General features: G+C 33.9%; 2 protein-coding genes, 1 long non-coding RNA gene and 1 other non-coding gene across 4 annotated transcripts; 1 reads left to right on the top strand and 3 right to left on the bottom strand.

Annotated features, from left to right (window-relative positions):
- Nucleotides 1-65,697: 65,697 nt before the first annotated feature.
- On the bottom strand, nt 65,698-70,749 carry LOC139893839 (cytochrome P450 CYP72A219-like). The gene is made up of 5 exons (XM_071877026.1): nt 70,368-70,749; nt 69,328-69,548; nt 69,008-69,252; nt 66,351-66,735; nt 65,698-66,266 (listed from the first exon to the last, which is right to left on the bottom strand). Exons 1-5 carry the CDS (start codon nt 70,639-70,641, stop codon nt 65,844-65,846), a joined length of 1,548 nt encoding a protein of 515 aa, XP_071733127.1. The 5' UTR covers nt 70,642-70,749; the 3' UTR covers nt 65,698-65,843.
- A 460-nt stretch (nt 70,750-71,209) lies between these two features.
- On the bottom strand, nt 71,210-121,695 carry LOC139890196 (uncharacterized). The gene is made up of 7 exons (XM_071873093.1): nt 120,296-121,695; nt 75,121-75,172; nt 74,810-74,886; nt 74,569-74,734; nt 73,789-73,867; nt 73,536-73,594; nt 71,210-71,284 (listed from the first exon to the last, which is right to left on the bottom strand). The coding sequence occupies exons 1-7, from the start codon at nt 121,693-121,695 to the stop codon at nt 71,210-71,212; spliced, it is 1,908 nt and encodes a 635-aa protein (XP_071729194.1).
- On the bottom strand, nt 103,749-103,855 carry LOC139894942 (small nucleolar RNA R71). The gene has a single exon (XR_011775416.1). It is a non-coding gene; the product is annotated as a small nucleolar RNA R71 (small nucleolar RNA).
- A 1,703-nt stretch (nt 121,696-123,398) lies between the features above and the next one.
- On the top strand, nt 123,399-126,206 carry LOC139893838 (uncharacterized). The gene is made up of 4 exons (XR_011774722.1): nt 123,399-123,518; nt 123,955-124,421; nt 125,731-125,818; nt 125,893-126,206. It is a non-coding gene; the product is annotated as an uncharacterized lncRNA (long non-coding RNA).
- Nucleotides 126,207-144,179: the final 17,973 nt, after the last annotated feature.

Here is a 144,179-nt window from a genome sequence, read left to right as displayed (position 1 = left end):
ACAGTATAAAAATACAAAATGGACGTTAAGGATAGACAACCGAATATTTTAGAAGACCTACCACGGGATATGATTGATGAAATCTTGTCTAGAGTTGGTCAGGATTCCTCGGCTCAATTTTTTATGGCAAAATTAGTTTGTAAGACGTTTGAAAGACATTCCAGGCATGCCTTGGTTTATAGAAGACTTTCCTTCGATAGGTGGTGTATATCGTGTGACGACCCGGAAATTTCCGACCAAATTTAAACTTGATCTTTATATGATTTCAAAATGTTAAGCAAAATCTGTAACATTGAGTCTCAAAATTTTTGAACTATTTTCTTGCATTCATTTAACCTCGACCAGTATTGACGATTCACGAACAATTAATTGTAAATAGATATGTGTGTGTATATATATACATAGTAATTGAAATTTATAATTTGTAATATTATATGTTGTAATATATATATATATATATATATATATATATATATATATATATATATATATACATATACATATAACACATGCTCGTAGCATGTCTTCAAGCGTTTGTATCATCCTTTCGCTCTGCCCATCTGAAATGTCCCGTTCATATTGATTATAAACGTTCCATATTAATTGATTTCGTTGCGAGGTTTTGACCTCTATATGAGACGTTTTTCAAAGACTGCATTCATTTTTAAAACAACCATAACCTTTATTTTATCAATAAAGGTTTTAAAAACATTACGTAGATTATCAAATAATGATAATCTAAAAAATACTGTTTACACATGACCATTACATAATGGTTTACAATAGAAATATATTACATCGACATATGTTTCTTGAATGCAGTTTTTACACAATATCATACAAACATGGACTCCAAATCTTGTCCTTATTTTAGTATGCAACAGCGGAAGCTCTTAGTATTCACCTGAGAATAAACATGCTTTAAACGTCAACAAAAAATGTTAGTGAGTTATAGGTTTAACCTATATATATTAAATCGTAACAATAGACCACAAGATTTCATATTTCAATACACATCCCATACATAGAGATAAAAATCATTCATATGGTGAACACCTGGTAACCGACATTAACAAGATGCATATATAAGAATATCCCCATCATTCCGGGACACCCTTCGGATATGATATAAATTTCGAAGTACTAAAGCATCCAGTACTTTGGATGGGGTTTGTTAGGTCCAATAGATCTATCTTTAGGATTCGCGTCAATTAGGGTGTCTGTTCCCTAATTCTTAGATTACCAGACTTAATAAAAAGGGGCATATTCGATTTCGATAATTCAACGATAGAATGTATTTTCACGTACTTGTGTCTATTTTGTAAATCATTTATAAAACCTGCATGTATTCTCATCCCACAAATATTAGATTTTAAAAGTGAGACTATAACTCACTTTCATAGATATTTCCTTCCTCGGAAATAAGACTTGGTCATGGATCGATTCACGAACCTATACAAATATGTACATATATATCAAAGTATGATCAAAATATAATTACAACCATTTTTATTATGTTTTTAAGATTTGAGTGTATTAAGTCAGTTGTCCTCGTTAGTAACCTACAACTAGTTGTCCACAGTTAGATGTACAGAAATAAATCGATATATATTATCTTGAATCAATCCACGACCCAGTGTATACACGTCTCAGGCTAGATCACAACTCAAAGTATATATATTTTTGGAATCAACCTCAACCCTGTATAGCTAACTCCAATATTACTGCATATAGAGTGTCTATGGTTGTTCCAAATAATATATATACATGGGTCGATATGATATGTCAAAACATTTGCATACGTGTCTATGGTATCCCAAGATTACATAATATATTAGAATACATGTATAATACAATATAAGTTAGCTAGGATATGATTTGTATAGATTTGTTAAACATTTCCCGTAGCTAAAAAGATCAAAAATATTCAATCTTGTTTTACCCATAACTTCTTCATTTTAAATCCGTTTTGAGTGAATCAAATTGCTATAGTTTCATATTGAACTCTAATTTAAGAATCTAAACAGAAAAAGTATAGGTTTATAGTCAAAAATTTAAGTTACATGTCAATTACTAAAGAGGTAGTCATTTCCGTCGAAAGAACGACATCTTGATGACCATTTTGAAAAACATACTTTCACTTTGAGTTTAACCAAGATTTTTGGATATAGTTTCATGTTCATATGAAAAATCATTTTCCCAGAAGAACAACTTTTAAATCCAAGTTTATCATAGTTTTTAATTATCCAAACCAAAACTGCCCCCGGTTTCACTACGACGGCGTATATCCGATTTTATGGTGTTCATCGTGTTTCCAGGTTTTAAATCATTAAGTTAGCATATCATATAGATATAGAACATGTGTTTAGTTGATTTTAAAAGTCAAGTTAGAAGGATTAACTTTTATTTGCGAACAAGTTTAGAATTAACTAAACTATGTTCTATTGATTACAAGTTTAAACCTTCGAATAAGATAGCTTTATATGTATGAATCGAATGATGTTATGAACATCATTACTACCTCAAGTTTTCTGGATAAAACCACTGAAAATGAGAAAAATGGATCTAGCTTCAAAGGATCCTTGGATGGCTTGAAAGTTCTTGAAACAGAATTATGACACGAAAACAGTTCAAGTAAGATTTTCACTCGAAATAAGATTGTTATAGTTGTAGAAATTGAATCACAGTTTGAATATGAATATTACCTTGAATTAGAAAGATAACCTACTGTAAATAACAAAGGTTCCTTGATCTTAGATGATTACTTGGAATGGATTAGAAAGCTTGGAAGTAGACTTGCAAACTTGGAAGTATTCTTGATTTTTATGAAACTATACTTATGGAATTTATGAAGAACACTTAGAACTTGAAGATGGAACTTGAGAGAGATCAATTAGATGAAGAAAATTGAAGAATTAAAGTGTTTGTAGGTGTTTTTGGTCATTGGTATATGGATTAGATATAAAGGATATGTAATTTTGTTTTCATGTAGATAAGTCATGAATGATTACTCATATTTTTGTAATTTTATGAGATATTTCATGCTAGTTTTAAATGATGGTTCCCACATGTGTTAGGTGACTCACATGGGCTACTAAGAGCTGATCATTGGAGTGTATATACCAATATTACATACATCCAAAAGCTGTGTATTGTACGAGCACGAATACGGGTGCATACGAGTAGAATTGTTGATGAAACTGAACGAGGATGTAATTGTAAGAATTTTTGTTAAGTAGAAGTATTTTGATAAGTGTCTTGAAGTCTTTCAAAAGTGTATTAATACATATTAAAACACTACATGTATATACATTTTAACTGAGTCGTTAAGTCATCGTTAGTCGTCACATGTAAATGTTGTTTTGAAACCTTTAGGTTAACGATCTTGTTAAATGTTGTTAACCCAATGTTTATAATATCAAAAGAGATTTTAAATTATTATATTATCATGATATTATGATGTACGAATATCTCTTAATATGATATATATACATTAAATGTCGTTACAACGATAATCGTTACATATATGTCTCGTTTCGAAATCATTAAGTTAGTAGTCTTGTTTTTACATATGTAGTTCATTGTTAACACACTTAATGATATAATTAAATATAATTTTATCATGTTAAATATAGTGTATCAATATCTTAATGTGATACATATGTATTTAGTAGACGTTATCATAACGATAATCGTTATATATATCATTTCGAGTTTCTTAACTTAGTAATCTCATTTCTTATGTATATCACACATTGTTAATATACTTAGTGAGATACTTACTCATCATAATCTCATGTCAACCATATATATATGTCTATATATACCACAACATGTAGTTTTTACAAATTTGTAACGTTCGTGAATCGCCGGTCAACTTGGGTGATCAATTGTCTATATGAAACTTATTTCATTTAATCAAGTCTTAACAAGTTTGATTGCTTAACACGTTGGAAACATTTAGTCATGTAAATATCAATCTCAATTAATATATATAAACATGGAAAAGTTCGGGTCACTACAGTACCTACCCGTTAAATAAATTTCGTCTCGAAATTTTAAGCTGTTGAAGGTGTTGACGAATCTTCTGGAAATAGATGCGGATATTTCTTCTTCATCTGATCTTCACACTCCCAGGTGAACTCGGGTCCTCTATGAGCATTCCATCGAATCTTAACAATCGGTATCTTGTTTTGCTTAAGTCTCTTAACCTCACGATCCATTATTTCGATGGGTTCTTCAATTAATTGAAGTTTTTCATTGATTTGGATTTCGTCCAACGGAATAGTGAGATCTTCTTTAGCAAAACATTTCTTCAAATTCGAGACGTGGAAAGTGTTATGTACATCCGCGAGTTGTTGAGGTAGCTCCAGTTGGTAAGCTACTGGTCCGACACGATCTATAATCTTGAATGGTCCAATGTACCTTGGATTTAGTTTCCCCCATTTACCAAATCGAACAACGCCTTTCCAAGGTGAAACCTTAAGCATGACCATTTCTCCAATTTCAAACTCTATATCTTTTCTTTTACTGTCCGAGTAGCTCTTTTGTCGACTCTGGGCGGTTTTCAATCGTTGTTGAATTTAGATGATTTTCTCGGTAGTTTCTTGTATTATCTCCGGACCCATAATCTGTCTATCCCCCACTTCATTCAAACAAATTGGAGACCTGCACTTTCTACCATAAAGTGCCTCAAACGGCGCCATCTCAATACTAGAATGATAACTGTTGTTGTAGGAAAATTCTGCTAACGGTAGGTGTCGATCCCAACTGTTTCCGAAATCAATAACACATGCTCGTAGCATGTCTTCAAGCGTTTGTATCATCCTTTCACTCTGCCCATCAGTTTATGGATGATAGGCAGTACTCATGTCTAGACGAATCCCCAATGCTTGTTGCAACGTCTGCCAGAACCTTGAAACAAATCTACCATCCCTATCAGAGATAATAGAGACAGGTATTCCATGTCGGGAGACAACCTCCTTCAAATACAATCGTGCCAACTTCTCCATTTTATCATCTTCTCTCATTGGCAGGAAGTGTGCTGACTTGGTGAGACGATCAACTATTACCCAAATAGTATCATAACCACTTGCAGTCCTTGGCAATTTAGTAATGAAATCCATGGTAATGTTTTCCCATTTCCATTCCGGGATTTCAGGTTGTTGTAATAGACCTGATGGTTTCTGATGTTCAGCTTTGGCCTTAGAACACGTCAAACATTCTCCTACATATTTAGTAATATCGGCTTTCATACCCGGCCACCAAAAGTGTTTCTTGAGATCTTTATACATCTTCCCAGCTCCGGGATGTATTGAATATCTGGTTTTATGTGCTTCTTTAAGTAACATTTCCCTCACATCTCCAAACCTTGGTACCCAAATTCTATCAGCCCTATATCGGGTTCCGTCTTCCCGAATATTAAGATGTTTCTCTGATCCTTTGGGTATCTCATTCTTCAACTTTCCTTCTTTTACAACTCCCTGTTGCGCCTCCTTTATTTGAGTAGTAAGGTTAGTACGAATAATTATATTCATAGCTTTTACCCGTATACGTTCTCTGTCCTTTCTACTCAAAGTGTCAGCTACCACATTCGCCTTCCCCGGGTGGTATCGAATCTCAAAATCATAATCATTCAACAGTTCAATCCACCTGCGTTGTCTCATATTCATTTGCTTCTGATTAAATATATGTTGGAGACTTTTGTGGTAGGTATATATAATACTTTTGACCCCATATAAATAATGCCTCCAAGTCTTTAATGCAAAAACAACATCACCCAATTCCAAATCGTGAGTCGTATAATTTTGCTCGTGAATCTTCAATTGTCTAGACGCATAAGCAATCACCTTCGTTCGCTGCATTAATACACAACCGAGACCTTGCTTTGATGCGTCACAATAAATCACAAAATCATCATTCCCTTTAGGCAATGACAATATAGGTGCCGTAGTTAGCTTTTTCTTCAATAACTGAAACGCCTTCTCTTGTTCATCCTTCCATTCAAATTTCTTCCCTTTATGCGTTAATGCAGTCAAGGGTTTTGCTATTTTGGAGAAATCTTGGATGAATCTTCTGTACTAACCAGCCAATCCTAAAAATTAACGTATATGCTTCGGAGTTTTTGGGGTTTTCCACTTTTCAACGGTTTCGATCTTTGCCGGGTCCACCTGGATACCTTCTTTGTTCACTATGTGCACACTTTGAAAACTTAGCGTACAGTTTTTATTTCCTCAATACCTCTAGCACTTTTCTCAAATGTTCTTCGTGCTCTTGATCATTCTTTGAGTAAATAAGCATGTCATCGATGAAAACAATGACAAACTTGTCAAGATATGGCCCACACATTCGGTTCATAAGGTCCATAAACACAGCTGGTGCGTTAGTCAATCCAAACGGCATAACCATAAACTCGTAATGACCATAACGCGTCCTAAAAGCAGTTTTTGGAATATCATCCTCCTTTACTCGCATTTGATAATATCCAGAACGTAAATCGATTTTCGAATAAACCGACGAGCCTTGTAGTTGATCAAATAAGTCATCAATTCTCGGCAGTGGATAACGGTTTTTGATGGTAAGTTTGTTCAACTCTCTGTAGTCAATACATAACCTAAATGTACCATCATTCTTCTTGATAAACAAAATAGGAGCTCCCCATGGTGATGTGCTTGGTCGAATGAAACCACGTTCTAATAGTTCTTGCAGTTGGCTTTGCAGTTCTTTCATCTCGCTGGGTGCGAGTCTGTAAGGAGCACGAGCTATTGGTGCAGCTCCTGGTACAAGATCTATTTGAAATTCAACAGATCGATGTGGAGGTAGTCCAGGTAATTCTTTCGAAAATACATCGGGAAATTCTTTTGCGACGGGAACATCATTGATGCTCTTTTCTTTAGTTTGTACTTTCTCGACGTGTGCTAGAACATCATAGCAACCTTTTCTTATTAGTTTTTGTGCCTTCAAATTACTAATAAGATGTAGCTTCGTGTTGCCCTTTTCTCCGTACACCATTAAGGGTTCTCCTTCTTCTCGTACAATGCGAATTGCATTTTTGTAACATACGATCTCTGCTTTCATCTCCTTCAGCCAGTCCATGCCAACTATTACATCAAAACTCCCTAACTCTACTGGTATCAAATCAATCTTAAATATTTCGCTACCTAGTTTAATTTCTCGATTCCGACATATATAATCTGCTGAAATTAATTTACCGTTTGCTAATTCGAGTAAAAATTTACTATTCAACGGCGTCAATGGACAACTTAATTTAGTACAAAAATCTCTACTCATATAGCTTCTATCCGTACCCGAATCAAATAAAATGTAAGCAGATTTATTGTCAATAAGAAACGTACCCGTAATAAGTTCCGGGTCTTCCTGTGCCTCTGCCGCATTAATATTGAAAACTCTTTTGTGGCCTTGTCCATTCGTGTTCTCCTGGTTCGGAAAATTTCTAATAATGTGGCCCGGTTTTCCACATTTATAACAAACTACATTGGCTTAACTTGCTCCGACACTACTTGCTCCGCCATTACTCGTTCCGACACCATTTGTTCCTTTCGTTCTGTTAACCCCTGGTCCGTAGACCTCACACTTCGCCGCGCTATGACCATTTCTTTTACACTTGTTGCAAAATTTGGTGCAGAACCCCGAGTGATACTTTTCACACCTTTGGCATAGCTGCTTCTGATTGTTATTGTTGTTGTGGTTGTTATTGTTGTTGGATTGATTGTTGTAGTAGTAGTAGTTGTTGTTGTTGTTGTTGTTGTTGTTGTTGTTGTTGTGCCGTTTGTTGTAGTTGCGATTGATGTTGCGATTGTTGGGATAGTTGTTGTTGTTTTTGTGACTCTTATCACCGTTTTCCTCCCACTTTCTTTTGACTAACTTCACGTTGGCCTCTTCGGCCGCCTATTCTTTAATTCTTCCCTCAATCTGGTTCACTAGTTTGTGAGCCATTCTACATGCCTTTTGTATGGAGTCAGGCTCGTGTGAACTTATATCTTCTTGGATTCTCTCCGGTAACCCTTTCACAAACGCGTCGATCTTCTCTTCCTCATCTTCGAACGCTCTCGGACACAATAGGCACAATTCTGTGAATCATCTTTCGTACGAAGTAATATCGAATCCCTGTGTTCGTAACCCTCTAAGTTCTGACTTGAGCTTATTGACCTCGTTTCTGGGACGGTACTTCTCGTTCATCAAGTGCTTGAATGCTGACCCCGGTAGTGGGTAAACAGCATCTTATCCCACTTGCTCTAGATAGGTATTCCACCATGTTAACGCAATACCTGTGAAGGTATGCGTAGCGTACTTCACTTTATCTCCTTCAGCACACTTACTTACGGCAAACACCGATTCAATTTTCTCGGTCCACCATTTCAATCCGATTGGTCCTTCGGTCCCATCAAATTCTGATGGTTTGCAGGCAGTGAATTCCTTGTAGGAGCATCCTACACGATTTCTTGCGCCGTTAGCTGTATTGCTAGATTCAGAGTTATTGTTGGTATGTAGCGCGGCCTGTACTGCGGCTATGTTTGAAGCAAGAAAGGCACGAAATTCCTCTTCGCTCATATTCAAGGTGTGTCGAGTAGTCGGTGCCATTTCCTTCAAAATAGTCAAATGAAACAATTTAATCATACAGAATATTAAGTGCAGTCAATAGTATCTCGTAGCATAATATGAACTCATTTATAAAAGCTTTTTATTCATATTAGCGTTTTATAAGTTTAAATTCGGGTACTACCTACCCGTTAAGTTCATACTTAGTAGCTAATATACAATTCAACTACTACAATTCCATATGAAAAACTTGATTATAATAATATATCACATACAAATATTCTTCAAACTTACAACTTCGCTATATTACATATAACATGAAATATAGTACACTATGATACAGGACAGTTTTGAAGATAAATCTAGTTAATACGCAAGTTGTTCTGCAAAGGAAATAAAGACACGTAATTCATAAGTCCAGAAACAAGTCATGCATTCTGGTTTTACTAAGACGACTTCCCATCCTTGGTCTTGTGGAAAATAACTGTTATGACCATTGGCTAGGCAGCATGTTGTAATGTCGTCAAAAGGATGAGGGTTTCATAATGTCCAACAGCCCCGTAATAATCTAAAAACCTTGTTTCTCACCCCAACTACTGAATCCGTCACTTGTGGGAAAGTTTTATTTAAAAGCTGCAATCCGATGTTCTTTTTCTCACTTTGGTAAGAAGCGAACATCACTAACCCTTAAGCATAACATGCTTCTTTATGTTGCATGTTAGAAGCTCTTTCTAATTCATGAAATCCTATGTTGGGATATGTTGAGTCAAAATAGGTTCTTAACCCGTAGCGTAAAATTGCATTTGGGTTCCCCGCATTTAACGCTTTAAAGAAAACACAGCGTAACTTACGGTCTCCCCAATGTGATATACCCCACCTATCAAAGGAAAGCCTTTTATAAACTAAGGCATTTCTGGAAAGTCTTTCAAATGTTTGACAAGTTAATTTCGCCATAACTAAATGTGTTGATGAATTCTGACAGACTCTAGACAATATTTACTCAATCATATCCTCTGGTAGGTCTTCTAAAATATTCGGTTGTCTACCCTTAACGTCCATTTTGTTTTTATACTGTAAAATAGACAAGGATTAGATTCGTAAAAGATAATTAACAAACAATACAAGCAATTTTTACATAGAACATAAAAGTACAAGCACACTACAATACATATAATATACAACATGATTATAACCCTCTAATTTGAATCACTGGTTTCTTCTTCTTCGGACTTGGTTCTTTTCCCTAATTTTCTAGGGATATATGATGTTCCTCTAATACGAGCCGTCGTTTTCCACATTGGTTTAGAAAAACCTGGTGGTTTAGAGGTTCCCGGGTTATTGTCACGATATTGAAAATACGGGTGTTGACGGTACATATAAAGTTCATCGGGGTCGGAATCAGATTTCTCTATTTTGATGTCCTTTCCCTTATTACTTTCTTTTGCCTCATTAAATTGGGTCGGGGTAATTTCTATAACATCATCGGAATCCTCATCAGGATCCGATTCATCAGAAAATTGATAATTTTTCCAATATTTTGCTTCCTTAGCGGAAACACCATTGACCATTATTAACTTTGGTCCATTGGTTGAGGATTTTCTTTTATTTGACCGGTTTTCTGTGTTTCCTACTATTCCCCCTCCGGAACCTCTTCTTCTGGTTCCTCTTCTTCCGATTCTTCGGGAACTTGTGCTAGAGGTGAGTCAATGGGATTTGTGCTAGAGGTAGACATCTATCACACAATATCAAACATGTTAAGAGATTAATGAAATGTCCCGTTCTTATTGATTAAAAATGTTCCATATTAATTGATTTCGTTGCGAGGTTTTGACCTCTATATGAGACGTTTTTCAAAGACTGCATTCATTTTTAAAACAAACCATAACCTTTATTTCATAAATAAAGGTTTAAAAAGCTTTACGTAGATTATCAAATAATGATAATCTAAAATATCCTGTTTACACACGACCATTACATAATGGTTTACAATACAAATATGTTACATCGAAATCAGTTTCTTGAATGCAGTTTTTACACAATATCATACAAACATGGACTCCAAATCTTGTCCTTATTTTAGTATGTAACAGCGGAAGCTCTTAGTATTCACCTGAGAATAAACATGCTTTAAACGTCAACAAAAATATTGGTGAGTTATAGGTTTAACCTATATATATCAAATCGTAACAATAGACCACAAGATTTCATATTTCAATACACATCCCATACATAGAGATAAAAATCATTCATATGGTGAACACCTGGTAACCGACATTAACAAGATGCATATATAAGAATATCCCCATCATTCCGGGACACCCTTCGGATATGATATAAATTTTGAAGTACTAAAGCATCCGGTACTTTGGATGGGGTTTGTTAGGCCCAATAGATCTATCTTTAGGATTCGCGTCAATTAGGGTGTCTGTTCCGTAATTCTTAGATTACCAGACTTAATAAAAAGGGGCATATTCAATTTCGATAATTCAACCATAGAATGTAGTTTCACGTACTTGTATCTATTTTGTAAATCATTTATAAAACCTGCATGTATTCTCATCCCAAAAATATTAGATTTTAAAAGTGGGACTATAACTCACTTTCACAGATTTTTACTTCGTCGGGAAGTAAGACTTGGCCACTGGTTGATTCACGAACCTATAACAATATATACATATATATCAAAGTATGTTCAAAATATATTTACAATACTTTTAATATATTTTGATGTTTTAAGTTTATTAAGTCAGCTGTCCTCGTTAGTAACCTACAACTAGTTGTCCACAGTTAGATGTACAGAAATAAATCGATAAATATTATCTTGAATCAATCCACGACCCAGTGTATACGTATCTCAGTATTGATCACAACTCAAACTATATATATTTTGAAATCAACCTCAACCCTGTATAGCTAACTTCAACATTCACATATAGAGTGTCTATGGTTGTTCCGAAATATATATAGATGTGTCGACATGATAGGTCAAAACATTGTATACGTGTCTACGGTATCTCAAGATTACATAATATACAATACAAGTTGATTAAGTTATGGTTGGAATAGATTTGTTACCAATTTTCACGTAGCTAAAATGAGAAAAATTATCCAATCTTGTTTTACCCATAACTTCTTCATTTTAAATCCGTTTTGAGTGAATCAAATTGCTATGGTTTTATATTGAACTCTATTTTATGAATCTAAACAGAAAAAGTATAGGTTTATAGTCGGAAAAATAAGTTACAAGTCATTTTTGTAAAGGTAGTCATTTCAGTCGAAAGAACGACGTCTAGATGACCATTTTAGAAAACATACTTCCACTTTGAGTTTAACCATAATTTTTGGATATAGTTTCATGTTCATAATAAAAATCATTTTCCCAGAATAACAACTTTTAAATCAAAGTTTATCATAGTTTTTAATTAACTAACCCAAAACAGCCCGCGGTGTTACTACGACGGCATAAATCCGATTTTACGGTGTTTTTCGTGTTTCCAGGTTTTAAATCATTAAGTTAGCATATCATATAGATATAGAACATGTGTTTAGTTGATTTTAAAAGTCAAGTTAGAAGGATTAACTTTTATTTGTGAACAAGTTTAGAATTAACTAAACTATGTTCTAGTGATTACAAGTTTAAACCTTCGAATAAGATAGCTTTATATGTATGAATCGAATGATGTTATGAGCATTATTAATACCTCAAGTTCCTTGGATAAACCTACTGGAAATGAGAAAAATGGATCTAGCTTCAAAGGATCCTTGGATGGCTTGAAAGTTCTTGAAGCAGAATCATGACACGAAAACAATTTCAAGTAAGATTTCCACTCGAAATAAGATTTTTATAGTTATAGAAATTGAATTAAAGTTTGAATATGATTATTACCTTGTATTAGAAAGATAACCTACTGAAAGTAACAAAGGTTTCTTGATCTTGGATGATTACTTGGAATGGATTTAGAAAACTTGGAAGTAAACTTGCAATCTTGGAAGTATTCTTGATTTTATGAAACTAGAACTTTTGGAATTTATGAAGAACACTTAGAACTTGAAGATAGAACTTGAGAGAGATCAATTAGATGAATAAAATTGAAGAATGAAAGTGTTTGTAGGTGTTTTTGGTCGTTGGTGTATGGATTAGATATAAAGGATATGTAATTTTGTTTTCATGTAAATAAGTCATGAATGATTACTCATATTTTTGTAATTTTATGAGATATTTCATGCTAGTCGCCAAATGATGGTTCCCACATGTGTTAGGTGACTCACATGGGCTGCTAAGATCTGATCATTGGATTGTATATACAAATAGTACATACATCTAAAAGCTGTGTATTGTACGAGTACGAATACAGGTGCATACGAGTAGAATTGTTGATGAAACTGAACGAGGATGTAATTGTAAGCATTTTTGTTAAGTAGAAGTATTTTGATAAGTGTCTTGAAGTCTTTCAAAAGTGTATGAATACATATTAAAACACTACATGTATATACATTTTAACTGAGTCGTTAAGTCATCGTTAGTCGTTACATGTAAATGTTGTTTTGAAACCTTTAGGTTAACGATCTTGTTAAATGTTGTTAACCCAATGTTTATAATATCAAAAGAGATTTTAAATTATTATATTATCATGATATTATGATGTACGAATATCTCTTAATATGATATATATACATTAAATGTCGTTACAACGATAATCGTTACATATATGTCTCGTTTCAAAATCATTAAGTTAGTAGTCTTGTTTTTACATATGTAGTTCATTGTTAATATACTTAATGATATGTTTACTTATCATAATATCATGTTAACTATATATATAACCATATATATGTCATCATATAGTTTTTACAAGTTTTAACATTCGTGAATCACCTGTCAACTTGGGTGGTCAATTGTCTATATGAAACCTATTTCAATTAATCAAGTCTTCACAAGTTTGATTGCTTAACTTGTTGGAAACACTTAATCATGTAAATAACAATTTCATTTAATATATATAAACATGGAAAATTTCGGGTCACTACAGTACCTACCCGTTAAATAAATTTCGTCCCGAAATTTTAAGCAGTTGGAGGTGTTGACGTATCTTCTGGAAATAAGTGCGGGTATTTCTTCTTTATCTGATCTACTCATTCCCAGGTGAACTTGGGTCCTCTACGAGCATTCCATTGAACCTTAACAATTGGTATCTTGTTTTGCTTAAGTCTTTTAACCTCACGATCCATTATTTCGACGGGTTCTTCGATAAATTGAAGTTTTTCGTTGATTTGGATTTCATCTAACGGAATAGTGAGATCTTCTTTAGCAAAACATTTCTTCAAATTCAAGACGTGGAAAGTGTTATGTACAGCCGCGAGTTGTTGAGGTAACTCAAGTTGGTAAGCTACTGGTCCGACACGATATATAATCTTGAATGGTCCAATGTACCTTGGATTTAGTTTCCCCCGTTTACCAAATCGAACAACGCCTTTCCAAGGTGAAACCTTAAGCATGACCATTTCTCCAATTTCAAACTCTATATCTTTTCTTTTGCTGTCCGCGTAGCTCTTTTGTCGACTCTGGGCGGTTTTCAATCTTTGTTGAATTTGGATGATTTTCTCGGTAGTTTCTTGTATTATCTCCGGACCCGTAATCTGTCTATCCCCCACTTCACTCCAACAAATCGGAAACCTGCACTTTCTACCATAAAGTGCTTCAAACAGCGCCATCTCAATGCTTGAATGGTAGCTGTTGTTGTAGGAAAATTCTGCTAACGGTATATGTCGATCCCAACTGTTTCCAAAATCAATAACACAAGCTCGTAGCATGTCTTCAAGCGTTTGTATCGTCCTTTCGCTCTGCCCATCAGTTTGTGGATGATAGGCAGTACTCATGTCTAGACGAGTTCCCAATGCTTGCTGTAATGTCTGCCAGAATCTTGAAATAAATCTGCCATCCCTATCAGTGATAATAGAGATTGGTATTCCATGTCTGGAGACGACTTCCTTCAAATACAGTCGTGCTAACTTCTCCATCTTGTCATCTTCTTTTATTGGCAGGAAGTGTGCTGACTTGGTGAGACGATCAACTATTACCCAAATAGTATCATAACCACTTGCAGTCCTTGGAAATTTAGTAATGAAATCCATGGTAATATTTTCCCATTTCCATTTCGGGATTTCAGGTTGTTGTAGTAGACCTGATGGTTTCTGATGTTCAGCTTTGACCTTAGAACACGTCAAACATTCTCCTACATATTTAGCAATATCGGCTTTCATACCTGGCCACCAAAAATATTTCTTAAGATCCTTGTACATCTTCCCCGTTCCAGGATGTATTGAGTATCTGGTTTTATGAGCTTCTCTAAGTACCATTTCTCTCATATCTCCAAATTTTGGTACCCAAATCCTTTCAGCCCTATACCGGGTTCCGTCTTCCCGAATATTAAGATGCTTCTCCGATCCTTTGCGTATTTCATCCTATAAATTTTCCTCTTTTAAAACTCCTTGTTGCGCCTCCTTTATTTGAGTAGTAAGGTTAGTGTGAATCATTATATTCAAATCTTTTACTCGAATGGGTTCTCTGTCCTTTCTGCTCAAGGCGTCGGCTACCACATTTGCCTTCCCCGGGTGATAACGAATATCAAAGTTGTAATCATTCAACAATTCAATCCATCTGCGCTGCCTCATGTTCAATTGTTTCTGATTAAATATGTGTTGAAGACTTTTGTGGTCGGTATATATAATACTTTTGACCCCATATAAGTAGTGCCTCCAAGTTTTTAATGCAAAAACAACCGCGCCTAATTCCAAATCATGCGTTGTATAATTTTGCTCGTGAATCTTCAATTGTCTAGACGCATAAGCAATCACCTTCGTCCGTTGCATTAATTCACAACCGAGACCTTACTTTGATGAGTCACAATAAATCACAAAATCATCATTCCCTTCAGGCAATGACAATATAGGTGCCGTAGTTAGCTTTTTCTTCAATAATTGAAACGCCTTCTCTTGTTCATCCTTCCATTCGAATTTTTTCCCTTTATGCGTTAATGCAGTCAAGGGTTTTGCTATTTTGGAGAAATCTTGGATGAATCTTCTGTAGTAACCAGCCATTCCTAAAATTGACGTATATACTTCGGAGTTTTTGGGGTTTCCCACTTTTCAACGGTTTCAATCTTTGCCGAGTCCACCTGGATACCTTCTTTGTTCACTATGTGACCGAGGAATTGAACTTCTTCCAACCAAAATGCACACTTTGAAAACTTAGCGTATAGTTTTTCTTTCCTCAATACTTCTAGCACTTTTCTCAAATGTTCTTCGTGCTCTTGATCATTCTTTGAGTAAATAAGTATGTCATCGATGAAAATAATGACAAACTTGTCAAGATATGGCCCACACACTCGGTTCATAAGGTCCATGAACACAGCTGGTGCGTTAGTCAATCCAAACGGCATAACCATAAACTCGTAATGACCATAACGCGTCCTAAAAGCAGTTTTTGGAATATCATCCTCCTTTACTCGCATTTGATGATATCCAGAACGTAAATCGATCTTCGAATAAACCGACGAGCCTTGTAGTTGATCAAATAAGTCGTCAATTCTCGGCAGTGGATAACGGTTTTTGATGGTAAGTTTGTTCAACTCTCTGTAGTCAATACACAACCTAAATGTACCATCCTTCTTCTTGACAAACAAAACAGGAGCTCCCCATGGTGATGTGCTTGGTCGAATGAAACCACGTTCTAATAGTTCTTGCAGTTGGCTTTGCAGTTCTTTCATCTCGCTGGGTGCGCGTCTATAAGGAGCACGAGCTATTGGTGCAGCTCATGGTACAAGATCTATTTGAAATTCAACAGATCGATGTGGAGGTAGTCCCGGTAATTCTTTCGGAAATACATCGAGAAATTCTTTTGTGACGGGAACATCATTGATGCTCTTTTCTTCAGTTTGTACTTTCTCGACGTGTGCTAGAACAGCATAGCAACCTTTTTTTATTAGTTTTTGTGCCTTCAAATTACTAATAAGATGTAGCTTCATGTTGCCCTTTTTTCCGTACACCATTAAGGGTTCTCCTTCTTCTCGTACAATGCGAATTGCATTTTTATAACATACGATCTCTGCTTTCACCTTCTTCAGCCAGTCCATGCCGACTATTACATCAAAACTCCCTAACTCTACTGGTATCAAATCAATCTTAAATATTTCGCTACCCAGTTTTATTTCTCGATTCCGGCATATATTATATGCTGAAATTAATTTACCGTTTGCTAATTCGAGTAAAAATTTACTATCCAACGGCATCAATGGACAACTTAATTTAGCACAAAAATCTCTACTCATATAGCTTCTATCCTCACCCGAATCAAATAAAACGTAAGCAGATTTATTGTCGATAAGAAACGTACCCGTAACAAGCTCCGGGTCTTCCTGTGCCTCTGCCGCATTAATATTGAAAACTCTTCCGCGGCCTTGTCCATTCGTGTTCTCCTGGTTCGGGCAATTTCTAATAATGTGGCCCGGTTTTCCACATTTATAACAAACTACATTGGCATAACTTGCTCCGACACTACTTGCTCCGCCATTACTCGTTCCGACACCATTTGTTCCTTTTGTTCTGTTAAACCCTGGTCCGTAGACCTCACACTTCGCCGCGCTATGACCATTTCTTTTACACTTGTTGCAAAATTTGGTGCAGAACCCCGAGTGATACTTTTCACACCTTTGGCATAGCTGCTTCTGATTGTTGTTGTTGTTGCGATTGTTATTGTTGTTGGGATGATTGTTGTAGTTGTTGTTGTTGTTGTTGTTGTTGTTGTTGTTGTTGTTGTTGTTGTTGGGCCGTTTGTTGTAGTTGCAATTGATGTTGCGATTGTTGGGATAATTGTTGCGATTATTATTGTAATTGCTGTTGTTGTTGTATTGGTGATTCTTATCACCGTTTTCCTCCCACTTTCTTTTGACTTGCTTCACATTGGCCTCTTCAGCCGTCTGTTCTTTAATTCTTTCTTCAATCTGGTTCAATAGTTTGTGAGCCATTCTACATGCCTGTTGTATGGAGGCGGGCTCATGTGAACTTATATCTTCTTGGATTCTTTCCGGTAATCCTTTAACAAACGCGTCGATCTTCTCTTCCTCATCTTCGAACGCTCCCGGACATAATAGGCACAATTCTGTGAATCGTCTTTCGTACGTGGTAATATCAAATCCTTGGGTTCGTAACCCTCTAAGTTCTGTCTTGAGCTTATTGACCTCGGTTCTGGGATGGTACTTCTCGTTCATCAAGTGCTTGAATGCTGACCACGGTAGTGCGTACGCATCATCTTGTCCCACTTGCTCTAGATAGGTATTCCACCATGTTAACGCAGAACCTGTGAAGGTATGCGTAGCGTACTTCACATTGTCCTCTTCAGTACACTTACTTATGGCAAACACCGATTCGACCTTCTCGGTCCACCGTTTCAATCCGATCGGTCCTTCGGTTCCATCAAATTCCAAAGGTTTGCAGGCAGTGAATTCTTTGTAGGTGCATCCTACACGATTTCCTGTACTACTAGATCCAAGGTTATTGTTGGTATGTAGCGCAGCCTGTACTGCAGCTATGTTTGAAGCTAGAAAAGTACGGAATTCCTCTTCATTCATATTCACAGTGTGTCGAGTAGTCGGTGCCATTTCCTTCAAAATAGTCAAATGGAACAAGTTAATCATACCGAATATTAATAGTAGTTAATAGTATTTCGTAGCATAATATGAACTCATTTATAAAAGCTTTTTCTTCATATTAGTGTTTTATAAGTTTAAATTCGGGTAGTACCTACCCGTTAAGTTCATACTTAGTAGCTAATATACAATTCAACTACTACAATTCTATATGAAAAACTGATTATAATAATATTTCACGTTCAAACTTTTATACAATATTTTACAAACTTACAATACCGCTTATTTTACATAAAGCATGAAATATAGCACACAATAACTTTGATACAAGATAGTTGTGAAGATAATTCTAGCTAGTACACAAGTCGTTCAGCAAAGGCAATAAAGACACGTAATTCATACGTCCAGAAACAAGTCATGCATTCTGGTTTTACTAGGACTACTTCCCATCCTTGGTCTTGTGGAACATAACCGTTATGGCCGTTGATAAGAGAGCGTGTTGTAACGTCATCAAAGGGACGAGGGTTACGTAATGACCAACAGTCTCGTAATAACCTAAAACCCTCATTTCTTACCCCAATTACCGACTCCGTCACTTGTGGGAACGTTTTGTTTAATAGTTGTAGCCCGATGTTCTTTTTCTCACTTTGGTGAGAAGCGAACATTACTAACCCGTAAGCATAGCATGCTTCTTTATGTTGCATGTTAGCCGCTTTTTCTAAATCATGAAGTCCTATATTCGGATACATTGAGTCAAAATAATTTCTTAACCCGTTGCGTAAAATAGCATTTGGGTTCCCCGCAATATATGCGTCAAAGTAAACACATCGTAACTTATGGGTTTCCCAATGTGATATCCCCCATCTTTCAAACGAAAGGCTCTTATAAACCAAGACATTCTTGGAACGTTCTTCGAATGTCTTACAAACTGATTTCACCGTAAATAGTTGTGCCGAAGAATTCTGACCGACTCTAGACAAGATTTCATCAATCATGTCTCCGGGTAGGTCTCTTAAAATATTGGGTTGTCTATCCATTTTGTGTTTTTATACTGTAAAATAGACAATAGTTAGATTCATAAAAAAAATACTTATTAATACAAGCAATTTTTACATATATCATATAGCATAAGCACACTATATTACATATATTACACCACACGAATACAACTATCTTATTCCGACTCGCTCGTTTCTTCTTCTTCGGTTTTGGTTCGTTTTGCCAAGTTTCTAGGGATATATGATGTTCCCCTAATACGAGCTGTCGTTTTCCACAACGGTTTAGAAAAACCTGGTGGTTTAGAGGTTCCCGGGTCATTGTTACAACTTAAGGGCTTCGGGGGTTGACGATACATATAAAGTTCATCGGGGTTGGAATTAGATTTCTCTATTTTTATGCCCTTTCCCTTATTATTTTCTTTTGCCTTTTTAAATTCAGTTGGGGTAATTTCTATAACATCATCGGAATTCTCGTCGGAATCCGATTCATCGGAGAATTGGTAATCCTCCCAATATTTTGCTTCCTTGGCGGAAACACCATTGACCATAATTAACCTTGGTCGGTTGGTTGAGGATTTTCTTTTACTTAACCGTTTTATTATTTCCCCCACCGGTTCTATTTCCTCCTCCGGTTCCTCCTCTTCCGGTTCTGATTCTTCTTCCGGTTCTGATTCTTCTTCCGGTTCTTCTTCGGGAACTTGTGAATCAGTCCAATATATATTCGACTCTTCGTTATTATTAGGTGAGTCAATGGGATTTGTGCTAGAGGTAGACATCTATCACACAATATCAAATCCGATTGGTCCTTCGGTCCCATCAAATTCTGATGGTTTGCAGGCAGTGAATTCTTTGTAGGAGCATCCTACACGATTTCTTGTGCCGTTAGCTGTATTGCTAGATTCAGAGTTATTGTTGGTATGTAGCGCGGCCTGTACTGCAGCTATGTTTGAAGCAAGAAAGGCACAAAATTCCTCTTCGCTCATATTCAAGGTGTGTCGAGTAGTCGGTGCCATTTCCTTCAAAATAGTCAAATGAAACAATTTAATCATACAGAATATTAAGAGTAGTCAATAGTATCTCGTAGCATAATATGAACTCATTTATAAAAGCTTTTTCTTCATATTAGCATTTTATAAGTTTAAATTCGGGTACTACCTACCCGTTAAGTTCATACTTAGTAGCTAATATACAATTCAACTACTACAATTCCATATGAAAAACTTGATTATAATAATATATCACATACAAATATTCTTCAAACTTACAACTTCGCTATATTACATATAACATGAAATATAGTACACTATGATACAGGACAGTTTTGAAGATAAATCTAGTTAATACGCAAGTTGTTCAGCAAAGGAAATAAAGATACGTAATTCATAAGTCCAGAAACAAGTCATGCATTCTGGTTTTACTAAGACGACTTCCCATCCTTGGTCTTGTGGAAAATAACTGTTATGACCATTGGCTAGGCAGCATGTTGTAATGTCGTCAAAAGGACGAGGGTTTCATAATGTCCAACAGCCCCGTAATAATCTAAAAACCTTGTTTCTCACCCCAACTACTGAATCCGTCACTTGTGGGAAAGTTTTATTTAAAAGCTGTAATCCGATGTTCTTTTTCTCACTTTGGTAAGAAGCGAACATCACTAACCCGTAAGCATAACATGCTTCTTTATGTTGCATGTTAGAAGCTCTTTCTAATTCACGAAATCCTATGTTGGGATATGTTGAGTCAAAATAGGTTCTTAACCCGTAGCGTAAAATTGCATTTGGGTTCCCCGCATTTAACGCTTTAAAGAAAACACGGCGTAACTTACGGTCTCCCCAATGTGATATACCCCACCTATCAAAGGAAAGCCTTTTATAAACTAAGGCATTTCTAGAAAGTCTTTCAAATGTTTGACGAGTTAATTTCGCCATAACTAAATGTGCTGATGAATTTTGACAGATTCTAGACAAGATTTACTCAATCATATCCTCTGGTAGGTCTTCTAAAATATTCGGTTGTCTACCCTTAACGTCCATTTTATACTGTAAAATAGACAAGGATTAGATTCGTAATAGATAATTAATAAACAATACAAGCAATTTTTACATAGAACATAAAAGTACAAGCACACTACAATACATATAATACACAACATGATTACAACCCTCTAATCTGAATCACTGGTTTCTTCTTCTTCGGACTTGGTTCTTTTCCCTAATTTTCTAGGGATATATGATGTTCCTCTAATACGAGCCGTCGTTTTCCACATTGGTTTAGAAAAATCTGGTGGTTTAGAGGTTCCCGGGTTATTGTCACGATATTGAAAATACGGGTGTTGACGGTACATATAAAGTTCATCGGGGTCGGAATCAGATTTCTCTATTTTGATGCCCTTTCCCTTATTACTTTCTTTTGCCTCATTAAATTGGGTCGGGGTAATTTCTATAACATCATCGGAATCCTCATCAGGATCCGATTCATCGGAAAATTGATAATTTTTCCAATATTTTGCTTCCTTAGCGGAAACACCATTGACCATTATTAACTTTGGTCCATTGGTTGAGGATTTTCTTTTATTTGACCGGTTTTCTGTGTTTCCTACTATTCCCCCTCCGGAACCTCTTCATCTTCCGGTTCCTCTTCTTCTGGTTCCTCTTCTTCCGATTCTTCGGGAACTTGTGCTAGAGGTGAGTCAATGGGATTTGTGCTAGAGGTAGACATCTATCACACAATATCAAACATGTTAAGAGATTAATGAAATGTCCCGTTCTTATTGATTAAAAACGTTCCATATTAATTGATTTCGTTGCGAGGTTTTGACCTCTATATGAGACGTTTTTCAAAGACTGCATTCATTTTTAAAACAAACCATAACCTTTATTTCATAAATAAAGGTTTAAAAAGCTTTATGTAGATTATCAAATAATGATAATCTAAAATATCCTGTTTACACACGACCATTACATAACGGTTTACAATACAAATATGTTACATCGAAATCAGTTTCTTGAATGCAGTTTTTACACAATATCATACAAACATGGACTCCAAATCTTGTCCTTATTTTAGTATGTAACAGCGGAAGCTCTTAGTATTCACCTGAGAATAAACATGCTTTAAACGTCAACAAAAATGTTGGTGAGTTATAGGTTTAACCTATATATATCAAATCGTAACAATAGACCACAAGATTTCATATTTCAATACACATCCCATACATAGAGATAAAAATCATTCATATGGTGAACACCTAGTAACCGACATTAACAAGATGCATATATAAGAATATCCCCATCATTCCGGGACACCCTTCGGATTTGATATAAATTTCGAAGTACTAAAGCATCCGGTACTTTGGATGGGGTATGTTAGGCCCAATAGATCTATCTTTAGGATTCGCGTCAATTTGGGTGTCTGTTCCCTAATTCTTAGATTACCAGACTTAATAAAAAGGGGCATATTCGATTTTGATAATTCAACCATAGAATGTAGTTTCACGTACTTGTGTCTATTTTATAAATCATTTATAAAACCTGCATGTATTCTCATCCCAAAAATATTAGATTTTAAAAGTGGGACTATAACTCACTTTCACAGATTTTTACTTCGTCGGGAAGTAAGACTTGGCCACTGGTTGATTCACGAACCTATAACAATATATACATATATATCAAAGTATGTTCAAAATATATTTACAATACTTTTAATATATTTTGATGTTTTAAGTTTATTAAGTCAGCTGTCCTCCTTAGTAACCTACAACTAGTTGTCCACAGTTAGATGTACAGAAATAAATCGATAAATATTATCTTGAATCAATCCACGACCCAGTGTATACGTATCTCAGTATTGATCACAACTCAAACTATATATATTTTGAAATCAACCTCAACTCTGTATAGCTAACTCCAACATTCACATATAGAGTGTCTATGGTTGTTCCGAAATATATATAGATGTGTCGACATGATAGGTCGAAACATTGTATACGTGTCTATGGTATCTCAAGATTACATTATATACAATACAAGTTGATTAAGTTATGGTTGGAATAGATTTGTTACCAATTTTCACGTAGCTAAAATGAGAAAAATTATCCAATCTTGTTTTACCCATAACTTCTTCATTTTAAATCCGTTTTGAGTGAATCAAATTGCTATGGTTTCATATTGAACTCTATTTTATGAATCTAAACAGAAAAAGTATAGGTTTATAGTCGGAAAAATAAGTTACAAGTCATTTTTGTAAAGGTAGTCATTTCAGTCGAAAGAACGACGTCTAGATGACCATTTTAGAAAACATACTTCCACTTTGAGTTTAACCATAATTTTTGGATATAGTTTCATGTTCATAATAAAAATCATTTTCCCAGAATAACAACTTTTAAATCAATGTTTATCATAGTTTTTAATTAACTAACCCAAAACAGCCCGCGGTGTTACTACGACGGCGTAAATCCGATTTTACGGTGTTTTTCGTGTTTCCAGGTTTTAAATCATTAAGTTAGCATATCATATAGATATAGAACATGTGTTTAGTTGATTTTAAAAGTCAAGTTAGAAGGATTAATTTTTATTTGCGAACAAGTTTAGAATTAACTAAACTATATTCTAGTGATTACAAGTTTAAACCTTCGAATAAGATAGCTTTATATGTATGAATCGAATGATGTTATGAACATCATTACTACCTCAAGTTCCTTGGATAAATCTACTGGAAATGAGAAAAATGGATCTAGCTTCAAAGGATCCTTGGATGGCTTGAAAGTTCTTGAAGCAGAATCATGACACGAAAACAATTTCAAGTAAGATTTCCACTCGAAATAAGATTGTTATAGTTATAGAAATTGAATTAAAGTTTGAATATGATTATTACCTTGTATTAGAAAGATAACCTACTGTAAGTAACAAAGGTTTCTTGATCTTGGATGATTACTTGGAATGGATTTAGAAAACTTGGAAGTAAACTTGCAATCTTGGAAGTATTCTTGATTTTATGAAACTAGGACTTTTGAAATTTATGAAGAACACTTAGAACTTGAAGATAGAACTTGAGAGAGATCAATTAAATGAAGAAAATTGAAGAATGAAAGTGTTTGTAGGTGTTTTTGGTCGTTGGTGTATGGATTAGATATAAAGGATATGTAATTTTGTTTTCATGTAAATAAGTCATGAATGATTACTCATATTTTTATAATTTTATGAGATATTTCATGCTAGTTGCCAAATGATGGTTCCCACATGTGTTAGGTGACTCACATGGGCTACTAAGAGCTGATCATTGGAGTGTATATATCAATAGTACATACATCTAAAAGCTGTGTATTGTACGAGTACGAATACGGGTGCATACGAGTAGAATTGTTGATGAAACTGAACGAGGATGTAATTGTAAGAATTTTTGTTAAGTAGAAGTATTTTGATAAGTGTCTTGAAGTCTTTCAAAAGTGTATGAATACATATTAAAACACTACATGTATATACATTTTAACTGAGTCGTTAAGTCATCGTTAGTCGTTACATGTAAATGTTGTTTTGAAACCTTTAGGTTAACGATCTTGTTAAATGTTGTTAACCCAATGTTTATAATATCAAAAGAGATTTTAAATTATTATATTATCATGATATTATGATGTGCGAATATCTCTTAATATGATATATATACATTAAATGTCGTTACAACGATAATCGTTACATATATGTCTCGTTTCAAAATCATTAAGTTAGTAGTCTTGTTTTTACATATGTAGTTCATTGTTAATATACTTAATGATATGTTTACTTATCATAATATCATGTTAACTATATATATAACCATATATATGTCATCATATAGTTTTTACAAGTTTTAACGTTCGTGAATCACCGGTCAACTTGGGTGGTCAATTGTCTATATGAAACCTATTTCAATTAATCAAGTCTTCACAAGTTTGATTGCTTAACATGTTGGAAACACTTAATCATGTAAATAACAATTTCATTTAATATATATAAACATGGAAAAGTTTGGGTCACTACAATTAATATATCACATAATATTTACATGTTAATAATATATAGTTTCCAACAAAAATGTTAAGCAATTATTTTTTAAAGAAAACACGGTCGAAGTCCAGACTCACTAATGCATCCTAACAAACTCGATAAGACACACTAATGCAAATTTTCTGGTTCTCTAAGACCAACGCTCGGATACCAACTGAAATATCCTGTTCATATTGATTATAAACGTTCCATATTAATTGATTTCGTTGCGAGGTTTTGACCTCTATATGAGACGTTTTTCAAAGACTGCATTCATTTTTAAAACAACCATAACCTTTATTTTATCAATAAAGGTTTTGAAAACATTACGTAGATTATCAAATAATGATAATCTAAAATATACTGTTTACACACGACCATTACATAATGGTTTACAATAGAAATATATTACATCGACATATGTTTCTTGAATGCAGTTTTTACACAATATCATACAAACATGGACTCCAAATCTTGTCCTTATTTTAGTATGCAACAGCGGAAGCTCTTAGTATTCACCTGAGAATAAACATGCTTTAAACGTCAACAAAAAATGTTAGTGAGTTATAGGTTTAACCTATATATATCAAATCGTAACAATAGACCACAAGATTTCATATTTCAATACACATCCCATACATAGAGATAAAAATCATTCATATGGTGAACACCTGGTAACCGACATTAACAAGATGCATATATAAGAATATCCCCATCATTCCGGGACACCCTTCGGATATGATATAAATTTCGAAGTACTAAAGCATCTGGTACTTTGGATGGGGTTTGTTAGGCCCAATAGATCTATCTTTAGGATTCGCGTCAATTAGGGTGTCTGTTCTCTAATTCTTAGATTACCAGACTTAATAAAAAGGGGCCTATTCGATTTCGATAATTCAACCATAGAATGTAGTTTCACGTACTTGTGTCTATTTTGTAAATCATTTATAAAACCTGCATGTATTCTCATCCCAAAAATATTAGATTTTAAAAGTGGGACTATAACTCACTTTCACAGATATTTCCTTCCTCGAAAATAAGACTTGGCCACGGATCGATTCACGAACCTATACAAATATGTACATATATATCAAAGTATGATCAAAATATAATTACAACTATTTTTATTATGTTTTAAAGATTTGAGTGTATTAAGTCAGCTGTCCTCGTTAGTAACCTACAACTAGTTGTCCACAGTTAGATGTACAGAAATAAATCGATATATATTATCTTGAATCAATCCAAGACCCAGTGTATACACATCTCAGGCTAGATCACAACTCAAAGTATATATATTTTTGGAATCAACCTCAACCCTGTATAGCTAACTCCAACATTACTGCATATAGAGTGTCTATGGTTGTTCCAAATAATATATATACATGGGTCGATATGATATGTCAAAACATTTGCAGGTATCCCAAGATTACATAATATATTAGAATACATGTATAATACAATATAAGTTAGCTAGGATATGATTTGTATAGATTTGTTAAACATTACCCGTAGCTAAAAAGATCAAAAATATCCAATCTTGTTTTACCCATAACTTCTTCATTTTAAATCCATTTTGAGTGAATCAAATTGCTATGGTTTCATATTGAACTCTAATTTAAGAATCTAAACATAAAAAGTATAGGTTTATAGTCGGAAATTTAAGTTACATGTCAATTACTAAAGAGGTAGTCATTTCCGTCGAAAGAACGACATCTTGACGACCATTTTGAAAAACATACTTTCACTTTGAGTTTAACCAAGATTTTTGGATATAGTTTCATGTTCATATGAAAAATCATTTTCCCAGAAGAACAACTTTTAAATCAAAGTTTATCATAGTTTTTAATTATCCAAACCAAAACAGCCCCCGATTTCACTACGACGGCGTATATCCGATTTTATGGTGTTCATCGTGTTTCCAGGTTTTAAATCATTAAGTTAGCATATCATATAGATATAGAACATGTGTTTAGTTGATTTTAAAAGTCAAGTTAGAAGGGTTAACTTTTGTTTGCGAACAAGTTTAGAATTAACTAAACTATGTTCTATTGATTACAAGTTTAAACCTTCGAATAAGATAGCTTTATATGTATGAATCGAATGATGTTATGAACATCATTACTACCTCAAGTTTTCTGGATAAAACCACTGGAAATGAGAAAAATGGATCTAGCTTCAAAGGATTCTTGGATGGCTTGAAAGTTCTTGAAACAGAATCATGACACAAAAACAGTTAAAGTAAGATTTTCACTCGAAATAAGATTGTTATAGTTGTAGAAATTAAATCAAAGTTTGAATATGAATATTACCTTGAATTAGAAAGATAACCTACTATAAATAACTAAGGTTCCTTGATCTTAGATGATTACTTAGAATGGATTAGAAAGCTTGGAAGTAGACTTGTAAACTTGGAAGTATTCTTGATTTTTATGAAACTATACTTATGGAATTTATGAAGAACACTTAGAACTTGAAGATGGAACTTGAGAGAGATCAATTAGATGAAGAAAACTGAAGAATGAAAGTGTTTTTAGGTGTTTTTGGTCGTTGGTATATGGATTAGATATAAAGGATATGTAATTTTGTTTTCATGTAGATAAGTCATGAATGATTACTCATATTTTTGTAATTTTATGAGATATTTCATGCTAGTTGCCAAATGATGGTTCCCACATGTGTTAGGTGACTCACATGGGCTACTAAGAGCTGATCATTGGAGTGTATATACCAATATTACATACATCCAAAAGCTGTGTATTGTACGAGCACGAATACGGGTGCATACGAGTAGAATTGTTGATGAAACTGAACGAGGATGTAATTGTAAGCATTTTTGTTAAGTAGAAGTATTTTGATAAGTGTCTTGAAGTCTTTCAAAAGTGTATGAATACATATTAAAACACTACATGTATATACATTTTAACTGAGTCGTTAAGTCATCGTTAGTCGTTACATGTAAATGTTGATTTGAAACCTTTAAGTTAACGATCTTGTTAAATGTTGTTAACCCAATGTTTATTATATCTAATGAGATGTTAAATTATTATATTATCATAATATTATGATATATTAATATATCTTAATATGATATATATACATTTAAATGTCGTTACAACGATAATCGTTACATATATGCCTCGTTTCGAAATCATTAAGTTAGTAGTCTTGTTTTTACATATGTAGTTCATTGTTAACACACTTAATGATATATTTAAATATAATTTTATCATGTTAAATATAGTGTATCAATATCTTAATATGATACATATGTATTTAGTAGACGTTATCATAACGATAATCTTTATATATATCATTTCGAGTTTCTTAACTTAGTAATCTCATTTCTTATGTATATCACACATTGTTAATATACTTAGTGAGATACTTACTCATCATAATCTCATGTCAACCATATATATATGTCTATATATACCACAACATGTAGTTTTTACAAATTTGTAACGTTCGTGAATCGCCGATCAACTTGGGTGATCAATTGTCTATATGAAACTTATTTCATTTAATCAAGTCTTAACAAGTTTAATTGCTTAACACGTTGGAAAAAATTAGTCATGTAAATATCAATCTCAATTAATATATATAAACATGGAAAAGTTCGGGTCACTACACCATCAGTTTGTGGATGATAGGCAGTACTCATGTCTAGACGAGTTCCTAATGCTTGCTGTAATGTCTGCCAGAATCTTGAAATAAATCTGCCATCCCTATCAGAGATAATAGAGATTGGTATTCCATGTCTGGAGATGACTTCCTTCAAATATAGTCGTGCTAACTTCTCCATCTTGTCATCTTCTCTTATTGGCAGAAAGTGTGCTGATTTGGTGAGACGATCAACTATTACCCAAATAGTATCAAAACCACTTGCAGTCCTTGGCAATTTAGTGATGAAATCCATGGTAATATTTTCCCATTTCCATTCCGGGATTTCGAGCTGTTGAAGTAGACCTGGTGGTTTCTGATGCTCAGCTTTGACCTTAGAACACGTCAAACATTCCCATACGTATTTAGCAACATCAGCTTTCATACCTGGCCACCTAAAATGTTTCTTAAGATCCTTGTACATCTTTACCGTTCCAGGATGTATTGAGTATCTGGTTTTATGAGCTTCTCTAAGTACCATTTCTCTCATATCTCCAAATTTTGGTACCCAAATCCTTTCAGCCCTATACAGGGTTCCGTCTACCCGAATATTAAGATGCTTCTCCGATCCTTTGCGTATTTCATCCTTTAAATTTTCCTCTTTTAAAACTCCTTGTTGCGCCTCCTTTATTTGAGTAGTAAGGTTAGTGTGAATCATTATATTCAAATCTTTTACTCGAATGGGTTCTCTGTCCTTTCTGCTCAAGGCGTCGGCTACCACATTTGCCTTCCCCGGGTGATAACAAATCTCAAAGTCGTAATCATTCAATAATTCAATCCATCTGCGCTGCCTCATGTTCAATTGTTTCTGATTAAATATGTGTTGAAGACTTTTGTGGTCGGTATATATAATACTTTTGACCCCATATAAGTGGTGCCTCCAAGTCTTTAATGCAAAAACAACTGCGTCTATGTGACGATCCGAAAATTTTTAATCAAATTTAAACTTAATCTTTATGTAGTTCCGACACGATAAGCAAAGTCAGTAATGTTGAATCTTAAATTTTTTTTTTTAACTGTTTCATGAATGCAATTGACCTTTGACCATTGCCGATGATTCACGAACAATTTATTTGAAAATAACTAAGTAATTATATATATACATATATATAAATGTAAGTATATATAATAATTAAAAATAATAAAATAGGATTTAAACATTTGAATTAAAGAAGTAAGATAATATATATTATACAATAAAAACTTATTATGTAATAATTATGGAATTTTGAAGTACATATAATTATATATTTTAAAAGCTTTGAATACATTAGTTAGAATTAATTGTTAACAAAGTTGATAACGAATATTTATATAATAGTAGGATAATATGTGTTCTATGCATAATTGTTGTAATATAAATAATTTATAAATACAAATTTATAATATTTTTTCTTATCAACTTGTTATATTAATATTATTATCAAACTAATACTAATAATAATACTATGGTTATTATTATGATTACGAATGTTTTAATAAATAAATGATTATAAAAATAAAAACTATAAATACAACTATTATGATTGAAACCATAATTACGTGATAATTTTAAAAGGATTAATAGTTATTATTATTATCTTTAGTATTATTAATAATATTAACATTATTAATATTATTAGTATTATCATTTAAATTGTTATTAGTATTATTATCATTTAACATTAATATTATTATTATTGTTTGTTCCATCAATTTTATTAACATTATTTACTATTATTATTGTTAATATAATTATAATTATTATTATTATTAGTATTATTATTATTATTATTAATATATCTATTAATTTTTAATACTAATTAAATATAAAAATATATATATATATATATATATATATATATATATATATATATATATATATATATATATATATATATATATATATATATATATATATATATAAAATAGTACAGACAGATAACTGAAGTTGTTACCTATCTCACTGATAATGCCAAAAATGAACACATATTTTATAGCATTACTCTCCAAGAAAGACAAGATTTTAGTTGCAATTGTTCAAATTACAAGCGATATTCGTTTAAATATTAAAAAGTGAAGACAAAAGGCAGATTCGACGAATTGAAGACAAAAAGGTCCAAAAAGCTCAAAAGTACAAGATACAATCAAAAAGGTTCAAATTATTGATGAGGAACGTCTAAAAATGACAAGAGTACAAGTTACAAAACGCAAAGTACACGATATAAAATTGTACGAAAGGACGTTCGAAAATTCGGAACCGGGACATGAGTCAACTCTCAACGCTCGACGCAACGGTGTAAAAATTACAAGTCAACTATGCACAAGAATAAAATATAATATTTAAATAATTCATAATAAGAATAATATTAAATAATAAAAAGTTGTTAATTGAGCATAGTTCAGGGGTCGTAAGCGAAAATTCAATTTAACATTTTGCCTATAAAAGGCGACGTATTACGATCAATTAAACACAACCTTTTTCTATCATTTTTTTTTATCTATATATCGATCCCTTTTTCTATCCTAAAAATCTATTATCAATATCAATATCTATAATTCTCTATCATAATGTTAATGTAATCAGATATAACAATAATCTTAATTTTAATTTTAAATTATGATAATAATAAGATTTATGATAGAGATCGTTTGAGTATGTAAAGTCGAAATTATGTCCGTGTAACGCTACGCTATTTTTAATCATTGTAAGTTATGTTCAACCTTTTTACATTAATGTCTCGTAGCTAAGTTATTATTATGCTTATTTAAAACGAAGTAATCATGATGTTGAACTAATTACTAAAATTGGGTAATTGGGCTTTGTACCATAATTGGGGTTTGGACAAAAGAACGACACTTGTGGAAATTAGACTATGGGCTATTAATGGGCTTTATATTTGTTTAACTAAATGATAGTTTCTTAATGTTAATATAAAGATTTACAATTGGGCGTCCCTATAAATTACCATATACACTCAATCGGACACGATGGACGGGGTATTTATATGTACGAATAATCGTTCATTTAACCGGACACGGGAATGGATTAATAGCCACTAGAATAATTAAAACAGGGGTGAAATTATGTACAAGGACACTTGGTATAATTGATAACAAAATATTAAAACCTTGGGTTACACTCAGTCGACATCCTGGTGTAATTATTAAACAAAGTATTAAAATCTTGTTACAGTTTAAGTCCCCAATTAGTTGGATTATTTAACTTCGGGTATAAGGATAATTTGACGAGGACACTCGCACTTTATATTTATGACTGATGGACTGTTATGGACAAAAACCAGACGGACATATTAAATAATTCAGGACAAAGGACAATTAACCCATGGGCATAAAATTAAAATCAACACGTCAAACATCATGATTACGGAAGTTTAAATAAGCATAATTCCTTTATTTTATCTCTTTTTCCGCATTTTTAATTATCGCACTTTTATTTTATGTCATTTAATTTATCGCACTTTATTTATTGTTATTTACTTTACTCTTTAAATTAAGTTATTTTTATATTTTACATTAGGTTTTAATTGCGACTTAAGTCTTTAAAATCGACAAACCGGTCATTAAACGGTAAAAAACTCCCCCTTTTATAATAATAATACTACTAGTACATATATATTTTTTTGTATTTTTTACAAATATTGTGTGTAAAAATATAGCGTTAAACTTCACTAGCTCCCTGTGGAACGAACCGGACTTACTAAAAACTACACTACTCTACGATTAGGTACAATGCCTATAAGTGTTGTAGCAAGGTTTAAGTATATCCATTCTATAAATAAATAAATATCTTGTGTAAAATTGTAGCATATTTAATAGTATTTCGCACTAAAAATAATACTATTTTGTATACACCCCCTACGACATCAAGTTTTTGGCGCCGCTGCCGGGGACCGCTAAAACGCTATATTTTTAATTTATATTTGTGAAAATATAAGTTTAAAAAAAAAAAAAAAAAACATTTAAAAAAAAAACGTAAAAAAAAAAAAAAAAATTTCGTTTTTAAAAAAAAAAAAAAAATTGTGTAAAAAAAATCGTTTTTTTTTTTAAGAAAAAAATTGTTTTTTTAAATAAAAAAAAATTAAAAAAAAAAAGTTTTTTTTTTTTTATTACCTTTAGATTTTTAGACTCTAGTTACAATTTTTAGTATTAAGTTTAGTTTTGCCATAGTTATTTTTATTTCTAGAATTTTTAGGTTTGCCGTAAAATCCCTTAAGTGCTTATTCCTTAGACTAAGATTTAGGTGCCTTAGAATTTTACGACGCCATTTTTCGTACTACTTTCTTATTTTTATTTTTCGACATTTATTTTTCGACCTTTTATTTTTCGACACTTTTCGACGCGCAATCTATTTCTTTCTTATTTCTCGACACTCTAGTTTTTAGGACTTAGAATTTTATCTACTTCTTATCTAATTCATCCAAACGGAGAGAAAAATTATTTAAGCGGTTAAATTAATAGACGTTGACATTTTTCTGGTTCGTAGTAATAGTTGGATTTGTTAGTGGCTAGTTGTGGGCTTCCGATTTAAAGGGTCCTGGCTACCTGCTACATCTTTTGGCTATTCGAAACGTGGGCAAAATCAGAAAAGTCTATTAATTGGACAACTTATATAAGTTTTTCTTATTTTTATAACTAATAGGATATTCTGTGAATGCACCGAGCAAAACGTTCGCCGCCTGTCATACGTTCACCACCTGTAACTCGATCAAGACATTTAGCAAATATCGCCGCCGTTGATTTTTCTTTAGAATCGTCATCCAGTCGACCGAATACTCAAACTCAAATTTCCGATAACCCAGTTTTTGAAAGCAACCTCACAATTGAGAATCGGAGAATACTCAGGGACAATTCCGAGACCCTGATCCATTAATTATTCCTCCAGAACCTCCAATCATTCAAACAGAGATTGTTGAGGAAGAAACCATTAAATCAGAATCCTCTAGTGATTCAGAATCAACACATCCAATCATGAAAAGTCTGGAACCTCTAAGTATGGAAGATCGAATGAGAGCTAAACGCACTGGCCAAGGTCACGCCATTATTAAGCCAGAAGTTAATGCCCCAGATTATGAAATCAAAGGACAAATTCTACACATGGTAACTAATCAGTGCCAATATAGTGGTACGCCGAATGAAGATCCAAACGAACATCTTCGTACCTTTAATAGGATCTGTACACTATTCAAAATCCGAGAAGTGGAGGATGAACAGATCTATCTCATGTTGTTTCCCTGGACTTTAAAGGGAGAAGCCAAAGATTGGTTAGAATCGTTACCTGAAGGGGCGATTGACACATGGGATGTTTTAGTTGAAAATTTTCTTAAACAATTCTTTCCGGCATCCAAAGTCGTGAGACTTCAAGGAGAAATTGTTACGTTCGCGCAAAATCCAAATGAAACATTATATGAGGCGTGGACAAGATTCGGAAGGATGTTGAGAGGATGTCCTCAACACGGATTAGATACTTTTCAAATAGTACAAATCTTCTATAAAGGCGTAGACATCGCCACACGAAAAGACATCGACATAACCGCTGGTGGATCCATTATGAAGAAAACTGCAACTGAAGCTTACAAAATTATTGATAACACAGCCTCCCACTCGCATGAGTGGCACCAAGAAAAAGATATCTTTCGATCATCTAAAGCGGCTAGAGCCGATTCTAGCCATGACTTTGATTCCGTTTCCGCAAAAATAGATGCTTTCGAAAGACGAATGGAAAAGATGAATAAAGATATTCACGCAATACGAATCAGTTGTGAGCAATGCGGTGGACCACACTTATTGAAAGATTGTCACATTGAACCAACGATGGAACAACGAGAGAATGTTTCCTATATGAACCAAAGGCCGGGAAATAATTATCAAAATAATTATCAACCGCCAAGGCTAAACTTAAATCGAAATCAAAACATTCTTTACAATCCAAAAGGACCCGAAAATAACTGGTATAACCAACAAGGTCCGAATAACCAACCGACTCAAAACAACACTTTCAATCAACAAAGACCTATCTTGTATAAACCACCACAACAACCCGAAGAGAAAAAGCCAAATCTAGAAGAAATGATGACAAAGCTGATTGAATCTCAAACACAATTCATTACATCTCAAACCCAAACGAACGAGAGGTTTGATCAGTCATTAAGAACTCAACAAGCTTCCATTTTGAATCTTGAAAAACACGTAGGTACTCTTGCTAGCATGATGAGTGAGAGGGAACAAGGAAAGCTACCGAGTAATACTGAAGTAAATCCTCGGAATGAGAATGTTAATATGGTTTCAACGAATTCTGAAAAACCAGCACCAGAAGATGGGAAGGTTTTAGATGAGAGTAACAATGAAGAAGTTACACCACCACCACCCGAGTATGTAAAGCCAGTGGTGGCACCATACAAACCACCCATCCCGTTTCCAAGAAAAGGAGTTGAGTATGAGCAAGTGATAGGTAATAAAGATTGTGATACCTCTGGAAAGAAGAAGAAGAAAAAGAATAAGAAAGTGCAAGAAACAAAAGCCGTAAATATAAACCCGGTGAAGACAGTTCCACCAAAACCTCCACCTAGGGTAGGTGATCCGGGTGAATTTATTGTTCCTTGTCTACTTAGTGATTGTGTCATGTATGATGCACTAGCAGATTTAGGTGCAAGTGTAAGTGTTATGCCTCTTTCCTTATATAAGAGATTAGGTGTAGGTAAGTTAAGTCCAACGGATATGAGTGTTCGACTCTTTGATCAAACCATTAAGCACCCCGTTGGAATTGCTGACAACCTACCCGTTCAAGTAGGCAATTTAACCTTTCTAGTCGAATTTATTGTCATTGACATAGAAGAGGACCCAAACATTCCTCTAATTTTAGGTCGGCCATTCTTAGCGTCTACCAAGGCGTTATTTGATGTAGGAAATGGAAGAATGACACTTAAAAGTGGTGCCAAATCGATCACCTTTATGATTCGAAAGTCTAAATCTCCACCAGCCAAAACCGTTGAACCAGTAAAAAAAATTGGTAAGAACCATGTGCTTTTACCAACTCCAACGGTAATACTTAGCAATAATGAAACGCCTAAGTGTGGGGAAAATGAAGTAACACCTAATGATGACATGATAACAAAGAACCCCGTTGTTGATACGAAATTAAATGATCCCGTTATTAATAGTTCAATGAAGAAACTTATTAAACGGATTCGCGATGCTAGAACCAAGGGGAACTTTAAGTTATGTAACCGGTTAGTATCCAATCTATCACCTAAAGAAAAGGAGAAACTAGTTGAAATTGTGGATATTACACAGGAATCCGACCAATGGCTTAAAGAAAAAGTCACGGATATGCAAGTTGATTATGGACCAAGAGAAATTAACGATGAAGTTAATCACAATTTTGACACCACGGCTACCTAAGTGTGGGGAGATTCAAATGTTCTAAAAAGAAAATGCTATCTAGAGTTAGTTGTTCTGTTCTCGTGTAGTTCCGAGAATGGAAGCCGATTGGTCTTTTCCGCTAGCAGACACTAAAGAACTAGTTTTCTCCCTCCATTCTGAATTTTTGTTTTGTAGGTTTTTTTATGAAATTAATATGCATTTTAATTTAAGTTTTTAAAAACAAAATTTACTTTAATTCATTAAGTTTAAAAAATGATTTCTAAAATTCGTCGTGAGTTAAAGACTAGGTCGTTGAGCCGAAATTGCTTTACCCGAGGGCGGGGCGACAAATTTTGTTATCATTTAATTTTATTGATCTAAAGTATGCAAAAAAAAATAAAATTATTATATTAATTTTTGAACGTAGGGGTTATATACCAAACTTCAAAAAAATGTATATATGTTTGTATTTTATGTTATGTACACAACAGGGTAAAACAGCGCACTTTCAAAGACTGTCATTAAGTTCAACAAAAAGCTACTAATTTTGATGACAAGGCGCAAAATATCAAATGTGATGTAAAATAATATGCTTACAAACTGGGTATTTTTAATCACTTTTCTACACTAATCACCCTCATGAATTTATAATTATAGTCTGATTTCATGCAAATGAGGGCATTGCATGATCTCAAGTGTGGGGAAGGGTTATAAATTCTCTCGGGTTTACACTTAGTTTATTTGCCAAATTTTGTGAAAATTTGAAAAAATTTCAATTAAATGAACTCAAAATCATGTTTATACATATTTATGAACGATGAAAACTAGGTGATAATACCGAAATTATCGTTACCTCGAAAAGGACATAAATTGAGAAACACCCTAAAACGCTTGAATTCATTTAAAATGAAATAGAAGAAAATAAAAAGGCGAAGAAAGAAACTAAGTGTGGGAAGAATGTACCAAGTTATTCAATTTAAAACATATATCACATATTTTTGTATAAGATTATTGCAGGTACTTTTGCTTTGGAAGATACTAATTAGTTTTACCCGGTTTACTGTAATACATTTGAAAGAAAGATGGATCTACACGATGAATCAATTCCATTATTAAAAGGAAGTAAAGTCTTCCGAAAAAGACACGCGCTTCTTGATTTAGGTCATGAAGTTGTCGTCCAGACCAGCTGTAGGTTGACGAAAAATCTAGAAAAGTCATCACTAAAATCAGCAGGAAATCCACGGACCTCAGCATCAAACAGGGTCGCCAAGTGGTCAGATTTATCCTAACCATGAGAAGGATTTATCTCGTACAATGGGGAGGCACCGTGCAAATTAGCTTGATAAGACTAATGAATCAGATCCCCAGAAAAGGATAATCTCCTTAAAGATTAAAAATCAGCTTTTAAGACTGATAATACTCAATCCTAGAGATTGACCTTAAAGATTGAGAATTCAAACTCATGGAATTCGATGATATCTAAACTCGAGCATGAACGAGAAAATATTTTGATCAAAAATACAAACCGATTTGTTTTCTGAAAAACCATTTTCAATGCGTTCATTACCATTGAACGTAAAATCCTAAGAAATTCACCTGGAATTCATTAGGTCATCTGAACCAAATCGGGTGTCAACCGTAAGAACGGTGGTTGCATAGCATGGTCGGAGACAGGACCTTGTGCCAGACCGAAAAATCATAGGATGATCTTTACTATCGCTCCTACCAAGGATAGTTCTAGCATCCGACACGTTAAAAGACCATAATCATCTGCATGTCACGGGACATTGCCTTAACAGTTTCTTGTTCATCGCTTTCCTTTACAACCGGACGGTAGTTTACCGAAAGGTAATATACGGAACAAGTAAACTGGATGTGTGCTATTCGATACCGGGATAGCAGTGGATTACACGAACCTAAAAGTTTTAGCCAAAATATTGATCCACAAATATATTTTGCAACACCGATGGTGGGTCAAATCAGAAAACTTGTCTAGGGTAAAATCTAGCTTGAATTTTCAAAAGATCAAATGTTTTCATAAAGATCCAATTTCCTAAAGGATCTAAATTTTCATAAGTCATGTGGGACTGTAAACCGCCTTTCAAATGTGCACTTTGCTTTGGAAACCGAAAGTAAATCGGCTATTTGATTGCAAGTGTCGTTGACCTAAACCCAAGGCAACTGTGAATGACACACCCACCTTTAACCACATCGTTACTATCATTGTTCATACCGCCGTATTGAAATCACTGATGTACAAAGTGTGAAGAATAAAGAAGTGATTCAAGTGTTTTTCAAGACTATATTGCTTGAGGACAAGCAACGCTTAAGTGTGGGAATATTGATAATGCCAAAAATGAACACATATTTTATAGCATTACTCTCCAAGAAAGACAAGATTTTAGTTGCAATTGTTCAAATTACAAGCGATATTCGTTTAAATATTAAAAAGTGAAGACAAAAGGCAGATTCGACGAATTGAAGACAAAAAGGTCCAAAAAGCTCAAAAGTACAAGATACAATCAAAAAGGTTCAAATTATTGATGAGGAACGTCTAAAAATGACAAGAGTACAAGTTACAAAACGCAAAGTACACGATATAAAATTGTACGAAAGGACGTTCAAAAATCCGGAACCGGGACATGAGTCAACTCTCAACGCTCGACGCAACGGTGTAAAAATTACAAGTCAACTATGCACAAGAATAAAATATAATATTTAAATAATTCATAATAAGAATAATATTAAATAATAAAAAGTTGTTAATTGAGCATAGTTCAGGGGTCGTAAGCGAAAATTCAATTTAACATTTTGCCTATAAAAGGCGACGTATTACGATCAATTAAACACAACCTTTTTCTATCATTTTTTTTTATCTATATATCGATCCCTTTTTCTATCCTAAAAATCTATTATCAATATCAATATCTATAATTCTCTATCATAATGTTAATGTAATCAGATATAACAATAATCTTAATTTTAATTTTAAATTATGATAATAATAAGATTTATGATAGAGATCGTTTGAGTGTGTAAAGTCGAAATTCTGTCCGTGTAACGCTACGCTATTTTTAATCATTGTAAGTTATGTTCAACCTTTTTACATTAATGTCTCGTAGCTAAGTTATTATTATGCTTATTTAAAACGAAGTAATCATGATGTTGGGCTAATTACTAAAATTGGGTAATTGGGCTTTGTACCATAATTGGGGTTTGGACAAAAGAACGACACTTGTGGAAATTAGACTATGGGCTATTAATGGGCTTTATATTTGTTTAACTAAATGATAGTTTGTTAATGTTAATATAAAGATTTACAATTGGGCGTCCCTATAAATTACCATATACACTCAATTGGACACGATGGGCGGGGTATTTATATGTACGAATAATCGTTCATTTAACCGGACACGGGAATGGATTAATAGCCACTAGAATAATTAAAACAGGGGTGAAATTATGTACAAGGACACTTGGTATAATTGATAACAAAATATTAAAACCTTGGGTTACACTCAGTCGACATCCTGGTGTAATTATTAAACAAAGTATTAAAATCTTGTTACAGTTTAAGTCCCCAATTAGTTGGATTATTTAACTTCGAGTATAAGGATAATTTGATGAGGACACTCGCACTTTATATTTATGACTGATGGACTGTTATGGACAAAAACCAGACGGACATATTAAATAATTCAGGACAAAGGACAATTAACCCATGGGCATAAAATTAAAATCAACACGTCAAACATCATGATTACGGAAGTTTAAATAAGCATAATTCCTTTATTTTATCTCTTTTTAGCATTTTTAATTATCGCACTTTTATTTTATGTCATTTAATTTATCGCACTTTATTTATTGTTATTTACTTTACTCTTTAAATTAAGTTATTTTTATATTTTACATTAGGTTTTAATTGCGATTTAAGTCTTTAAAATCGACAAACCGGTCATTAAACGGTAAAAAACCCCCCCTTTTATAATAATAATACTACTAGTACATATATATATTTTTTGTATTTTTTACAAATATTGTGTGTAAAAATATAGCGTTAAACTTCACTAGCTCCCTGTGGAACGAACCGGACTTACTAAAAACTACACTACTCTACGATTAGGTACACTGCCTATAAGTGTTGTAGCAAGGTTTAAGTATATCCATTCTATAAATAAATAAATATCTTGTGTAAAATTGTAGCATATTTAATAGTATTTCGCACTAAAAATAATACTATTTTGTATACACCCCCTACGACATCACTCACTCTGCTTTATTTATTTTTATTTTTTCTTGATTGTTTTTCTCCTACTCGATTATGCTTGTTGATGGCCACAATTAATCAAGTATCTCAAGTGGTTGAAAAGGCATTAGAGTCCTACCATTTTTTTTCAATCATACCCTTATTTCATCTGCTTCTAATTTTCAAACTAAAACAGGATATATATATATATATATATATATATATATATATATATATATATATATATATATATATATATATATATATATATATATATATATATATATATATATATATATATATATATATATATATATATTTATTTATTTATTTATTTATTTATTTTTTTCTTCGAACACGCTGTTCTTGATTATTTCAGCCAAAATTCTAATTCAATCTTTATTTCAAAATCTATTAACGCCATTTTTTTAGAAATTCCATATACGAACTATCTGCAAAAGGTCATATTTCAATTCGTAATATCAAGCTTGAATTTTGGAGTCAAAGTTTTTTGAAAAAAAGTAAACTAATTTGTTCTTCGCCAAATTCGATTTCGTTTTGAAGTTTCTGATAAAATTTATGATTTGTAAAGTTTTCATGAAAGTTTTCTAACCTATTTCATGTTGTAACCTTTATTTATAACGTTGTAACTTGCAAAATCAATTTTTTTTTTTAAAAGACAGCGACGAGCAGAAGCTTGATTGTTTTTTTCTTCTTTTGTTTTGGTGATAATGAAACACACCTTATAGTTTCTGATTATTTATAAGTCTTAAACAAGACATAATTTGAAATCAGGATTGGTTATGGGTTGATTGAATTCATGGGGAAGATGATGACTTAGAGAGGAAACAGAAATACGGTTTAAGTATATTAGAATCTGATTATAATCAGAAAAATAGTGATGGAGGAATGGCTGTGTGGGTGTTAGGGTGAGTGGGAGGTCATGGGTTCGAGTCCCGTCTCGGGCTTTTCTTTTTAGAGGAAGTCTTAGAAAGGGTATATATTTTATTTCCATTTTCATTATTATTATTATTATTATTATTATTATTATTATTATTATTATTATTATTATTATTATTATTATAATTACTATTGTTACCATTATTGATATTATTATTATGCTTATAATTATAATTATAATTAGGATATAAAAGATGATAATAGAAAGATAACAAAATAAGATAATTACGAAATTATTAGTATTATGATTTAAAGAAAAATGATAAAAATTACAAGCATAAGATAATATATAACTATGATTAAAATTGTTATCTTGATCATTATCGTTAACCTTATTATTTTCATGATTATAAAAATAGTTATTAGTTAAGGATATATACATATACAGATTATAATACAAACATGATTATAAAGATGATTATACTTGTAATTGAATAATGAGTTAAAATAAAATATTATTATTATTAATATCATTATATTATTATTATTATTATTATCATTATTATTAATAGTATTATTATTGACATTAATGATTATGGATGATATTATGAACATGAGTACGATAGGTATGATATGAATAGAGATGAAATCGTTAGTAATGACAATAAATAATATTATGAATACGTAGGAAATCTAAGTAAATTTATGAATTGTATAAGTATGTATAACACATCTTTTATTATTAAAAACTTTATTATAATTAATATCAAATTTATTATTTTTAACATTACCATAATTATATTAATATTATTACTATTATTAATACTATAATTATTATCCTTTTTACCACTATTAATATTATTTTAGTATTATTATAAATACTATTATTAATATTAATATACAAATGATATATATAGGTATATATTAAAAATATATCTAATACATATAACATAACGAAAATTAATATTTTTATACAACAAAATGAATAAATGACACATATATATACATTCAATATAAGAATAATATAACTAAAAAAATTAGCTATATATATATATATATATATATATATATATATATATATATATATAATTAAAAATAATAAAATAGGATTTAAACATTTGAATTAAGAAGTAAGATAATATATATATTATACAATAAAAACTTATTATGTAATAATTATGGAATTTTGAAGTATATATAATTATATATTTTAAAAGCTTTGAATACATTAGTTAGAATTAATTGTTAACAAAGTTGATAATGAATATTTATATAATAGTAGGATAATATGTGTTCTATGCATAATTGTTGTAATATAAATAATTTATAAATACAAATTTATAATATTTTTTCTTATCAACTTGTTATATTAATATTATTATCAAACTAATACTAATAATAATACTATGGTTATTATTATGATTACGAATGTTTTAATAAAGAAATGATTATAAAAATAAAAACAATAAATACAACTATTATGATTGAAACCATAATTACGTGATAATTTTAAAAGGATTAATAGTTATTATTATTATCTTTAGTATTATTACTAATATTAACATTATTAATATTATTAGTATTATCATTTAAATTGTTATTAGTATTATTATCATTTAACATTAATATTATTATTATTGTTTGTACCATCAATTTTATTAACATTATTTACTATTATTATTGTTAATATAATTATAATAATAATAATAATAATTATTATTATTATTATTATTATTATTATTATTATTATTATTAATAAATCTATTAATTTTTAATACTAATTATATATAAAAATATATATAAAAAAAATAGTACAGACAGATAACTGAAGTTGTTACCTATCTCACTCTGCTTTATTTATTTTTGTTTTTTCTTGATTGTTTTTCTCCTACTCGATTATGCTTGTCGATGGCCACAATTAATCAAGTATCTCAAGTGGTTGAAAAGGCATTAGAGTCCCACCATTTTTTTTCAATCATACCCTTATTTCATCTGCTTCTAATTTTCGAACTAAAACAGGATATATATATATTTATTTATTTATTTATTTTTCTTCGAACACGCTGTTCTTGATTATTTCAGCCAAAATTCTAATTCAATCTTTATTTCAAAATCTATTAACGCAATTTTGTTAGAAATTCCATATACGAACTATCTACAAAAGGTCATATTTCAATTCGTAATATCAAGCTTGAATTTTGGAGTCAAAGTTTTGAGAAAAAAAGTCAACTAATTTGTTCTTCGCCAAATTCGATTTCGTTTTGAAGTTTCTGATAAAATTAATGATTTGTAAAGTTTTCATGAAAGTTTTCTAACCTATTTCATGTTGTAACCTTTATCTATAACGTTGTAACTTGCAAAATCAATTTTTTTTTTAAAAGACAGCGACGATCAGAAGCTTGATTGTTTTTTTTTTCTTTTGTTTTGGTGATCATGAAACACACCTTATATTTTCTGATTATTTATAAGTCTTAAACAAGACATAATTTAAATCAGGATTGGTTATGGGTTGATTGAATTCATGGGGAAGATGATGACTTAGAGAGGAAACAAAAATACGGTTTAAGTATATTAGAATCTGATTATAATCAGAAAAATAGTGATGGAGGAATGGCTGTGTGGGTGTTAGGTTGAGCGGGAGGTCATGGGTTCGAGTCCCGTCTCGGGCTTTTCTTTTTAGAGGAAGTCTTAAAAAGGGTATATATTTTATTTCCATTTTCATTATTATTATTATTATTATTATTATTATTATTATTATTATTATTATTATTATTATTATTATTGTTATTATTATTATTATTATAATTACTATTGTTACCATTATTGATATTATTATTATGCTTATAATTATAATTATAATTAGGATATAAAAGATGATAATAGAAAGATAACAAAATAAGATAATTACGAAATTATTAGTATTATGATTTAAAGAAAAATGATAAAAATTACAAGCATAAGATAATATATAACTATGATTAAAATTGTTATCTTGATCATTATCGTTAACCTTATTATTAGCATGATTATAAAAATAGTTATTAGTTAAGGATATATACATATACAGATTATAATACAAACATGATTATAAAGATGATTATACTTGTAATTGAATAATGAGTTAAAATAAAATATTATTATTATTAATATCATTATATTATTATTATTATTATTATTATTATCATTATTATTAATAGTATTATTATTAACATTAATGATTATGGATGATATTATGAACATGAGTACGATAGGTATGATATGAATAGAGATGAAATCGTTAGTAATGACAATAAATAATATTATGAATACGTAGGAAATCTAAGTAAATTTATGAATTGTATAAGTATGTATAACACATCTTTTATTATTAAAAACTTTATTATAATTAATATCAAATTTATTATTTTTAACTTTACCATAATTATATTAATATTATTACTATTATTAATACTATAATTATAATTATTATCCTTTTTACCACTATTAATATTATTTTGGTATTATTATAAATACTATTATTAATATTAATATACAAATGATATATATATGTATATATTAAAAATATATCTAATACATATAACATAACGAAAATTAATATTTTTATACAACAAAATGAATAAATGACACACATATATACATTCAATATAAGAATAATATAACTAATAAAATTAGATATATATATATATATATATATATATATATATATATATATATATATATATATATATATATATATATATATATATATATATATATATATATATATATATATATATTTGATCGATTACGAATATGTATATTAATAAATATACAAATGATATAGGTTCGTGAATCCAAGGCCAACCCTGCATTGTTCAGTATCGTCATATGTATTTTTACTACAAAATACAGTAGAGTGAGTTTCATTACTCCCTTTTTAAATGCTTTTGCAATATATATATTTTTGGGACTGAGAATACATGCGCTGCTTTTATAATTGTTTTACGAAATAGACACAAGTAATTGAAACTACATTCTATGGTTGAATTATTAAACCGAATATGCTCCTTTTTATTAAGTCTGGTAATCTAAGAATTAGGGAACAGACACCCTAATTGACGCGAATCCTAAAGATAGATCTATCGGGCCCAACAAGCCCCATCCAAAGTACCGGATGCTTTAGTACTTTGAAATTTATATCATGTCCGAAGGAGGATCCCGGAATGATGGGGATATTCTTATATGCATCTTGTTAATGTCGGTTACCAGGTGTTCAATCCATATGAATGATATTTTTGTCTCTATGCATGGGACGTATATTTATGAGAACTGAAGATGAAAATCTTGTGGTCTATTAAAATGATGGAAATGATTATTTATGTTAAACTGATGAACTCACCAACCTTTTGGTTGACACTTTAAAGCATGTTTATTCTCAGGTATGAAAGAAATCTTCCGCTGTGCATTTGCTCATCTTTGAGATATTACTTGGAGTCATTCATGACATATTTCAAAAGACGTTGCATTTGAGTCATTGTGTTCATCAAGATTATTATTAAGTTAATTATAGTTAGATATATTATGAAATGGTATGCCTGCCGTCAATTTTCGATGTAATGAAAGATTGTCTTTTCAAAAACGAATGCAATGTTTGTAAAATGTATCATATAGAGGTCAAGTACCTCGCGATGTAACCAACTGTTGTGAATCATTTATAATCAATATGGACTTCATCCAGATAGATTAGGACGGGTCATTAGAGTCTAATTCCAAATCATGCGTCGTATAATTCTGCTCGTGAATCTTCAATTGTCTAGACGCATAAGCAATTACTTTCGTTCGTTGCATTAATACACAACCGAGACCTTGCTTTGAGGCGTCACAATATATCACAAAATCATCATTCCCTTCAGGTAATGACAATATAGGTGCCGTAGTTAACTTTTTCTTCAACAATTGAAACGCTTTTTCTTGTTCATCCTTCCATTCAAATTTCCTCCCTTTATGCATTAATGCAGTCAAGGGTTTTGCTATTTTGGAAAAATCTTGGATGAATCTCCTGTAATAACCAGCTAGCCCTAAAAATTGGCGTATGTGTTTCGGAGTTTTCGGGGTTTTCCACTTTTCAACGGTTTCAATCTTTGCTAGATCCACCTGAATACCTTCTTTGTTCACTATATGACCGAGGAATTGAACTTCTTCCAACCAAAATGCACACTTTGAAAACTTAGCGTACAATTTTTCTTTTCTCAGCAACTCTAGCACTTTTCTCAAATGTTCTTCGTGCTCTTGATCATTCTTCGAGTAAATAAGTATGTCATCAATGAAAACAATGACAAACTTGTCAAGATATAGCCCACACACTCGGTTTATGAGGTCCATGAACACAGCTGGTGCGTTAGTCAATCCAAACGGCATAACCATAAACTCGTAATGATCGTAACGCGTCCTAAAAGCAGTCTTCGGAATGTCATCCTCTTTCACCCGCTTTTGGTGATATCCAGAACATAAATCGATCTTTGAATAAACCGACGAGCCTTGTAGTTGATCAAATAAGTCGTCGATTCTCGATAATGGGTAACGGTTCTTGATGGTAAGTTTGTTCAACTCTCGGTAGTCGATACACAACCTGAATGTACCATCTTTCTTTTTGACAAACAGAACAGGAGCTCCCCATGGTGATGTACTTGGTCGAATGAAACCACGCTCTAAAAGTTCCTGTAACTGACTTTGTAATTCTTCATTTCGCTGGGTGCGATTCTGTATGGGGCACGAGCTATTGGTGTAGCTCCTGGTACAAGGTCTATTTGAAATTCAACGGATCGATGTGGGGGTAATCCCGGTAATTCTTTCGGAAATACATCGGAAATTCTTTTGCGACGGGAACATCACTGATGTTCTTTTCTTCAGGTTTAACTTCCTCGATGTGTGCTAGAATGACATAACAACCTTTTCTTATTAGTTTTTTGCGCCTTCAAACTACTAATAAGATTTAATTTCGCGTTGTTCTTTTCTCCGTACACCATTAAAGGTTTTCCTTTTTCACGCATAATGCGAATCGCATTTTTGTAACAAACGACCTCTGCTCTTACCTTCTTCAACCAGTCCATGCCAATTATTACATCAAAACTCCCTAAATCGACTGGTATTAAATCAATCTTAAACGTTTCATCACCCAGTTTAATTTCTCTATCCCGACATATATTATCTGCTGAAATTAATTTACCATTTGCTAATTCTAGTAAAAATTTATTATCCAAAGGCGTCAATGGGCAACTTAATTTAGCACAAAATTCTCTACTCATATAGCTTCTATCCACACCCGAATCAAATAAAACATAAGCAGATTTATCGTCAATAAGAAACGTACCCGTAACAAGCTCCGGGTCTTCCTGTGCTTCTGCCGCATTAATATTGAAAACTCTTCCATGGCCCTGCCCATTAGTATTCCCTTGATTCGGGTAATTTCTAATAATGTGGCCTGGTTTTCCACATTTATAACAAACAGCGTTGGTATTACTTGCTCCGACACTATTCGTTCCGGCATTACTTGTTCTGACACTATTTGTTCCTTTAGTTCTGTTAAACTTTGGTCCATAGACCTCACACTTTGTCGCGCTATGACCATTTCTTTTACACCTATTGCAAAATGTCGTGCAAAACCCCTGATGATTTTCTTCACACCTATGACATGGCTGTTTTTGGTTTTTGTTGCCGTTGTTGTTATTGAGGTTGTTGTTGGGATTGTTATTGTTGTTGAAATGGTTGTTGTAGTTGCTGTTGTTGTTGGGATGTTTGTTGTAGTTATTGTTAGGATTGCGGTTATTGTTGCGATTATTGTTGCGGTTGTTGGGATAGTTGTTGCGATTGTAGTTGTAATTGTTATTGTTGTTGTACTGGTGACTCTTGTCACCATTTTCCTCCCACTTCCTCTTGAGTTGTTTCATGTTGGCTTCTTCGGCCGCCTGCTCTTTAAATCTTTCCTCAATCTGATTTATGAGTTTATGAGCCATTCGACTTGCCTTTTGTATGGAAGCGGGCTCGTGTGAACTCACATCTTCTTGAATCCTTACTGGTAACCCTTTTACAAACACGTCGATCTTCTCTTCTTCATCTTCGAACGCTCCCGAACACAATAGGAACAACTCTGTGAATCGTCGTTCATACGTGGTAATGTCGAACCCTTGTGTTCGTAACTCTCTAAGCTCTACCTTGAGCTTATTGACTTCGTTTCTAGGACGGTACTGCTCGTTCATCAATTGCTTGAATGTCGACCACGGTAGTGCGTAAGCAGCATTTTGTCCTACCTGTTCAAGATAGGTGTTCCACCACGTTAACGCAGAACCTGTGAAGGTATGCGTAGCGTACTTAACTTTGTCCTCTTCAGTACACTTAGTTATGGCAAACACCGATTCGACTTTCTCGGTCCACAATTTCAATCCAATTGGTCCTTCGGTTCCATCAAATTCCAAAGGTTTGCAGGCAGTGAATTCTTTGTAGGAGCATCCTACACGATTTCTTGCGCCGTTAGTTACATTGCTAGATTCGGAGTTATTGTTGGTATGTAGCGCAGCCTGTACTGTGGCTATGTTTGCAGCAAGAAAGGTACGAAATTCCTCTTCGCTCATATTCATGGTGTGTCGAGTAGTCGGTGCCATTTCCTTCAAAATAGCCAACTGAATCGAGTTAATCATACAGAATATTAAGAGTAGTCAATAGTATTTCGTAGCATAATATGAACTCATTTATAAAAGCTTTTTCTTCATATTAGCGTTTTATAAGTTTAAATTCGGGTACTACCTACCCGTTAAGTTCATACTTAGTAGCTAATATACAATTCAACTACTACAATTCCATATGAAAAACTGATTATAATAATATATCACATATAAATATTCTTCAAACTTACAACATCGCTATATTATATATAACATGAAATATAGTACACTTTGATACAGGACAGTTTTGAAGATAAATCTAGTTAATACGCAAGTTTTTCAGCAAAGGAAATAAAGACACATAATTCATAAGTCCAGAAACAAGTCATGCATTATGGTTTTACTAAGACGACTTCCCATCCTTGGTCTTGTGGAAAATAACCGTTATGACCATTGGCTAGGCAGCATGTTGTAATGTCGTCAAAAGGACGAGGGTTTCGTAATGTCCAACAGCCCCGTAATAATCTAATAACCTTGTTTCTCACCCCAACTACTGAACCCGTCACTTGTGGGAAGGTTTTATTTAAAAGTTGCAATCCGATGTTCTTTTTCTCACTTGGTAAGAAGCGAACATCACTAACCCTTAAGCATAACATGCTTCTTTATGTTGCATGTTAGAAGCTCTTTCTAATTCACGAAATCCTATGTTGGGATATGTTGAGTCAAAATAGGTTCTTAACCCGTAGCGTAAAATTGCATTTGGGTTCCTCGCATTTAACGCTTTAAAGAAAACACGGCGTAACTTACGGTCTCCACAATGTGATATACCCCACCTATCAAAGGAAAGCCTTTTATAAACTAATGCATTTCTGGAAAGTCTTTCAAATGTTTGACAAGTTAATTTTGTCATAATTAATTGTGCTGATGAATTCTGACCGACTCTAGACAAGATTTTCTCAATCATATCCTCTGGTAGATCTTCTAAAATATTCGGTTGTCTACCCTTAAGGTCCATTTTGTTTTTATACTGTAAAATAGACAAGGATTAGATTCGTAAAAGATAATTAACAAACAATACAAACAATTTTTACATAGAACATAAAAGTACAAGCACACTACAATACATATAATACACAACATGATTACAACCCTCTAATCTGAATCACTGGTTTCTTCTTCTTCGAACTTGGTTCATTTTCCTAATTTTCTAGGAATATATGGTGTTCCTCTAATACGAGCCGTCGTTTTCCACAATGGTTTAGAAAAACCTGGTGGTTTAGAGGTTCTCGGGTCATTGTTACATTTTAGGAAATACGGATGTTGCCGATACATATAAAGTTCATCGGAGTTGGAATCGAGTTTCTCTATTTTTGTACCTTTTCCCTTATTATTTTCTTTCGCTTTATTAAATTGGGTCGAGATAATTTCTATAACATCATCGGAATCCTCATCGGGATCCGATTCATCAAAAAATTGGTAATCTTCCCAATATTTTGCTTCCTCGGCGGAAACACCATTGACCATTATTAACTTTGGTCCGTTGGTTGAGGATTTTCTTTTATTTAATCGATTTACTATAGGTATCAATATTTCTTCCTCTGGAACCTCTTCTTCTTCTTCTTCCGGTTCCTCCTCTTCCGGTTCCTCCTCTTTCGGTTCCTCTTCTTCCAGTTCCTCTTCGGAAATTTGTGAATCTTCCCAAAATATATTCGACTCTTCGTTATTATTAGGTGAATCGATGAGATTTGTACTAGTAGATATCTATCACACAATATCAAACACATTAATAGGTTAATATATCACATAATATTTACATGTTAATAATATATAGTTTCCAACAAAAGTGTTAAGCAATCGTTTTTAAAGAAAACATGGTCGAAGTCCAGACTCACTAATGTATCCTAACAAACTCGATAAGACACACTAATGCAAATTTCTGGTTCTCTAAGACCAACGCTCTGATACCAACTGAAATGTCCCGTTCATATTGATTATAAACGTTCCATATTAATTGATTTCGTCGCGAGGTTTTAACCTCTATATGAGACGTTTTTCAAAGACTGCAATTATTTTTAAAACAACCATAACCTTTATTTTATCTATAAAGGTTTAAAAAGCATTACGTAGATTATCAAATAATGATAATCTAAAATATACTGTTTACACACGACCATTACATAATGGTTTACAATAAGAATATATTACTGTAAGACCCTAATCAGTTTGTACAGCAGTGTAAATATGTTACATAGAGTGTGGGTGATGTTGTGCTGTTAAACAGAAGTCACTGAGTGAGCTGAGCCTAGTGCGCGCCGCGCACACTAAAGGGAGCGCGCCGCGCACCCCTTACTGTAGCCGGGTTCCAGCTTTTTAAATCAGATATTTTGATGGGCATTTTGGTAAATTCACTTATAGACGGGTTAGAGACAGATAGGTCAGTTTGTGGAGCACCATTACTCCATAATCAACAACCTTATCACTTTAACTTTGATTCTAGAGAGAGATTGTGATTTTTGAGAGAGAAAGCTTAAATCCAAGAGGAAGGAGCTTGTTTTGGGTTAAAGTTCAAGCATTAAAGTCGTTCATATTATCTCTAGCTTCGTTGTGGTGGTTGTGGTATGTTCTAATTTTATTTTCCTTACTTTAATTTAGTGTAAGGGTTAGGGTTTGAGTAAATGATGAACACAAAACCCATTATTGGTGATTTTGGGTGTTCTTGGGTAAAATTGAGTCTTGAATACTAATTGGTGACTAGTCTAGGGTTTCAAAGTATTAAATGATGTTTATGAACCCTAATTGGTGAGTTAATTGCTAACACACCTAGTTATTTAGTATATGGGTGTTGGTTAGTTAGTGGATGACCCGAAATGGGTGTGTTGTCTTAAAATGGTTATTTGGGTAATAAATTGACCTAGTTTGGAAAGATGGGTATGAATTACCTTAATTATGTATTAGTTGGTGTTGTTGGACCTTAATCACTAGCTTTAAAGTGATTAGTGGTGGTCTTGACTTTAATTGGGCGGTTTTGGTATAAATGGGCGATTTAATACATTAAGTCATTAAATGCTCATGTGCAAGTGTTAGTATTGAGTCCACTTAGCTTGTGTGTTGATCAAGTACTTATTATATTAGGTACTTTGCTTTGAAGCTTGTGGAGATTGAAATCGTCATCTAATTGTTAAGGTGAGTGGAATAATTATATGCGTATGTATATAATGTATCTATTTGTTGTAGCGTGAAAGGTGTAGTGTCGAGCTGTTAAGACACCACGTTTCACGTGAAGAGTGTAGCATCGAGGTGTTAAGATGCCACTCGGGTGTAGCATCGAGGTGTTAAGATGCCACCTAGGAGTGTAGTGTCGAGGTGTTAAGACACCACTCCGTAAAATAATGAGTGTTGCATCGAGGTGTTAAGATGCCACTCGGGGTGATGTGCCGAGGTGTTAAGGTGCCACCCTAGGGGTTAGTGGTGCAAGGTGTTAAGTGCCCTAACGGATGTTGTGAACACCGATGGCGTTTTTGCGAGCGCCGTTCCCTTGTACTATTGGTTAACCATGGTTACTTGTGTTGTAAGCATATTATATCATTTCGAGTTATATTATTATGCGGTTGTTGCTAGCTTGTGGCATTGGAGATTATAGCTTGTTAATGTGACGATAAGCTAATTGTGTTGCTAGCATGTTTGCGGTTTGTGTAAGTGTATGCAAGTAGGTATAATTATTGCATTCACTAAGCTTTGCTTACCCTCTCGTTATTTACCATTTTATAGGTTCGGTTTTGGACAAGGGTAAGGGCATCGTATTGGACTAGAGATCCCGCTTGATACTAGGGGACGCTTTTGGCTTTAGTAGCTCTTGGAGTTTGACCGGTAGTTGGGTAGTTTAATCTCAAACGCCATGCTCATTGTGTAGTTTGGAACTTAAACTTTTTGGTGGTCGAAACTCTAAACTTGTATTAAACTTGTATTTTGGATCGGGTGGGCCTCGCTTGTAAAACATCATTTTTATGTTTGATTCGTGTTAGTTTTACATATATGAGTTTGTTGTGAAAAGCGTTCGGTCTAAAAGTGTCGGGAAGTCGAAGATCTTTTCGCGAAAAATGGACATTTTGATCAGAACTGTCTCAGGCCTTGTGCGCGCCGCGCATAGGCAGTGGTGCGCGCCGCGCACCCTCCAGATCAGTTTTAAATTTTTTTTTATTTCGCGTTTTTGGTTGGTTAACGGGTTGGGTTGTTACAAGTGGTATCAGAGCATGGTCTAAGGGATTTAGGCGACTTGAGATAGGTGCCTAGACTTAGACTTTATTGTGTGAGCGCCTTATGCGGGACTTGTAGGACTTTGGGTCTAATCGGGAATTGTTAGTGCTTTGGTTTATGAGAATTAACCTTGTGCTAATTGTTTTGTGTTGCGTTTAGCAATCATCAAGCAAGACGGATGTTGTACTAGCAAGTGAATGCGACGTGCTCGCGTAACAACGAGTAGCTACCGTTGTTACGGGTGCAAATCGTGTTAAACAAGCAATGTACGATGATTGTTGAGCGAGATGGAGTAGTGTGGCATATATGTATATACATATGTAATTTGTCCTTTCGTTTTTGTGGTTTAACCTATTTCGTTTTATAGAATGAAGACGAGAAACGGTCCCGATCATGATAACGGAAGTACAAGCGAGGACGCCGAGTTTTCGGCCAAGGTTGAGGCCGTCTTTAAAAGGTTAAAAGTGGATTTTCTTACGGACGTCCGAAAGGTCTTTCAAGATTCGGTCGATGGGCAGGTGACCGATCTGATAAATGAACGAATGAAGGCCACTATCGAAGAGGCCCTTGACGCTAGGAATATCTATCCTCGCGGTGAAGGAGGCGAAGGAAGGCGGGACTTCCACTACAAGAACTTCAAGGATGCTCAACCCCCGATGTTTAATGGGGTGCGGGATCCTTTAAAAAGTACATGTTGGATCTCCGATATTGAGGGAGCTTTCCATACCGCGGAATGTCCTCCCGAAAAGAAGACGAGGTATGGTTCTAGCATGTTACGCGAAGAAGCTAAGTTGTGGTGGGACGATAAAATCAACTTGTATGGTGAAGAACAATGTATGGGCTTGACTTGGGAAGAGTTCAAGAAAGAATTTTTCAAAGAATACCGAACTTCTTCCGACCTCGATAGAATCCGGGACGAGTTGCACCATTTGCAACAAGGTTCCATGGATTTGGTTACCCTCAAGTCTACATTCTTGGCAAAGACTCGTTTTTGCCCGGAATATGTTGGTGATGATCATAAGCTCATGAAGGATTTCTACCGTACTATGAATGATGAGTACAAGGGGAAGATTAGTCGGGGTATGGCTAAGACTTTTAATGAATTATTTGAGTTGGCTCGGGGTTTTGAGCCGGAGGTTCCAAGAAAGAGTGATTTCATGTTTTCCAAAAGAAAGTTTGAAGGTTTTAGTTACTCTAACGCCTCAAGCAAGAAGAGCAAGAGCAAGAGGGGGGCCGAAAGTGTCAATAGTGCAAAGAAGGGCACTACCGGTGGGTTTTCTTATACGTGCTACAATTGTGGGCAACCGGGTCATATGGCTCGTGAGTGTCCGAAACCATCTTCCGGAAACAAAGTCACTTGTTTTAATTGCGGCAAAGAAGGGCATAAGAAGCCGGAGTGTCCCGACTTGCGAAACGACAATGCGAAGCGGTTAGTGAAGGCGGCGGGTACGGCTAGGGGTCGCAACTATTTGATGACCAATGATGAAGCCAAACAATCGCACGAAGTTGTCTCAGGTACTTACATGGTTAATTCTAATCCGGCAAGGATTCTTTTTGATTGTGGTGCAAATTTGTCGTTTGTGTCTCCTAAATTTGTGCCTAAACTTAATAGACCGTTAGCTAAGTTAAGTCGTCCGATAGAAGTCGAAATAGCAGACGGCAAGACGGTGCTAGTGGTTGATGTGTGTGAAAATTGTGATGTTGTTTTCGGTGCCGAAACCTTTAAAATTGATCTCATTCCAATGACCTTGGGCGATTTTGATATTGTCGTTGGTATGGATTGGCTCGATCGTTATAGAGCCGATATTGCATGCCATGATAAGTTTATTCGTGTGAAGACCCTAAGTGGGGGAGAGTTAATTATTCATGGTGATAAGCGAAGGAGACCGGTGCCGATATGCACTTTTGCACGGGCACGTCGTTTTGTTGTTACCGGTGGCATGGCTTTCCTTGCTCATGTTGTTGATACTCGCAATGAGCCACCACCTATTCGTGAAATTCCGGTTGTTAGTGAATTCGAAGACGTTTTTCCGGACGAATTACCGGGTGTTCCGGCGGAAAGACAAGTTGAGTTTCGTATTGAGTTGGTTCCGGGAGCTACTCCCATTGCTAAAACTCCTTATCATTTAGCACCAACGGAAATGCAAGAGTTGTTAAATCAAACCCAAGAGTTGCTCGAGAAGGGTTTTATTCGACCGAGTGCTTCGCCATGGGGCGCTCTGGTGTTATTTGTGAAGAAGAAAGATGGTAGTATGCGTATGTGCATTGATTACCGTGAGTTGAATAAAGTGACGATCAAGAATCGTTATCTGTTACCTAGGATTGACGATTTGTTTGATCAACTTCAAGGTGCAACGTATTTCTCTAAAATCGACCTACGGTCAGGCTATCACCAAATGCGGGTCCGTGAGGAAGACATCGAGAAAACAGCTTTTCAAACGCGTTATGGGCATTTTGAATTTGTGGTAATGCCTTTTGGTCTTACGAATGCACCGGCGGCATTCATGGATCTTATGAACCGAGTGTGCCAACCTATGTTGGACAAGTCGGTAATAGTGTTCATTGACGACATACTAGTCTACTCGAAAAGTATGAACGAACATGAACATCATTTGCGTGAAGTATTGAAGACGCTACGAAAGGAGAAGTTGTATGCAAAGTTCTCCAAATGTGAATTTTGGCTAAGGGAAGTTCAATTCCTTGGTCATATTGTGAACGAAAACGGTATTCAAGTAGATCCGGGGAAGATCGAAACGGTGAAGAGTTGGGGACGACCGACTACGCCTACGGAAATCCGAAGTTTTCTCGGATTGGCCGGTTATTATCGTCGGTTTATCCAAGATTTTTCTAAGATCGCTTCTTCGTTGACGAAATTGACAAGGAAGAATGCGAGGTTTGTTTGGGAGAACGAGCAAGAAATTGCTTTTCAATTGTTAAAAGAGAAGTTGTGTCAAGCTCCGGTGTTAGTGTTACCGGAAGGTGTTGAAGACATGGTGGTTTATTGTGATGCTTCCTTAAATGGTCTCGGGTGTGTTCTAATGCAAAGAGGAAAAGTCATCGCTTATGCCTCTCGACAATTAAAGGAACATGAAACGAGGTATCCGACTCATGATCTTGAGTTGGCGGCGGTTGTGCATGCGTTAAAAATTTGGCGCCATTACTTGTATGGTGTCAAGTGTACGATTTATTCGGATCATAAGAGTTTGAAACATCTCTTTAATCAACGAGATTTGAATTATCGCCAACGTAGGTGGATGGATGTGGTGAAAGACTACGATTGTGAAATACTTTATCATCCGGGTAAGGCGAATGTGGTCGCGGATGCGTTGAGTCGAAAGAGTCAACATCCGGCGATACGAGTTGGATCGTTATGTTTGATTATTACCAACGATTTTCTTGAAAAGCTTGGTGAGATTCAAATAGAGGCTTATGTTCACAACAAGCATACGGAGCGAATCGTGGGCCAATCGGAGTTTATTACTATGGGTCTGCGTGGTTTGTTGTCTTTTCAAGGAAGGGTGTGGGTGCCTAAGATGGGTGATTACCGACGAGTGCTACTTGATGAAGCACATAAGTCAAAATATTCCATTCATCCGGGCGCGACGAAAATGTATCTTGACTTGAAGAAAGATTATTGGTGGTCGGGCATGAAGCGTGATGTTGTGAAGTATGTTGAGCAATGCGTCACGTGTTTGCAAGTAAAAGCCGAACACCAAAAGCCGTATGGTAAATTGCAACCGTTAGAAATCCCGAAATGGAAATGGGAGCACATTACCATAGATTTCATTACAAAGTTACCTAAAACGGCGAGAACCCAATTCGATTCGATTTGGGTTATAGTTGACCGATTGACAAAGAGCGCTTTGTTTCTTCCCATTAAAGAAGCGATATCGTCGGAGACCTTGGCTAAGTTGTTTATCAAGGAAGTGGTCTCGCGACATGGGGTTCCTATATCTATTATTTCGGATCGAGATACCCGTTTTACATCTCGGTTTTGGGAAAAGTTTCATGAAGATATGGGTACGCAATTGAAGTTGAGCACGGCGTATCATCCTCAAACGGACGGTCAAACCGAACGTACGAATCAAACTTTGGAAGATATGTTACGGGCGTGCATCATTGACTTTGGTGGTAGTTGGGATGAGCATTTGCCTTTGGTGGAATTCTCGTACAATAATAGTTATCATACTAGTATCGGGATGCCACCTTACGAAATGCTTTATGGGCGTAGGTGTCGAACTCCCGTTTGTTGGGGAGAAGTGGGTCAAAGAGAGATCGGGAGTACCGATTTGGTTTTAGAGACCAATAGCAAGATCGATTTGATTCGAGAACATTTGAAGAAGGCTCAAGATAGGCAAAAGTCGTATGCCGATAGACGTAGGCGATTGATTGAGTTCCAAGAAGGCGATATGGTGATGCTTAAGGTTTTGCAATGGAAGGGTATTATTCGATTTCGAAAACGGGGAAAGTTAGCTCCTCGGTTTATTGGTTCCTTTAAAGTTTTAGCTCGTGTTGGTGAAGTCGCGTATCGTTTGGAATTACCCGGAGAGCTTGCGGGGATTCATAATACATTTCATGTTTTCCATCTCCGTAAGTGTCTTGCGGATGATTCTTCATGGGTGCCGTTAGACGAAATTGAGCTAAACAATAAGTTAGAGTATATTGAGGAGCCGATTGCCATACTCGATGAGAAGGTCAAAAGGTTGAGGCATAAACAGGTTAGGACTTTTAAAGTTCAATGGCGTCGTAGTAAGGGTTCCGAGTTTACTTGGGAGCCCGAAGAATTCGTGTTGGTTTATCTTCCCTCTTGACATGCGGCTTGGATTGCGAGGACGCAATCTGAATAAGTGGGGGAGAGTTGTAAGACCCTAATCAGTTTGTACAGCAGTGTAAATATGTTACATAGAGTGTGGGTGATGTTGTGCTGTTAAACAGAAGTCACTGAGTGAGCTGAGCCTAGTGCGCGCCGCGCACACTAAAGGGAGCGCGCCGCGCACCCCTTACTGTAGCCGGGTTCCAGCTTTTTAAATCAGATATTTTGATGGGCATTTTGGTAAATTCACTTATGGACGGGTTAGAGACAGATAGGTCAGTTTGTGGAGCACCATTACTCCATAATCAACAACCTTATCACTTTAACTTTGATTCTAGAGAGAGATTGTGATTTTTGAGAGAGAAAGCTTAAATCCAAGAGGAAGGAGCTTGTTTTGGGTTAAAGTTCAAGCATTAAAGTCGTTCATCTTATCTCTAGCTTCGTTGTGGTGGTTGTGGTATGTTCTACTTTTATTTTCCTTACTTTGATTTAGTGTAAGGGTTAGGGTTTGAGTAAATGATGAACACAAAACCCATTATTGGTGATTTTGGGTGTTCTTGGGTAAAATTGAGTCTTGAATACTAATTGGTGACTAGTCTAGGGTTTCAAAGTATTAAATGATGTTTATGAACCCTAATTGGTGAGTTAATTGCTAACACACCTAGTTATTTAGTAAATGGGTGTTGGTTAGTTAGTGGATGACCCGAAATGGGTGTGTTGTCTTAAAATGGTTATTTGGGTAATAAATTGACCTAGTTTGGAAAGATGGGTATGAATTACCTTAATTATGTATTAGTTGGTGTTGTTGGACATTAATCACTAGCTTTAAAGTGATTAGTGGTGGTCTTGACTTTAATTGGGCGGTTTTGGTATAAATGGGCGATTTAATACATTAAGTCATTAAATGCTCATGTGTAAGTGTTAGTATTGAGTCCACTTAGCTTGTGTGTTGATCAAGTACTTATTATATTAGGTACTTTGCTTTGAAGCTTGTGGAGGTTGAAATCGTCATCTAATTGTTAAGGTGAGTGGAATAATTATATGCGTATGTATATAATGTATCTATTTGTTGTAGCGTGAAAGGTGTAGTGTCGAGGTGTTAAGACACCACGTTTCACGTGAAGAGTGTAGCATCGAGGTGTTAAGATGCCACTCGGGTGTAGCATCGAGGTGTTAAGATGCCACCTAGGAGTGTAGTGTCGAGGTGTTAAGACACCACTCCGTAAAATAATGAGTGTTGCATCGAGGTGTTAAGATGCCACTCGGGGTAATGTGCCGAGGTGTTAAGGTGCCACCCTAGGGGTTAGTGGTGCGAGGTGTTAAGTGCCCTAACGGATGTTGTGAACACCGATGGCGTTTTCGCGAGCGCCGTTCCCTTGTACTATTGGTTAACCATGGTTACTTGTGTTGTAAGCATATTATATCATTTCGAGTTATATTATTATGCGGTTGTTGCTAGCTTGTGGCATTGGAGATTATAGCTTGTTAATGTGACGATAAGCTAATTGTGTTGCTAGCATGTTTGCGGTTTGTGTAAGTGTATGCAAGTAGGTATAATTATATATGTATTCGTATAATTATTGCATTCACTAAGCTTTGCTTACCCTCTCGTTGTTTACCATTTTATAGGTTCGGTTTTGGACAAGGGTAAGGGCATCGTATTGGACTAGAGATTCCGCTTGATGCTAGGGGACGCTTTTGGCTTTAGTAGCTCTTGGAGTTTGACCGGTAGTTGGGTAGTTTAATCCCAAACGCCATGCTCATTGTGTAGTTTGGAACTTAAACTTTTTGGTGGTCGAAACTCTAAACTTGTATTAAACTTGTATTTTGGGTCGGGTGGGCCCCGCTTGTAAAACATCATTTTTATGTTTGATTCGTGTTAGTTTTACATATATGAGTTTGTTGTGAAAAGCGTTCGGTCTAAAAGTGTCGGGAAGTCGAAGATCTTTTCGCGAAAAATGGACATTTTGATCAGAACTGTCTCAGGCCTTGTGCGCGCCGCGCATAGGCAGTGGTGCGCGCCGCGCACCCTCCAGATCAGTTTTAAATTTTTTTTTTTATTTCGCGTTTTTGGTTGGTTAACGGGTTGGGTTGTTACAATTACATCAAAAATAAGTTTCTTGAATGCAGTTTTTACATAATATCATACAAGCATGGACTCCAAATCTTGTCCTTATTTTAGTATGCAACAGCGGAAGCTCTTAATAATCACCTGAGAATAAACATGCTTAAAACGTCAACAAAAATGTTGGTGAGTTATAGGTTTAACCTATATATTATCAAATCATAATAATAGACCACAAGATTTCATATTTCAATATACATCCCATACATAGAGATAAAAATCATTCATATGGTGAACACCTGGTAACTGACATTAACAAGATGCATATAAGAATATCCCCTATCATTCCAGGAAATCCTTCGGACATGATAAAAACGAATTCGAAGTACTAAAGCATTCGGTACTTTGGATGGGGTTCGTTAGGCCCAATAGATCTATCTTTAGGATTCACGTCAATTAGTAGATCGGTTTACTAATTCTTAGGCTACCAAGCAAAAGGGGCATATTCGGCTTCGATCATTCACCCATATAATGTAGTTTCATTTACTTGTGTCTATTTCGTAAAACATTTATAAAACTGCATGTATTCTCATCCCAAAATATTAGATTTTAAAAGTGAGACTATAACTCACTTTCACAGATTTTTACTTCGTCGGGAGTAAGACTTGGCCACTGGTCGATTCACGAACATATAACAAATATATATATATATATATATATATATATATATATATATATATATATATATATATATATATATATATATATATATATATATATATATATATATATATATCAAAGTATGTTCAAAATATATTTACAACATTTTTAATACATTTTGATGTTTTAAGTTTATTAAGTCAGCTGTCCTCGTTAGTAACCTACAACTAGTTGTCCATAGTTAGATGTACAGAAATAAATTGATATATATTATCTTGAATCAATCCACGACCCAGTGTATACATGTCTCAGGCTAGATCACAACTCAAAGTATATATATTTTTGGAATCAACCTCAACCCTGTATAGCTAAATCCAACATTACTGCATATAGAGTGTCTATGGTTGTTCCAAATAATATATATAGATGGGTTGATATGATATGTCAAAACATTTGCATACGTGTCTATGGTATCCCAAGATTACATAATATATTAGAATATATGTATTATACAATATAAGTTAGCTAGGATATGATTTATATAGAATTGTTACAATATTTCCCGTAGCTACAACAATCAAAAAATATCCAATCTTGTTTTACCAATAACTTCTTCGTTTTAATTCCGTTTTGAGTGAATAAAATTGCCATGGTTTCATATTGAACTCTATTTTATGAATCTAAACAGAAAAAGTATAGGTTTATAGTCGGAAATATAAGTTACAAGTCATTTTTGTAAGAGGTAGTCATTTCAGTCGAAAGAACGACGTCTTGATGACCATTTTGAAAAACATACTTCCACTTTGAGTTTAATCATGATTTTTGGATATAGTTTCATGTTCATAAGAAAAATTATTTTCTCAGAAGAACAACTTTTAAATCAAAGTTTATCATAGTTTTTAATTAACTAACCCAAAACAGCCCGCGGTGTTACTACGACGGCGTATATCCAGTTTTACGGTGTTTTTTGTGTTTTCAGGTTTTAAATCATTAAGTTAGCATATCATATAAATATAGAACATGTGTTTAGTTGATTTTAAAAGTCAAGTTAGAAGGATTAACTTTTGTTTGCGAACAAGTTTAGAATTAACTAAACTATGTTCTAGTGATTTCAAGTTTAAACCTTCGAATAAGGTAGTTTTACATATATGAATCGAATGATGTTATGATCATCATTACTACCTCAGGTTTTGTGGATAAACCTACTGGAAATGAGAAAAGTAGATCTAGCTTCAAAGGATCCTTGGATGGCTTGAAAGTTCTTGAAGCAAAATCATGACACAAAAACAAGTTCAAGTAAGATTTCCACTCGAAATAAGATTGTTAAAGTTATAGAAATTGAAACAAAGTTTGAATATGAGTATTACCTTATATTATAAAGATATATTATTGTAAATAAGAAAGATTTCTTGAGGTTGGATGATCACTTTACAAGATTGGAAGTAAGCTAGCAAACTTGGAAGTATTCTTGATTTTATGAAACTAGAACTTATAGAATTTATGAAGAACACTTAGAACTTGAAGATAGAACTTGAGAGAGATCAATTAGATGAAGAAAATTGAAGAATGAAAGTGTTTGTAGGTGTTTTTGGTCTTTGGTATATGGATTAGATATAAAGGATGTGTAATTTTGTTTACATGTAAATAAGTCATGAATGATTACTAATATTTTTGTAATTTTATGAGATATTTCATGCTAGTTGCCAAATGATGGTTCTCACATGTGTTAGGTGACTCACATGGGCTGCTAAGAGCTGATCATTGGAGTGTATATACCAATAGTACATACATCTAAAAGCTGTGTATTGTACGAGTACGAATACGGGTGCATACGAGTAGAATTGTTGATGAAACTGAACGAGGATGTAATTGTAAGCATTTTTGTTAAGTAGAAGTATTTTGATAAGTGTCTTGAAGTCTTTCAAAAGTGTATGAATACATATTAAAACACTACATGTATATATTTTTTAACTGAGTCGTTAAGTCATCGTTAGTCGTTACATGTAAATGTTGTTTTGAAACCTTTAGGTTAACGATCTTGTTAAATGTTGTTAACCCATTGTTTATTATATCTAAAGAGATGTTAAATTATTATATTATCATGATATTATGATATATTAATATATCTTAGTATGATATATATACAGTTAAATGTTGTTACAACGATAATCGTTACATATATGTCTCGTTTCGAAATCATTAAGTTAGTAGTGTTGTTTTTACATATGTAGTTCATTGTTAATACACTTAATGACATGTTTACTTATAATTTATCATGATTAAACATAGTGTATCAATATCTTAATATGATTCATATGTATTTAGTAAGACGTTGTTATAACGATAATCGTTATATATATCGTTTCGAGTTTCTTAATTCAATAAACTCAATTTTATGTATATAACTCATTGTTAAAATACCTAATGAGGTACTTACTTATCATAATATCATATTAACTATATATATAATCATATATATGTCATCATATAGTTTTTACAAGTTTTAACGTTCGTGAATCACCGGTCAACTTGGGGTGTCAATTGTCTATATGAAACCTATTTCAATTAATCAAGTCTTAACAAATTTGATTGCTTAACATGTTGGAAACACTTAATCATGTAAATAACAATTTCATTTAATATATATAAACATGGAAAAGTTCGGGTCACTACACACCCGCTCACGGCCACCACTTACAATCCGCCACTGGCTCCTGCAACAGTTGTAACGAGTGTATTTGTGGGGCTCACTTCGATTTTTGAATATTTTAATTTAGCCGTTGCCTTTTTTTTTTATTCCAATCCATTGCATATATATATATATATATATATATATATATATATATATATATATATATATATATATATATATATATATATATATATACCGAAACTTAACCAAAACCATACCATTTCACTCTTAAATTTTTCTCACACATACATTTTTTACTCTCAATCATTACACAATCATGGTGAACACAAACACGGTTACGTTCGAGGTTCACGACGAAGGATTTTTTTTTCCAATGACATGGACCGATACGACGGTGGGAGGGTCGATACCTTAGATGTGGAGGTTACCGGCCTTTATGTTAGTGATTTGTTCGATCATCTAAGGTTAACCGCTGATTGTGATGAGGCTTCGCATTTTGCATATTGGAATGAAGAAAAGAAGGTGTTCGAGTGGCTCGAGGATAATGATAAATGGACTCGGCTACTCGGGACCGCCATAATCAACTCGACTAATGTCGTGTTGTATACGAAACATTGGGATGCTATACCTCACTTAACTGATCGTAGTGAGGATGGATATTATACCGATTAATCGGTATTTAGTTAATTTAATCGTATTTTTATTTATATGTAATCGTAGTTTATTTTTATGTATTCGTTTATGTTATCGTAGTTTAATTTAATGTAATCGTAATTTTATTTATATTAATGTAATCGTATTTTTTTTTTATGTAATTTATTTTTATTTATTTTAGTTTAAAAATGTTATTTCTTTTATTAAAATATTTATTGTATTTATTTAATTATTTTAAATTAGTTAAAATTTGAAATGGAATGTAAGATAATGAGAGTTTAGTGAAAGAAATATTAAAATGTTGTTACTGATGTGACACTAATGCGGAGAAAAACGTTTCTGTTAAAAGTTGTACACCATAACAAGTGGCCTGTGTAGTCTAATTTTGGAAGTAGTAAATTACAGTATAACCGAGGAAGTCATGAACCCTGACACCATTCACCTTTTTTTTTTTTTTTTTTTTTTTTTTTTTGTATCTACTCTCTGCTTCTCCATCGAATCGGCATCCTCATAGCGTTCAACTCCTCTCCATTGATTGCAGTATTCGTTAAATTAGTTTAGTGTGTTAAGACTGAGCCGTCTGAATTCGGATCTAATCTTACATCAAGGTATGTTCAACAATTCATGATATTCCTTAATTCGATTTACTTATGCCGCATGTTTTAAATTTATTCAAATCCCAATTTCACTTTTATTAGGAATAGGAATTGGTACTAATGTACTATTTTGGTTCAGCAGCTCCAATACTTGATCCCAATTTTACTTTTGATAAAATAATAAAATTTATATAATGACGAGAATGTTTAGGAGTTGCATTCAAGCGTCACTGAAATTGGTGAATTCGTTTATTAAAATGTATGGGATGGCGATAATTAGTTTTTTGATGACGTTTTAAGCATGTTTATTCTCAGGTGATTATTAGGAGCTTCCGCTGTTGCATACTAAAATAAGGACAAGATTTGGAGTCCATGCTTGTATGATATTATGTAAAAACTATATTCAAGAAACTTATTTTTGATGTAATATATTCTTATTTTAAACCATTATGTAATGGTCGTGTGTAAACGGTATATTTTAGATTATCATTATTTGATAATCTACGTAATGCTTTTTAAACCTTTATAGATAAAATAAAGGTTATGGTTGTTTTAAAAATGAATGCAGTCTTTGAAAAACGTCTCATATAGAGGTCAAAACCTCGCGACGAAATCAATTAATATGGAACGTTTATAATCAATATGAACGGGACATTTCACTATTCAATTTTGAACTAATAGTTTGACTCTGGCAAGTTCATGTTTTTCATTTACATGCCCCATGGTATATATTAGATTATGATTATGATATGATTTATGATTGTGGTATCCAACACCGCTAGTCCGCTAGGGTAACTTCTTTTTTTTTTTTTTTTTTAATTCTCAGCATTATTGTGTTTAGTTTTTGAGCAAACCCAACAGCCCTAAATCAATGATAAGAACAGTAGATGTTATATACACCCAGCTTCTTTATCCATCATAAATTTTAATTTCATCAGAATCAGAATACCGGTTAACGACTACATATAGAACAGTTCAATGATAATACAATAACCTGTTGCCTTTCCCAAAAAAATAAAAAATAAAATGATAATACAATAACCATATAAACCAAAATAGAGCGAGTAACAATGAAATGTATTACACAACAGCATGCTATTAAATAGGAACAAGTGTGGTGAATATCTATAGTTTGTGTAGGATTAAATGAGCACCGTACAAAGGTTGTAGAGTAGGTATAGTTTGTGGAGCATGCGAGTACGATGGAGATAATTCAAAAGAGAAGCGTTGTAGAATCATTGAAAGAGCCAACTTCGCTTCTAGCATAGCAAAGTTCTGACCAATGCATATACGTGGGCCACCACCAAATGGAAGATATGTGGCTCCCTTAGTCACTTTCGAAACACCTTCTGAAAATCTTTCGGGCTTAAACTCGTTCACATCTTCACCCCACGTCTCCTTGTCATGGTGTAAGATCATTGTATTTACTTGGATGAGTGTTCCTGCCGGTATGGTTAAGTTGCCGAATTTTGTTTCTTTGTGTACCATTCGTCTTTGTGATACAATTGGAGGATACAGTCTAAGAACCTCATTAAAAATCATGTTCATCTGCAAAAATGAGATATTAAATTTAGATGGAATATGTATAACAAAGAAAACCTAAACACCCAAATATAGTTCCTAACAACTTACTACTTTTAGATGACTTAAACCATCTATGTTTGGTTTCTTATCCCCAAAGAGTCGTAAAACTTCTTCCCTAGCTTGTGTTTGCCATTCGGTGTTTAGACCTAATAAAATCATTGTCCAAACAAGCAAATTTGCGGTGGTTTCTTGTCCTGCAAAGTAGAACAGCTTGCATTCTTCGATAACTTCATCTATACTTAATCCGAATTTTTTATTCCCATGTTGCTTAATTTCTTTGTTATTAGAATCCAAGAGTATGTCTAAAAGGTCATCATTGCTAGTTTCTCCAGCTTTCATCGCAGCAACTCGTTTGTTGATAATGTTCGTTATCAAACTTCTCACTTTTCGATGAATCTCTTTCACCCTCCTGTTGATTTTTGTGGGCAAAAATCTGTTGAATGTTATTTCATTAGTACGAAATCCTATATCACCACATCACTCATATAAACAATTAGAATGGTGAGGTTCTCTCTTCAAGTTATCCAGAAGGACAAATTTGGGTTATCCAGTGACCGTTTTTGATATGTTCTCTAACCACCCAAAATGAGATTTGAACCTGAGACATCTTGTGGGGATATTGGGATGCCAAACATGCAAACACACGACGCCACCTATAATGCTACCTTAATATGATATATTGTAATGTCGAAGTGTTGGTGTATTGGTGGTGACATGCATGACTTCCCTTAAGGGAGGTCGTGGGGGTAATGAGTTGTAAAATATTTCGCTTGAGGTTACCCACCCATTTCATTGGCCTTGGAGGTCTCAGACATCTTGCACTCGAGCCTCACCTAAAGGGGTTTTACTACACATGATGCCCATATAGATTCAGAAGGTTTCCTCCTGAGAGGCACTGGGACTATAATGGTTCGTCTCATGAAATGATAGGGTGGGTGAGTGGGTGGGTTCCGCTATCGCATTCGAACCCTGTCAGTGACTTCTAACCCCCCGATAAAACTTAGGCTATCTTGTGATGTGATGGTTACTTTAATGACTTAATTACATGAATGGTCACTGTGGTTTGTCAAAATTTTCAAGTTTAGTCACTATGGTTTTTTTCTTGCAAGTTTAGTCACTGGGGTTTCAAAAACTTACAAGTTTAGTCACTCAAGCTAACTGACGTTAATTTGATCCGTTAAAATACATCATGTGCTGATCACGTGAGGTTAATTTCGTCAATTCGTTTATTATTTGACTGAGGGTTTCAACAAAGTACAAGTTTAGTCACTCTAAGTCTTACACCTGCTTCTCCCCTCTTTTATCTCAACCACCATAAATTCATAACCCCGAATCAAAAACCCTAAATTCATAATCAAAACCCAAATCAAAATCAAAAAGTAAATAAAAGTGTTAATCGAAATCCATAAATCAGTTATAGACTTCACAAACCTGTATCTCACGTATCTATCTTATATCTGAAAGAAAACTAAAACCAATTATCACTTCAAACGAATATATCTAATTTTGTTTCCACCTTCAGCACAATTAATTTAATGCAAAAATTAAAAGAAAACAAACAGAATTGTTCAAATGCAGTACCCCTAATTTTGTTTCCACCTTCAAAACAATCGAGTAGAATCGCCACCATCTCGCAAATGGTTGATTTAGCTCCTTTCAGTTTCAAACGAACATATCTTAGGCGGTTTATCGAAGAAGGTAGCGGCGGTTTGTCGAAGAAGGTAACGGCGTCCATCGAGCATCGGAAACACGATTTTTCTTGTAAGTAATCAATAATAGAATTAATACTCATGGGTGGTAATGGATGTACTGAACACAAGAAAAAACTATTTCCTTGACCCATTTTCACGAAATAAAAATCAAGGCAGGTAGCTTTAGAATGAATCCCGACATAAATACGATTTTTAGATCGTAGAAGTTGCAGGTTGAATCTTTGTATATGAAAGCCACCACCATCGACTGCCGCCACCGGTGGCTTCCGATTTATGACCGCCGCCACCGGAATTTATTACGTATTCCTCATCCTCATCCGGAAACAGATCTGGTAAACCTTTTCGGCAACAAATTCCGGCATCGATTTAGGCAACAACATATGTTTGTAGCAACTTGGTGGTTCATATGTGGGTAATATTCCTGGAAGATTCATAATCAGATTTCAACGAAGATTGATGCTGACACGGTTGTAAAGTCATAAATGATTCTCATAACGGATTGAGAGGTATTTGTAAACGGATTATTGGAGGATTATTGGAGGTAATAAATCTCATCGATTTGTTTGGTTTTAAGAAATAATTTGATTTTTGATTTTTTGATGTATTCAATTAGGGTTCATGATAAATTGGTGAAAATGTAGAAGGTAATGTGAAGGTGAGGAACAAAAGCAATTATCGAGTGATGAAAAATGTGAAGAAGGGTTTTTATTTTTTTTTATTTTTTTTTTTTTGTTGGAGAGAAGATGAAGAATGAGAAGAAGAAATAGTAAAATGACGATTTTACCCATCATGTGTAGATCATATGATCCGACTTAATGACCTAAATTAATGTTCGTCAGCATGAGTGACTAAACGTGTAATATTTTGAAACCACAGTGACTATTTTCGCAAAAAAAAAAAACCATAGTGACTAAACTTGCAAGATTTGACAAACCACGGTGACCATTCGTATAATTAAGTCTACTTTAATCATATAATAACATTACTATTTACCTTGATCCTGGAATGTAAATTGAATTTACAATATTCAAAACTAGTTCCGATTGTTCTCTTTGAAGTTCAAATATCTTTCTTCCTTCCTCAAAACTACTACCAAACGCTGTACGTGAAATTACATCAGCTGAAAATTTCTGAAGATAAGGCCACACATCCACTTCACAAGAGTCTTTTGTGGGCATCAATTTCTCCCAATTGTTGATCATCTCGCTACAACTCACGTCAAATGCGGGTAGCATATGCTGCAAATGAAAATTTGAGAACTACAACAAAAAGGTTGCACGCTTAAAAACCAATGTCATTATAGGATAACAAACCTTGAGTTTCTCCATGTGAAATGCTGGATTGATAATCTTTCTATGTTTAACCCATTGATCGGTCTCGACGTCGAATAATCCTTTCACTAGAAACTTTGATAAGGGATTACCTCCCCTGACCTTTTGAAATTGTTGATAATTATTTAACACCTCACGTATCATAGTTGGTTCGGATACGTGTACCATGGGCTTTGTTCCTATCCATGTAAAGCAATTCTTACCTATATAATTAGAATTAAAATGTTACATTGTGTATGTAACAATATTCCCAAAACATTTAGCACTACATGGACAAAAATGTTACCTATACAAGACTATGCAACAATAATACAATTAATTTACTTAATGTACTAACATGGATAATATTGTAAGACCATTTGTAGTGGTAGTTGGTGTTGTGAGTTCGTGTTGTGCATTTTTTGCACTTTTTTGATGATTAGGACGTGTTGTGTTGTTGAGTGGAGTAGTGGTGGTGTTGTGAGTTGGTGTTGTGTTAGTAGAATGCTGATGTGACATTTAAATGATAAAAGAAATATAGAAAGAAAGACTTTTTTGTGTGTGTAAAATGATTTAATAGAGTATGTATATATATATATATAGATAAATATAAAAATAATTAAAAAAAAAAATTTTTATTACAAACGGCTCAATCCCAATTCAATGGTACCCGCTAAACAATACTCCCTCCCAATTCAATTGTTCATTATTCCTTTCTTATTGTCCCAAAATTGTCTAATTTTATAAACAAACAAAATATAAAGGTAAAATGTGTGTGTATATATATATATATATATATATATTATTAATTAATTAATAATAATAAATAATAAAATAATACTCCATAAGTTTGCCCAAACTCTTCAATTCCAAAACAGTATCAACAGCATAGAGGGTATAGTAGCATAATTAGGTAGGAGGAAAAATCATTTTCATTAACAAATGTCAATATAATTAGTTATTTAGTCTATTAACTTTTATGTCTTATAGAAAACAACAGTATAATATTTAACTTTAAACAAAATTAAGATCAAAATTCATACCCTGAGTACTGATAATTTTATGGAAGAAGGGGGAGACACTAGGAGCAATATCATGACACAAACTCATGGGTTTGGATTTGGCTTCCTTCATCATCTCCGACAGCTCTTTTAAATCTCCGAACAGAAACTTATACGAGGTACCTTTAAGACCCTGTTCTTCAAGATATTTTTGTGTTTTTTTGGGTTTGAACCATAACCAGTTCAAGATTCTCCCTGCATATATCACCAAGATTGCTGTTACTCCTATAATACAAATACTTTTACTTAATTCCATATTTTTTGGGTAGTAGAAAGAACTTAATTAATTTGTTATTTTGAAAATTGTGAATTGTGATGATATATAAGATAAGATAATGAAGAGGTCGACTATTTATGGAGATGTGAACCTTATTGTGTCTAACATGATTTATCGGGGTCCGTGACTGCACCGTTTTTAGATGATTATTCGAATCAAACTATTTTTTAGAATATTATTCAAACTATCTAAAAATTGAAAGTGGAAGTAAATTTGTATAAGAGCACTCCCAATGGTGACAACACAGCGCCACATCAGCAACTCCATCTCACTTCCTTCCCATGACTAAACTCAGGACTAAACACTCCCAACAAAGACACTCCTCCTTCCATATTTTTATTTTCTTTTTTAATTTTTTATATTATCAAATATAGTTTTTATTTATTATATATATATCATAATCAAATATAATTTCTTTAAACTTAAATATAAAAATATAAAATAAAATATGATAATAGTACTCCGTAAATCAATATTAGCCACAAAATTCGTGTGACCACCATTAAAATAATAAAAATTAAAAAAAAATCATCATTATATACTTTCTTCAACTTTGTGCAACTTTTTTCATCACCTCCTGCAACTTTCTTCCACCTTTCTCCAATTTCTTCAATTTGTGAAACTCAAATATAAAACAAATAAAAAAATAAAAAAAGAAAAAAGAAGAAGGCTGGCGTCCACGAATATGCTGGCGGAGGTGGTGCCATCGGCGTCCACCTGGGCGTGGCTGTGGGCGGCCCTGTGGACGAACCGTTGGGAGCTCTCTAATTAGACTATAGCTAAATAAGTGTGAACATAAGAAAAGTCTACTTTATTATTTATACGTAATTAGACTTGTTATCCAAGATATCTCTTCTAGATATATGATTGCTATTTTTAATTTTTGAAAGGAGTCGTGATTCTATTCTATAGAGTTTTAGTGGTGTCATATATGTTGAGTTGTGAAGAATTAATCAAGAATTAAGAAAAATATAAAGCTGGAGGACCTCGCTGATAACGAAGTCAGACTCTACTGATTACGAGAATGAAAATTTGCTAGCCAAAACGATGGCATGTAATACCGAAACGACAAGGTCCGGCCCAAAGGGAAGGTTTTACCGACCCGCTCTGGGACTAAGGTCCGGCCCGCCTGCCCCTCGGGATGGTTTAAGGGTCGGATCCTCAGAGTGTGGTTCGGGTTTCCTGCCCGAAAGCGCGTGTGTGTGTGCAAATGATGACTAGGCTTCGGTCCGGACTGATGCAAGCTTGCCTTTCAAAAAAAATACCGAAACGACAAGTCAAGAATTTGAAAAAACGAAAGTTTAGGTGACCAAAAGTATATACTCAGTATAATATCAATAGATATGGATGGATTGTACTTGTAATCCGAATAGGATGTAAGACCACATTCTCTAGGCATGGGGTATTGTTGTGGTGTTGTGGGAGTGCTTTTTGCTAATGTGGCATTGTTGTGGGATGATGGAGACGCTATTGTAAATGTATTGTTGTGGTGTTGATATTGTAGGTAAAATATAATTGATATTGATTTTGTTAATATCAAATTTAAAAAAAGAAAAAAAGGTTGGTTCAATCTTCGTTGTAGCCATGTGATTTTTCATCACCACACCACAACACCAAAATCTACAACAATACCATAAAGCATCGTTGTCATTGTTCGTAACAAATGGTCTAAGAATTGAAAATTATAAAAGTAAATAGTTGTTAATTATTATAAGTATTTTGAACTATAAAATTTAAATTTTTGAATATAACTTGAATTTGAAGTTGAAAATCATATATCATCATCATACATCATACATATACATTATTACTCAATTCATTTGGATATATATCATCTAGAAGACCGATGTTTTTTGTGGGTGTAGCAGGGACACATGACATATATCTTGTCATTTTTCAGAGTTGCATTTGATTTTCTCTACCTCAGATTTTTATTTTTGAGGTTGAGTTATACAAAAAAGTGTTTCCAGTCAAGCCTAACCACCCATATGAAAATTACTCATCTTGACTTGTCACTTAAACCTGACCCGCCCATTTCACCTCCACTACATATAGGTTCTTTTGCAATTAAAATGAGAACCAACTTTCAGGACCAACTGATTATTATACAAATATAAAAACAAAGACACCACATGAGCTCCAACTGATTCATCACATAGACATCAAATGTATCCAAAATTTAAAACATCAATTATGTAAAATATTTAACAACAGATTTAAGTAACCATTTATCTTTATTTAATTATATTATATGAGATGTTGTGAACTTTAAACATATGTGAATGTTTTTTTCATTCTTTCATGTACACTTTAGCAATCCTCTACCACGTGGTCAAAATAGTCAATTACAAATTTACAATAGTTTAGCTGATCATAATTGATAATACAAAAAAGCAACATTATTTTTAGAATCATGTAAATTTTTTTACCCAGATGTAAGATTTAATAATTCCCATCGAAAGCAATAACCTCCTATATAATAAATAAATGTTGATAACTATAAAGTAGCAATTTCAATAGCTAACAAACAGTATTTGAATTTACATGAGCCGATCCACCACACACACCAATTAAACCAATGACCAATACTCTCTAAATTAGGCATGACACAAATCTCAGCCTGTTGATGTTATATTTTATCCATTGGTTGCAAATAAACAAAACACAAATGAAATACTTTTATATCATTATCAGCTATATTTATAACCAATCAAAGATGGTTTATCAGTTAGGAGTATATTTATAACTAATCAAAGATGATATAATACAAATTATAAATGCGGATACATAATCATACAATCATACTATGAAATAACAACATACTAATTTCCTTCTGATAGCATGGTCGAAATATTATCATACATGTTGAATACCTTAGGTCTTTCAGAAACATGCCGGGTGCTAGATCGGATGAAGGTGACTAAAAAATGATCTGATAAAACACAAAAATATACATCATAATCCTTAGAGTTATATCATAATATAACATGAATTATTAAAGTATAAAATGAGGACCTGTGGTGTAATGTAGATCTGTAGTATAAATTCGAGAGTACCCCAATGACTGAGCATTAATAATTGAAATGGATTTAAACTTAATGAACAGTGAATGCACACACAAACAACCTGAATATTCTGAATCAGAATCCGTCCCTAATCTCATCTTTGTAAGCAAATACAAACATTCAACAAACACGTGACATCTCTGGATATCAACTTTCAATATGAATAATAGCATCATGAATTTGCATTTGACGTCACTAGACATGTAATAGCCTTATCTCGGACACTTTGCGCAATTCATTCATTAGTTTTGTTATAGAAAAAGCTCCCATCTTGAGCGGTTTCATCGCATTGCTCGAGACTTCACATGTATCATAAAATTTCTTTGCACACCTTGGATGTCAATAACAAAACCCATGACCATATTTCTTTTTTATATGCTTAGACCATTTGTAGTGGTAGTTCGTGTTGTGCTCTTTTTGCACTTTTTTTATGACTAGGACGTGTTGTGTTGTTGAGTGGAGTAGTGGTGGTGTTGTGAGTTGGTGTTGTGTTAGTGGAATGATGATGTGGCATTTAATATTGTATTTTTTTAATTTAATTTATTAATTTATATGTAATAAAAACTTAAAAAAAAAAATGTCAAATATAATGTTAACTTAAAAATATTCCATTTCTACATATAATAAGCTAGAATGCATTTATAAAACTTAAGGGGGTAATATGTTAACTGATGTTACTTTGGATGGGTTAATTGAAAATCTCATTATATAAATAGATTTGAGGAGTCATCTTCTTCATCCCCCAACTGCTCCCCCCAATTTCTTCATCGTCGAACTGTATGTTACTTTGGGATTAATTTTTTTATTTAATTATGATCTGCAAATACTCAATTCCACCAACCAACGAGAATGCGCCACCTGTCGGCAACGTCCGTTGCTCTTCACGTTGGACCCGTCCCAACGCCGGCAAAACGTCGGCCGAAAACGCGGTGATACGGAGGTTGGGTGGTGTTTTGGTGGTGCCACATGGGATCCAACGGGGTTGTACCCCCTCCGATACAAATGGTCTTAGAACAAAAAGCATTCATACTTTATTTCAAAGATCAAATGATTATGTATATATTTTTGTACTTAACTCTAACCTAATGGCACTATGAATAAAGCCAAATATACCTTGATCACCATCCTCTTCATCACTCCCGCCTTGTAAAAATGGCAGCTGCAAATGTATCATCATCTAAAGATAAATCTATAAAAACAGAATAAAAATTCAATATTTATTGTAAATGTAAAAATCTGATCATTGTTATCACTTTTAAGGTTTCACCTTCCAATTAACTGAATGTTCCTTGCTCGATAATTGAATGTTAACGGTTCAATGATACTATTTACATTATTGAAAAGTTTAATATACCTCAACCCGTCGAAACATCAATCACAATCTGCGGTAAACCTGTATCCAACCAATACCGTCAAGAAAAACAGCATCCATTAAGTAAAAGAATCTAAACTTGCATCAAACAAAATCAATCAAATGTAAATGTAGGAGACACACTTAATAGCGAGTTAGGGTTAACGGTTCAAATGAAACTATCTAAATAACAGTAACCCTAAGCAATGAAGATGACAAATTGAAGTTTAATACCTTAACTGAATTACGATTATTGAAAACGTGATAACTTCCAGCCGTAATCTAGTATCTTCTAGATGCCGCTAGATGTCCCCATTCTAGCCGCAATCTAGATGATACTAGATATTCAAAGTTGACGATTTTGACTATAGATATGGAGGTAGCAAAATTGAAAACTATCACGGCTAGCCACCATTCTCCGTTCGCACACGCGTTCACACCATTCCACCTCCTCAAATTTTCCTTATAAATAGGGGTGCAAACCTCCTTTGTAAATCATTCAGAAAAGTGTAATCACACCTAGTTAGTGTGTGTGAGTTAAATGTGTAATCCTAACTAAGAGTGAATACATCCTGATCATGCATATATTTTCCATAGGGTCTATATGCCTGTTCAATACGTAAAAAAGGGAGTTTAAGGATCTTAGAACAAGGCTCTCCGGTCCGGCTACCGTGAATAACCCTGGCCGACATGATGATGTCGGCGGGGTGGCCAAGTGATTAAGTCCACCTTCGATAACGATCGTTGATCAGAAGGCCCCTAGCAAGGTTGTAGGTGCCAGCTAATAAGAAACTAACCTGTTAACCTTGAGAAGATGAACGATGATAGCTTGCTACGTAGGATGTGTAGTAGGTGGTGGTTACGTAATGTTGGTTATGTCTAGAATGATAATTAGGGTTTATATATATAGGCAAACCCTAAGTCTAGAACCATCCAAGATAATGATAATCTCGTCCATAACTAACTCCCCCGAATCACGGATATAATTATGGAAAAGATATTGACTTGATGACCAAGTAACTGCCGTACCGGGAACCAAGGCATTGGATACATCACCGCATGCCGCATACCGCATACAAGGTACACGCATACGCATGCTAGCGAGTGCCCGCATACGGATGGAATGTGCATGCGAGTTGCGGTATCATTACATCCCTAGAGAGTGGTGAGAATTTCTAGTGTGTTAGTTTGAGAGTTTTTTTTGTTTTTGAGTTTTGTAATACTCTGTAATCTATTCTTGTGAGTAATAGAGTTATTTTCTCTCAAATTTCTGTCTACCAACGTCCAGACGATCCTCTCATATTCACAACAAGTGGTATCAGAGCTAGGTTAGAGGCGTTGGTCGAGTTTTCTGAAGTTTTCAACCCCGTTTGTGTTGAAAAATTATTTGTAAGGTGATAATGTCCACGGAAGAGTCAGGATCATCTTCCGGAGCCATGATTATGCTCACTGCCACCAACTACACGCTGTGGAAACCTTGGATGGAAGATCTCCTCAGCTGTAAGGATTTGTTTAACCCTATTGAATTAAAGGGTACAAATCCTGATTCCGCCAAAGAGAAAGAGTGGAAGAAGTTAAACCGAAAAACTATTGGTCAAATCCGTCAATGGATTAATCATAGTGTCTTCCACCATGTTGCACAAGAGACAGACGCATATGTCCTCTGGAAAAAGTTGGAGGACATGTACCAGGCCAAGACTGCCCGGAATAAAGCCCTGTTGATGAGGCGTTTAGTCAACATGAAGCTCAAAAGTGGAACTTCAGTTGCCGAGCATACCAGTGAGTTCCAAAGCTTGGTCAACTAGTTATCGTCTGTAGAGATGCCTCTTGGCGATGAAGTTCAGACGCTACTGATACTTAGTTCTCTTCCTGATAGTTGGGAAACGCTGGTCGTAACACTCAGCAACTCAGCCCCAAATGGCAAACTTACCATGTCAATGGTCAAGGATGCCCTATTCAGTGAAGAGGCAAGGAGAAAGGACATGGGCACATATCAGACTCATGCCTTTGTCACCGAGAATCGGGGGAGACAACGAATGAGTAGCAAAAAACAAATGGAGAGGCAGAAGCAAGAGCAGGGGCATGTCTGCTGATGGCAGAAAACCAATATATAAATGCCATCATTGTGGATTAGAAGGACATATGAAGAACTGCTGCAGATTGAAAGAGGAACAAGATCAGAGCAGTTCACAGTCGAAGAACAAGGGTGGAGAAACATTAGTTACTATCACTGGTGATGTAGCTTATTGTTCAACCCATGATGAGACATGTCTTCACGTCTCACGAGAAGACACGGAATGGGTGGTAGATACTGCAGCTTTCTACCACGTGACTCCATACAAGGAATACTTCACAACATACAAAGCTGGTGACTTTGGAGCTGTGAAGGTGGGAAATTCCAGTTCCGCTGAGATTTTCGGAATTGGTGATGCCAAGATAAAGACAAGTTCCGGGAGCACATTCACTCTGAAGGATGTCCGCCATGTGCCAGATCTTCAGCTGAATCTACTTTCTGGAGTAGCTCTAGACAAACTAGGCTATGATAGTCATTTCAGTAAAGGCACATGGAAATTGTCAAGAGGCGCTATGATATTCGCTCGAGGACACATTTGTGGCACACTATACAAAACTCATGTGAAGATCTGCACAGACAGCCTTAATGTTGCAGAAAATGAGGCTTCACAAAATTTATGGCACCAGAGACTCGGTCACATGAGTGATAAAGGGTTGTCTACCCTAATAAAGAAGGAGCTTATCGATGTAGACAAGGGTCCCGCGCTAGATCCTTGCAATCATTGTCTGTTTAGTAAGCAGCATAGAGTCTCGTTTAATTCCTCTTCAATGAGAAGATCAGAGTTACTCAGTCTGGTGCACTCTGATGTTTGCGGTCCCTTGGAGGTTGAATCAATTGGCGGCAACCGATACTTTCTAACGTTTATCGATGATGCTTCTCGAAAGATGTGGGTATATTTCTTACGGACAAAGGACCAGATTTTTGATTACTTCAAACAGTTCCATGTCATGGTAGAACGTGAGACAGGAAAGAAGTTAAAGTGTCTTCGATCCGACAACGGCGGTGAATACTCTTCCAGGCAGTTCGATGCCTATTGCAGATCATATGGCATCCGACATGAAAAGACAGTTCCACGAACCATCAACACAATGGTATAGCAGAAAGAATGAACCGAACAATCATGGAACGTGTTCGGAGCATGCTCAGTATGGCTAAGCTGCCAAAGCCATTCTGGGGAGAAGCAGTCAGAGCCGCATGTTACTTGATCAACCGATCTCCATCAGTACCACTAAATTTTGAAGTTTCGGAGAAACTTTGGTCTGCAAAGGACCCATCATACTCTCACTTAAGAGTATTTGGATGTTTAACGTAAGCACATGTATCCAAAGAACTCAGACAGAAGCTGGATGCAAGGACCACTCCATGCATATTCATAGGCTATGGAGATGAGGAATTTGAATACAGATTATGGGATCCAAAGGAGAAGAAGGTGATCAAAAGTAGGGACGTGGTGTTCCATGAAAGCCAGACAATAGAAGATATTGAAAAGCCCACAATATCTCAAAATTCAAATGTTGCTGCTCAGGTGCCAGAGACAACAACAGAATCATTTATGAAAAATGAACATACAGTGCAAGATGAAATACCGAAAGTAGAAGATAATGATGAAAATGACGGTGCTGAGCAGGGGGAGCCACAACCCCATCTGCCAGACGTTCCAGGACCATCACAAGGCGAAGATGATGGTGGATCTCCTCAGTATATTCCAAAAGTTCGTAGATCTGAACGAGGTCGGATTCCATCGAGTAGATATCCGGAATCCGAGTACCTTCTACTTACTGAAGATGGAGAACCAGAGAGTTTTCATGACGCAGTATCTCATAAGGACAAAGAAAAATGGTTACTCGCAATGCAAGATGAGATGGATTCTCTGCAGAAAAATCAGACTTATGAGATTGTAGAACTTCCACAAGGGAAGAAGATACTGAAAAATAAATGGGTGTTCAAGCTGAAAAAGGATGGCAGTGGAAAAGTGGTGAAATACAAAGCACGGCTTGTAGTCAAAGGATTCCAACAGAAGAAAGGAATTGATTTTGACGAGATATTTTCACCTGTAGTCAAGATGACTTCAATTAGAGTCATACTTGGATTGGTCGCAAGTATGAACTTGGAGCTTGAACAGATGGATGTAAAGACAGCTTTTCGTCATGGAGATTTACATGAAGAAATTTACATGGAGCAGCCAGAAGGTTTTAAGATTTTAGGAAATAACCTCGTATGCAAGCTGAAGAAAAGTTTATATGGTTTGAAGCACGCACCTAGGCAGTGGTACAAGAAGTTTGACTCGTGCATGGTGAGTCAAGGGTACACGAAAACTGCAGCAGATGAGTGTGTCTACATCCAGAAGTTTTCTGATGGAAATATCATTGCTCTTCTACTATATGTAGACGATATTCTGATCGTAGGGAAAGACGCAACGAAGATCAACCAGCTGAAGAAGGAACTCTCTAAGTCTTTTGACATGAAAGACTTAGGACAGGCTAAACAAATTTTGGGAATGCAGATTACCCGAGACAGGAAGAATAGAAGATTATGGCTATATCAGGAGAAGTATATTGAACGAGTACTTGTACGGTTCAATATGAACAATGCCAAACCTGTTAGCATTCCATTAATCAACCATTTCAAGTTAAGTAAGAGTTTCCGTCCCTCATTCATGGAAGAGATCGGGGAGATGTCGTCAGTACCATATTCTTCAGCTGTTGGAAGTTTGATGTATGCAATGGTGTGTACGAGGCCCGATATTGCTCACGCAGTGGGAACGGTGAGTCATTTTCTCTCCAACCTCGAGAAAGAGCATTGGAATGCGGTAAAATGGATTCTCAGATATCTTAAAGGTACAACGAAGATATGTCTTTGTTACGGGGGAGCATCCAATCTTGGAAGGCTATACATATGCAGATATGGCTGGAGATCCTGATAGTAGGAAATCTACTTCAGGATTCATTTACACTTTTGCAGGGGGAGCTGTTTCATGGCAGTCAAGACTACAGAAGTGTCTTGCATTATCCACAACTGAAGCAGAGCATATTGATGCCGCAGAAGCTGGAAAAGAAATGTTGTGTGTTTAAAGTGGTATCTCCAAGAATTTGGAATCAAGCAAAAGGAGTACAAGGTATATTGTGACAGTCAGAGTGCTCTAGATTTGAGCAAGAACTCCATGTACGCGAGGTAATTGATCGACAACTGTTGAGACTAGTGAAGATCCATACAAAGGAGAATCCTGCAGATATGTTGACAAAGGTGGTGACTCGAGAGAAGCTAAAGTTATGCAGATACATAACCGGGATGTGTTTTCCCTGTATACGGCTGGAGGGGGAGAATTGATAACTTCCAGCCGTAATCTAGTATCTTCTAGATGCCGCTAGATGTCCCCATTCTAGCTGCAATCTAGATGATACTAGATATTCAAAGTTGACGATTTTGACTATAGATATGGAGGTAGCAAAATTGAAAACTATCACGGCTAGCCACCATTCTCCGTTCACGCACGCATTCACACCATTTCACCTCCTTAAATTTTCCTTATAAATAGGGGTGCAAACCTCCTTTGTAAATCATTCAGAAAAGTGTAATCACACTTAGTTAGTGTGTGTGAGTTAAATGTGTAATCCTAACCAAGAGTGAATACATTCCTAGAGAGTGGTGAGAATTTCTAGTGTGTTAGTTTGAGAGTTTTTTTTTTTGTTTTTGAGTTTTGTAATACTCTGTAATCTATTCTTGTGAGTAATAGAGTTATTTTCTCTCAAATTTCTGTCTACCAACGTCCAGACGATCCTCTCAGAAATCAGATGTCGGTTTGATGATGAATGTATGTGTGAACTTCAACGATATAATAAGATGCCCGTGCTTTTTCCTATAAGGGTAATTAAGGGGTTTTTTTTTTTAAATACTTATTTTCTCTATTAGATGATAAGTGCAATTTGGATGGTTAGATTATGAGAGTAATGAATGTAATTATCCAATCTAACGGTTCATATTAATACTAATTATCTAAACAACATCGAATTGCATTTGTAAAAGTAACTTGTAAAAAAGTTCTACAAATTTATACAATTTGTTGTTGTACATCTTAGATTTATACGATTTGTTGTTGTACATCTCAGATTTATACGATTTATTGTTATATATCTTAGATTTGTTGTGAAAGTCAGTTTTTTTTTTGTTGTACATCGAATTGCAATTGTACATAATTTATTGAATTTGTTGTTGTAGATCTCAAATTTATTGTAAGAAATATGGTTATACATCTTAGATTAATATTGTAAGTTTAGTGTGCACGTCATAACATAAATCTATACTACCGCTTATATACAGGCCTATGGAGTCACACACTTTAGCATTTAGACACCAATTATTATATATTGTTGATATATAATTATAACCTATAATTCTATTAAATATGATTTAATCAAATATAAAATGCTCAATGGGTCGCTGAACCATCAAATATTAAATGGGCTCATTTAAATTTAGTTTATGTTTTCTAATAATAATAAGTTACGGAATTAAAACAAGATGGACTTTTCTTTTAGCTTGTTGGACACGAGAAGCCGAAAAGGGATTACTCCCTTTGAGATGTTTTGACGGTAAAAAGAATATATATACAAGATAATTGCTTTTTTATTTTCAAGAGGATTTTACAATTCAAATAAATGGTTCCTTTTGGTGTTCTGAAAAACAAGAAAATAAATAAAAGGTTGCCGTCGTCTCTCGTTTTTGGTTACCTGCGTCGAATCAAAAGAAAACATATTTTTCTTTATTTTGTTTTATGAAACATCAAACAAAAGTTGTTGTCTTTTGCTTCTTGTTTCTTGAGGTGGAAGAACAAATTAAAAGAAAAAGGTTTTCAACCTTTTTGGTTAAAGTGGAGTCAACGAACAGAAGAAATATAAATATATTTTTTTTTGTCTTTTACCTTTTGAGCATCAAATAATATGATATATTATATTATTTTGGGTTATGCGGACTAGTATCCGATTGGTGTTGTTTGAGGTGCTGTGTGGATCAACCATAGAGATATTCATACAATTTGAATATATATGTTTCAACCTAGACGTGAACAACAGTTTCTACCGTTCTTGAATCGCTCGCTAAAGGAATATTCAAACTCTACTTTGTGATTTAATTAATTGACAGTTATTAATGGTGTAATTGGATCTTGTTGGGAACCGTTAATCGTGTGAAAGTTTATATTAAAATAAATGATGTTTATTTTAATGTTAATAAAAGATGTTTATTAATGAATGAAAATATATTAAATTTTATCGTTCCGCTGCGTTTATAAAACTTAAAAGTCCACACGATTTTCCAACAGTGGTATCAGAGCCGTTTTTACACCGTTTTAATTGTCATGTGATTAATCTTTAGATATAGCTTTGTGGTGTATTGGTGAAAGTTAAAACCTTTTTGGTTTATTAAGTCAACTTGGTTGATTAAGACTTAACCTCATGATGCACAAATATGATTGAAAAAATATCACTATTTTAAATTGTAGACTTAATTGTTGTGGCTTGAATAATTATTATGATTGTTGAATATTTTATTCCATGGTTATACACATGCATTGTAACCATGGACAAACCATATTTAGGTTTTAATAATGTAGTTATTAAAATTGTGATTGTATACATAGCCCATAATGCCCCGACCTATGTGTTTTATTTTCTGTAATTGTTGTGATTGTTGGTCATGGAAATTTTAAGCCATGTTGGTTATTGATTTATTGAGATGCCATGAAGCCAAAGTTGTATTGTATTTATTTTCGATTTCATAGTTTTGTAATTTGGTTTATTTTAAATTGTTAAAGTATTAGAATAGTTGTATTTTACAATTTTAAATAAATGTAAAAAAGTTGAAGATTTAAGATAAAGATACGACACGAGGTTTTGGCTTAGAATATGGCGAATGGATCAAGTTAACATCGATGACGTTTGACACAAGCTTTACTTGGTTCTTGAATGTGATGACCCGGAAATTTCTGATCAAATTTAAACTTAATCTTTAAAGTTTTCGACACGATAAGCAAAGTCTATGAAGTTGAATCTCAAAATTTTAAACTATTCAAATACCATTCGATTGTTCTCAACAATTCGCGAACAATTATATGTAAATAGATACATATATGTATACTATAACTTGAAAACATAACAAAGTGTTAAGAAAATGATATTGTGCATTAAACTTATTGGTTTGATTATCTGATTGATATATTTAACTACGGAATTAAAAGATTATGCCAAACGATTGAATTAAAAGATATTTATTAAGTCCCTTAAGAATTATAATATTATTACGAGTTTCTGTTGTGAGGTCCACGTTGATTTGGGAAATCATTCATGTTTAACGGTATTCGGAATAAATGGTAAAGTGTTTGTTTAAAAAACGTAATTTGGACACATACAATAATACGGAATATTAACTGTTAGAATTAGATATATGAATAAATTGCGATATGTATTTTAAGACGTGTTTATAAATATTGAGAATAGATATTAACTTGGTTATGAAACGTTTGATAAATACTATTATATTAATAAATAACGAGACAATGATTTATAGAAGTAAATGACCAAAACACTCGAAAGATTAAGATATACTTTGAGTGGTATAGTTTGTTGATAATTTAAGACTATATTTTGACAAAGGTACGAATCACGAAACGTAAAGTGATAGTTTTCTAAGCATACGAAAATGCGTTCGAGAAACCGGAACCGGGGCATAAGTCGAGTGACAACGTACGAGACATCGGAACGAAAATTTCAAGTCAACTATGCACGAGAATATAATATAATATATAATTAATTAATATAAATTATATATATTATATATTAATAAATAAATATGTCGACAAACAAGAAAACAAAAGTTTGTGAGCTGGATCAGAGGGCCATGCGATCGTATGGCCTTGATGCCCAAAAACCATGCGATCGTATGGGGTTAGAAATCAGGCCACATCTATAAATTCAGTCGAATTCGTTCCAGTTTTGCACACATACATATTACACTCGTATATATATTTATATTTATATTATTATTATTATTATTATTATTATTATTATTATTATTATTATTATTAAGATTAATATTATTATTATTAATCTTATTATTTTTAATTAGTAGTATTATACATAAAATACTACGACGAAGTCATGAGCGTGTCACTTTCAAAATGGGCTTTCAAGCGGATTGAGCTAAGGAAAATATGAGTTATAGCTATGGAGGTTATGGGTAATGTTCATGGGTATATTTGTGAATCAAACCTAGTGTTTATCATCTCCGTTGCGTCTACGTACTTTCCTACAATATTGAATCTCAATATTGATACGTAAGCACTCATATTTTATCTTTTATATATTAGTTGTGTATCCATGTCTAGTGCTCGAGTATATATATATTTATACATGCTTGTATGCTAAATTTCGTCGTTAAACAGTTTATGATGAATCACGAATTAAATACATATATTACTGGTACAAGGTATATGATATGCATGTTTTTGGAAAGCTGGCGAAAAATCAATGACTTTTCATTTAGATATCGAATACTTTCGATGAACGGATTAAAAGATATGATCAACTGAATTATGATTGACGTTAATTGAAATTGCTTTTGAATCTGCAATTAAGATTTAAACAACTTGTTTACGAGATTGATAAATTGGATTTTTGAATATTACCAACCGAGTAAATGAATCCTTATATAAGGTACGTCTCATTTTGTTAAACAACAGTCAAAATTGACTTTTTGAAACGACTTTGGATAACTTTTTTATGTCGATCTCGAGCATTAGGATTGTGATACACTATGACCTGACCTAGCTTGATAGACATTTATTGACCAACATATGTTCTCTAGGTTGAGATCTACGATTATTTGATATTTCGAGTTTCGGTCACATTACGATGAACAACTTTATGTGCTGCTAAGGTGAGTTTCATTGCTCCCTTTTTAATTGCTTTTGCAATATATATTTTTGGGCTGAGAATACATGCAATTTATTTTAAACGCAATGGATACAAGTACATACTTAATTCTACACTGAGTTTGAACCGAAAATCCCTTAGCTTTGGTAACTAGTAGCTGCCAGTACATAGGATATGGACTGGTGGGCGCGAATAACAGTATATGGATCCATAGGGCTTGACATCCCCGTCCGAGCTAGAGCGCTAGCCTTTTAACGGACGTGTGTTATTTGAGTTTAGGACACGTTGGTTTGCGTGTATTAAAACGAATGGGGTATTGATCATTATAACGTTAAAGCTTAGTTACCAAGGTGCTCTGTTACGTAGAATCTATTGATAAACGTTTCTAGATTAAACAACTGAAATCTTGTGATCCACTTTTATATACAGATTACGCGAAACACTAAAACTATGAACTCACCAACCTTTGTGTTGACACTTGTTAGCATGTTTATTCTCGGGTTCCCTAGAAGTCTTCCGCTGTTTGCTTGTATGTTAGACAAGCTATGTGCATGGAGTCGTACATGGAATATTTTTCAAGGAAACGTTGCATTCACCAAATCATCACCATGTATCTTATTTTGACTGCATTGTCAACGGAAGTACTATTGTAAACTATTATTTATGGTGATTGTCTATATGTAGAAATCATCAGATGTCGAAAACCTTTGATTTAAATATTCATTTATGGTGTGCCTTTTCAAAAGAATGCAATGTTTACAAAACGTATCATATAGAGGTCAAATACCTCGCAATGAAATCAATGAATGACGTATTGTCCATATGGATTTGGAACGATCGTCACAGTTGGTATCAGAGCGCTGGTCCTAGTGAACCAGGTCTTGCATTAGTGTGTCTAACTGATAGTTGTTAGGATACATTCGTAAGTCTGGACTTCGACTGTGTCTGCATGTCAAAAGTTTTGCTTATAATTTCTTGTTGAAAATTACCTGCTTATCATTCCTAGTCTAGACACGTCATACTGCATTGATTGCATGAATAGTGTATAGACAAAATTCGTATCATAGCGTATCTGCTAATTCATATCTTAGCATATATGTTACTGTAAACTTTGTCTGACAGCTTTCGAAAGTTCCTCCGTAATTTACGGATCCCTTGTATTATATATAGGTATTCTATGTAATTAGAATATCATCCGATATCCAAAAATCATTTCATATCAAAAATCCTTTATCCAAACCGTGTAAGATGAATTCCGCATCTAGCTCGAATTCCTCAGATTCCGACAGCTATTCCGATATGGATTTTCATTCGAGCTCCGAAAGCAGCGTAACCGGAATGGATCAACCAATTAGCCATCATCTATTCTGGATGAATTGGGGATGGGTTCGTAATCTACTTAATCATTGGAGATAGGAAGAAGGCGATCCCTTCCATCCACCACATTCACCTCTTGGTGAAGAACCTGAAGCACTTACCGGCGAACCCGTTCGTAACACCATTTTCACCCTCATTTCCAGAACAGCTCGCAACGACTACGTAATATCCAATATTCTAAATCTTATTCATCCGCTTGTTCGAACCACCAATCATCCCAGTATAATAGAAGAAGTCAACGAGCTTCACGCTCGGGTAGTGGCTTTGGAGAATATGGTGCAAGGATTACAAACACCAGCAGCAGCACCAGCAGCATAACTAGTATCACCATCAACAACACCCACAGTACCATTACCACCACCAAAAACATCCACATCACACGCTTCAACATCACAATCTGTACCTCGGATATCAACATCATACGCACCATAGGTACCAAGGAGTACTAACAACAATAAACGATGAAGTATTGATTCATAACTTCATCGGAGAAACATTCTACGGCAACTATGTAATTTCTAAAGTTTAGAGATTATCTATTCTAGCCTTAACCATAAATCAGATAGAGTAGAAACCCTGATCGGAATGGCGTATGATTTACAAGCTAGACTTGTTATATCACAACATCAACAGTACCGTCAGCATCATCAGCACCGTCAGTACTGTCAACATCGACTCTAACATCACGAGCTTCGTTAGTTCAAGAAAGCACCGTGAACATCATTATGAGTCAACAACGAGTATATAATATCAATGAGTTATGAAGTAATAACTCAATTCCTCTAAAGAATTTATATGTATATCTTATATATAAAAATTTTAAAACCATCGTAAATCTTTTCGTACTAAGCAATTATGTATGAATTGAAAAAGGGTAAATATTACTCGGTTAAATTCATATTATTAATATGCTATGATGTACATCCTTCGTTAACAACTTAACCTTCGTTAACTACAATCTCTGTTTCAACTCAATGAATTCCATTTCATAATAAACCAAGTGTATTATTCAATTACATAATTGATTTTACATTTTCATTTTCGATGTACTCGAAACTTTCCAGAAAACATCATCTGTGCCTTGTAAGGTTCACAAAAATTCCACGAGCATCAACATCCTTCACCGAGGAATAAGAATAAATAATGAAGTATCAATTACATTAGCGAAATACTCCGCAAAGATTAAGTAATCTTTAATGCTTTAGGGATTAATCATTTCTAAGTCAAACCGAAAATCAAATGAGCTTAATATGATATTAACTCATTAAATCTGTATTACATCTGAAGAAAATATACATACATATATTCTCATGAAGACGGTAATAAAAATTCTTTTGTACAAAGTATTAATTGTGAAATCATTAACGGGTAGGTAATACTCGGGAAATATATAAGTTCACAATTAATATGTTACACTGTACATTCTTCAACTTTGATTAAAAAAAAAAAAATTATTAACAATGCTCGCAACGATATACAATCGTTTTCATACAAATTCAATTACATATTCTGATATTGACAGATCAGAATCCAAGTCATAACTCTGAACCGGTGACATCATTCTTAGATCTCTACATCTTTCAAAGCTATACTTTGACTTCAAAACTGTGCAAGATCCTTTAGTATTGTTTTTACCGAAAATAACTTTGCAATCTCTTTTCAAAGTATCCAGTTTTATCACACATTCAAACAGTCAACTTCGACTTTTCAGATTAGTCTTATTATAACCTTGATATTTACGTTTTTGTTACTAGGGAACCTTTTATGTTCCACCACATTAGCAGTAAATTTACCAACAACCTCATTAATCCTTGATCTTTCGAAAAATCCTTATAATCATTGAAACCCTATCATGTACTCATTCACATCTTGTAACGGTAATTGCCATACCAACTACCGGGAATTAGCAATTAGTATTTTGAATCTCGCATCATTTTCTACGACAACAGTTATATATAGATAACATCTATCTTCTAGACTTACATACTTCGAATGTGAAGTTTCTGAAAAACATCCCAAACTATGAACTAGTTCTCTGAAATTAGAACAATGTTGATGAAGCAGCAAAAACTGTAAATGACCTTAACAATCAAAATTTTGATGATAAAGAATAGTATGGTGGTAAAGCTGAGAAAAAGAGAAGGTTTGGAACTGAAAAACGGATTGAGCAGACTATGAAGGAGGCTGTGGACAAATCACAAAGACGAAATCTACCTTCAAAGAATACAAATGATTCAGTGTCTGCTGAAATCCTTAGCAAATACCTTGCTCCTTACTCTAAAACCTTTGCGGATAATATTCTTCATCATCATCTTATCTTAAAAATTCTAAGATATCATCGTACCTTCCATTATAAATATCCTCCATATTTCTGAAGATATTTTCATAACTATTCTTATCTGAAATCATTCATCTCTTCGCGCTATCTGTGTTACATCATAAAAGAAACTATTTTAGTTTCAAAAAAAAATTGAAAAATTCGAAAAATGGATGTTTGAAGTAGTGTTGGGAACTGAAGCATGAATTAGTATAATATAATGACACTTGATCAACGTGATTATATTACAGTAAGTCATGCTGAGTTTCTAATGGAACGTGATAAAGGTTCATAGATCACACCCTCATCATGAACCATGTTACATAACTCTTTCATTCTATTTAACCTCTAAACATATCAAGAAAATATTTTCTTGATGATTCGGTCTTTTTCGGATATTCTGGTAATTTGACAAATCAAGATCATGCCATTACAATTTCTTTCTTAGAACATTAACTATGTTCATCCAAAACTTCATACCTACGAATTCTGGAACATTATTCGCTTGACTTGAAGGCGGGAAGAGAGAACGAAAGCATGAAGCTTCGAAATATAACGGAGAATATAAAGCCCGATAAAAACACATAAATTACAAACCATGTATATCAATAAGTACTGCAACGTAAAGACACGGGAGAACTAAAAACACTATAAAGCCAAGAGTATAGTAAAAGTGAATAGATTCCTCCGGCGGCAGATGAATAAGAAGAATGATAGATATGAAAGTTAGGAGTATATCAAGAATCAGGATTGGATGAAGCATTTTCACAATCTATTAAGAAGTATTAAACAAGGAAGAAGATTATAGGAGTGGTGAAAATAAATGAAACGGAAGAGGTCAATTTATAGCAAAATATCAGACATAGCAATCGAGGCAGATTACGCATATAATCAAAGGAAATCTTAATTCCCTTAAATTTTGAAGAATCAAATCTTATTTAGATTATGAAGATTTTCTATTCCTTAAATTCCGGAAATCAATCGTTACTACGTCAAGAGATAAGATGAATCTCTATTCTCCATTTCACTCTATTACGATAACTTCTCTCATACGCTTCGAGTAATCGAATTGTTTTATCCATATTATTCAACGGTGATAAAAATTCTATTTATCAACTCATATTCGTCATGAAAACATTTTTATTGTTAGCCATGATGACCTTACTCAAATTTCGGGACGAAATTTCTTTAACGGGGAGGTACTGTGATGACCCGGAAATTTCTGATCAAATTTAAACTTAATCTTTAACGTTTACGACACGATAAGCAAAGTCTATGAAGTTGAATCTCAAAATTTTAAACTATTCAAATACCCTTCGATTGTTCTCAACAATTCGCGAACAATTATATGTAAATAGATACATATATATATACTATAACTTGAAAACATAACAAAGTATTAAGAAAATGATACTGTGCATTAAACTTATTGGTTTGATTATCTGATTGATATATTTAACTACAGAATTAAAAGATTATGCCAAACGATTGAATTAAAAGATATTTATTAAGTCCCTTAAGAATTATAATATTATTACGAGTTTCTATTGTGAGGTCCACGTTGATTTGGGAAATCATTCATGTTTAATGGTATTCGGAATAAATGGTAAAGTGTTTGTTTAAATAACGTAATTTGGACACATACAATAATAAGGAATATTAACTGTTAGAATTAGATATATGAATAAATTGCGATATGTATTTTAAGACTTGTTTATAAATATTGAGAATAGATATTAACTTGGTTATGAAACGTTTGATAAATACTATTATATTAATAAATAACGAGACAATGATTTATAGAAGTAAATGACCAAAACACTCGAAAGATTAAGATATACTTTGAGTGGTATAGTTTTTTGATAATTTAAGACTATATTTTGACAAAGGTACGAATCACGAAATGTAAAGTGATAGTTTTCTAAGCATACGAAAATGCATTCGAGAAACCGAAACCGGGGCATAAGTCGAGTGACAACGTACGAGACATCGGAACGAAAATTTCAAGTCAACTATGCACGAGAATATAATATAATATATAATTAATTAATATAAATTATATATATTATACATTAATAAATAAATATGTCGACAAACAAGAAAACAAAAGTTTGTGAGCTGGATCAGAGGGCCATGCGATCGCATGGCCTTGATGCCCAAAAACCATGCGATCACATGGGGTTGGAAATCAGGCCACATCTATAAATTCAGTCGAATTCGTTCCAGTTTTGCACACATACATATTACACTCGTATATATATTTATATTATTATTATTATTATTATTATTATTATAATTATTATTATTAAGATTAATATTCTTATTATTATTAATCTTATTATTTTTAATTAGTAGTATTATACATAAAATACTACGACGAAGTCATGAGCGTGTCACTTTCAAAATGGGTTTTCAAGCGGATTGAGCTAAAGAAAATATGAGTTATAGCTATGGAGGTTATGGGTAATGTTCATGGGTATATTTGTGAATCAAACCTAGTATTTATCATCTCCGTTGCGTCTACGTACTTTCCTACAATATTGAATCTCAATATTGATACGTAAGCACTCATATTTTATCTTTTATATATTAATTGTGTATCCATGTCTAGTGCTCGAGTATATATATTTATACATGCTTGTATGCTAAATTTCGTCGTTAAACAGTTTATGATGAATCACGAATTAAATACATATATTACTGGTACAAGGTATATGATATGCATGTTTTTGGAAAGCTGGCGAAAAATCAATGACTTTTCATTTAGATATCGAATAGTTTCGATGAACGGATTAAAAGATATGATCAACTGAATTATGATTGACGTTAATTAAAATTGATTTTGAATCTGCAATTAAGATTTAAACAACTTGTTTACGAGATTGATAAATTGGATTTTTGAATATTACCAACTGAGTAACTGAATCCTTATATAAGGTACGTCTCATTTTGTTAAACAACTGTCAAAATTGACTTTTTAAAACGACTTTGGATAACTTTTGTATGTCGATCTCGAGCATTAGGATTGTGATACACTATAACCTGACCTAGCTTGATAGACATTTATTGACCAACATATGTTCTCTAGGTTGAGATCTACGATTATTTTATATTTTGAGTTTCGGTCACATTACGATGAACAACTTTATGTGCTGCTAAGGTGAGTTTTATTGCTCCCTTTTTAATTGCTTTTGTAATATATATTTTTGGGCTGAGAATACATGCAATTCATTTTAAACGCAATGGATACAAGTACATACTTAATTCTACACTGAGTTTGAACCGAAAATCCCTTAGCTTTGGTAACTAGTAGCTGCCAGTACATAGGATATAGACTGGTGGGCGCGAACAACAGTATATGGATCCATAGGGCTTGACATCCCCGTCTGAGCTAGAGCGCTAGCCTTTTAACGGACGTGTGTTATTTGAGTTTAGGACACGTTGGTTTGCGTGTATTAAAACGAATGGGGTATTGATCATTATAACGTTAAAGCTTAGTTACCAGGGTGCTCTGTTACGTAGAATCTATTGATAAACGTTTCTGGATGAAACAACTGAAATCTTGTGATCCACTTTTATATACAGATTACGCGAAACACTAAAACTATGAACTCACCAACCTTTGTGTTGACACTTGTTAGCATGTTTATTCTCAGGTTCCCTAGAAGTCTTCCGTTGTTTGCTTATATGTTAGACAAGCTATGTGCATGGAGTCGTACATGGAATATTTTTCAAGGAAACGTTGCATTCACCAAATCATCACCATGTATCTTATTTTGACTGCATTGTCAACAGAAGTACTATTGTAAACTATTATTTACGGTGATTGTCTATATGTAGAAATCATCAGATGTCGAAAACCTTTGATTTAAATATTCATTTATGGTGTTCCTTTTCAAAAGAATGCAATGTTTACAAAACGTATCATATAGAGGTCAAATACCTCGCAATGAAATCAATGAATAACGTATTGTCCATATGGATTTGGAGCGATCGTCACATTGAATCAAGTGGGAGCTATGGTATTGTCCTTAGATTGACCTCTTGATCCCATGTCGACTCATGGAATCGCATAGAATTTTGGGCTAGGCTATGTATGTGTGTGATGCATGATTGTGTTTTATATTCGCATTTATATATATATAATTGTTGATTATAGTATATGCTAAATGTATTTGATGGAAACTTTAAATAAAACATGTAACGAGTTTAAAGATTAAAATTGCTGATTTTAAGAGTTAAACTCTAAGAGTTTAAAATTGATGATTTTAAAACTCAAATAAAATATATGGTCGACATCTTTTAAAATTGTTCTAAAACGATACACGTTTTTGTATTTGTTATTTTTATATGCTATAAATTAGATAACAATTTAGACGCACAACATAATCGACATATACAATTGGTTAAAATGTTTTTTTAACTAATAGTGTAGCGAATCTTGTGTGCATGCATTATTCGTTTACACAAACTTTTTCAAAAACACCCGTCAAATTTAAGTCATGCCATCCAATGAGCTTGTAAACACTCCTCGTTATTTTTCTGATCTAGCGAGACTAGGTTGAATTATAGCCACGAGGTGGATTTTTCGATCTAGTGAGACTAGCGTAAATTTCCACTGTTTTCAAATTTGACGACTTAATCGTATTCACGGTGAGACTCGAGTTCGAGGCAAGGATGGGACAAACATGTCAGTAGATAATAGTGGTTCGTTGGACTACATATATCTCTAGGTCCCATAAAGATCTAAGAGTTGCACTTGTAATGCAATTGGTACCCGCTACCTACCAATAGACTCCATAACTGCTAGCTGATCAACAGATGTGGCTATGGAACCTCTATGTGGATCTTAGGCTCTCGTAAATTAATTGTTTTTAAAAATTTGAAAAACTTGGGTAGTTAATTTATTAAAGCACAATATCAAAAATACTAAATTGAAACTTATATATGTTGTAGATGTCAAATTATCAGAACGTAAACCAAAGCACACTTCCTTCTTTGTTGGAGAAGGATAAACTCAATGTTCAAACTTCCTAGACTGGCACTGCAACCTGAGAACTATTCTCAAGCATAAATGGAAGTTGAATAAAATTAGAACCCTTATCTGATCCTCCTATTTGCGCAGCTCCTGCTGCTCAGCAAAATGCTTTTCGGAAGTTGTTCGATGAGTAGGAGAAGTAGGATGAAAGGGTGAAAAAGAATAAGCCGAATACTTTGTTGAATGAAGTGACAAATCATTTGCCAGAAAAAATATTCCACCTTCCAATATGAAAAGCCCAACAAAAGACGCTGAATGTTTCCATTGTGAAAAGGTTGACAATTGGAGAAGGAAGTTGTCCTATCTACCAATCTGAGCTGAGAAAAGGCAATGCTGGTAAGACTAGCAAACTAAGGTATATTTCATATACAGTTATATACTTCTTCTAGTGATTCCTGGATCTTTATTAACCGGTTGTGACCTTCACACCTGTAACAATATGAAGGGAATGAGAAAAAAGTAATAGACTGAAGAAATGCACACTGGATATGCGCAGTGGGCAATGGGTATCAAGCTTTGGATAAAGCCATTGGTCACTATGAGCTTACTCTTTCAAGTTGTCTTATTGTTTTCTTAGAATAATGTTATTATGCTCCTAGTATTAGGAGCAATATAGTTTGAAAGATGTTGATTTTGAACTTGCATTTACGCACTTTAGTTTTTCAGTTTCTAAGGATAATATTTTTTTTATCTTAACCCCTACCATGTGATGGTGTTTTTGAAATTGATATACATGGTGTGATTTCAAATGATAAATTCTGTGTATACCTGTACCGCCAAACAATTCAAGCAAAACTTGAATAAAACCTATCTATGACATTGTCATCTTGGTCATATAAACAATGCATTTCAAAATTCCATTCTAATGGATTTTTGGTATCATCTAGCTATAAGTCATTTGATGTATGCGAGTCAGGTTAATATGGAAGATGACAAAGGCTCATTTCTCCGGTTTAGATGAAAGAGTTAAAAATATTTTAGGACTAATACATACTGATGTATGTGGTCCTTTTAGGACAATGTCTAGAAATGGTAAGTCTTACTTCGTTACAATTACTGATGGTTATAGTAGATATGGTCATGTTTTACTTGCTGAAACATAAACATGAAGTTTTTGAAATGTTCAAAAGTCTTCCAAAATGAAGTAAAGAGTCAGCTTGGAAAGACCATTAAATCACTTCACTCAGATGGAGAAAGTGAATATATGAGTCAAGAGTTTTGGACCACCTGTAGAATTGTGGGATTGTCTTACAATTCACTTGACCTTACACACCACAACACAATGGTGTGTTTGAGCAGAGGGATCGAACGTTACTTGATATGGTTTTGATCTATGATGAGTCTAACTACCCTATCACAGTCTTTTTGGGATATGAATTTGAGTCTGCTGCAGGCATACTCATTATGGTTCCAACCAAGAAGGTATAAAAGACAAAATATGATCTATGGCATGGTAAGAGTCCCAAGTTGTCTTATTTGAATGTCTGGGGTTGTGAAGCGTATGTGAAACATGACACTTCAAACAAATTAGAACTCAAAAGTATCAAATTGCACCTTGTGGGATACCCAAAGAAAATAATGGGTTACTACTTTTATTACCAATATGAAAATAACGTGTTTTCTACTCGGTCTACTGAGTTCTTTTAAAGAGATCTTCTCTTACAAGAATTTAGTGAGAGTAAAGTAGATCTTGAAGAAATTCAAGAACCATAAAGTAACATACCTTCTGTAAGCACTAGCTATCCACACGTTGAAACTAAGCACATTGTTGGTGAGGCAGAACGTGTTGCACCTGCACTTCATAGATCTAGTAGATGAGCTCTGTGTTTACATTAAATCTAGTGGGAGCAAAGTAGTCTTCTTGATCTTGTATGTTGATGACATACTGCTTACTGAAAATAACATTTCAACTTGCAAGATGTCAAGTCTTAGCTTGAAAAATGTTTTTCCATAAAGGATCTTGGAGAAGCTATTTATATACTTGGAATCATGATCTATATAAATAGATTCAAATGGCTTATTAGTTTGAATTAATGTACATATCTTATCTTGCAGAGATTTAGCATGCATTACTCCAACCTTAGAGCATTGCCTGTGCAAAAAGGCATAACCTTGAGCAAGTCTCAAGAGTCTTATCACACATGATGAGATAAGATGAATGAAATGTATCCCATATGCTTTGGCTATAAGATCCATTATGTATGCCATGTTATGTACTAAAATGTCTCGTTATATTTGAGTTTGACGAGTCATTATCAACAAAATCTAGGTTGAGAACATTGGATTGTTGTTAAAAATATTCTTAAGTATTTGCAGAGTACTAAAGATATGTTCTTGGTTTACGGTGGTTTGGAAGAAGAGTTGAGTATTAAATATTATACAGATGCTACTTTCCGAACTGATCGAGATGATTCTCGATCCCACTCAGGCTATGTCTTTGTCATGATGGATAAGATAGTTGATTGGAAGAGCTCAAAGCAGAGCACTGTTGCACAATCTACAACAAAATCAGAATACACTGCTGCCTGAGAAGCTGCTCAGGAAGCTGTCAGGATAAGAAGTTTGTTTCAAAACTCAGAGTAGTACCTAACATTTTATCTTCTATAAAAGGCGTAATGTGATATTTCGAGTGTTAATATACTTTCGAAAGAATTACATGTACACAAGGTTGGAGAACTCGGATCTCGGGGAGATCTCGTTTGGACGTTTTGTAGGAGATCCCGGCATCTCGGAAAAATCTCGGGGAGATCTCGGACGTTGACTTGTGTTGACTTTTTAGTTTCTTAATATAAATATATATAATATATGTATATTTATATAAATTTCTACGAGTTTTTATGATAAAATCTAAGAAATGAGCGAGAAATTATGAGAAAATCTGAGAAATTATGAAACAAATCCGAGAAATTACGAGAAGGTCCGAGAAATTGCGAGAAAGTCCTAGAAATGAGCGACATAATCCGAGAAATCGTGGTGTTGACCGAGATTTTACCCGTTGACCGAGAAATCTCAGCGAGATGTGAAAATATTCTCGCCTGACTTTTCAAACCGAGATCTCCCCGAGATCTCGCCGAGAAATTCCGAGATTTACAACACTGCATGTACATAAAAGTATCTGACACATTCTTTGAAAGTTTGACTACATTCGTGTCGTTGAGAGGAATGAAATTAGTAATCCTAAGGTTCATACAGGTGATATCGTGGCTGACCTGTTCACGAAGCCCTTGATACACAACAGGCATGATGATCATGCTAGTAATATTGGACTTCGTTATGCTACTGATCTTTTTCATCTGTAATTTAGTATTTGGATATTTCTGGAACATTAAGCGGTTTTATCTTAATGAATTGAGATACTCGGTATAGTTGTTTTCATTTATAACACTGTGTTCTATATTAGCATGTTTAATTCATGAATAATTGTTGATTATTCTAAATCTTCATAATCGATCATGTTATGGGAGTAACATGAATTAAGATTATTATGAAATTTAGTTTTATTCACTAATGGTGAATAGTTAACTAGTTGAGGCTAAAATTCATATGTATTCATTGATGATGAATATTGGAATGACCAAATCATGAGATGTCACTACATGGATCGTCGTCAATAGTGAATCTCATAATGGATATGTCTTTGTGTCCTTAGACCTGAGATGTATATGTTGGTTTTCGATTGTATGACATATTATACTTTGATATGGTCAAATGCTATCCTGAACAAGGTAGTTATAAAGGCCATCATTGGGTATGATGTGAAGTACATGACGAACGCATAATAGGATTTATTCCTCAATGTGAGAGTATGATACCACTGGGCCCCTCGATGAAAGTGAATGGATATTTACACGGTCGTGTCCAAGCTATATTGATTATTATTCAATTTTAACTTGGTGATCGCATTCAGTCTTTCAAGATCGAGAAACAGAATTAGTTGACAAATGAGAATGACTAGATCTATGTCTCATGTCAACTTGGTATCGGTAATAAAGGGACAATAGATACTCAATCATTAAATCATTTTTAATAATGATAGTTCGTTTAGCTGAAACAAACACTTGTATATTTTCGGGAGCATTGACGTGTTGCTAAACGCCAATATATGTCTGTATAGTTTTCTAGATGTTATGTCATGCACAAGTGGGAGTTTGTAAGTTTAGTGTGCACGTCATAACATAAATCTATACTACCGCTTATATACAGGCCTATGGGGTCACACACTTTAGCATTTAGACACCAATTATTATATATTGTGGATATATAATTATAACCTATAATTCTATTAAATATGATTTAATCAGATATAAAATGCTCAATGGGTCGCTGAACCACCAAATATTAAATGGGCTCATTTAAATTTAGTTTATGTTTTCTAATAATAATAAGTTACGGAATTAAAACAAGATGGGCTTTTCTTTTAGCTTATTGGACAAGAGAAACCGAAAAGGGATTACTCCCTTTGAGATGTTTTGACAGCAAAAAGAATATATATACATGATAATTGCTTTTTTATTTTCAAGAGGATTTTATAATTCAAATAAATGGTTCCTTTTGGTGTTCGGAAAAACAAGAAAATAAATAAAAGGTTGCCGCCATCTCTCGTTTTTAGTTACCTACGTCGAATCAAAATAAAACATATTTTTCTTTATTTTGTTTTATGAAACATCAAACAAAAGTTGTTGTCTTCTGCTTTTTGTTTCTTGAGGTGGAAGAAAAAATTAAAAGAATAAGGTTTTCAACCTTTTTGGTTAAAGTGGAGTCAACGAACAGAAGAGAAAGAAATAGTTTTTTTTAGTCTTTTACCTTTTGAGCATCAAATAATATGATATATTATTTTGAGTTGTGAGGACTAGTATCCTATTGGTGTTATTTGAGGTGCTGTGTGGATCACCATAGAGATATTCATACAATTTGAATATATGTTTCAACCTAGACGTGGACAACAGTTTCTACTGTTCTTAAATCGCTCGCTAAAGGTATATCCAAACTCTACTTTGTGATTTAATTAATTGACAGTTATTAATGGTGTAATTGGATCTTGTTGTGAACCGTTAATCGTGTGAAAGTTTATATTAAAATAAATGATGTTTATTTTAATGTTAATAAAAGATGTTTATTAATGAATGAAAATATATTAAATTTTATCGTTCCGCTGTGTTTATAAAATTTAAAAGTCCACACAATTTTCCAATAAATATATAATATTGAGATTTGTGATCGAAAAATGTGAACAGAAATTTAGTCAGAGTTTTGATCGGAGAAGATGACCAAAAAGATGACATGACAACAAATGTTGACACATGGAATATACAACTTAGCAAAGAATGTAAGTAACCAGAGGGGGGTGAATAGTTACTTAATGGTTTCTTAAAACTTTTTCAAAATCTTTAACAATTAAAACATAAGTTTTAAGTATGGAAGCGTTCGTGTTTGTTAATGCAAATTATCTTCATTAAGCCACACCAACACTATTCCTAGTTTACACTTGTCTTCACCTTGTACAAGCATCAATTTCCCAATGGAAATATGAACAACTTCGTAACACACCTTTAAGGAAGAATGATCATTAGATAATATGATGTTCCTATCACAAGATCAAATCTCCTAAATGAATCACTCATAGTTCTTCAATAGATCACACCAACTTGATCTTTTTCACACTTATAAATAATCAAGCTTACTTAGATCAAACTTTTCGTCACCTTGGACAAGCATTAAATCCCAATGGAGTTAATCAACTTCCTAGATCCCTTTAAGGAAGTTGAATCACTAAGTAAGATGATGTTTTCTATCATAAGAACTATTTAACTTCCTTGACCCTTGAAGGAAGTGTCTCACAAAGTAAACTTAAAGATATAAATGATAAATATAAATTTTACATTATGATTTTACTAATTAAGTACAATCTCTCTTGCTCATGATCTCTAAGTATATGTAGATAAAGCTGATAATGCTAAAAATGAACACATATTTCATAGCATTATCCCTCAAGAAAGACAAGCTTTTAGTTGCAATTGTTCTATTTACAAATGATATTCGTTTAAATAATAAAAGGTGAAGACAAAAGACAGATTCGACGAATTGAAGACGCAAACGACCAAAAAGCTCAAAAGTACAAAGTATAATCAAAATGGTTCAAATTATTGATGAGAAACGTCTCAAAATTACAAGAGTACAAGACGCGAAACGTAAAATACAAAATATTAAATTGTACGCAAGGACGTTCGAAAATCCGAAACCGAGACATGAACCAACTATCAACGCGTGACGCAACGGAGCTAAAATTACAAGTCAACGGAGTACAAGAATATAATATAATATATATATAATTATATTTAATTATATATATTATATTATATAATAAATAAATAAGCAGCCCACGTTTTTAAAGACTTTTGAGCTCTCCCAGCTGGCCATGCGATCGCATGGCCTGGAAGAACAAAAACCATGCGATCGCATGGCCCTGAAATCCAGGCGACACCCTATAAATTTCGCAGTTTTGGTTGATCTTTTACCATATATCCATCTCTCTATCTATAAACGTATATATATATATATATATATTTTAATTTTAATTTTAAATTCTAATAATAACGGTATGTTAGCGAATGTTGTAAGGGTATAAGTCGAAATTCTGTCTGTGTAACGCTACGCTATTTTTAATCACTGTAAGTTATGGTTAATGTTATTTTTAAATTAATGTCTCGTAGCTAAGTTATTATTATGCTTATTTAATGCCGAAGTAATCGTGATGTCGGACTAAATATTAAAATTGGGTAATTGGGCTTTGTACCATAATTGGGGTTTGGACAAAAGAACGACACTTGTGGAAATTAGACTATGGGCTATTAATAGGTTTTATATTAACTAAATGATACCTCGTTAATTTAATATATAGACTTATAATTTGACGTATTTATATATAACCACATACGCTTGACTGGGTACGGTGGGCGGGATATCTATAAATACCAATAATTGTTCATTTTATCGGACACGGAACTGGATTAATAGTTAATAGACTTGTTGAAATAGGGGTGGATTACATTCAAGGGTAATTGGTGTAATTGTTAACAAAGTAGTAAAACTTTGGTTTACACGCAGTCGATAACCTGGTGTATTCATTAAACAAAGTATTAAGACCTTGTTACAATTCGAATCCCCAATTAGTTGGAATATTTGACTTCGGGAATAAGAATAATTTGACGAAGACTTTCGCACTTTATGATTATGACTGATGGACTATTATGGACAAATCCGTATGGACATATCGAATAATTCAGGACAAAGGACAATTAATCCATGGGAATAAACTAAAAACAACACGTCAAACATCATGATTACGGAAGTTTAAATAAGCATAACTCCTTTATTTTCATATTTAATTGCACTTCTAATTATCGCACTTTTATTTATTGTCTTTGTATTTAATTGCACTTTTAATTATCGTACTCTTTAATTATCGCAATTTTAATTTATCGCACTTTTATTTATCGCAATTTCATTATCGTTATTTACTTTACGCTTTAAATTAAGTTGTATTTATTTTTAATATTTAACATTAGGTTTTAACTGCGACTAAAGTTTTAAAATCGACAAACCGGTCATTAAACGGTAAAAACTCCCTTTTTATAATAATAATATTACTTATATATATATTTGTATTTTTATAAGTTAAAACTAATATAGCGTTAAGCTTGTTTAATTTTCCCTGTGGAACGAACCGGACTTACTAAAAACTACACTACTGTACGATTAAGTACACTGCCTATAAGTGTTGTAGCAAGGTTTAGGTATATCCATTCTATAAATAAATAAATATCTTGTGTAAAATTGTATCGTATTTAATAGTATTTCCTTGTAAAATTAATACTATTTCCTAGTACACCTCGCACACATCAAGTATTTTTGGCACCGCTGCCGGGGACTTTCTTGCATAAACGCCGGAAGCGTAACGCTATATATATAAAAAAATTATTTATTTTTAGTTTACTTTTATAAAAATACGCTTTTGTAAAAATACGTTTTAAATATTCAAAAATATAAAAAGAAAAATAAAAATTATATATTTTTAATAGTTTGTTAAATATATAAGTTTTATAAATTTTCTCTATTTCTATTTTTATTTTGTAAAAATATAAGTTTTATTTAATTTATATAAATATATTATATTATATAAATATATAAATCAGAAAAAAAAGAAAAGAAAAAAAAACATTCGGCCCGATCACTGTAGCAGCCCATATCCAGGCCTGGTACCCGAGTCCATGCGATCGCATGGAAAACCAACTAACACCTCATGCGATCGCATGAGGTGAGTTGACAGGTCTGGTAACCTCAGCCGCCAGTTTAGGGTTAATAATTATTATTATTATTTAATTTAAACCCTAATTAGGGTTAGATTAATTAATTAGTTAATTTAGTTTTTATTTAATTTGTATTTTAAGTTTAATTAATTTAATTAAATTACAAAATTAATAGTTTTATTAAATAAATAATATAAAAATAATATTTTTATAAAAATTGTACTTTTTACAACTTTAAGTATATTTTTATATTTTATTTCTTTTTATTCGTTTTAGCGTAATATTTGTATTTTTCGCTCGTATTTAGTTTTAAGATATAGTTTTTGCCATAATTATTTTTACTTCTAGATTTTTAGGCTTTGCCGTAAAATCCCTTAAGTGCTTTTTCTTTAGACTAAGATTTAGGTGCTTTAGAATTTTTGCGACGCCGTTTTTAATATTTAAGTACTTTTTAAGTTATTGCCGTTTTGGGATATAATATTTCTCTAAGCTTTAATATCTTTATACGTAAATTTTAATTCTTAGTTTTTAGTTCCTTTTTAAGTTTCGACGCGCTACGTTCTTTTTATTTTTCGACCTTTTATTTTTCGACGTTTTTCGATGCGCTCTTTTTCTTTCTTATTTCTCGACGCTCTAGTTTTTAGGACATAGATTTTTTTTCTATTTCTTCTCTAAAATTTCAAAACGAAAAATTATTTTAAGTGGTTAAATTGATAGACATCAAAATTTTCTGGTTCGTAGTAATAGTTGGATTTGTACGTGGACCTGGTTATTGGAGCCAAACAGTACTCAATTATATTGAGACCAAACGAATCCTGCCCCTCTGCTGCATATTTTGGCTATTCGAAACGTAGGCAAAATCAGAAAAGTCTATTAATTTGATAACTTATATAATTTTTCTTATTTTTATAACTAATAGGATATTCAGTGAATGCACCGAGCAAAACGTTCACCACCTTTTGTACGTTCACCACCTGTAACTCGATCAAGACATCTAGCAAATATTGTCGCCGTTGATTTTTCTTTAGAATCGTCATCCAGTCGACCAAGTACTCCAATTCAAATTTTCGATAATCCATTTTTTGAACCCGACCTCACAATTGAGAATCCGGAGAATATTCAGGGACAATTCATAGATCCTGAACCATTAATCTTCCCTCCGGAACCACCAATCATTCAAACATAGATTATAGAGGAACCAACCATTAAATCAGAATCCTCTAGTGATTCAGATTCAACAAATTCAATCATGGAAAATCTGGAACCTCTAAGTATGGAAGACCGAATGCGAGCTAAACGCACTGGCCAAGGTCACGCAATTACTCAACCTGACATTAATGCGCCAGATTATGAAATCAAAGGACAAATCCTACACATGGTAACTAATCAATGCCAATTTAGTGGTGCGCCGAAGGAAGATCCAAATGAACATCTTCGTACATTTAATAGGATCTACACTCTATTTAAAATAAGAGAAGTGGAGGATGAACAGATATATCTCATGTTATTTCCCTGGACTTTAAAGGGAGAAGCCAAAGATTGGTTGGAATCGTTACCTGAAGGGGCGATTGATACATGGGATGTTTTAGTTGAAAATTTTCTTAAACAATTCTTTCCTGCATCTAAAGCCGTGAGACTTCAAGGAGAAATTGTTACGTTCACACAAAAGCCAAATGAAACTTTATATGAAGCATGGACAAGATTTGGAAAGTTATTGAGAGGATGTCCGCAACATGGTTTAGACATCTGTCAAATAGTACAAATATTCTACCAAGGATGCGACATCACTACAAGAAAAGACATCGATATAGTAGCTGGTGGTTCTATTATGAAGAAAACCGCAACTGATGCTTACAAAATTATTGATAACACTGCTTCCCACTCACATGAGTGGTACCAAGAAAAAGATATCGTTAGATCATCTAAAGCAGCTAGAGCCGATTCTAGCCATGACTTAGATTCCATTTTCGCAAAGATAGATGCTGTCGAGAGACGAATGGAAAAGATGACTAAGGATATTCACTCAATACGAATTAGTTGTGAGCAGTGTGGAGGACCACATTTGACAAAAGATTGTCTCAGTATTGAATTAACAATGGAACAAAGAGAGAATGTTTCATACATAAACCAAAGGCCTGGAAATAATTATCAGAATAATTATCAACCGCCAAGACCGATCTACAATCAAAACCAGAATTATAACCGAAATATTCCATACAACAACCAACAAGGTCCCAGTAATCAACAAGTATCCAATAATACTTATAATCAGCAAAGACCTAATTTTCAAAATAAACCACCACAAATCGATGATAAAAAGCCAAATTTAGAAGACATGATGTCAAAGCTAGTTGATTCTCAAACACAGTTTTTAACATCTCATAAATAAATCAATGAACAAAATGCTCAAGCATTTAGAAATCAACAAGCTTCTATTCAAAATCTGGAACAAGAAGTAAGCAACCTAACAAGGTTAATAGGTGAAAAAAAATCGGGAAGTCTACCTAGTGATACAAATGCTAACCCCCGAAATGAAACAACTAAAGCCATTACTACAAGAAGTGGTATTACACTTAAACCACCTGAAATACCTGTAATTTCTGATGAAGCTATTCCTACTCCACAAGAACCACAATCTGAACAAAATAAGGAAAAAGAACCGGTAGTTGAAAAGGTTAATGAAGATAACACAGTTAAGGCTAAACCTTATGTTAAACCATACCAACCACCACTTCCTTACCCAAGTAAAATGAGAAAAGAGAGACTTGAAGCTGAGCAATCCAAATTCTTGGATATGTTTAAACAAATAAATGTAAATCTTTCTTTCATTGATGTGATTTCAGGAATGCCTAGATATGCTAAATTTCTGTATCTAATCACAAATAGAAAGAAAATGGAAGAACTCTCGGCTGTTACTATAAATGCAAATTGTTCTGCAGTGCTGCTGAATAAGATACCAGAAAAACTTTCAGATCCAGGAAGTTTCACAATTCCATGTTTTCTGGGTAGTCTTAGTTCAATAGAAGCATTGGCAGACTTAGGTGCTAGTATAAATTTAATGCCGTATTCACTATACACTAAACTAGACCTTGGAGAATTGAAACCAACACGAATAAGCATACAACTAGCAGATAGATCAGTAAAATATCCTAGAGGGATAATGGAGAACATGCTAGTTAAAGTTGGTACTTTAGTATTTCCAGTAGATTTTGTTATTCTGGACATGGAAGAATATTCTCGAGTACCTCTCATATTAGGAAGACCATTCTTAAACACGGCCAAAGCAATAATAGACGTGTTTGGTAAGAAACTGACCCTAAGTATAGAGGACGAGAGTGTTACCTTTTCAGTGGATAGAGCCATGCAACAACCGCAATCTGCAGATGATACATGTTATTATATTCAAACTATAGAATCACATGCAGAATTGTTAGAAGAATTTCCAGAATTACAAGGAACAGGAGAATGTTCTTTAGGAGAAGGAACTGAACCAATTGATGAAACTGAAATGTTAGCTACACTTATGGTTAATGGATATGAACCAACAACAGAAGAAATTCAAATGCTAAAAGAGGAAGACAGATATCGATATAAATCATCGATAGAAGAACCACCGACATTAGAATTAAAGCCACTTCCAAACCATTTGGAATACGCTTATTTACATGGTGAATCTGAATTACCTGTAATAATATCGTCTTCTCTTACTGAAAATGAAAAATCTCAACTCATTTCTGTGTTAAAAGCTCATAAACCAGCTATTGCAGAGAAAATTCATGATATTAAAGGAATAAGTCCTTTGTATTGCACACATAAAATCCTTATGGAAGAAGGTCATAAAACGTATGTGCAACGCCAACGAAGACTAAATCCTAATATGCAAGATGTTGTTAAGAAAGAAATTATTAAACTGCTTGATGCAGGTTTAATTTATCCAATTTCTGATAGTCCATGGGTAAGCCCAGTTCAATGCGTACCTAAGAAGGGTGGTATGACTGTCATCACAAATGAGAAAAATGAGCTTATTCCTACTAGGACTGTAACAGGATGGCGTGTTTGTATTGATTATAGAAAATTAAATGACGCCACCAGAAAAGATCACTTTCCCTTACCTTTCATTGATTAAATGTTAGAAAGATTAGCCGGAAATAGTTACTATTGTTTTCTTGATGGTTTTTCTGGATATTTTCAAATTCCAATAGCACCCGAGGATCAAGAGAAAACCACATTCATGTGCCCTTATGGTACTTTTGCTTACAAACACATGCCATTTGGACTTTGCAATGCCCCTGCAACCTTTCAAAGGTGCATGATGGCGATTTTTCACGATATGATAGAAGAATGCATGGAAGTTTTCATGGATGACTTTTCAGTCTTCGGTGATACTTTTGAAACATGTCTAGTTAATCTTGAACGAATGCTTATTAGATGCGAACAATCAAATCTAGTACTTAATTGGGAGAAATGTCATTTCATGGTTAAAGAAGGCATCGTTCTTGGACATAAAATCTCAAAGGAAGGAATTGAAGTGGATAGAGCTAAAGTAGATGTAATTTCTAAACTTCCACATCCCATCAATGTTAGAGGAGTTAGGAGTTTTCTAGGGCATGCCGGTTTTTACCGACGTTTCATAAAAGATTTTTCTAAAATTGCCACTCCTATGAATAAACTCCTAGAAAAGGATGCTCCATTCATCTTTTCAGATGAATGTATCAAATCTTTTAATATTCTTAAAGAGAAACTCACTAATGCGCCGATCATGATAACTCCAAATTGGAATCTACCATTTGAACTAATGTGCGATGCAAGTGATTTTGCAATGGGAGCCGTTTTAGGACAAAGGATTGAAAAACGATTTCAACCTATTTATTATGCTAGTAAGACTTTACAAGGAGCACAAACGAATTACACAACTACTGAAAAAGAACTCCTTGCTATTGTCTTTGCTTTTGACAAATTTCGTTCATATCTCGTTCTAGCAAAAACGGTGGTCTATACCTACCATTCTGCTCTTAGACACCTATTTTCGAAACAAGATGCCAAACCATGATTAATTCGTTGGATCTTACTCTTACAAGAGTTCAATATTGAAATTCGAAATAAAAAGGGAGCAGAAAATCTCGCCGCTGATCATCTTTCTCGTCTTGAAAATCCCGAATTAGAAGTTCTAAATGAATCGGCCATACAAGACAACTTTCCTGATGAATATCTATTGAAGATAGATTATAATGAAATTCCATGATTTGCAGACTATGCAAACTACTTAGTATGTGGATTCCTTGAAAAAGGATTATCATACCAAAAACGAAAGAAATTCTTTAGTGATATAAAACACTATTTCTGGGAAGATCCACATTTGTTTAAAAATTGTCCTGATGGAATAATACGTCGATATGTATTCGGAGACGAAGCTAGTTAAATCTTAAATCATTGTCACACAGGACCAACAGGAGGGCATTATGGGCCTCAACTCACAGCAAGAAAAGTTTACGATGCTGGATTCTATTGGCCTACAATTTTCAAAGACGCACACCTTCTTTACAAATCCTGTGATGCTTGTCAAAGGGCCGGAAAAATAAGTCAACGTGATGAAATGCCACAAAATATCATTCAAGTATGTGAAGTATTTGACATTTGGGGTATTGACTTTATGGGTCCATTTCCAAAATCTCATAATAATCTCTATATTCCCGTTACCATTGATTATGTATCTAAATGGGCTGAAGCACAAGCTCTCCCGACTAACGATGCACGAGTTGTAGTCAACTTTTTAAAATGTCTTTTTGCAAGGTTCGGAACACCGAAAGCTTTAATAAGTGATTGGGGTACTCATTTCTGTAATAATCAACTTGAGAAAGTTCTCAAAAGATATGGAGTAACTCATAAAATCTCCACTGCTTATCATCCACAAATAAGTGGACAAGTTGAAAATACCAACCGAGCATTAAAACGTATTCTAGAGAAAACCGTAGGATCAAATCCGGAGGAATGGTCCATGAAATTGGAGGATGCACTCTGGGCTTTTAGAACAGCCTACAAAACTCCAATTGGAACCACACCTTTTAAACTCGTTTACGGAAAAGCATGTCATCTTCCAGTAGAAATTGAACACAAAGCATTCTGGGCTTTGAAGACATGTAATCTTGATTTACAGGAAGCCGGACATCTACGATTAAGTCAACTAAATGAATTAGAAGAATTAAGACATGAAGCATACGAAAATTCGTTAATCTATAAAGAAAGAACGAAGAAATGGCATGATAAAAGAATCAGAAGTTCAAAAGAATTTAAAGAAGGAGACAGAGTTCTTCTTTTCAATTCACGATTCAAGCTATTTCCTGGAAAATTGAAATCAAGATGGTCTGGACCATTTATAGTCAAAAGAGTTTTCCCATACGGAACAATAGAGTTAATAAATTCAAATGGGATTGAATTTAAAGTTAATGGTCACAGAGTTAAACATTACATACATGATCCGATGGAAGTTGACAACGAAGTTAATCACAATTTCAACTAAGTGTGGGAAGGTTCGAATCTTTTTAGGGTAATATGTATTTCTGTTAGAGTTAGATTTTCTGTTTTCGTGTAAATCTCGAGAATGGAATCCGAATGGTCTTTCCCTAGCAGACCCTAAAGAACTAGTCTTCTCCCCCCATTCTGAATTTTTATTTTTTTTAGGTTTTACGAGATGAAGACTTCCTGTGAACTAAACCATGGTCTAATGCTACACGCTTTAATCACTAAACGGAATAATGACACCCTTCCAAGTGAATTGGTATCATTAATTAGAGGCAAATTGGACGGAGTAAGAAAAGAATCCAGGAACAAAAATAATAAGTTACAGTTTGGTAAAGGAAAATCAAAATCCGCAACGAAAAGAAGAGCACGACACCTTGAAAGATGTCACAAATGCGGAAAATGGTCACACGAAGGAAAATGCTCGACGAATCAAACATATTCCAATACCGAATTCGTTACTTTATGCAGAGATGGACCGTTCATATGTTTCGAAGAAAAAACGTTGAATGCTCGAGGTTACGCCTATGTAGCTATGGAAAACCAATTAGTCCGACTATCTTATGAGTGGGCTACAGCAGGTCACTAAGAATTCTATTTCACAGGTAAGTATGTACAGTTTTTATTTTTATTTTTATTACTTTTAACCTTTTGATAATAAATGCTAAATCGTTCGCTATAAAGTATTAAATTGGTATTCAATAAATTAGGTTTTGCGACCGAAATTATTGATATCATACAAAAATTTATTACATCACTGCGAAATTTACCGTTTATTCTTAAGGTATAAATATCTTTAATCAATCAACCCAAAATATTTCAAAAATTCGTCAGGAGTAAAACTAGGTAATATAGCCGAAATTACTTTACCGAAAAGAGGGGCGTATATTTTTGGTAATATTTGATTGATTAAAGTGGGATAAAAGACCAAAAAGATTTTTAATTTTAATTTTTACTTTATTTTTAAAATTAATATTAAATTTAATATTGTAAATTTTTAAAATCAATATATTTAAGTTTGTAAATATTTTAAAAACTAATATTTTCAATATAAGTTTGTAAAATTTAAAATATTAATTATATTTAAATGAAGTTTTAATTTTATGCATTTTAAATTTAAGTTTGGTGTGAATTTAAAAACCAAAATTTACTTTATTTCATTAAGATAAAAATTTGATTTTAAAAATTCGTCGTAAGTTGAAGACTAGGTCGTTGAACCGAAATTGCTTTACCCAAGGGCGGGACGAGAAGTTTTGTTATCATTAATTTTAATCTTATTGATTTAAAGTATGCCAAAAACATAAAAAAAAAAAAATACCAATAATCTTTGCTTTTAAAACAACGCTTAAAAATGACAAATTTTAAAATTTTGTCGAGAGACAAACTAGGTCAACGTACCGAAACGCCCTCATCCTAAAAAGAAACAAAATTTTAAAATTAATTAATTATTTGTTTTATAAGTTAAAGGTTTATAAAAAAAAAAAGTTTGTAGTTTATCTTATGTACAAAACAGGGTAAAACAGTGAATTTACAAAGACTGGCATTAAGTTCAGCAAAATCTACTAATTTTAACGAAAAAATGAAAAACAAATGTGATGTAACAACAAGACGGAATGAACAAATGATGTGCACCATTTATCATTCAACAAACAAACGCCAAAATGTTTGGAAACTTTGGTAAAAATTTAATCATTTTTCTACGCTAATCACCCTCAATAATTCAAATTGTACTGATTTCTTGCAAATGAGGGCATTGCAAGATCTTAAGTGTGGGAAGGGGTTAAATTCTTTCGGATTTTTAAAATTTTAAACTTAAACACTTGGTTACCATTAAAAAATACTAGTAACGCAGTAGTTGTATTAGAATCTAGTGCTCTCTGATAATAAAGAACAGCCCTAGTCTTATATACTGACTACCAAATTCTAGTAAAATTTTTAAAATTTTCAATTAAATGAATTCAAAATCATGTTTATACATATTTATGAACGATAAAACTGGGTGTTAATACCGAAATTATTGTTACCTCGGAAAGGACATAAATTGATAAACAAACCAAAATGTTAGAATTCATTTAAAATGGAATAGAGGACAATAAAAAGGAAAATAAAAGCCAAGTGTGGGAAAAATTACTAAGTTTTTTAAAACATATATCACATATTTTGTACAAAGATACTTTTGTTTTGGACAAAATTAACCATTTTACCCGATTTATTGTAATACTTTTGAAAGAAAGATGGATCCACACGATGAATCAATTCCATCATTAAAAGGAAGTAAAGTCTTCCGAAAAAGAAACGTGCTTCTTGATTTAGGTCATGAAGTTGTCGTCCAGACCAGCTGTAGGTTGACCAAAAATCTAGAAAAGTCATCACTAAAATCAGCAGGAAATCAACGGACCTCAGCATCAAACAGGGTCGCCAAGTGGTCAGACTTATCCTAACCATGAGAGGATATGTCTCGTAAAATGGGGAGGACACCTTGCAAATTAGCTTGATAAGACTAATGAATCAGATCCCCAGAAAGGATAATCTCCTTAAAAGATCAAAAATCAGCTTTTAAGCCTGATATTACTCAATCCTAGAGATTGATCTTAAAGATTGAGAATTACAAACTCATGAAATTCGATGATATCTAAACTCGAGATTGAACGAGAAAATATTTTGACCAAAATTACAAACCGATTTGTTTTCTGAAAACCCATTTTTAATGCGTTCATTACCATTGAACGTAAAATCTTAGGAATTCACCTGGAATTCATTAGGTCACCTGAACCAAATCGGGTGTCAACCGTAAGAACGGTGGTTGCATAGCATGGTCGAAGACATGACCTTGTGCCAGACCGAAAAATTATAAGGGTGAGCTTTACTATTGCTCCTACCAAGGATAGTAATTGCATCCGACACGTTATAGACCATAATTAAAAGCATGTCAGGGGACATTGCCTTAACAGTTGCTTGTTCAACGCTTTCCTTTACAACTGGACGGTAGTTTACCAAAAGGTAATATACGGAGCAAGTATTCTGGACGTGTTGCTTTCCCAATACAAGGTTAGCAAGTGGGTGACACAAAACCATAAGTTTTGAGCTAAAATTTTCAAATCTGAAACCCACCAAACCCACAAAAATAATTTGCAAACACCGGTGAAGGGTTCTTCCGGAAAACTTATCTAGGGTAAAAACTAGATTGTATTTTCAAAAGATCAAATGTTTTCATAAAGATCCAATTTTCTTAATGGATCTAACTTTTCATAGTCATGTGGGACTGTAAACCACATCGTTACCATCATTGTTCATAACCACCGTATTAAAATCACTGATGTACAAAGTGTGAAGAATAAAGAAGTGATTCAAGTATGTTTTTATTTCAAGACTATATTGCTTGAGGACAAGCAACGCTCAAGTGTGAGAATATTGATAATGCTTAAAACGAACACATATTCAATAGCATTATCCCTCAAGAAAGACAAGCTTTTAGTTGCAATTGTTCTATTTACAAGTGATATTCGTTTAAATAATAAAAGGTGAAGACAAAAGACAGATTCGACGAATTGAAGACGCAAACGACCAAAAAGCTCAAAAGTACAAGGTACAATCAAAATGGTTCAAATTATTGATGAGAAACGTCTCAAAATTACAAGAGTACAAGACGCGAAACACAAAATACAAGATATTAAATTGTACGCAAGGACGTTCGAAAATCCGGAACCGAGACATGAACCAACTATCAACGCGCAACGCAACGGAGCTAAAATTACAAGTCAATGGAGTACAAGAATATAATATGATATATATATATAATTATATTTAATTATATATATTATATAATAAATAAATAAGCAGCCCACGTTTTTAAAGACTTTTGAACTCTCCCAGCTGGCCATGCGATCGCATGGCCTGGAAGAACAAAAACCATGCGATCGCATGGCCCTGAAATCCAGGCGACACCCTATAAATTTCGCAGTTTTGGTTGATCTTTTACCATATATCCATCTCTCTATCTATAAACGTGTATATATATATATATATATATATATATATATATATATTTTAATTTTAAATTCTAATAATAAGGGTATGTTAGCGAATGTTGTAAGGGTATAAGTCAAAATTCTGTCCGTGTAACGCTACGCTATTTTTAATCACTGTAAGTTATGGTTAATGTTATTTTTAAATTAATGTCTCGTAGCTAAGTTATTAGTATGCTTATTTAATGCCGAAGTAATCGTGATGTCGGACTAAATATTAAAATTGGGTAATTGGGCTTTGTACCATAATTGGGGTTTGGACAAAAGAACGACACTTGTGGAAATTAGACTATGGGCTATTAATGGGTTTTATATTAACTAAATGATACCTCGTTAATTTAATATATAGACTTATAATTTGACGTATTTATATATAACCACATACGCTTGACTGGGTACGGTGGGTGGGATATCTATAAATACCAATAATTGTTCATTTTACCGGTCACGGAACTGGATTAATAGTTAATAGACTTGTTGAAACAGGGGTGGATTACATTCAAGGGTAATTGGTGTAATTGTTAACAAAGTAGTAAAACCTTGGTTTACACGCAGTCGATAACCTGTTGTATTCATTAAACAAAGTATTAAGACCTTGTTACAATTCGAATCCCCAATTAGTTGGAATATTTGACTTCGGGAATAAGAATAATTTGACGAAGACTTTTGCACTTTATGATTATGACTGATGGACTATTATGGATAAATCCGTATGGACATATCGAATAATTCAGGACAAAGGACAATTAACCCATGTGAATAAACTAAAAACAACACGTCAAACATCATGATTACGGAAGTTTAAATAGGCATAATTCCTTTATTTTCATATTTAATTGCACTTCTAATTATCGCACTTTTATTTATTGTCTTTGTATTTAATTGCACTTTTAATTATCGTACTCTTTAATTATCGCAATTTTAATTTATCGCACTTTTATTTATCGCAATTTCATTATCGTTATTTACTTTACGCTTTAAATTAAGTTGTATTTATTTTTAATATTTTACATTAGGTTTTAACTGCGACTAAAGTTTTAAAATCGACAAACCGGTCATTAAACGGTAAAAACCCCCTTTTTATAATAATAATATTACTTATATATATTTGTATTTTTATAAGTTAAAACTAATATAGCGTTAAGCTTGTTTAATTTTCCCTGTGGAACGAACCGGATTTACTAAAAACTACACTACTGTACGATTAGGTACACTGCCTATAAGTGTTGTAGCAAGGTTTAGGTATATCCATTCTATAAATAAATAAATATCTTGTGTAAAATTGTATCGTATTTAATAGTATTTCCTTGTAAAATTAATACTATTTCCTAGTACACCTCGCACACATCAAAAGCTTAGGAGATCATTTAATGGATATTTGGAAGTGTGTTTATAAGAGGTGGTCTTCAATGACTCCAAATCTTGGTATTTATAAGAAACCAAAAAGCTGACAGAACCTCCGCGACTCACCTCAAGGTCGACCGTGGATCGACTGTGTACCTGTTGTACTAAAAATAAATCCGTTACAGAGCAGTTGTAATCTACACTTTTTGGCCATTTTCCCTATTAAGTGGCTGCAATATGAAACCAAAAACACTTGGAATACTTTGTTTAACCCCTTTGATCTTGGAAGTATTCATAGAGGTTGACATGAGCTTGCAAATGGGGAAAGTCATATTGTCCTTGCATTGTGTTATTGATTACCAAAAAGAGTAAATGCATGTCATTGTTCCTTGACAAATGGATATCTTCCAAAACTCATTGTAAGACTTACATGCATGTGTCATAATTTAATTTTGGAAGTATGCATGTGACCATTGACTCAAATAAATATGATTAAGCAAATAAGCTTCCAAAACTTTGTTATGTAAGACTTACATGCATGTTTCAACATTTTAACTTGGAAGCATGCATGTTGTTTGACTCAAGAAAATATGTTTAATTAAGCTTAAATAACCTAAGTATCAATATTAACATGTCATGCTTCTGAAATTAAATGTGACGCATTAATTAACCATTAAAATATAATGTCATCAACGGATAAATAAGCATATGTGAACATTAAGTTCATCTCAAGAAAGCAATCATTCATCATACTTAAATTTCATAAATCATGCTAGATAATTAATGACTTTTTATAGATATTATAAAGCACACTTAATCACACACGTCATTTAGATAAATTGAGCATAACGTACACTCAATATATCGACACATGTATTAGGAAGGAGCATCTCCTAATGGGACTTGGTGACCATCCTAAATATGCATAGATACATTTTAGGATCAAATTTATCTTTTCAACACTTTATGTGTTTTCCTTAATCATAAGCTAAAATGTCACTAAGACATCATTAGGTGTGATTAACTAGGATTAGTGTCGTAGTGACCAAAACTCTTTTGAATATAAAAAGGTCAACTATATTAGGCATGTTAAAAGAAGGTTTCGTGAATTATAGATTCCCCGAGGTCATCAAACGTTATTTGGATAGAAGATTTGATCAAAACATCTATGGTCGAACCACGGTCCATCGTGGTGTCGACCGTACACCACGTTTCCCAAAAACCGTGGTACTGAACACTCACGGTCGAACTTGCGATCGACCGTGACTTAGACAGCAGACATGCTGCATTTGTAAAACGACACTTTTGACACTTTTACGCATTATGTATTTTAGTCGTTTGCTAGAGAAAAAGTAGATTTATGATGTAATCACTCTTAGCAAGTTGTCATCATCAAAACAAAGATTAGCAATGTACGCATATTATCATTGAGTTATCAACCAACAAAGAATTTAAACAAAAATGTCACGTGATGGTTTTTACCTCAATTGAAACTTTTTTCTAATATCAGATTTTTCTAAGCACTCAAATTGAAATTAAAGTCCATTATGATCAAATTAAAAAGTGAATTTCCTTTATTGTAAAATTTTGACTTTTACGTGCCTATTCTGGAGTTGTGGATAAACGCATGATGCGAATCTAATTGCTCTATCTCAGAAGCAATGACTGGAATCGACTATACAACCTACATCCAGGAAGATTCAAAAACTTCACCAGAGAAACTCATGTCTTATTTAAATGCTACTGCCAGATCAAGGAGTGATAAAACAGTGAATTTTAGATTAACTGATCAAGTTGTGGAATTGGAAGAAGGTATGGATGTGGAACTACCGGTGAATCGGTGAGGAGAGCATAGATATCAAAACATGTTGTACGTGTATTTCATTGGCAAACGTATGGCTTTACCTGTGAGAATAATTATGCTACTAACATCTGAAAGAAACATGGTATACAAGAAAATCATGATGAATTCTAATGGCTTTTGCTACGGAAAAGAGGAATGTTAGATGTTCTGGAAACAGGTCCTTGGATGATTCGTACTATTTCGATCATCTTAAATATGTGGTCTCTGAACGTGTCGTTAACGAAAGAGAACCATTATACAAATAATATTAATTATAGTACTTATATATTAATAAAAATACTAAAGATACTAACAATAATACAAGTAATACTATTAAAATACTAATAAAATATTATTAATAGTAATAAAATAATAATAATTCTAGTATTAATAATACAAATAAAAATATTAATAATACTTAAAAAAATACTAGTAATACAAATAATAATAATAATAATAATAATAATAATAATAATAATAATAATAATAATAATATAATAATAATAATAATAATAATAATAATAATAATAAAAGCTAATAATATTACTAAATACAAAGAAAATCCTAAAATACCAATAATACTAATTGAAGTACTATTAATACTAATAAAAATATTAATAATATTAATAATACTAATAACAATACAATTAATAACATAAATAATAATGCAAATAAAAATACGAATAATATTAGGAATAATATAATCAATTATTAATAATAATGATAATAATACCAAAAATATTAATAAAAATATCGATAATACTAATAATATAGATAAAATACTAATAATACTAAAAATAATATTAATAATAATAAAGACTACTAATAATAGTAATAATGTTACTAACAAAATACTAATAATACTAAAAAATACTCATAACTATAAAAATTAATATTACTATTATAATACTACTAATGAAAATACTAATAATACCAATAATACTAGTAAAAATATAAATAATACTAATTTTAATACTAATATAAATATTAAATTACTAATAATACAAAGAAAATACTAAAATACCGATAGTACTAATAAATATAGTAGTAACACTCGTAAAATATTAATAATACAAATATAAATACAAATAATAATACTAATAATAATAACTAGATTAGTAATACTAATAAAAATACTCATAATACGAATATTATTACGAATAATAATTAATAATACTAATAATACCAAGAATAATAATAATTATACCAAAAACACTCATACTAAAAATACTAATAATATGATTAAAATTACTAATAAGACCAGTAACAATATTAATAATAATAATACTAATAAAAATAGTAATAATGTTACTAATAATAATAGTATTAATAATAATAAAAGTAATAGTAATACTAACAATACATATAAAAAATATTAATAATTTTCAAAAAAATACTAATAATAATACTATAAAAGGTACTAATAATACTAATATATTACTAATAATAACACCACCAATAAAAGTACTAATAATTCTATTAAAATACTAAAAATACTAATACTACTATTAATAATAAAATTACTAATAATAATAGCTATAATAATAATACTATTTTACTTATTAGACTAATAATACTTTCAATAATGCCAATAATACAAAAAAAAAAAAAATACCAATACTGCTAGTAAAACTATTAATATTAAAAAATACGAAAAATACTAATAATAATAGTAATAATCTATAAACATATATAAATCATGAAAATAAATCTGACGTGTCAATCTCCTAAGACCGGACATGAAGCGGCGTCAGAAAGAGGGCGTGAGATGAGGTGGTAGAGATTGACAGAGATTGAGGCTGTTAACCCGGCGTCAATTTTTGACGCCAACTTCCTTTAGTTGGTATTTTGACGGTAGTGTGAGATTTGGTTGAGCCAATCACAGATTTTTGCCATTTTATATTTAAATTTAATTAATTTTTTTCCCAACTAATTTCCAATCAGATTTTACCACCTCACCCTTCAAATATTTGACACAAAAACTTGACATTTTGGGTTAACAGGGGTCAGATACAGTCACAATCAAAAACCCACTTTTTCACCAAAAAGTGCACAATCCGACTCTGAGGTCACAGACAGGGTTAGGAATAGTCTAATGACTATGTTAATTAGCTGCTGACGTGTTAATTAGGCAATTTATCATGCTTAATTTTAAATAATCTCCAATATTACGCGTGGCCATCTTAACTGGCAAAGGAAATAAAAAAACGCATACGGAATTAGTTTAAGGTTGTATTCTCTAGTTTTTCTTTTAGCGGAAAAGAGTGGAGAAGAAACAGGATGAGAGTGTTTTACTATCCTTCCTAATCTATGGGCGGAGAGTTTTGGTGACAAAATCTAAAGGTATTATCCTTCCTAATCATCTCCTCTCCTCTCATTTGCGCTAAAATTTAAAATTCGAGAATCGCTGTTATTTTTTAATTAATCAATCTCCTCTCCTTTTCAACAACAACAACAACAACAACAACAATACCCAATTCCACTAAAGTGGAGTATGGGGGAGGTTAGATGTAGGCAGTCCTTTCCTCTACCCTAAAGTAAAAGGGAAGTCATTCTTCTACCCAGGATACCTATCGGTCCCCAGGTAGAGGAAGTCGTCCCTCCCTATTCTGTAGAGCAGAGAGGCTGCTTCCTAGGGACCTCCGACCAGAAAGAACCATGAAATCCGATATGTGAAGTAAAAATATACAAGTAAAGTTGGCAAAATAGAAGCTTTACCATGAATAATGTATACTCCAATACGATATATATAGGTAAATAAAGCATATAACAATATTAAGTAATATAACATATAATTAAAATATGTTAGTGTCAAATATGCAAGTATAACAAGTCATGTAAGTACAATAAGTATACGTAAACATGTTGGTAAGAAGCATGTAGGTATAATATGCAGTATAAAATAGATGGTATACTATGTAGGCATAGACAAATAAGTATGCTATGTTAGCATAAAAACATGTGATATGTAAGTACGTATAAATTAATTGCTATATAATGTAATACAAACATGTAACCATATAGTGCAATAAAGCATGTGAATATGCTACAATAAGTATAGATATATTATATATCCATAAAACATGTCCAGCCAATACGTAAAGTCCCACGAAAAAAAATAAAAAATAAAAAATAAAAAAAATAAAAAGACATATATGAAGTGCACACAAGCAAGTGGGCAAGAAATATAATATAAAAATATAAGATAAATAAACACCATGTAGAACCTAGTCATCTATTCTAATTCTACTCCTCCACAAATTCCTATCAGAAGTCATGTCCTCGGTCAATAAGAGCTCCTTCATGTCAAGCTTCAATCTATCCTCCAACCTACGTTTAGGTCTACCCCTTCTCCTTACGCCCCCAACAACGAGGGTCTCGACTCTCCAAACCGGGGCTAAAAGTGGGCGCCTCATAACATGCCCGAACCATCTAAGTCGTCCTTCCCTCAACTTGTTGGTTATGTTCCCAACTTCCAAGTTCTCCATAAAAACTCCATTTGGTATCATATCTAGCATGGTCTTGCCACACGTCCACCTAAGCATCCTCATTTCTGCCACCTCCATCCTCCTTTCTTGGGCTTTCGTCATTGGCCAACACTCTGAGCCGTACAACATGGCCGGTCTGATTGCGACCTTGAAAAATTTCCCTTTCAATTTAAGGGGTACGTTCTTGTCGCACAACACCCCTTTCGCTGCCCTCCACTTCAACCATCCTACTCGTATACAATGCGTCGCATCCTCATCTATCCTTCCCGATTTGTGAAGCATCGAGCCTAAATATCTAAAGGACTCTTGTGGAGGTAAAATCTGATCCCCAATTCTGACATCCACTAAATCCTCTTGTTCTTCTTCGCTCGTCTTTAAATCGCATCTAAGGTACTCCGATTTAAGTCTGCTAATCCGTAGTCTATTTGATTCTAGTGCTATCCTCCATTGATCTAGCCTTCTGTTATGCTCCTCCTGAGAATTCGAAACTAAAACAATATCGTCGGCGAATATTAGGCACCATGGGATGTTATCTTGTATCCTCTTAGTTAGTTCGTCTAGGATCAAAGCGAAAAGATTTGGGCTAAGGGTCGATCCCTGATGTAAACCTACCTCTACAGGGAAAAACTCTGTGTTTCCCACTGCCGTGCGTACGCGAGTCTTCGCCCCATCATACATATCTCTAATAGTTCTTATATATCTACTTGGGACACCCCTAGCGTTAAGAGTCTTCCAAATCAGCTCGCGCGGGACACAGTCATAAGCCTTTTCCAGGTCTAAGAACGCTATGTGTAGGTTCTTTTGTTTTTCCCTATACTTCTCCATAAGGCTTCTAACGATGTGAATCGCCTCAATCGACGAGCGTCCTGGCATGAAACCGAATTGGTTCTCTGAAACCTTTGTCTCGCATCGGAGCCTCGTCTCAATCACTCTCTCCCAAAACTTCATAGTATGACTAAGTAACTTTATGCCTCTGTAATTACTACATATTTGTGCATCTCCCTTGTTCTTGTAAATGGGGATGACCTCATTGAGTCTCCATTCCATAGGCATCTTTGCGCTTCTAAACGTCGTGTTGAAAAGATTTGTCAACCATCTAACCCCATCGCCTCCTAGGCACCTCCACGCCTCAATCGGGATTTGGTCTGGTCCTACTGCTTTGTTTCTCCCCATCTTTCGTAGGGCTGATCTAACTTCCTCCTGGTTAATCCTCGTGCAGTAACAGTTGTTTTGATATTCACGAACCTCGCGGAGTTCCTCGTTCCACTCTGTTCTTTCCCTACCAAAAAGGGATGCAAAATACTCTTCCCATCTTTTCTTAATAAGGTCTTCTCTCACTATACTTTGACCCGCTTCATCCTTGATATATTTGACGTTAACTAAGTCCCTGCCTCTTCGCTCCCTAGCTTTAGCTATTCTATATATGTCATTGGCTCCCTCTTTAGAGTCTAGTTTCCTATATAAATCTTCATAAGCTTTGTCTTTTGCAATTGCTACGGCCTTCTTTGCTTCTCTTTTTGCTTCTTTATATCTTTCTTCTACCCTAGTTCTCTCTGCAGTTGTCCCTTCTCCAAAAGTAATGAGCTCCCTAAACCTCATCTGCTTTAACGCGACTTTCGTTTGGACATCGTCACTAAGCCACCACGATTCTCTACTACTCTTATGGGCTCTCGATGTCCCTAATGCCATCCCTAAAGCTTCTTTTGCCACCTCTCTGATAGTGGACGCCATGCGGTTCCATAACTGGTCCACGTTAGCAGGGGCTACGTTATCCCCTTCTACACTCAATCTATCGGCCACAGTCATTCTAAAAGTCTCTGCCTTCGCTCCATGTAGGTTCTTCCAAATGATTCTATGTTGCACAACCTTAGCCCTCCTACGAACTCTTCCCCGGGTAACTAGGTCCATGATCAACAATCTGTGCTGGGAGGAGCACGTATATGCTGGAAGGACCTTACAGTCCCTACATGTCCTAAGTTCCCCTTTACGAAGGAGAAAAAAGTCAATCTGGGTGCAACGGCCCCCGCTATAAAAAGTGGCTAACTGAGCATCCCTCTTCTTGAAAAAAGAGTTAGCTACAACCAACTCGTGGGCAATGGCAAACTCAACGATTGAGCGCCCTTCTTCATTTCTAGGACCAAACCCAAAACCCCCATGGGCTCCCTCGTAACCTTCTGCCTCTACTCCTATGTGTCCATTCAGATCACCCCCTATAATTAGTCGATGATCCGCTGGGCACCCCCTCACTACCTCATCCAACAATTCCCAAAAACTCTTCTTTTCCGCATCACTTAAACCCGCATGAGGTGCGTACGCGCTAATGACCGTGAAAGTTTCCTTCTTAATAATTAGACTAACCGACATAATCCTATCGCTAAACCTACCCACGTCAACAACGTTATCCTTATGTAGATTTCCCAAAAAGATACCTACCCCGTTCCGTGCTATCCTAGAACCCGAGTAGTACCACAACCTATAGTCCTTAATATCCACTGCCCCTTCACCCTTCCATCTAGTCTCTTGAACACACCCTATGTCCACATTACACTTAAGAAAGGTATCAATGAGCTCAATCCTCTTACCCGTCAAGGTTCCTATATTCCAACTACCCACTCTAATCCTACTAAGGGTGGCCACCCTACTACCGCCTCTAACCCCTCTGGACCTACCCACCCCTAAACTAGGAGGACATGACCTCAAGTTACCATAGGTATGCGTAAGATCTATATTAACCTATGTACCAAAAGATGACCCAAGTAGAGACTAAAAATAAGAAAATATGACTATGCTAAAAAGTATTTGTTATTACTTATGATATTAAGAACAGAAAATAAAATAAAATATAGATGTATGCTATGGATAATATAAAGATTTCAAAAGGAAAAGCAAGTGCAACAGTGATATCACTACAAATATAAATATATCAGTATAGTCTATATAAATATAAATATATCAATATATGTCTAGACAGAAATACGTTTATACTTTTACACCTAATAAATACAAGTATAAGAAAGCAAGTAAAACAGTGATATTAGTAATAGACAAGAATCAGATAGCAGTTAACACAAAGATAAATTGAGAGAGAGAAACGTAACCAGCCAGAAAATTTAATTTCCGGTAACAGGCGGCGGTGGTGGCGGTGGCGGTCAGCGGGAGTAATGCGGTGAGGCAAAGGGTGGTAATATTCTATGCGAAAAAACCTTCTTGGGCCAGGAATGGGGTCTGTGATTGTTCACTCGCCGGGATTTGACCGGAAAAGCTTGTAAATTGGCCGGAAAAATCGACCTACGGCGGATGTTGTTGGCGGCGCGTGGGACCTCCGACGCCGACGAGACTGGTCTGGTTCTGATCGTTAGCTATAATCGAGTTAAATAGGAGTGGTGGTGTCTTCTTAAAATCGACAGATTTGATGAATTAGATTAGTAAAATTTTGGCACTCTTGGTACAAAGTTTACGTTGGGAAAAAAAAGCGGAAGGAAAAAAAAAAAAAAAAAATATCGAGAATACATCCTAAATAAATCTCCTCTCCTTTTCATCCTAAAATAAATCTCTAGAATAAGTCATATTTTAGGGTTTCAAACTTCAAAATTCACAAATCTCAAATCATCTCTCTCTATCTCTATCATAATGATAATCAGCTATCTCGACCCCTAACTTATTAGGGTTACAAAAGTCTCAAATCAGTTTACAAAAATCCCAATTGGAAACCGATCGTATTATTTCATGTACCCATGTTCGATTCCGATTACATATTTCGATTATACTAATTTATACCAGCTCCTTTTAGAATCAAAAACATCGGTGCAATTTTTATTGAATAAAAGTTTGATTTCTTAAGCCCGTTTTGATTTATTGGTGATTTAATCTGCTTCAAGGGAAGGTATGTATGTATTCGTATATTTTAATTGTTCTTGAATTCACAAACACTGATTATAAATTGTGCAGATCGCAATCATCAATCACCGATTTCTGTATGAACAAATTAGGGACATCATCGATTAAACGATTTGATCCTAAAAAATGAATATTGTATCGATGGACGAACTTGATTCAAGCAATTCATCTCATCTCCATCGATCAAATCTTCATCATCATTTAGTTACAACAAATCAATAATTTGTTACAACAATGGGGTGGATTTTAGATGAAATCGTACCAGTTTTCTTCCATCGATTTCGTGTCAGGTATAAATTGGATTTTTTAAGTTCTTAAACCCAATGCTATTATATTTTTATTGTTTCGATTTAGTGCATAATATGTTTTTGCTATTTGGAATGTAATAGAATGTAAGTTGTTAAATTGGGATTTATAATCTGTTCAACTTATTAATTAGTCAGGGTTGATAATGGATTTCCACAAAATGTGATTCCTATCAGTATCCTACTACATCTTATGATTTTATTTTATTTTTGGTTTTTTCATCTTAGAAAAAGGTAATAATAAATGTCCAATATCATGGGTGTTTGGATGATTATTTGAATGTGGTCTAAATATTTAATTGTTATTGCACAAGTGATTGTTGAGAGTAATTATGATACTCATTATGTTGTTTATGTTGTTGGAATAGTAAAGTAACAATCATGCAGCCTAAGAGATGACACTTTCTCATGTTTTTTGCAGTTAAGGAAATTCGTTTGAAAGATCTACCACATATTATGGCTAAGGAACCGAGGTATTTCTTCAAGCGTAATTACAGGCTCTGATCTTCGACATAAGGAACAAATAAACATGTGACATAAACACTCAATTAGTTTTAGAAGTGCAGTTAGTTTTGAATATGTTAATTTACCACCTCTAATTGAATATGTTAAATGAATATAGCCTCTATCTTGATTACACAATTTTTATGCAAATATACAGTGAACCAGCTATCTGTTTTAGTCAGATATCCTTTTTTAATGGGAGCAAGCATATAGAATTAATATGGGCAGAAATGGTTTTTGAGCCAGATGGTGGTAAATGAACTAGGAAATTGGGTGTAAAATTTGCTATAACAAACAGGAAATGATTTGGTGATGGAGCTACATTTTCAGTCTTTCTCACTTATGTGCTACGCTGGATGACAACCCTCAACATCCTCTCTCAAGGTAATTTTCCCTTTTCCCCTAAACGTTAATATTTTCGTATTCCCTACATATATGTAAATGCTATTCGTTTCACATGATTGAAAATGCAGTTAAATTCCATCACTTGAAAGTTTTAGTGTAAATGAATGGAGTGCTTATGTTTTTGAATTAGGCCTATAAATGATCTTGAGTGTTATAGTCTTAAAAGTTCTGAATCTCACAGAGATCAGTGGGGCTCAGAAGCTCTTCACATGTAATTTTCCTTAAAAGGTATAATGAACATATCGCACTATATCACATAAAAGTTTACACATGCCCTTATTTGGTGTTGTTTTAACTTATAATTCCATGCTAGATTGTCATAATCTGTCTTTGACATGGTAAATATTATTATAGGTGGTTAATCTTGACCCACTATGGATTAACATAATAAAGTGTGCCTACTTCTCATATGGTAGTATAATTTTAATTGAGGTCAAAGTGTCAACTACATCTTCTAATCGTAGTGATTGTTATGAAGTTTATTCATATACTTATGGTGTAAATTATCTTCATGCCAAGTTGAAGGTGTGCGTTTCAAAGCGGGAACTTTTGGTAGACCTTAAAACCCTGTCGTGTTACCAGAAATATAAGTACTTTGAAATATAAGTACTTTGGAAAAGTATTTTTCTATATATAGTTTGTGTGTTAAATATGGTTATAAAGTTTAGTGTAAACGCATGTATATCCAACTTTGGATGTAGGCATTTCCATATGAATTTATATATACCATTTTGTTCTGTTAACATTTCTTAATTCTTTACGAGGGTGAAATTGATTTTGATTAATGACTTTGTATTATCTTCGTTAACTATACAAATATGGTGGCCCAACCACCTTATTTGTACTCCTTAATTTTTATTTATTTTCCTTGAAAAGCAAGTAAATATTGATTTGATGATAAATCTTTCACAATAGGAGCATATTAGACTGAAAATTGAGAATTGAATTTGAATGTGTATAATCACTACCTAAACTTTCTAAATTGAGAATTTACAAGCAGGATCATGTGCAATGAGTTGAAAATTGAATTTGGAATGTGTAAAATCACTTCCTAAACTTCTTGAACAAAGAGAGTTAAATTATCTTCATAATTATATATGGCAAATTATATTCTGGAATGGATTAAAGAGCTTCGTTGTAAACCTTTATTTAAAGAGTTTAATTATCTTTTTTATATTTGGCAAATTATATTCTGAAATGGATTCAAGACCCGTGATGTTGTATATTGGTCTAATCTAACCAGTGATTATATTCTAATTTGTGGTACCTTGGTATGTCCATACTCAAGGTGGTTCAAACACTGCCCAATGACGCAGGCTAAGGGATATCCTACCGTGTTTCATACGGAATGTAACTTACCACCTGGATATCATCAAGTGAGTTTTTACTTTTATTTCGCTTTGTTTGTTGCTTATGTAACTTGATATCATGGGCTCATGTTGTAACTTAGATGAATGTTAGTTTACCGATCGATCAACTGGACCTTAAGACTAGACGGACTCATTATGATGCACGGTTCAAGATACAAACAGAAGTCTTCACGTTACTTTAGGTGGTTGATATATTTGTGTATTTTGAAATAGTTTTAATTGTTTTGATCTTAATATTAGTTACATTAAGAAACAAGTCAATTGGCCCTTTCAAATTGCAATTTTGAACAGGTGGTTGATATATTTGTGTATTTTGAAATAGTTTTAATTGTTTTGATCTTAATATTAGTTACATTAAGAAACAAGTCAATTGGCCCTTTCAAATTGCAATTTTGAACTTGCGTTTGTAATAATTAAGAATGATTGGACGTTAGTTATGGTTTCCAATGTTAATTAAAAATTTGCGACCTTTCATAAAAGTTGTGGTTTGAGACCGTGTGTTTACCTTGCAGATAGAATGGTTGATTGTCTAGAGTGTATTATTATTGATGGTATGCATGAAGTTGTATTTACATTCAATCAGTATTGGAGTGGTAATGCTTATTTTATTACAATATGTAAGTCAACTCCACCAGCCCGTCAAGTGTTCGAGTGGATATTAGGCCTCATAATGGAATACAACAAGTTGTGTCTATAAATTCTTTTGCATCCAAGGTATATTGTCTAGCCATCTAGGGTTTATGTTAATTTAGTCCTATAATGAATTCAAGATAGTTGCTTCACAGTACAACTTTATTATTTAGAGCATAATTGGTAAAATGTGTTTGGGTCAAAACAAATAACATTATTTTTTGGCCAAAATATGTATTGTTAGGAACCTGTCAAACTTAGTACGTTTTTAACAAATATTTGATTGATCATCAAATTCGATTAACTATGATCAACTAATTCAACTCAAACTTGATGTGTGTGGTGTGTATGCTCAAAATGATGAATAAAGTAATGTAAAGAACATAGACACAAGGATTTATAGTGGTTCGGGTAGATGTTAACTAATTCACCTTAATCACTCCCCGATTACACTAATCGGGATTTTTTGCTTCACTAAGCACTTTTTCTCCAAACCCGGTGGAGATTCGATTTACAAGTCTTCAACTTCTTTGGTAGACAACAAACCTAATCTTTCTATCTCTTTGAAAGATCAACTCCAACCTAGATCAACTTGTCTTTACCTTGGACAAGTATTAATCTCCAAATAAGATTAATCAACTTCCTAAGTCCCTTTAAGGAAGTAGATCACTAAGCTAGCCTATGCTTCTACTAATTGAAGTTACAAGACTCATACACTTTGCAATGATGATCCTAAGACAATACTATGACATACATTACACTAAGTAAACTCACAAGATAAATGATTTTGATTAGTAAGTTTACAACAACTAAATTCTATATCTATAAGATCATAGAATCTTCTCTTACTTGATCACATTTGAGTAGTAACTAAAGCACTTGTGATCTCTGGAAATAAGCCTTTGAAATATGCAAGAGGGTCAGCTTCAAATGCTTGATGTGTGCGAGGTGTAGTACGAAATACTATTATTTTTACTACGAAATACTACGAAATATGATATAAATTACACAAGTTTTATTTATTTATTTAGATTGGGATATACCTAAACCTTGCTACAACACTTATAGGCAGTGTACCTAATCGTAGAGTAGTGTAGTTTTTAGTAAATCCGGTTCGTTTCACAGGGAGACGGCTTATTGCGTACACTATATTTTTAAACAATTATATTTGTATATTTGTATATATATATATATATATATATATATATATATATATATATATATATATATATATATATATATATATATATATATATATATATATATATATATATATATATATATATATATAGTAGTATTATTATAAAAGGGGGGTTTTACCGTTTAATGACCGGTTTGTCGATTTTAAATAAAGTGTAAAGATAAATGACGATAATTAAAATGCGTAAATTAAATAACAATATTTAAAATGACAATAAATAAATGACAGTAAATAAAAGTACGATGAGATATAAAATAACACAATTATGCTTATTTAAACTTCCGTAATCATGATGTTTGACGTTTTGATTTTAATTTATTACTCTGGGTTAATTGTCCTTTGTCCTGGATTGTTTGATACGTCTATCTGGTTTTTGTTCATAATAGTCCATCGGTCATAATTATAAAGTGCGAGTGTCCTCGTCAAATTACCCTTATACCAGAAGTCAAATATTCCAACTAATTAAGGATTTAAACTGTGACGCAGTTATCACTTCTTTTAACAATTACACCAGTTATCACTGTATGTAATCCACCCCTGTTTTGATTAGATATGAATATTAATTTACCCACTTGATCAGTTTGAATAAATAATTACCCAACCCGAATAATTAATTAAATGATTATAATAGATTCTGTATGAACGTCACTAAATAGGAAAACCACAATCATTATTAATTATTAGGTTAATTAATTTGAAGATAGGTTCGGCAGACTCCAATGAGTTGTCACTCGATTAGACAATACCCCCATCTATTAATAGTCAATAGTCCAATTTTCACAAGTGTCGGTCTTTTGCCCAAACCTTAATTATAGTCCAAAGTTCAATAACTCCGTCTTAATATTTAGCCCAACATTACGATTACTTCGGCTCAAATAAGCATAATAATAACTTAGTTACGAGACATTAATTTAAAAAGGAAGAACATAGCTTACAGTGGTGATTAATCGCGTAGCGTTACACGGACAGAATTTCGACATAAAACCCGTAAAACATTCTTACAATAACCTTATTATTATTAGCTTAAAATTAAAATTATATTATAAATATATATATATATATATATATATATATATATATATATATATATATATATATATATATATATATATATATATATATATATATATATATATATATATATATTTACGTTACATAGAAAGGAAAAGAAAAAGATGTGTTATTGCTCGATCAGAACCCGGCTTTTTATAGGCTAAATTCGAGTTTCTGTTCACCATACGATCGCATGGGGATATTGAAATGTCCCGCTCATATTGATTATAAACGTTCCATATTAATTGATTTCGTTGTGAGGTTTTGACCTCTATATGATACGTTTTTCAAAGACTGCATTCGTTTTTAAAAACAAACCATAACCTTTATTTTATCGACAAGGTTAAAAGGACACCACCTAGATTATCAGAAATGATAATCTAAAAAATATCACACTTACACACTACCAATACATATTGGTTTACAATATTAATATGTTACAAAAAAGTAAATTTCGAATGCAGTTTTAAACAATATTATACAAGCATACTGACTCCAAATCTTGTCCATATTTTAGCATGCAACAGCGGAAGCTCTTAATAATCACCTGAGAATAAACATGCTTTAAACGTCAACAAAAATGTTGGTGAGTTATAGGTTTAACCTATATATTTATCAAATCGTAATAATAGACCACAAGATTTCATATTTCAATATACATCCCATACATAGAGATAAAAATCATTCATATGGTGAACACCTTGTAATCGACATTAACAAGATGCATCTAAGAATATCCCCATCATTCCGGGACATCCATCGGACATGATATAAAACTCGAAGTACTAAAGCATCCGGTACTTTGGATGGGGTTCGTTAGGCCCAATAGATCTATCTTTAGGATTCGCGTCAATTAGGCGTGCACTAATTCTCAAAATTAGTGATGTTCCCTAATTCTTAGGCTACCAAGCAAAAGGGGCATATTCGGCTTCGATCATTCAACCATAGAAAGTGTAGCGACCCGACAAAATCGTCATTTGACGGCGCCGTCTACTTAGGTCCCGTTACGTGGTCATAAGTCTTTAAAACAACGTTTGACCAAAAGATATGTCGCATTCATTTCAAATGTAAAGATTGTTCAAAGTTTACAAGAATAGTTCCACCACAAGTTGCGTTACAAAGTTATAAGTACAAATGAAACTTATGCGACACAATTTAAAAGTAGCCAAAAGACGCTCCATGTATGCATATATACTCGACATCCAATGCAAGTATCAAAATAAAGAGCGGAAGCATGTATCATGTATCGTTCAAGGACCTGAGAAAAACATAGAAATCTGTCAACGAAAACGTTGGTGAAATCATAGGTTTAAGTAAGTAAGTACAAGTGAACCACAAGATTTGCATCAATGAAATAATAGTAATACATTCCAAAAGTTTGTTTCACGAGCACCCAATTATCAATGCTTAACATTCCTTCCATAGAACCCCATCACTTAGTGCTAGAACATACACTGTTTCTCGAAAATATATTTCATTCGTAAACGGTAGCGAACCGTTTGAATGAGGGTTTGTCAAACCCATATGGATCCATACAACATAAGTTCTCGCTTACACCCGGCAAGTGTAACTAATGATAATCGAATTGAGGATTTTGTTCTAAACTCGTATGTAGAATGTTTGTTTTCCTGTACTTGTGTTCACTTAGTAAAAGAAATGTTTATGTTTTCTCATCCCAAATGTAAGTTCAAAAAGAGTAAAAGTGGGACTATGATCTCACCTTGAGTGCACGTACGAAAAGTACTTCACAAAATAACGTGTGCGAAGGATAGTGCTAGTCTTGACCTAAACAAATAGGTCGTATCAATAACGGTAAACACGATAGGTCAAAGATGTTCAATTAGTCCTATGGCTCGTTACGACTCGATTATGTAGCATGTGAAATCAAATTGTCAAGTTTCATGCAAGATACAAGTATATAAACAAGTTAGGAAGGTTGCATAATCATTTGGTTAAGTTTGACAAAAAGTCAAACTTTGGTCGGTCAAAGTCAACGAAAAAGTCAACACGTTCGGGTAGGGTCCCGAACTATTTTTCTGAGGTTTTTAATCATGTATGAGCATGTTAGAACAAGTTACATGTGAATCGGAGGTGCGTAGCATAGCAAACATTATTCGAAAATTGACAAAGTTGGACAGACCACTTTGGCGCGCCGCGCGGGTATATGGCGCGCCGCGCCATTACCTGTGCAGAGAATTCTGGCAGTTTTTAAGTTTTATGCACGAACCTAACTTCAAACAATCACCATTTATGATCCGCAAACAATCAAGACAAGTATCTTATACCGTTGGGAAGGTAATTTGACGAGGAAAACAACTAAACACATTTCATCAATCAATCTACCTATTACAACAACCAAAACCACATCTAATGCTTAACATTAACCGCATACAAGTTCATAAATGCAACTCAATGATTCGGGCAACCAATTTACATGAATGATATGCCGTTTCGAAGGTAATCAAGCATACAATCCAACTAAACACTTACCAATAATAATCCATGGCATTCAATGCATCAAAAGTCCATTTCAAGTTCATCAAACCCTAACCCAAATTCACCAAAATCAATAATCAAGTTCATGAAGTTTTCTAAGGCAACCTACACATCAAATTGAAGCTAGTGATGCTAGTAACACAATTAAAACATCAACTTTTAACATCTAACAACATATGATCATCCTAAATTCAAGAACAACACACCAAAATTCAAGTTCATGCTAGTTACACTAAAACAACGAGATCAAGCATATAAATCATATATTCATGTTAGACTTGAGCCATAGACACTAATTAACACTTTTATAAGTTAAAAACATCAAGAACACAAAATCTAGTGATTTTAGAAAGTTACCCAAATGAGATGAAGTTGGTACCAAAATGAAGAGGATGAAGAGAGGATCACAAATATGTAGTTTATTTTGTTGTAAGCCTCCTAGATCGAATTTAGATGATGATTGAATGAATTTGGTAAATGGGTGTGTGTTCTTGCTAGAGAGAAAGAGAGAGAGATGGAGATGATAATGAATGGGTGAAAGGGGTTTGACCCTTTGACCTAGTCAAGGGTTTGATCCCTTGTCAAGTTTAGTCCCTCAACTTTCGTTCGGGTGCGGGAATTACCTAAACGAGATAATTTAAAACGCGTATCAACGGGAGATGTTATAAACATATAACGGACTTTATATTAGTATAACAGAAAAGTAAATGGAAAAAGGCGGGATGTTACATTACCTACTCCTTAAAAGAAATTTCGTCCCGAAATTTAAGTAGGCGTAGTAGTCGTTGTTTCTTCCTCGAGATCTTGCATTTCCGAATTCATGAATAGATGAGGATACTTCCTTTGCATTTGATCTTGTCTTTCCCAAGTAAACTCGGGTCCTCTTTTGGCATTCCAACGAACCTTGACAATCGGGATTCGGCTTTGTTTCAATGTCTTGACGGAGGTGTCTACAATTTCAACCGGTTCCTCCACAAAATGAAGTTTGTCATCAAAGTAAGTTCTTCGAGAGGGATGACGATATCGGGTTCGGCAAGACACTTTTTCAAGTTAGATACATGGAAGGTAGGATGAACGGAGTTCAATTGAGGCGGAAGATCTAAACGATAAGCAACGGTGCCAATACGCTCCAAGATTTCGAAAGGACCAATATACCTTGGATTCAGCTTCCCGCGTTTCCCAAAACGGATTACACCTTTCCAAGGCGCGACTTTTAACATTACTCGGTCACCGACTTGAAATTCAAGATCGTTGCGTCGTTTGTCGGTATAGCTCTTTTGACGACTTCGGGCCGTCCTAAGCCTATCTCGGATTTGAACGATTTTCTCGGTGGTTTCGTGAATGAGTTCGGTTCCGGTGATTTGTACGTCGCCTACTTCGGCCCAACAAAGAGGTGAACGGCATTTTCGGCCATATAGCGCTTCAAAAGGTGCGGCTTTAATACTCGCGTGATAACTATTGTTGTAAGAGAACTCGGCGAGAGGTAAGTGCTTGTCCCAAGCTTTTCCGAAATCAACCACGCAAGCTCGTAACATGTCCTCTAAGGTTTGAATTGTACGTTCGCTTTGTCCATCGGTTTGAAGATGATATGCGGTGCTCATGTCTAAACGCGTTCCCAACGCTTCTTGCAATGTACGCCAAAATCTAGAAACGAAACGGCCATCTCGGTCGGAGATAATCGATAAAGGTACACCGTGTCGGGCTACGATCTCCTTAATGTAAAGTTGTGCAAGTTTCTCCATTTTGTCCGTTTCTTTCATGGCAAGGAAGTGTGCGGATTTGGTGAGACGGTCAACAATAACCCAAATGGTATCATAACCGCCCGTCGTTTTTGGTAGTTTGGTGATAAAATCCATCGTTATTCTTTCCCACTTCCATTGCGGGATCTCGGGTTGTTGAAGTAGTCCGGACGGTCTTTGGTGTTCGGCTTTGACTTTGGAACATGTCAAACACTTGGAAACATAAGTAGCTACGTCCCTTTTGATGTTCGGCCACCAATATAGTTGTTTAAGGTCGTGGTACATCTTATTGGCACCGGGGTGAATCGAATACCTTGACTTATGGGCTTCGTCTAAACTAAGGCTTCGCAAGTCCCCATAACTAGGTACCCAAATTCTTTCGGCGAAATATCGGAGTCCGGTTTCTTTAACTTCGAATCGAGAGGTGAGGACGTTCAAATGTTCGAGAGAGATGTTTTCATCCTTGATAGCTTCATCTTGGGCTACCCGAATTTGACTATTAAGGTTTGTGTGGATGGTGATGTTTAAGGCTCGGACACGAAGAGGCACCGCTCTTTCTTTTCGACTTAAGGCATCGGCTACTACGTTTGCCTTCCCGGGATGGTAACGAAGCTCGCAATCGTAATCGTTCAAAGTTTCAATCCACCGTCGTTGTCTCATGTTTAGTTGCTTTTGATCGAAAATGTGTTGGAGACTTTTGTGGTCGGTAAAGATAGTACTCTTGGTTCCATAAAGATAGTGTCTCCACATTTTAAGTGCAAAGACAACGGCTCCGAGTTCGAGATCATGCGTCGTGTAGTTTCGTTCATGAATTTTGAGTTGTCGAGAAGCATAAGCAATGACTTTCGTTCGTTGCATCAATACACACCCAAAACCATGTTTCGAGGCATCGCAATATACAACAAAGTCATCATTGCCTTCGGGAAGTGACAAGATAGGAGCGGTGGTTAGCTTCGTTTTCAAGATTTGAAACGCGGATTCTTGCTCGGTCGCCCAAATGAATTTCTTTCCCTTGTGAGTTAATGCGGTTAGAGGATGTGCAACCAAAGAGAAGTTTTCGATGAATCTACGATAGTACCCGGCGAGACCCAAGAATTGACGAATGTGAGTAGGAGTAGTAGGAGTCTCCCATTTACTAATGGCTTCGATTTTCGTGGGATCGACTTTAATACCTTGATCACTTACAACATGACCAAGAAATTGAACTTCCTTCAACCAAAATTCACACTTGGAGAATTTGGCATAAAGTCGTTCTTGTCTCAAGAGTTCAAGCACAAGTCGGAGATGTTGTTCGTGCTCTTCTTCATTTTTAGAATAGATCAATATATCATCGATGAACACAATAACGAATTTATCGAGATACGGTTTGCACACGCGGTTCATAAGATCCATGAACACCGCCGGTGCGTTAGTGAGACCAAATGGCATGACAAGGAATTCATAACTACCATAACGAGTCCGGAAAGCGGTTTTGGAGACATCTTCCCCCTTAACCCTTAATTGATGATAACCCGAGCGGAGATCGATTTTCGAATATACACAAGACCCTTGTAGTTGATCAAAGAGGTCATCGATGCGAGGAAGAGGATATCGGTTCTTAACCGTCAATTTATTTAGTTCACGATAATCAATGCACATTCGTAGGGATCCGTCTTTCTTTTTAACAAACAAAATCGGAGCGCCCCAAGGTGAATGGCTAGGTTGGATAAAACCACGATCAAGTAGTTCTTGGATTTGACTTTGCAATTCTTGCATTTCGGATGGAGCGAGTCTATATGGTGCACGTGCTACGGGTGCGGCTCCCGGGATAAGATCGATTTGGAATTCTACCGGTCGATGAGGTGGAAGACCCGGCAATTCGTCGGGAAATACATCGGAAAAGTCACTAACAATTGGCACATCATCGATATGCTTATCATCGGACTCGACTTTCTTAACGTGGGCAAGGATCGCAAAACAACCCTTACGGAGTAGTTTTCTAACTTTAAGGCACGAAACGAGGTTGAGTCTGGTGCAACTCTTATCGCCATAAACAATCAAAGGTTCACCATTCTCGATAGGAATTCGGATTGCATTAAGATCACAAAGGATGTGAGATTTCGTTTTGACTAACCAATTCATACCGATTATTACATCAAAGCTTCCTAGTTCTATGGGTATCAAGTCAATTTCAAATTCTTTACCCAAAATGTTTATCGTACACCCCCGGTAATATGTGTCGGCACTTAAAAGTTTCCCGTTAGCCACTTCAATGGTATAAGTGGTATCTAATGGAAGAGGTGGAGTGCTAAAAGAATGAGTCAAAGTCTTGGATACAAAGCATTTATCGGCACCCGAATCGAATAAGCAAGAGACATAAGAATTGTTGAGAAGAAACGTACCCGTGACTAGTTCAGTGTCATCCCGGGCTTCCTCGGTGTTGATGTTGAAAGCTCGGCCACGCGTATTGGGGTTATCTTTCTTCTTTGAGCATGCATTTCTATAATGACCCGTTTGGCCACATTCGTAACAAGTACCCGTCTTTGGTGCATTGGGCCACTTTCGAGCGACGGGAGTGGCACTTTTACAATCGTTGGCCTTATGACCAACTCCTTGGCACCGGTGGCAAATTAACTTACTACATTCGCCAAAGTGACGTTTGTTGCATTTGTTGCAAAGAGGTAGGTTCCCGGCATAACCTTTCTTGCCGTCGGAGGTGTAAGGCTTCTTAGCAAAGTTGTTGTTGCTTGATTGGGAGGGTTCCCACTTTCTTTTGTTGCCGCCCGATTTATCCTCGGCCTTAGGTGCCGGAACTACGATTTCGTCAACCGTTTCTATCAATTTGCGGGCCATGTTCAAAGCTTCTTGATGATTAGTGGGTTTGGATGACATTACTCCGTGTTTGATACTCTTTGGAAGACCATCCATGTAAAGTTCAACCCTTAAAGCTTCGGGGTTCACAAGATTTGGGCACATCAAGGCTAGTTCGGAAAATCGTTGATTATAAGCCTTGAGATCATTTCTGATCGCCTTTAAAGTTCTTAGCTCTTGTTCGAGCCTTCGGGTTTCTTCACGAGGGAAATATTCGACAATCATCTTTTCCCTCAAGTCAGCCCAAGAGAGGGCGTGAGCTTCATCGGTACCCACCGATTGTACATAAGTATTCCACCATGTAAGAGCGACACCGGCGAAGGTGTGAGTGGAGTATTTGACCTTGTCTTGGTCCCGACAACCGCTTATGCTAAAGATGGCTTCCGTTTGCTCAAACCATCGGGTGAGCACGACCGGTCCCCCGGTTCCATCAAAAGTGTGAGGTTTGCACCCCATGAAAGCTTTATAGGAGCATCCCTCGTTTGAGTTTCCGGCTCCATTGTTGTTGTTGTTGTTGTTGTTGTTGTGGTTGTTATTATTATTGTTGTTGGATGAGTGACCGGCCATGGCCGCATCTACGGCGGTAGCTATCATCCGTTCGAGAGCTTGTTCGGGAGTTTCATTGCGGCGTACACGACGAGGAGCCATTGTTCCTTCAAGACACAAGAATATCATTGATTAGTATTCTCAATAATACTAACCGTGATATAGAATAAAGATAAAGAGAAGTTTTTCCTCGACTCGCCTTAAATTCTTTATGCCATAATGTCGGAACTTTCATATGAGTCACCGTAATATAATCCCGGAAATTATATTACCCTGATTCATATGTGCATTCGACATTATTCTATAAAGTCAAGGTGGCGTGTCAATCAAATTAAACAACGTGAGATTAAGATGAACTAAGAGTAGATATGAGTAGAAGCGTTCGAGTATAAATGCACAAGTAGTCAAGTAATTCCTACTTCAAGTCTATATGCCGGTTGTAGTCTAGACTCACCAATGTACCCTATGACTCGGGGTCGACACCAATGAACTCTAAATCCCTACAACCAATGCTCTGATACCATCTATAGCGACCCGACAAAATCGTCATTTGACGGCGCCGTCTACTTAGGTCCCGTTACGTGGTCATAAGTCTTTAAAACAACGTTTGACCAAAAGATATGTCGCATTCATTTCAAATGTAAAGATTGTTCAAAGTTTACAAGAATAGTTCCACCACAAGTTGCGTTACAAAGTTATAAGTACAAATGAAACTTATGCGACACAATTTAAAAGTAGCCAAAAGACGCTCCATGTATGCATATATACTCGACATCCAATGCAAGTATCAAAATAAAGAGCGGAAGCATGTATCATGTATCGTTCAAGGACCTGAGAAAAACATAGAAATCTGTCAACGAAAACGTTGGTGAAATCATAGGTTTAAGTAAGTAAGTACAAGTGAACCACAAGATTTGCATCAATGAAATAATAGTAATACATTCCAAAAGTTTGTTTCACGAGCACCCAATTATCAATGCTTAACATTCCTTCCATAGAACCCCATCACTTAGTGCTAGAACATACACTGTTTCTCGAAAATATATTTCATTCGTAAACGGTAGCGAACCGTTTGAATGAGGGTTTGTCAAACCCATATGGATCCATACAACATAAGTTCTCGCTTACACCCGGCAAGTGTAACTAATGATAATCGAATTGAGGATTTTGTTCTAAACTCGTATGTAGAATGTTTGTTTTCCTGTACTTGTGTTCACTTAGTAAAAGAAATGTTTATGTTTTCTCATCCCAAATGTAAGTTCAAAAAGAGTAAAAGTGGGACTATGATCTCACCTTGAGTGCACGTACGAAAAGTACTTCACAAAATAACGTGTGCGAAGGATAGTGCTAGTCTTGACCTAAACAAATAGGTCGTATCAATAACGGTAAACACGATAGGTCAAAGATGTTCAATTAGTCCTATGGCTCGTTACGACTCGATTATGTAGCATGTGAAATCAAATTGTCAAGTTTCATGCAAGATATAAGTATATAAACAAGTTAGGAAGATTGCATAATCATTTGGTTAAGTTTGGCAAAAAGTCAAACTTTGGTCGGTCAAAGTCAACGAAAAAGTCAACACGTTCGGGTCGGGTCCCGAACTATTTTTCTGAGGTTTTTAATCATGTATGAGCATGTTAGAACAAGTTACATGTGAATCGGAGGTGCGTAGCGTAGCAAACATTATTCGAAAATTGACAAAGTTGGACAGACCACTTTGGCGCGCCGCGCGGGTATATGGCGCGCCGCGCCATTACCTGTGCAGAGAATTCTGGCAGTTTTTAAGTTTTATGCACGAACCTAACTTCAAACAATCACCATTTATGATCCGCAAACAATCAAGACAAGTATCTTATACCGTTGGGAAGGTAATTTGACGAGGAAAACAACTAAACACATTTCATCAATCAATCTACCTATTACAACAACCAAAACCACATCTAATGCTTAACATTAACCGCATACAAGTTCATAAATGCAACTCAATGATTCGGGCAACCAATTTACATGAATGATATGCCGTTTCGAAGGTAATCAAGCATACAATCCAACTAAACACTTATCAATAATAATCCATGGCATTCAATGCATCAAAAGTCCATTTCAAGTTCATCAAACCCTAACCCAAATTCACCAAAATCAATAATCAAGTTCATGAAGTTTTCTAAGGCAACCTACACATCAAATTGAAGCTAGTGATGCTAGTAACACAATTAAAACATCAACTTTTAACATCTAACAACATATGATCATCCTAAATTCAAGAACAACACACCAAAATTCAAGTTCATGCTAGTTACACTAAAACAACGAGATCGAGCATATAAATCATATATTCATGTTAGACTTGAGCCATAGACACTAATTAACACTTTTATAAGTTAAAAACATCAAGAACACAAAATCTAGTGATTTTAGAAAGTTACCCAAATGAGATGAAGTTGGTACCAAAATGAAGAGGATGAAGAGAGGATCACAAATATGTAGTTTATTTTGTTGTAAGCCTCCTAGATCGAATTTAGATGATGATTGAATGAATTTGGTAAATGGGTGTGTGTTCTTGCTAGAGAGAAAGAGAGAGAGATGGAGATGATAATGAATGGGTGAAAGGGGTTTGACTCTTTGACCTAGTCAAGGGTTTGATCCCTTGTCAAGTTTAGTCCCTCAACTTTCGTTCGGGTGCGGGAATTACCTAAACGAGATAATTTAAAACGCGTATCAACGGGAGATGTTATAAACATATAACGGACTTTATATTAGTATAACGGAAAAGTAAATGGAAAAAGGCGGGATGTTACAGAAAGTAGTTTCATGTACTTGTGTCTATTTTGTAAAACATTTATAAAGCTGCATGTATTCTCATCCCAAAAATATTAGATTTTAAAAGTGGGACTATAACTCACTTTCACAGATTTTTACTTCTTCGGGAAGTAAGACTTGGCCACTGGTCGATTCACGAACCTATAACAAATATGTACATATACATCAAAGTATGTTCAAAATATATTTACAACATTTTTAATACGTTTTAATGTTTTAAATATTTTCAGTCAGCTGTCCTCGTTAGTAACCTACAACTAGTTGTCCATAGTTAGATGTACAGAAATAAATTAATATATATTATCTTGACCCAATCCACGACCCAGTGTATACACGTCTCAGGCTAGATCACAACTCAAAGTATATATATTTTTGGAATCAACCTCAACCCTGTATAGCTAACTCCAACATTACTGCATATAGAGTGTCTATGGTTGTTCCAAATAATATATATAGATGGGTAGATATGATATGTCAAAACATTTGCATACATGTCTATGGTATCCCAAGATTACATAATATATTAGAATACATGTATAATACAATATAAGTTAGCTAGGATATGATTTGTATAGAATTGTTACAATATTTTCCGTAGCTACAACAATAAAAAATATCCAATCTTGTTTTACCCATAACTTCTTCGTTTTAAATCTGTTTTGAGTGAATCAAATTGCTATGGTTTCATATTGAACTCTATTTTATGAATCTAAACAGAAAAAGTATAGGTTTATAGTCGAAAATATAAGTTACAAGTCGTTTTTGTAAAAGGTAGTCATTTCAGTCGAAAGAACGACGTCTTGATGACCATTTTGAAAAACATACTTCCACTTTGAGTTTAACCATGATTTTTGGATATAGTTTCATGTTCATAAGAAAAATCATTTTCCCAGAATAACAAATTTTAAATCAAAGTTTATCATAGTTTTTAATTATCAAACCCAAAACAGCCTGTGGTGTTACTACGACGGCGTATGTCCGGTTTTACGGTGTTTTTCGTGTTTCCAGGTTTTAAATCATTAAGTTAGCATATCATATAGATATAGAACATGTGTTTAGTTGATTTTAAAAATCAAGTTAGAAGGATTAACTTTTGTTTGCGAACAAGTTTAGAATTAACTAAACTATGTTCTAGTGATTTCAAGTTTAAACCTTCGAATAAGGTAGTTTTATATATATGAATCGAATGATGTTATGAACATCATTACTACCTTAGGTTTTGTGGATAAACCTGCTGGAAATGAGAAAAATAGATCTAGCTTCAAAGGATCCTTGGATGGCTTGAAAGTTCTTGAAGCAGAATCATGACACGAAAACAAGTTCAAGTAAGATTTCCACTCGAAATAAGATTGTTATAGTTATAGAAATTGAATCAAAGTTTGAATATGAGTATTACCTTGTATTAGAAATATATCTTACTGTAAATAAGAAAGATTTCTTGAGGTTGGATGATCACTTTACAAGATTGGAAGTAAGCTAGTAAACTTGAAAGTATTCTTGATTTTATAAAACTAGAACTTATAGAATTTATGAAGAACACTTAGAACTTGAAGATAGAACTTGAGAGAGATCAATTAGATGAAGAAAATTGAAGAATGAAAGTGTTTGTAGGTGTTTTTGGTCGTTGGTATATGGATTAGATATAAAGGATGTGTAATTTTGTTTACATGTAAATAAGTCATGAATGATTACTAATATTTTTGTAATTTTATGAGATATTTCATGCTAGTTGCCAAATGATGGTTCCAACACGTGTTAGGTGACTCACATGGGCTGCTAAGAGCTGATCATTGGAGTATATATACCAATAGTACATACATCTAAAAGCTGTGTATTGTACGAGTACGAATACAGGTGCATACGAGTAGAATTGTTGATGAAACTGAACGAGGATGTAATTGTAAGCATTTTTGTTAAGTAGAAGTATTTTGATAAGTGTCTTGAAGTCTTTCAAAAGTGTATGAATACATATTAAAATACTACATGTATATACATTTTAACTGAGTCGTTAAGTCATCGCTAGTCGTTACATGTAAATGTTATTTTGAAACCTTTAGGTTAAAGATCTTGTTAAATGTTGTTAACCCATTGTTTATTATATCTAAAGAGATGTTAAATTATTACATTATCATGATATTATGATATATTAATATATCTTAGTATGATATATATACAGTTAAATGTTGTTACAACGATAATCGTTACATATATGTCTCGTTTCGAAATCAATAAGTTAGTAGTCTTGTTTTTACATATGTAGTTCATTGTTAATACACTTAATGACATGTTTACTTATCATTTATCATGATTAAACATAGTGTATCAATATCTTAATATGATTCATGTGTATTTAGTAAGACGTTGTTATGACGATAATCGTTATATATATCGTTTCGAGTTTCTTAATTCAATAAACTCAATTTTATGTATATAACTCATTGTTAAAATACCTAATGAGATACTTACTTATCATAATATCATGTTAACTATATATATATATATAATCATATATATGTCATCATATAGTTTTTACAAGTTTTAACGTTCGTGAATCACCGGTCAACTTGGGTGGTCAATTGTCTATATGAAACCTATTTAAATTAATCAAGTCTTAACAAGTTTGATTGCTTAACATGTTGGAAACACTTAATCATGTAAATAACAATTTCATTTAATATATATAAACATGGAAAAGTTCGGGTCACTACAGATATAGCACAGAAGCCATGCGATCGCATGGCCCCTCTGGCCAGCTCACAATCCTTTGTTTTTTAGTTTGTCGACATATTATTTAAATATATATATAATATATATAATTTATATTAATTATATATATATATATATATATATATATATATATATATATATATATATATATATATATATATATATATATATTCTCGTGCATAGTTGACTCGTAATTTTAGGACCGTTGACTCGCGCGTTGATGCTCGGTTTATGTCTCGGTTCCGGATTTTCGAACGTCCTTTCGTACGCGTAGATATCTTGTACTTTGCTTTCCGCGACTTGTACTCTTGTCTTTTTAGACGTTTCTCATCAATAAATTAAACCACTTGAATTATATCTTGTACATTTGAGCTTTTTGGTCATTTACGTCTTCAAATCGTCGTTTTCTTCTTTTGTCTTCGCACTTATTTATTTAAACGAATATTACATGAAAATAGAACAATTGCAACTGAAAACTTTACATATTGGAAGGATATTGTGCCTAAATATATGTTCATTTGGAGCACTATCAAATATCCCCACACTTGAACGTTGCTTGTCCTCAAGCAATACAGAACTTGAAAATTAAATCACACTTCACTCGAATCATTTTTTTATTCTCACACTTTATACATCAGTGATTTTGATACGGCGGTATAAACAATGATAGTAACGATGTGGTTTATAGTCCCACATGACTATGAAAATTTAGATCCTTTAAGGAAATTGGATCTTTATGAAAACATTTGATCTTTTGAAAATTCAATCTAGCTTTTACCTTAGATAAGTTTTCCGGAATAACCCTTCACCGGTGTTTGCAAATTATTTTTGTGGGTTGTGTGGGTTTCAGATTTTAAAATTTTAGCTCAAAACTTGAGGTTTTGTGTCACCCACTTGCTAACCTTGTATTAGGAAAGCACACGTCCAGTATACTTGCTCCATATATTACCTTTCGGTAAACTACCGTCCGGTTGTAAAGGAAAGCGTTGAACAAGCAACTGTTAAGGCAATGTCCAATGACATGCAGATGTTCATGGTCTACAACGTGTCGGATATCCTTTGTAGGAGCAATAGTAAAGATCACCCTATAATTTTTCGATCTGGCACAAGGTCCTGTCTTCGACCATGCTATGCAACCACCGTTCTTACAGTTGGCACCCGATTTAATTCAGGTGACCTAATGAATTTCAGTGAATTCTTAGGATTTTACGTTCAATGGTAATGAACGCATTGAAAATAGGTATTCAGAAAACAAATCGGTTTTTATTTTGATCAAAATATTTTCTCGTTCAAGCACGAGTTTAGATATCATCGAATTTTATGAGTTTGAAATTCTCAATCTTTAAGGTCAACCTCAAGGATTGAGTAATATCAGGCTTAAAAGCTGATTTTTAATCTTTAAGGAGATTATCCTTTCTGGGGGTCTGATTCATTAGTCTTATCAAGCTAATTTGCACGGTGCCCTCCCCATTTTACAAGACAGATCCTCTCATGGTTAGGATAAGTCTGACCACATGGCGACCCTGTTTGATGCTGAGGTCCGTGGATTTCCTGCTGATTTTAGAGATGACTTTTCTAGATTTTTCGTCAACCTACAGCTGGACTGGACGACAACTTCCTGACCTAAATCAAGAAGCACGTGTCTTTTTCGGAAGACTTTACTTCCTTTTAAATCAAGTGGCATATTTATTTCAAATATATATTATAAGAAATCAGGTAAAACTGATTAAAATAGTCCAAAACAAAAGTACCTGCAATAATCTTATACAAAAATATGTGATATCTGTTTTAAAGAACTTGGTAAATTCTTCTCACACTTAGCTTTTATTTATTCTTTTCTTTGCCTTTTTATTCTCCTCTTTTCCATTTTAAATGAATTCAAGCATTTTAGGTTGTTTCTCAATTTATGTCCTTTCCGAAGTAACGATAATTTCAGTATTAACACCTAGTTTTCATCGTTCATAAATATATATAAACATGATTTTGAATTCATTTAGTTTAAAATTTTTTAAATTTTCACAAAATTTGGCAAATAAATCAAGTGTAAACCCGAGAGAATTTATAACCCTTCCCCACACTTGAGATCATGCAATGCCTTCATTTGCATGAAATCAGACTATAATTTTAAATTCATGAGGGTGATTAGTGTAGAAAAGTGATTAAAAATACCGAGTTTGCAAACTTATTATTTTATATCTCATTTGATATTTTTGCGTCTTGTCGTCAAAATTAGTAGCTTTTGCTGAACTTTAATGCCAGTCTTTGAAAGTGCGCTGTTTTACCCTGTTTTGTACATAAGATAAAC

Source organism: Rutidosis leptorrhynchoides, chromosome 2 (genome assembly GCF_046630445.1).
Source record: "Rutidosis leptorrhynchoides isolate AG116_Rl617_1_P2 chromosome 2, CSIRO_AGI_Rlap_v1, whole genome shotgun sequence".
Taxonomy (NCBI): Eukaryota; Viridiplantae; Streptophyta; class Magnoliopsida; order Asterales; family Asteraceae; genus Rutidosis; species Rutidosis leptorrhynchoides.
Note: the sequence above shows the minus strand (reverse complement) of the source record. Positions and strands in the feature narration are given on the sequence as shown.

What these genes read in the sequence shown, in the direction of transcription:
- LOC139893839 (XM_071877026.1), bottom strand. Translation starts at nt 70,641, where the DNA reads ATGGAATTAAGTAAAAGTATTTGTATTATAGGAGTAACAGCAATCTTG. An exon ending in TAAAATTATCAGTACTCAGG is followed by an intron (nt 69,549 to 70,367) that starts GTATGAATTTTG and finishes CTAATTATATAG; the next exon opens with GTAAGAATTGCTTTACATGG. An exon ending in GTTTAAGTCATCTAAAAGTA is followed by an intron (nt 66,267 to 66,350) that starts GTAAGTTGTTAG and finishes TCATTTTTGCAG; the next exon opens with ATGAACATGATTTTTAATGA.
- LOC139890196 (XM_071873093.1), bottom strand. Translation starts at nt 121,695, where the DNA reads ATGTCGGTTAGTCTAATTATTAAGAAGGAAACTTTCACGGTCATTAGC. An exon ending in TTTATTCATAGTGCCATTAG is followed by an intron (nt 74,735 to 74,809) that starts GTTAGAGTTAAG and finishes TTTTGTTCTAAG; the next exon opens with ACCATTTGTATCGGAGGGGG. An exon ending in ATGTTTCTGAAAGACCTAAG is followed by an intron (nt 71,285 to 73,535) that starts GTATTCAACATG and finishes TTTATATTTGAG; the next exon opens with TTTCACAAATTGAAGAAATT.